Source organism: Akebia trifoliata, chromosome 9 (genome assembly GCF_017979445.1).
Source record: "Akebia trifoliata isolate Shusen 1 chromosome 9, ASM1797944v1, whole genome shotgun sequence".
In the NCBI taxonomy this organism is placed as follows: Eukaryota; Viridiplantae; Streptophyta; class Magnoliopsida; order Ranunculales; family Lardizabalaceae; genus Akebia; species Akebia trifoliata.
In genome coordinates, this window is record NC_141383.1 from 10,823,309 (window position 1) to 10,967,487 (window position 144,179).

The 144,179-nt window shown below is 36.9% G+C and overlaps 3 protein-coding genes and 1 long non-coding RNA gene across 6 annotated transcripts; 3 read left to right on the top strand and 1 right to left on the bottom strand.

The window, feature by feature from the left end:
• Positions 1–9,346: 9,346 nt before the first annotated feature.
• Positions 9,347–12,669, top strand: LOC147394282 (uncharacterized). The gene is made up of 8 exons (XM_086453267.1): positions 9,347–9,434; positions 9,505–9,599; positions 9,850–9,969; positions 10,078–10,513; positions 11,081–11,295; positions 11,394–11,692; positions 11,926–12,262; positions 12,541–12,669. The coding sequence occupies exons 1-8, from the start codon at positions 9,347–9,349 to the stop codon at positions 12,667–12,669; spliced, it is 1,719 nt and encodes a 572-aa protein (XP_086309393.1).
• Positions 12,670–36,289: 23,620 nt separating this feature from the next.
• On the bottom strand, positions 36,290–96,368 carry LOC147394283 (GDSL esterase/lipase 6-like). 3 transcript variants are annotated; one of them, XM_086454376.1, is made up of 7 exons: positions 96,273–96,356; positions 95,917–96,140; positions 95,699–95,814; positions 93,019–93,195; positions 90,648–90,793; positions 38,039–38,501; positions 36,290–36,710 (listed from the first exon to the last, which is right to left on the bottom strand). In XM_086454376.1, the coding sequence occupies exons 3-7, from the start codon at positions 95,709–95,711 to the stop codon at positions 36,472–36,474; spliced, it is 1,038 nt and encodes a 345-aa protein (XP_086310502.1). In that variant the 5' UTR covers positions 95,712–95,814; positions 95,917–96,140; positions 96,273–96,356; the 3' UTR covers positions 36,290–36,471. The 3 variants fall into 3 exon arrangements, with proteins under 3 accessions (XP_086310502.1, XP_086310501.1, XP_086310500.1); XM_086454375.1 differs by having other exon boundaries at positions 95,917–96,368; XM_086454374.1 differs by lacking the exons at positions 95,699–95,814; positions 95,917–96,140; positions 96,273–96,356 and having other exon boundaries at positions 93,019–93,399.
• LOC147394284 (uncharacterized) lies at positions 93,763–116,520 on the top strand. The gene is made up of 3 exons (XR_015181590.1): positions 93,763–93,898; positions 94,129–94,247; positions 116,303–116,520. It is a non-coding gene; the product is annotated as an uncharacterized LOC147394284 (long non-coding RNA).
• A 7,653-nt stretch (positions 116,521–124,173) lies between these two features.
• Positions 124,174–124,808, top strand: LOC147394285 (uncharacterized). The gene has a single exon (XM_086454778.1). It carries the CDS (start codon positions 124,177–124,179, stop codon positions 124,651–124,653), a length of 477 nt encoding a protein of 158 aa, XP_086310904.1. The 5' UTR covers positions 124,174–124,176; the 3' UTR covers positions 124,654–124,808.
• Positions 124,809–144,179: the final 19,371 nt, after the last annotated feature.

The following is a 144,179-nucleotide window of genomic DNA, read 5'->3' on the forward strand; positions in this document are numbered from 1 at the left end:
AGGCAACCTGAGAAGTTACTTCAGGCCCGACCACATCAAAATAAAATAATAGATTCCCCGACAAAGAAAAAAATCTAAAAAGAAAAAAAATTCAAAAGAAAAAGAAATATCATCCAAAATAGGGAAGAAAATTCAAGAAAAAAGTTTAAATGAAATGCCACACAAGGGGCATTTGGGTTTTTGAGCTTCAAAATTCTTTTCATTTTATACCCAGACCTAAGCTTACCTATAAAAGTCCTCCTAAGTACCGTACGAAAAGTCAAGGAAGATAGCAAAGCATAATCAGACAGTAACTCTAGAAGTTCAGAGGAGAAGAAAAAGATAAAAAAAAATGATGAAGCCTGTTAAGTTGAAAATCCGAAAAGGGCGACTTAGGCAAAAATTAAGGAAAGCTCGCAAGGTTGAAAATCTGAAAGGACTACTTTGGCAACAATCAGAGCCAAAAAAAAAAAGAAAAAGTTTGCTAGATTGAAAACCTGAAAAGGCGATCTAGGCAAAAGCTAGAACAAGCTCGATAGATTGAAAATCTAAAAAGGAGATCTAGGCAAAAGTTAGAGCAACAAAGAAAAATAGAAGAAAATCCCAAGCTGAGAGCGGTTCGAGCTGAAACATCAGAAGTCCGAATAATCAAGTTCAATACTTAGCTTAAACCAGGTATAGACTCAGAAGCTACAAGTATCTTGTCTACGATCGATCTGAAAATTCTTACTTCCCCAAGTAAACCAAGGGAGAGAAGGTTGAATTCTATGATGAGTCTCAAAAGAAAATATTTTGTTCTCTTGAGCCTGACTCAAAATCTTCAATAAAATTAATCAATATTAAAAGTTGGATCTTTATTGCGCTTGTGGTAATCAAATATTTCAAACCATCATACAAAGGGCATTTTCTTTTTCCTCTAAATATGTAATTTCCCCCCTTATACCAGGGGTATTTTTTAATGATGCGTTCAATTATCTTCAATGCTATGTTTATTGTCCAACTAGGGACATTTTGTTTTTGAGCAATGTTAATCCTAAAAGATAATGGGAACCCAAAACTTAAGGTTATCCTCTTGATAATAGTTTTTCGAAAAACCCTTGAGGTTCAAAAGAAATAAAAACTCAGATTTTAAATTCATAAAACTTTTGGATAAAACCTTGAGGTTCAAACAAAAGCACTTTGGATCTCACATTTGACTGTGCCTAGAGATTAACCCTCTCACTTATAATATGAGATATGGCATTCGTTCGTTCCCAGACTCTTTTTCAGATCCATTCATTCTTGGATTCGATATTTCTCTTCCAGATTCATTATCTTCTAGATTTATTCGTTTTCCGATTCATTTTAATCAGTCTTCTCCAAATTCATTCATTCTTTCCCAAAATTCCTTTATTCCTCTGCCAATTTTGCTCAGTTGCCACCAAGGGTTATCTAGGATTTTGCTCAGTTGCCATCAAGGGTTATCTTGGATTTTGCTCAGTTGCCGTCAAGAGTTATCTTGGATTATGCTCAGTTACCGCCGAGGGTTTTCTCAGAACTATGCTCAGATGTCACTGAGGGGTTTTCTCGAAACTATGCTCAGATGCCGCCGAGGGTTTTCTCGGAATTATGCTCAGATGCCGCTAAGGGTTTTCTTGGAACTATGCTCAGTTGCCGCCAAGGGTTTTCTTGGAATTATGCTCAGATGCCGTCGAGGATTTTGTTAGAATTATACTCAGATGCCGCCAAGGGTTTTCTTAGAATTATGCTCAAATGCCACCGAGGGTTTTCTCGGAACTATGCTCAGACGCCGTCAAGGGTTTTCTTGAAATTATGCTCAGATTCCGCTAGGGGTTTTCTCAGAACTATGCTCAGTTACCGCCGAGGGTTTTCTCGGAATTATGCTTAGATGCCGCCAAGGGTTTTCTTGGAATTATGCTCAGATGCCGCTGAGGGTTTTCTCGAAACTATGCTCAGATACCGCTAAGGGTTTTCTTGGAATTATGTTCAGATGCCGCCGAGGGTTTTTCGGAACTATGCCAGTTACCGCCGAGGGTTTTCTTGGAATTATGCTTAGATGCCGTCGAGGGTTTTCTCAGAATTATGCTAAGATGCCGCCAAGGGTTTTCTTGGAATTATGCTCAGATGCCGCCGAGGGTTTTCTTGGAATTATGCTCAGTTACCGCCAAGGGTTTTCTCGGAATTATGCTCAGATACCACCAAGGCTTTTCTTGGAATTATGCTTAGTTACCGTCGAGGGTTTTCTTGGAATTATGCTCAGATGCCACCGAGGGTTTTCTCGGAATTATGCTCAGACTCCGCCAAGGGTTTTCTTGGAATTATGCTATGTTTATATTCACTTCATGCTCAGATTTGACTCATTTCCAACTCAAACTCTTTGAAATCTATCTCAGATTTTGAGTCCACACACTTGCACAGTTGTTACATCAGTTAAGGATAATTTTCTAAAATTCAAGGATCTGACATTGCCAGTGAGAGCTCGTGCTCAAGGACCTGACATTTTTCTAGTTCGGGGAGAGTTTTACCATCAAGGATCCGAACACCCCGACGAATTGCTAGATCATGCTGCAAAATGAACTGTCACTAGCTGTGGCATTTGGATATCGCACTATCTACCAAAATAGATTTGCTATCTACTTTGCTTCAACCCTTTGTCAAAGAGGGGCATCTGTAGACACCCCATTTTTGCACTCGCCTGATTAATCAACTCGTCAACCCGATCGCAACGGTTCCCAATGATGAATGTTTATTCCAATGCTTTATTTTGTTACCAGATATGTTTCAGAAATCCGGATGAGGTATCTCAAACTGACAACACTTTAGAAATCATGCTACGCTAAGAAAATACGACCCTAGAAACATAGAAATCATCATCTTGCAGACCAAAAAGAAGCTTCACGATAAAAATCACTAAAAATGATCAAATTACCAAAATACCCCTAACATCAAAACAACCCTAGAGCCTACGTTATGATTAGGAAAACTCATTCAAACACATAAAATAACAAATCGAAATCAAATAAATCATTTCGTCAATTTTCACAAAATTTGATAAAATTACGAAAATGCCCCTCATAAAGTTCACGACCATTTCATACAAAAAACTTCATAAATGACAAAAACCAATATTCCCATTGAATTCCTTATGAAAAAATGATTCCAAAACATCTGGGAAAATTAAAAAATGACTTAAAACGTAAAAAATCCTCTCCGAGGGCAAAACGGTAATTTCACAAATTTAATAATTAAAATTTTTGAAATTAATAAATAAAATATTAAATAATATAAAGTGAAACATTAATAAAATTAATTTAAAAATATAAACTAAAAAAATCGATCAATCAGGCTTTCAGGCAAAATTATTGATGGTTGCTAGGATATTTATTCAAGGACCTGTCAATCTGGGAGCCCAAAGAATAAAAGATAAAATAAACAGGGTTCTCCAAAAGTCAATCAAGTAAGACTAAAGTCAATATTAAAGTCAATGAAGTAAGATTAAAGTCAAGATATTAAAAGCCAACCAAAAAAGACTAAAGTCAAAGTATTAAAGTCAATCTCATAAGACTAAAGTCAAAACCCTAATCTAAACTAATCAAGTCAATCTTATAAGACTAAAGTCAAAACCCTAAATCAAAATCCTAATCTAAACTAATCAAGTCAATCTCATAAGACTAAAGTCAAAACCCTAAAGACGAAGTCCATCTCATAAGACTAAAGTCAAAACCCTAATTAAAACTCTAAAAGAAACCCTAATCAAACCCTAATGCTTTTAAAAAACTTTATAAATAGGAGCCTCTACTCCCTATTTTCGTATCAAAGAAAAAACCCTAGAAAAAGTAGGTGAAGAAGCCTCCTCAACCTTCCCAAAATCCTAATTTTGAAGCCCTAACTCCTTACCTAACACCCATACTTCAATTTTAGCTTGAAAAACACCTAGAAGCCTTTCAAAAACACTCTAAAAAATCCATAACAAATTCAAAAAATTCAGATCTAAGAAAGGGATACCTTGCCTCGGAGATCAGAAATCAGATCCGGAGACAGAACGAAGCAAGGAGTATGGTACAAGGAGCAATTTCATTAGATCTGAGGGAACAGAACCTTTGCGTATCGAAGGTAAAATTTCTGTTATTTTTTATCTAGGTTTTGTCATTAGCAATGTAGTCTTATTTGGGTTAAGTAGAGACCGACATTGACCGGGCGGGGTTGGTGCCTAACACCTTCCAACCCCGTAATGTGATCCTCGGATTCAGTTTTTCTGTAGTAGATTAGTTTTTTTTTATCTATTTAGAGTCAGTATTCGGTTCCTAGATCGTAATAACTAGGTAGCGACTCCCAAACCTCAAGGTTCAAAAGCGGATCCGCGCACCCCACGGATTGAGGACGCTTTCAGAGGTTGAGTTGCTAGTCTTCAGCATCCTTACCTTCGAGTCATGTGCTTGCTTCCTTTTTAGGCCAATCCATACCGAAGAAGATTTCGAATCCCGACAGACGAGTACCCGTGATGTGATCAATAAATGGCTCTAGGAACCCACAATAACGAAAATCTTCTTTATTCATGAAATATCCCTTAAGGATCTTACGATAAGGCTTCATTTTAATCAGATCCGTGGTACGCTCTTGCCTTTTTATAATTGCCTTGTCCCGTTTTATTTTCTAATACTGGGCCCAATCTTCCTTAGTAGGTTCATATCCTAACCCGAATGTGCCGATGACTTCCTTGATCATTGGTGCATCTTTAATACTTTGTTGCCTACGACCTAGGTCCATATCAGGAAAAAATCTCATGTTCTTGAACATGTTAGCCATATAGAAATTGGAGGTATTTTTGATAGGAAAATATTCTTTTACCGAGTGATCCCATTAGACTAAGCATATCTTTTCGAATTCAAACCCATTGAGTTCTACCCCCTGTTGTTCTGGCCGAATCTCAAGCAGTGATTCACTCTTGACTTCTGTACTGTTTACAATCCCTACAATCTCAACATTACTATGAAGGGTGATCACCAGTCCATCTTTAATAAATTTAACCTTCTGATGTAGTGTGGAAGGTTTGGCTTTGATTTGGTGTAGCCATGGTTTTCCTAACAATAGATTAAAAGAAGATTGGATGTCTAAAACCTGAAATTCTACAGGAAATTCAATTATGCCTGTGGACAATCCAAGGTTCCAAATTCCGAGTACATCCCTCTTGGTGTTATCATATGCCCTAACACCCTGATTAGTGGGCTAGAGATCTTCAACTTTAAACCTGAGGCAAGTGGTAGTCTTCAAAGGGCAAACATTCAGTGCACTATCATTATCAATTAAAACCAGAGGTATCCTCATCCCGTTGCAGTCGATTGTAATGTGTAATGGCTTAGTGTTGTTTGTTCCTTCTTTTGGGAGATCTGAGTCTGAGAAAGATAATATGTTTTCCACATAAATTGCCCCTACTATACTGGCCAACTGATCCGAAGAACTATCGAGGGAGACATGGGCTATACTTAGTGCTTTGAGAACGGCTTCCCTATGGGCAGTGGAAGCCATGAGTAAATCCCAAACTGAGATATTAGCCCCTGATCTTTTCAATTGCTTGATCACGAAGTCATCTTCTTCGATATTCTCTTTAATGGGATCTATTTCTTTTCTCGTCAAGACTGCATGATTGTCAACACGAATTTCTAGTGGCTTAAAGACTCTTCCTCCTTGGGTCATATGTCTAACTTCATCGTAGGAGAGGGAGAAAGACTCATCTTCTTCAGTCAATAAGTATGGATTTTCATTTGTGAAAGAGACAGGAATTTTTGGATTCATTTGAGCCAACATATAACTAGTGAATGCGAGGCTATTGTAACAAGGTGGGGATAGACAATATGCATCGTCTGAGGCTAGATTGAAGCGTTTGTGGCTCGTGGTGAAGACTTCGTCGACGAAAGCTATTCCAACGTTAGGGTAACTGGATGGTTTGACTTGGATAGGATGGATGAGATATACAAGGTCAAATGGTAATCGGGTATTGGAAACCATATTTAGAGTTGGTGGAGGTTGATAGGTAGGTAATGGATTAGTGGTGACATTTGATGATGTTGGGCTAGGGATGGTGACTTTTTTGTTGTCAATAAGATTTTGAATGGCATGGCACAAGGTGATACATTGATCAGTGTGATGACCAGAGTTTTGATGGAACTCGCAAAACAAATTAGAGTTGTGTCTAGCTGGCAGGGGATTTGGTAAAGGTCGGGGTTGGATCGGGGTAAGAAACCCTTTTTTTTTTTTATCAATTTGTGAAGAATTACAGTGAGACTCATCCCTAGATTGGTAAACTGACATGAAGTTCGAGGTTGAATTAGGTGAACTTGGTTATTAGCCTGGGCTAGGTGTTGAGCTGGGGTAGCTGATGTGTTAGCTATGTAGACATGGTTGGTACTGGATTTGGAAACAAAAGGTTTTTTGGACCATTTATCTAAGGAGTTAGAAAAAACCCTAGAGGCAAAAGCGTCCTCAAGTTGGCTTCCGGCTTGTAATATGGACTCGAAAGTAGGAAGATATTGGGGTACTAGGTGCTGAGCATATCCTTGTGTGAGGTTCTTTAGGATAATTGCTACTTGTTCCTTCTCTGAAGGTCTATCCCACACTTGGGTAGCCTTGGCCCTCTAACGACCATTGAAATCAGTGAATGTTTCCCCGTTTTTCTGTTTAGTTGACTCCAAATCCCTTCTTGAAGTTTCAATCTCGGTACTGTATTTATACTGATGCCAGAAAGCCTTTAACATATTTTCCCATGTACCTACTATAGTTGGATCTTAAGACATCAACCATCGTAGAGCTGATCTTAATAGAGTTCACTGAAATAACAATGTCATCTGTTCATCACTGAGCCCCATAGTGTGCATGTTAGTAACATACACCTTAAGATGCATTTTTGCACAACCTATCCCATTGAACTTGTCCATTTCAAGCATCACAAATTTTTCTAGTAATGAATTCTAGGGATACAATTCAGAGCTTCAATGCCTACTGTAATTTCATCAATACCCTTTATACTCTTTAGAGCTGACTCCAACTGAGACATCCTCTTGGCTAACACTAGATTTTCATCAAAATGTTCTTCATCCCCGTTAAGTTCAAAGACCTCATGTACACATCTCGTTGATGTCATTGGTAAAGACTGTCAAAATCTTACGGATCTCTGTAAGTTCAGATTCTGAAGTCATTTCTGCCTATTGACGTGGTACTGACGTTCGCTTTAATCGATTGGACTTACGACTCCAACTAGGAGGTGGACGCTTGAGTTTGAGCGCAATGATAACCCTAAACACCCCATCAAACATAAATTTAATTAATTTCAGTGTTACCCCCTTGATAACATTTTAATGAGTCCTTGAAGTTGTGCACCAATCCATTACATAATTCATTCATGCAATATTCATTCCAAATAAATGTTTATTCAAAAGAAAAATAACGTTATTGAAAGTATTGAAAATTTTTGACAAAGAAAAATTCATTGAATAACATCTTTTTGACTTAAACTATTTTTTACATGGATACTTGGCCTCGTCTTGATGGTCATCAGGATTGCTAGAACTACCAAGTTTGATCCTTTTGGCTCTAAGAACTGGCTCTTTAACTTTTGTTGGTCCGTCTAGATACCTTAAGGTGCATTTGTTCTAAGCCTTCTCAATAAGATATACTAACTTCTAAGTCAATGGCTCGGGAGGGAAGAAAGCGTTGTGCTGAGGTAAAGATAACTCTATGGGTACGTCGTACTGCTCTAGGATCAATGCAGGTTTGTAGAAAAATGTTTCTTCTAGTCCGATCAAACGGACAAAAATCAATATGACAAGCAATGCGAGAGTCTAACCATTTACTCCAAGCCTTGACTGAGTTGTGTCGCACTATCAGGTTTCTTTTGGAAAAATGTTCTGGTCCATACTCGAGGGTTGAAGGAACGTCTACAATTCTGAGACGGTCACAAAGCCACATATAAAGTAGGTGCGAGCTTCCTTTGAAACTTTCTTTCTCACCATTTTTTATGACATTTAAACCCGAGAAAGTTTCAATTAAGATAAGAGGTACAGGATTGGCTTTCCTTGAAAGTTAGGAGGCTATGTCTATGAAGAACTCAGGGACAGTTTGACTATTACTTTTGGAGGTCAGTATGTATTGGGCTAGGATTCCTAGGCACAATCGATAGTCTCCAGTGGCTCGCCAAGCTTCTGATTTTACATTGATGGGATGACTACGGGAGCAATATGGGCCTAGTAAAGGTACTAAGTGCAATCTCCCATTATGGACTAGGGCCTTGGCTTCTTCCTTTGAAATGTTCAGTCCTATGGCGAGGTCATTAGAATATCATGTCTTCAATGAGGGCCTGACTAGAGGTCTTGAAGTAGATATTCCCATAATGCCACAATAATCCTCATGTGTGGGGCACAAATACATACACCTAATATGGAATATGTGAAGGTAGGGGTTCCAACGCTTAGCCATAGCACGTAAAAGGTTCCAGTCTATCTCAAATTCGTGGAAGTATAGAGCACATCTCAACATAAATTTGCCAAAGTTGATTTTCTCTACAGGGTGCATCCTCAGGATGGTTGTTTTGACTAACTGGTCGATCGGGTTATTACTTGCAACTAGCATCCTGGTTTGACACAAAACGATATTTTAGTACATTTCCAAGGTCCATGTAAAATATATTTTTGTAAGTCATTTTTTCATGAAAGACTAAATCATTTTCTTTTCTTTTAGAAAGTATTTTCTTTTGAAAAATATTTTTTCAAGAAAACATTCTTCTTCTGAAAAACATTTTTCTTCTTTTAAAATGGATTGAAACCCGAATTAGCAAAGAGTTTGAATTCCATTTTGATTTAAATGGTCCGTCTATCATGATTGTTGGATCGAGATGGACTGGGTCATTATGAACCATTGCCAAAATTTTAAGATGGACTGTTTATTGGGTTGGTGCACCCCGTAATATAGTAATTTTGAATCAGGTTTAAATAGAAAGATTATTGTGGATGTTCCCAAAACCCTAAAGAAGGCCCAAGTGACCCACTATGAGGAAAATGACAAAGAGAAAGATCCTGCCACATCAAAGACAGAAGTGATTGGTTCATCATCATATGAGAATGCTTTAAAACCTCGAGGTAATGAGCAAAACCTTAAAAATTCTTTCGATTCTAATCCTTTTGCTCGTGTACCTTTTTCTAGTATGTTTGCCAAAACCAAGAAGGATGAATCTGATCAAGCCATCTTAGAGATTTTTAAGAAGGTACAAGTCAACATGCCTTTGATTGAGTGTTTGAAGCAAGTGCCAAAATATGCCAAATTTTTGAAAGAGCTTTGCACTACAAGGAAGTAAACTCGTGAGAAAGAGGTAGTAAAGATGAATGAGACAGTCTCTGCTATCATCCAAAGGAAATTGCCACCAAAGCTTAAGGATCCAGGGAGTTTTTATGTTCCTTGTGTGATTGGTACCAATAAATTTGATAATGTCATGTTAGACTTAGGAGCTGATGCCTTATAGTCTTTATGCTTCTTTAGATCTGGGTGAACTTAAAAGTGATAATGTTATTATCCAATTGGCTGATCGATCTAACAAGTATCCTAAAGGATACGTTGAGGATGTTCTTGTACAGGTGAATCAACTCATTTTTCTCGCTGACTTCTATGTCCTTGATATGGAAGAGTCGCCCCTAAATTCCACTCCATTACTTTTAGAGTGCCCATTCATGAGGACTGCAAGAACAAAGATCGATTTATGGAGGAACATTGCCCATGGAATTTGATAATGAAATTATACGCTTCAACATCTTTGAAGCTATGAGGTATCCATTGACTGACATTAAACCCTATTTTTCTATTGATATTATTGATTCATTTGCGCAGAGATTTATGAAAGCAATGGAAGAGGATGAGTTGAAAGTAACACTCTATCAAGGAGTTGGTTATATTGAGAATGGAGATTCCATTTCTAAAGCTGAGTTGGAGAAGGTTGAAGAGCACATTGTGATCTGAACCGTGGCCTCCCTTGAGTCCCAACCCATTTTACTAAGGTTTATTCCTCCTTTGTCCCTTCCTATTTCAACTAACAAGATGTTACCTTCAGTGATACAGGCCCCTATACTTGATCTTAAGGTTTTGCCAGATCAATTGAAGTATGTGTTTTTGGGAGATAAGGAGATGTTGCCTGTTATTATATCCTCGAAGTTGGAGGAAAAACAAAATAAGAAGCTTGTGAATATTCTTAAGAAGTATGAGACCGTCATTGGTTGGACTTTGAAAGATATCAAGGGAATCAGCCCAACCATGTACGTCCATAGAATCTTATTGGAGGATGGTGCCAAACCCACCAGAGAAGTCCAGAGACGCCTACATCCACGCATGATGAAGGTAGTGCAAGAGGAGATAATTAAGTTACTTGATTGTGGCGTTATTTACCCTATTTCAGATAGCAAGTGGGTGTCTCTTGTTCAAGTTGTGCCAAAGAAGTCTGGAGTTACTGTAGTAAAGAATGAGGAGAATGAGCTGGTACCTCAACAAGTTGTGACTGGTTATCGAGTTTAAATAGATTATAAGAAGCTCAATGCGTCAACAAGGAAGGACCATTTTCCTTTGCCCTTCATCGATCAGATGCTTGAGAGGTTAGCTGGTTACCCTTTTTATTGCTTTTTGGATGGATATAGTGGGTACAACCAGATCTGTATAGCCTAAGATGATCAAGAGAAGACCACCTTCACTTGCCCTTTTGGCACTTATGCCTACAAATGTAATGCCATTTGGATTGTGCAATGCACCAAGTACGTTTCAACATTGTATGCTTTCCACTTTTTCTTAATACATTGAGAATATCATTGAGGTGTTTATGGATGATTTTAGTGTCTTTGGTTGAGATTTTGATGCATGCTTAGGAAATTTGGAACTTATTTTAAAATGTTGTGTTGAAACTAACTTGATTCTAAATTGGGAAAAGTGTCACTTCATGGTGACTCAAGGGATTGTTTAGGACATATTATATCTACTAGGGGGATTGAGGTTGATAAATCTAAGGTAGATCTTGTACGTTACTTACCCTCTCCCACTTGTGTGAGAAAAGTTCGGTCATTTCTTGGTCATGCAGGATTTTACAGGAGATTTATCAAGGATTTTTCCAAAGCATCAAGGCCCTTGTGCTGGTTGCTCCAAAAGGACACTCCCTTTGAGTTTGATGAGGAGTGCAAGAAGGCTTTTGAGAATTTGAAGGACTTATTGACTACTGCTTCAATTATATCTCCACCTAATTGGTCCTTACCATTTGAATTGATGTGTGACGCCTCAGATTACGCTATTAGGGCTGTGTTTGGACAAAGAATAGACAAAAGCCCTATGCGACCTACTATGCCTCTAGGACGCTCAATGATGCCCAACTGAACTATTCCACAACTGAAAAATAGCTCATTGCTGTGGTTTTCGCTTTAGATAAATTTCGCTCTTATTTACTTCAAACTAAAGTTATTGTTTATACTGATCATGCAGCTTTGAAGTATTTGATGACAAAGAAGGAGGCAAAACCGAGCCTGATTAGATGGGTGCTGTTACTTCAAGAATTCGATATGGAGATCAAGGACAAAAAGGGGAGTGAAAACTTGGTAGCCGACCATTTGAGCAGACTTGTATATGAGGAAGTCACCTTACCATTGCAAAAATCATTCCCAGATGAGCAGCTCTTTGGGATTGAGGTAAGTGAACCGTGGTATTCGGATATTGTGAATTATTTAGTTACTAAACAATTCCCTGATACTCTCAATCTAATAAAAAAAAGCTTAAGAAAATGGCTAGATTTCATGGGACCGTTTCCTTCATCTAACGGTTTTCTTTACATTCTTTTGGCTGTTGATTATGTGTCCAAGTGGGTGGAGGCTAAGGCATCGGAACTACTAATTCTAAAGTTGGTGCAGACTTCTTGAGATCTAACATATTTACTAGGTTTGGAGTGCCTCGTGCGATTATTAGTGATGGTGGATTACACTTCTGCAACAAAACAATTGAGGCTCTTTTGAAGAAATACAAGGTGAATCACAAGGTGGCAACACCATATCATCCTCAGATGAATGGACAAGCAGAGGTCTCAGATCGTCAGATTAAGGGAATTTTGGAAAAGACTGTGGGTCCTACACGCAAGGATTGGAGTAAAAGACTTGATAATTCACTTTGGGCCTATAGGACAGCATACAAAACGCCAATTGGGATGTCTCCATTCAAACTTGTCTATGATAAGGCGTGTCATTTACCAGTTGAGCTTGAGCATAGGGCGTGGTGGGTTGTAAGTCTTTCAACATAGACATTGATGAGGCCAATTTACATAGAAAACTCCAATTGAATGAACTTAAGGAGATCAGAAACGAGGCATATGATAGCGCATGGCTCTCCAAGGAGAAAACTAAAACTTTTCATGATAAGATGATCCGTGGCAAGGCCTTTGCTGTGGGCCAAAAAGTTCTTCTTTTCCATTTTAGACTTAAACTTTTTCCTGGTAAGTTACGTTTTAGATGGGTTGGTCTTTTCGTTGTCACTAATGTTTTTCCTCATGGTGCTGTACAGATAAAAAGTGACAAAACTGGAAATGAATTCAAGGTGAATGGCCATCGCTTGAAGCCTTACTATGAGGCTTTTCTAGAGCACACTGTGGAGGAAGTACCCCTCCTAGAGGCGCCATTCACAAATGACTAAAAACAAGGTACAAAGTCTAGGCTGAAGGACTGTAAACATTCAAGCGCTACTGGGAGGCAATCCAATTCAACCAAGGCTATTGAGGATACATCGACACAGATTTGCATTTTCTTTCTCTCCTCCATTTACTTTGGTTGATTTCATTTTTTATTTTATTTTGTGATTTTCGTGAATACCTTGCTCATGTTTATATTTCTACTTACAGGCTTATTCTGATCTACATTGAGGATAATGTAGGATTTAAGTGTGGGGGAGGGATTTACACATTTAATTTAAAAAAGAAAAACAAAAAAAAAAAATTGTTTTCTTCTTAGAATTCCTTCCAACTCAATGATGAAACTTATTCTTAAGATATCTGGTTTGTAAATAGACTTGAGCATACTTTTACAGATAAAATAATAAATGGAGTTAATTTGCTTATATTGTAGTCATACTTGGAAATTTTGATGCACATTAGCCTTGATACGAGTAATCTGTTATCTTAAAGTGAAGCATGGAGATATATTGAATGATACTTGCATAATTCCGCAATATTTGTGAGTTGTTTGAGCCTTATAATTGATTCATTATACATATCAATTTAAACTTTTTTTCTGAGTGCATCTTGTGAATATCATGTTTTCTAGAACTTGCTTTAAACCCGCTTGAGACAATTTTATATGTTTAGATTTGGAGAAGACGGAGCCAAATTAGGATTTTACCACCATGATCAAATAGCCTTTGTCCTGATTGTGATTTGACCCTTAGATAGTCCTTTGAGCCTTCATTAGCATATTTTCTTCATTAACCCACATTCACTTACTCTTTTGAACTTAAACACTTTACCTACCCTTTTCTTTGGAATTAGTGAGTTTAGATCTTGTTTATAAGGTGATATTGGGAAGGGTGGAAAAGCACAAGTGCGGGGGAGAATGTCATATGGCTCTAAGGTGTAAAATTTGTTAAAAAAAAAAAAAAAAAAAGATTGTGATCAAAGGAAAAGTAGGGACATGAAAAGAAGTGTTGGGATTTAAAGAATACGAGTTCTAAAGAAATGGGAGCATTACAAATCTCTAAAGCAAAGAAAAAAAAATTGATGAAATCTACCCTAGAGTGATCGAAATGTGGTACTTAATGATGAAGACCTATTTATTGAAATTTCTAATTACTTTCTAGTTCTGAAGAAATTTTGTGATACCCCTTCTCTTCCTTCTTATGAACCCTTGACCCTTTAGCCCCATTACTACCTTTTCAAAGACCTCTTGATCCTTTGATGTTCTGTTTTAAATGTGGAAAGTGGGTGGACAAGCAAGCCTATGGTTTAAACTATTTTCACAAGTGTTTGAGTGATTAATGTAGCTAGCACCATATCAAATTGAGAGAAAACCAGAGTGATGCATCGTGAGAAGTAAAGTTTGATACAATTTGTGCATTAACTTGAGGATGCATATTATACTTATATTTGGCTAAAAACACACACACACACTCCAAGTATGAATGGTATATAGTCTTAATAACTCCATGGCTTATTTTTGAAGTAAATTTGTGCTCTTCCTACTTTATTATGCCATACCATCTAAAGGATCTCTGAGATGTAAGTTGGAAGGATTAGAGTCATTTAATTTGTGTTATGTCATTGTAGTGTTTTTAGTTAGTCTTCGTCATTTTCCTTGAGTTTCTACTAGGTTACATTTTATTTTGTTTTGCCTGAGGACGAGCAAAAGTTGAGTGTGGGGGAATTTGATAAGAATGTAAAATGTCATATTTTTCTCTTTTATTATTTAGTTCTTTATACATATTTAGTGCCTAAATATACTGATTATTCTTTTATTTTGATTTAGGATGCAAATGGAGGTGTTAAGTGCAAAACGAAATTAATTGGACGATTTTGGACAGTTTCGATATCGCTTTGTAATTTGGGCATAACTCTCTCATCCAAATCCGATTGAGATGATTCAAAATGCTATGGAACACTGAGAAAATTATCTACATCTTTCGTATTTTGAGTTTTAAGAGATACTGGCTGTATCAAGGTCACAATCGGGTTTGAAGTTACTACATGTACACTATTGACGTGAATTTGACACGAATTTGACACGGATTTTACGCGGTGTATTTTCAAAAGTCTCCAAATTTGGTGCACGAAAATTCCAACTGAAAACACTACTTTCCTAATTATATTAGGACTTTATTTTATTTTTAATAATTTTTCTTTAATTAGTCAGATTTTGATATTGTTATTAGAGGATAATATTTAGAATATTTTTAGGAGATTTTATAGGCTTCTAAGCAGGAAAAAAAAGAACGTGTAGAAGAAAAAAAAAAGGGGAGAGACTTGAAGAGGATATCTCTCTCTCTCTCTCTATTTTTTTATTTTAATCTTTTCTTTAGGAAAAAAGTGGCTGAAACTTGGGGAACTAACGGCCATAAGAAGAAGAGTTGCTGAATTTTTGTGAACTAGTTGCCAAAAAGAAGATAAATTTCTACCATAAGGAAGAGTTGCTGAAATTAACAAGTTGCGGAAATCACCACCAACACATCACAAGCTTCTTTGGTTATGTTAAAAAGTGTAACCCTTATGACTAGTCTTTTTATTTGTTTCAACCATGATTTTTATTGGATTAAAGATTATTTTGTTAGATTTTTATATTGAAATCTGTTAATTCAATGAGTTAGTAACTTTCAGATTTGTTAATTGATGTTTTCGGATTGGTGAGTATAGACACATGAATTGGTGATCTTAGTTATTTATGCTGAATTTTCAGTTCGGTTATGTTGAAAACTTTGATATTAATTGTCATTGAAACCATAGTTGTATCTCTAATCACCTAATTGATTTGGGGTATAATTTAAAAGTTGTAAAAACTATGAACAATAGTTGTGATATGAAAATTACATGTTCTTTAGCCTTGGACTTTTCCATAGGTTTGAGGAGTAGGTTATTGAATCATAATTCCTTTTAATCTTAATGATTTATTTAAGAAGTTGTAAGGATACGCTAAATATTAACTTGATTGCTTAATCAAAATAACTAGGTAATGGACTTTTCCAAAACCCTAGGGTTTATCTAAGAAGGAATTTATAAAATGCATGATTTCTTTAGGCTTGCACTTTGATTCAATTCGGATATGTAATTAAGGCATGAAATTCGTTGTTTATGTTGAAGCAATTTGATTAGTCATTTAATGAATTTGATTTTCTGAAATGTGAGAGAAGATGATCAATTGTAAATATTTATTTCTTTAATTTTTATTTTTATTTTTGTTATTTCTTTCTTTTTATTTTTATTTTTATTTTTTTAAATCCGAATCACCAAAATTGAAACCCCCTTAAATTTGTGTAATATGTTTGTTTCCAACTTGTTAATTAAACTAACTAAAATTTGTTATAACTCTTTAGAATAGGAGTACCGCAATCCCCGGCCAATAACGATACCCTACAAATCACTTTACTACAATCTTCTATAGGGTTTATTGATGACCAAAAATATAGTCTATCATGCACTCTACTCAGATTTTCCCAACTCAAATATGACAGACCTGATTTACTCCAAGTAGAACTGCATCCTAGGATTTCGTGCTTCAAACGTTTTATTGATGTGATTAACTACTAACTGTGAGTCATTAAAGACTGTCAACTTAGTTACCCCTTGCCCTAACAATGAATTGAGGTCAAGCAACATTGCTTCATATTTTGCTTCATTGTGAGATGCTTTAAATCCGTCAGGAATGATCAACACCACTCCTATTTCCGACCCTTCCAAGTTTGAAGATCCATCCATGTAGACTTTCTATCCTGGATAGTTGCTTACTTCTTGCCCTTCTTTGGCATTTTCCAGCTCTTCTACCGATAGATCGATTTTTTCCTCCATTAGAAAGTCAACCAAGAAATCTGTCACTACTTGGCCTTTTAGTAAAAGTTAGGGCTTATACTCATGCCCAAACTCTACTAACTATACAACCCACTTTGCCATTCTATCTGATCCCTCCATCTTTCCTAAGACAGACTTCAAGGGATACTCTGTTATGACCTGTACTCGGTGTGTCTGGAAGTATTTTCTTAAGCGCAACACCGTCTAAACTAAAGCTAATCCCATCTTCTCAATTCTAGAATAACATGTCTTAGCATTAGTAAAGGTCTTGCTTAAAAGTAGATAAGCTGCTCTACCGCTGTTCCAGCCCTAACAAAGACTAAACTGAGTATACATTCTGAAATAGCTAGGTACAGCCCTAGTTTCTCTCCTGCTTCTAGCTTGAAAAGTATAGGTGGTCTACCTAGGTATCTCTTTAGCTCTACGAAGGCTTGTTGATACTTATCTGTCCATTCAAATTTGGTATTCTTCCGCAACAGTTGGTATAGTGGCCTACACTAACTTGGAGATCTGGAAATGAATCGATTTAGAACTGCTACTCTTCTTGCTAACTTCCAGAGTTGTTTCTGCATTTTCGAAGAGGACATTTCTAGTAGTGCTCTGATTTAGTCTGGGTTGGCCTCTATACCTCTCTTCATTACTAGGTAGCCCAAGAACTTCCCCAAAGTTAGTGCGAAAATGCACTTCTTTAGATTGAGTTTCATCCCAACTCTTCTTACTTGAGAAAAAACGTTTTCTAGATGAGCAACGTGATCTTCAGTTTTTTTTACTCTTCACCAGCAAATCATCAATGTAACTTCTATAGTCTTGCGTAACAAATCCCTAAAGAGTTTTGTTACCAGCCTCTGATAAGTTGTCCCTAAGTTTTAAACTCGAAGGGCATAACTCTATAGTAGTAGAGCCCTTGCTCAGTGATAAAGGTTGTTTTCTCTTGATCTACCAGGTTAAGTTGTATCTAATTGTAGCTAGAATAACCATCCGTGAAAGACAACTTTTCGTGGCCTGAATTTGCATCCACCAGCTGGTCTATCTTTGGTATAAGAAAACTATCCTCAGGACAGGCCTTGTTCAAGTTTATAAAGTCTATACAGACTCTAACTTTCCCATTCTTCTTTGGCACTGCCATGATATTCGCTATCCAATCCAAAAATTGTACTTCTCTGATGAACCATGCTCTAATCAGCATGTTAACCTCTTCGTTAACTACTTCTCTGAATCGTAGTGCTAATCTCATTGGTTTTTATTTTACTAGCTTGATAGCTTATTCCACGTTCGAGTGATGGCAGATCACTTCTGGGTTGATCCCCAGCATCTTTTCTATAGACTAGGTAAAAACGTCTAGGTTCCTTCTTAAGTAGTTTGTTAGCTCTTTTAGCACTTATGATGCCAGTTTTGTTCCTACTTCGATCTGCCTACCTTCCCCTACATCCACCATCTGGATGTTCTCTAGGCATGGGGGTTCTCCAGGCTCATTTCCTCCCATAGTAATTGCTATTGATGGACATTATCTTCGGAGGGTTCCTCTTTGTCCAGTGTACATACTTGGGCTACTGCTTGATCTCCTCGTATATCCCACATCCCTTGCGACGTTGGAAACCTTAAGACCTGGTAATATGTAGAGGGAACGACACTCATCTCATATGTCCACCATTTGTCTGGGATGGCATTGTAAGGGAAACTTGCTTCGACGACCATGAACCTAGTTATCAAGGTCGTTGGCCTTGCTTGTATGGGCAAGACTATCTATCCCCAGGGTTGGTTGATTCTCCCATCAAACCCAATCAAAGGTGTTCCTGTTGGGGTAAATACATTTTTGCTAAGTCCCATCTTCAAAAATGCCAAAGCATACAAAATGTTAATAGAACTCCGCTGTCGATCAACATCCTTTTTAGATGAAGGTGCCCACTTGAAAGGCCACCATCAGACATCGTAATGGGAACTCACTATCCCCTCCAGGTTCTTATTTGTGAAATTCATAGTCTACTCTCTGTAGGGATCTGTTCTGTAGGCCCACTTGTTACTGTGTAGATGTGAGCTAAGTGCTCTGCTCGCTTTCTCTTGATTCTTTCGTTAGCCCTATTCTGACGTGTCCTTCTGCTTTCTTGCTTAAGGACAACATGTATCACTACTGTCCTTCCATCCTATATTTCAACAGGTGGTTGATCAGGCCTCTGGTTCCTGTCTCAAGGTAGATTCTCCCTATATTTTCTATGTAGGTCCCTCAATCTGCCCTACTCTACTAACCTCTGTAGAAACCTTCTCAAGGCCTGGCATCTATTGGTGGTGTGTGCCCGCACCATGTGATACTCGTAGTATCGCTCATCTCAAATTGTATGATCTTGAGGAAATGGTGCTGGCCATTCAAACTAAGTCTAATTCATAATGAGCAGCAAAATCTCACTAGGGGGCATAGAAAAATATGTCCCCTCACTCATCCGCTCTCTGTCCTGCTTGAGCGGTCTTTTTCTGCTCTGTTGTTATGGTTGGTGTTGCTTGCTGGGCTTCACCACAACATATATTACCTTGCTCTTCCAAACTGAATTCTAGGAATCATCTTTCGAACAGTTTACTTAATGCTTATGGTCTCTTCTTCACCAGAGACCTATAAAACCCTGAGCCAGACGACAAAGAGTTTCTTACCTCTACTACGGCCGTTATTTCATCACAACTTTCCAGGGACATTGCTTCTCCCTTGAATCTCCTTGTAAACTCTCTAAGGCTCTCCCCAGATTGTATTCTCATGTTGAGTAGAGCATCTACGTCTCTACCATTCTTTTTCTTGCCAATGTAATATGTTACAAATGCAATACAAAGCTCTTCGAAAGAAGCTATAGATCCACATGGCAATTTGTGGAACCACATTAATGCATTCCCCTACAAACTTGAAGGGAACAATCTGTACATAAGTCCTTCATTTCCTTCCCACAAGGCAAGTATTTGCTAGAAGTGGACAAGATGATCCACCGGGTCTTTCATCCCATAATAAGGGGTGAAACATGGTGGCATAAACTTCTTTAGAATTTTTCCACCAATATCTTCACTGTAAAAGGAGATTTTTTAATTCCACTAATAGCTTGCGCTGCTGCTGTGCCTATATCAACACTCTTCATCATTTCATTTTCTCTCCTAATCATCTCTTTGATCTCTTTCCGAGTCAGACGCATGGCAAGCTCTGCTCAAGTAGTTGCAGTAGCAACTTCTATCCATCATTCTCCTGTTGGGATCAACGGTTGAGCACTTCCTTCTGTATTTGAAACACAATCATCTTCAACAAAAGGCTGATGATCTCTTAGTAGGAGATCTTGTCTTATTGACTGCTGGTTATCGAGACATTGACTCAGATTCCAATTCTACTTGGTTAAGTCATCTATTTTCTTCTGCATCTTTTCTTGCTGCTTACTCATGGCCTCTAGCATTATCAAGAGTTGAACATCTATGGTTGGTGCCATGGGTGGGGGTACATTGATTTTGATGATTCTTGTGGATCTTACCATTGTTTCGACTTAAATCAATATGCTATTGGTGTTTCCACAGACAGTGCCAATTCTGCGCAGTCAGAATTTGGTTGATAGCATTGATGGACTCTACCTCATTACTCCGAAGTTGTTTTCGTCACCTCCTTCCTCGTACCGGCGTGGTACCTGCAAAAATCACTTCGGTGCTCAAGTTAGAGAAGTAGAGAAATAATCTAAGAAACTGGCAAGACCTCCAATCTGTCTAAAGATCTCTATTTGTCTATGCCAACTGTGTTATTTATGGATCTTTGCTGCGAATCAAGATTTCCTCCCTTCATGGGCAATCTCAGAGAATTCCTAGATTATGTGGATCCACAAACGGGATGGAGATCTTTTGGATTGACCTGTGGCGCCCCACCAAACACTAACACAAAGCCCTATGTCAGATCTTGGGGCACTATGTGGCGCCTCAAAATTTTGACATGGTCTCTTCTGTTTATGTTAGGATTCCAAGGCATTCAACCTGTTTCACGTGATTAAAAAAATTGACAATATCTTGTATATACATACAAGAACATAATAACATTGGACGATATATATACATCTAGCCATGTAAGATAGATCAGAGTGCAAAATGATAAACAATATACAAGATTACTCTAAAAATCCCCACTCCAACAAAAGTCTTAACGCTCAATACAAAATCTATAATACTCCTGATCAAACTGACACAATTAAGGGGTATAACCCTAGTACTCACTAGGTAATAGACTCTGGTCGTCTATCTGACTCACCAGATGGTCTTCACTAGCTGGTTCTACGTCTGTCTCACCAACTGTAGACCCTGAAACTAAAAAAAGTAGGAAGAAAAGGTGAGTAACAATGGTTATCCAGTAGGAAATAAATAATTTCTGTCAATAATCTTCTCTTAACATTAACGAATAAATATACTGAATCATTTTAACATATGCAAAGTTTTATAGAAGAAACTACGATAAACTGGTACATATAGGTAGGGATAAGCAACTAAACATTTTAAAACTGACATTACATCAATCAACAATACTCAGTAAAGCATTTTCTTTTTATACAAATCTAAATGACCAAATGGAAACATTAAACATGCATTTCATTTTATATATAGAAATAAGGCAACATATACATAATTTACAATGGTAAAGTAGTGAAATTAGAGAGTTGAGATTCACGACTAGATTGCTTCCAGTTAGGACATGATGTTATAATTCCTTACTGACTTTTAATTCTTGATTTTGTTGTCGATCGTTGCACTTACCACGTTTGGTTGACCATTTATCCAGCTCAGGCTGGCTATTTGACGTGACCGTAAGTAATGGGTCTCTTTTCGATGTGTCAGAACGTTCGACTACTATAGATTGTTAGTGATCACTGACTAATCATCTTCGTCTATGCCTATCAATCGTGCATGTGATTTCCAAATATACAATCTATTCATATACTACCACCTTTACATTACTAGCTCACTGGTAAAGATAGAGAGAAATAACCCAGATTCCAATTGTGACTCCACTCTCATACGTGTCTTATACCACGTATGAGATTAGTGGTCCCTACCGTATATCATAGGATAGTACACTACTTCGGATGATAGGAATCACTATCCCTTTAGGCGTTCACAAACTCTTTAATAACGCACAAAATAGCTACACATATATATACATAGTATTTTCATTTGAAAATAAAAGAGAAATTAACAATACAAGGTTGAAAATATATATCTAGTTTTCTACCATTCAATTGTGGCCACCCAACCTAAAATAAATAACAAAACTTGGAGCTTCTGCGCCAACATAATATGAATAAACATGCAACCAATCATTATCCCTGGATATCCCTTCACTAACTTACATACAACATTATAATGTAAAATACAAATATCACCCCTTAGGTATGATTCTTACATTTTACCGTTTCATCCCTTTTTTTTTTTTTTTTTTTCTAATTTTTGCAGTTTTTAATCTGTTAAACAAGATATTCACTTTATGATATTCATCAACTCAATATGAGTTCATTGAATATTAAATCATTTTTTTATCAATAACATTGAAAAATTATAAAACTTATATCAAAACAGGGTCTGAGCAGTGCATAGAACCCAATTGGCATAAATAACCTGGTGAAATATCCTACCCACATATAATTTGTTATAAAATACAATTAAACATATCAAATATGCAAGTTTTGCCGTAAATTTGAAATAACAAAAAGAATTCTATATTTTTGAAAATACATTACAAATTTTCTTTAAAACGTTAAATACAATTTTCACAATCTATAGTTATAGATAGAAATTGAGAGTCCTTACAATTCTCTGTGCGATAGGATCGAAGCATATGTGCAGAAATCGAGATGATCAACGTAGAAATCGAGGTAGATCCAAATTTGAGATGATTGATTTTTGAATTTGACCCGGTGATTTCAAAGATCTCGATGCCATCGTCATTTCTTCCTTCTATGACGGGGGACGGTTTGGCCTCGAAACAAATGAAATCTAGGGTCGAAGTTTCGAAACACCCGTATTATCTACGACTGATTTTTGACGATACAGGGTGAAAAAGGAGAGAAAACGAAAGGAAATTGGGTGGGTTTTGTAAAGAACGAGACTACAGATGATTTTTCTTTCTACATCAAAAATCGAAGACGGTTCGCTACGAATCGAAGTTTGAAGATTTGAAAAAAACTAAAAAAAATTTGTTAAAACCTTTGATTGGTTTTCAATGTTTTAAAATGATGATGAATAATGTTTTTGATTAAAAAAATTATTTATATAAGTACGAGAGGAAATTGATAATTTATCTATTGTTACTTTTGATAATAACTTGATCGTCCAAACTCTAAAAGTGATGAATAAATATTCTATTTTGTCTAATTTTTTGTTTTAGATCTAATGGTATGGTCAAATTCTACAAATTATGTCTTTAAAAAAAATTAACTTTTTCGACCCAATGAGACTCTAAAATTGACTTTGTTTTCATTTTTTACGATAATTTGATTTTTTAAGCTCCAAAAATGACAAGTAAATAGTCCATTTTCTATAATTTTTCGTTACGAACCAATGGTATGATTGAAGCTTCACAATTCTTACTCTAGTAAAAAGTCATTATTTTAGTCTAGTCCGACTCGGTAATTTAGGATTTTACAACTTGTCTGTTCGGACTCGCATTTAAGTGTGTTTATAGGCTAAAGTATGTTTTTTGATCATTTTTAATCTAATGGTAAGGTCAGATTTCATTAAAAATGATAAAAAAACATCCTAAAATTTTACCTTAAGTCCTACTTTCAGAATTTTCTCAAAATTTCACTATTTATTTTTTCCTCAAGATACAAATCGAAAACTTAAGGTTTTACAATACCATACTGGGGAAATCTCCTCCAAAATATCTGGGCTTGGTGTGCGCATATCAAGATTATAGGTATTTTTTGACTAAGTCTGCCTTGCTTGGCAGACTAAGTCTCATTCAGTATTGTATTGTCCTTTTAGCCAAGCTAGGGAGATCTCTGCTTTAACCTGCCTTGTTGCTGGGTAGTGCCCGTATGTTAATCTGCACATAGTACAACTAAATCGGTTTGGACACGTGTATGACTTAGATAATTGCATGGTTATTTCCCTTTACAAGTATATTTATAATAATAAATTTAAAACAAACTTATTTTTTAAGAGTCAAACTTCAAATATTATTCTTAATCTTAGATTATGTTTATAAATCCAATAATCAACTCTAACACATAAATATCAGAAAGATAGTCAAATGTTTTGTTCACACTCACTGACTAAATAACCTAATTAATAATCTTTATTAAGAATCGAGTTGTGATGAGAAGATCACATGTGATACCACAATCTCAATTCAAATACGCCAAGCTTGAAGGATTATTCTTAACCTTGGATTATTTTTCTAACTTTAAATGGTCACTCATATAATTGAACTAATTCTACTAATTAAATTAATCTACTTAATCAATATTAAGTTTACCTACCTCTTAATTCGCAAATAATTATCCTGTATAGAATAAATAAGCAAGCTTTTATCCTTGTCTTTACCTATAAATTCACAAATATTAATCCTTAGTAGAAATAATAAGCATGCTTCGTTCCCCACAACACGAAGAGAATTGTAGCATTATAATACATTCAACCAATTATATTTTTTTTTCAAAAAAGTAAAAAAAAAAATTTGAATCAATCAAAATTTTCAAGAAATTTACTTTCTCATGCAAGAATGAAAAATCTCTACGAATATAATAATCTAACCGAAACCTTCAATTCACTTCCTTTACAGATCGATTGAATACCCTAGGTTTGACAGAGAGAGGTCATGAGTATAAGATGAAGATCAATCTAAGTTTTATCTTCTTTTTTATTTTTATTTTTTTACTTCTTTTAGTATCATATATTCAATAATTTCATTAATTCATATAAAGAAAAAAAAAGGCATAACCTTATCAAGGATTTATATTTGCTTGAACTATTATATAAAAGATGATTGGAAGAACAAATAACCACAAACAAAAAAAATAAATTTCAGTTTGTTTAGAGGGTTTTGTCTATTTGTACATTTCATCAAACACATGGCATCCCACTTTTAGAATGAACAAAGAAACAATAAAAAATAATGGTTTTTCATTGTAAATGGCATACCTATTTTACTGATCGAGTTCGACTTCGACTTCAAGTTCAAGAGAGGTAGTCAAGAATTAGAGAGATTGAGAGCTAGGGTTTCGAGAGAGATGGAAAAGACGAAAAAGAGATGAGTTCAGTGGAAGGGGTTTTGAGAAAGATTGAGAAGGATAATGAAAAAGATTAAATTGAGTGAGTATAGTTTGAAAAATTGAGAGAGAAGTAGAACTTGAGCAAAGAATACAAACATGAAAGTGATAGAATGAGGCAGAAAACCCTAATTTTAAAATGTTTATAATGTCGATTTTAATGAAACGAACGCTATAACTAAAAATAAAATATTATGAAAAATGCTGTCACTTATATAACATCAGTTTTACTACAAACTGACATTATAATTGAAAATAAAAAAAATTCAAAAATACAATTATACAACGTTGGTTTCACTAAATATTGACTTTATAACTAAAAATAAAATATTACAAAAATGCCATCACATAACGTCGGTTTTACTAAACATTGACGTAATAATTAAAAACAAAAAATTGGAAAATTTCATCACTTATATAATGTTGATTTAACTAAATATCGACGTTATAATTAAAAAGAAAATATTACAAAAATGAGATTACTTATATAACATTGGTTTTACTAAAAATTGATGTTATAATTAAAAATAAAAAATTCAAAAATTCCATCACTTATATAATGTCGATTTTACAAGAAAATGACATTATAATAATGTCAATTTTACTAAACACCAACATTATAATTAAAACTAAAATATTACGAAAATGCCATCACTTATATAATGTCTATTGTACTAAAAACCGACGTTATAATTTAAAATCAAAATATTATTAAATATATAATGTCGGTTGTAGATACGTGATTCTTGATTTCCAAGATCACTTCTACAAAGATTTGAAGTCGCCACCATTCATTTTTGTAAAAGAGTGTGAATGGTCACCTGATATTCATTTTAGAAAAAACGTCATTTTTGGCGTTTAGTAATTCTCGTTTGAATAAGATACCATTCAACTTGAGATCGGGGTAAGTAGTTCAATTGGAGAAAAGGGAAGGTGGTAAGTGCCCCTTTCTCCCCACCAAATGGTAGTAACCTCAACACACAGACGATCATTTTTTATGCAAATGTAAATAAAATAAAAGTGTCATGTGTTGACAATATGTACCCCAAGTAGGGATTTACTTTTGACTTGATTATAGGATCATCCCATTTAAGGAAATAATCCTTATAAATACTTAGTCTTAGGAACTACATGTGTTTTAGAAAAATGTTGGCTATGGTTATAAGTTCATTCTCATGAGTTGAGAAGAACTCAAATATCGGTTGTCTCAAAATCATTTGAAGGGTTTAAAAATCGATTTTGTTTTGAAAGTGGTTATAACCCCTATACTTTCAACATAACTGAAGTTCGATCTACTGGAGATAGGGGAGGGGAAGCATCACATCCTAAGTCTTTCTAAAAAGAAATTAAAGAGGTGAGGGGGATAATAGAAGAGGGATATAAAGAAGGTAGAAAGAGGGGGGTATTTCTTCTAACCTACTTTGAAGCCTTAAGGTCTTCTTTCTTTCCTTCCTTCTTCTCCTTCTATGTCTTCTTCTTTGAGTCCTTAGTGAGATATGATAGTATTTTTTAGAAGATAATGTGAGAATATAGAATATAAGAGAGGTGAGAGTAGAGAGGTGAGTTGAGAATAGATTTTTTAGTTAAAGACTTGATACCCATTTTGAAAGGTGAGGGGGGTATTTATAAGTGTTTAGAGGTTATTTTAAGGGTATAGTTGGGTGAAATAATGGAAGAGTAGAGAATGACATGGGATTTGGAGGTGGGGGTATGAAATTTAGAATTAGGATAAAGTTAATTATGTAATGAGGATAAATGGATAGTTTTTTTATCCAAATGGTTTGGATCCTACCCAATCCATTTGGGTGGAGTGTTTGATAAAGTGAGATGATGAGTGTTTGATTTAAGAGAATGGGAGTGTAAAGGAATGGTTTGTTGATTGAGTGTTAAGTAGATTGAAGGGGGTGATGTTTAGGTTAGGAGAATAGATTCTTGGATGGATCACATATGGATCATAGTTCGAAATGGATATGGGTCGTGGATCCCATTTGAGTTGGATACGAGTCGTGGACCCAGTCTAGATTAGATATGGGTTGTAAACCCAATTTGAGATGGATATGGGATATGGACCCAACTTGAAATGGTATAGGTCATGGACCCATGTTCGAAATGGATATGAGTCGTGGACCTATATTCGAAGTGGATACGGGTTGTGAACCTGATTTGAAATGGATATAGGTCGTGGACTCATTTGAGATGGATATGGGTCGTGAACCCCAATTTAGAATTAGATATGAGTCGTGGACCCAATTTGAAATGGATATGGGTCGTGGACCCAACTTGGAATTGGATATGGGTCGTGAACCTGTTTTGAACTAGATACTGGTCGTGGACCTGGTTTGAAATGGATATTGGTCGTGGACCAAATTTGAAATAAGATACGGGTCGTGGATCCTATTTGGTTGGGTACATGTCGTGGACCTGATTTGGATGGATACGGGTCATGGTCCCAATTTGGATGAATACAGGTCGTAGACTAGATTTGAAATAGATATGCGTCGTGAACCCAGTTCAAAGTGGTTACAAGTCGTAGACCTGATTCGAGTTGACCGTCGATAATAGATGATAATGAACTTGATTGTGATCGATAGTGCACCACGTTAGGTCTCGGTAGAGAATATGATTCAATTTGAATCGTAAATTGATACTTAGGAGAGTCGAAATCTTATTTAAAATGATGACGAGTGGTGAGCCCTGAACTTAATTACATATTGACCCATTTAAACATTTTGACGCCTTAAAATTCAAAATAAAAATAAACTCGAGTACAAAAGTTTTCAAGACTGATATCAAGAACAAAATGAGCAAAAAAAAAATTTTAACCGTGTTTCAAGCACGAATCATGGTATTTTATACCTATCCGTACTTCAAACATGGACCAATATGACTTTTTGGCTAATATATATATATATATATATATTTGTTAATGTTTGTTAGTCCAAACTAAAGGCACAATGCTTATGATTTTTGGCTTGAGCCAATAAAAAAATATACATTTTTGTTTTGTTTTTGTTTTTGTTTTTGATGATATGCATTACTAAAAAAATGTATTTTCCTCTCTGAATTAGGGAAATAAGTAAATAAAGAAAAGAAGCACACCTAAGCCTATATAACTTGCTTTCGAGAGCTTACAACTTGAGCTTCGAGGCCTCGAAAATAAATACAACTCGCGATTGGGGGTCAATGCGTTCATTTAGGACATGTGTCCTAGCACATCTAGTCGGACATATGCATACGATTAATAGGTAGGTTATGGTTTTTTGATCTTTAAACCTCGATGCATACTGAAGTACACACATCGTAAGCTGGTAATCGGATTTGATATGTTCATCCCTGACACTTGAAATAATGATCTCAAGCCGTAGAACTACTAGGGATCGGGGCTATATATATTGAGGGGTGGCTTGTGCAATGGTCTATGCTCACAAGTGCTTGTGCATTCTTTTCATTATTATTATTATTATTTTTTTTTTGTCATCAACCCCTTACAAGTATGTAATGAAATAAGCAAATAGATTGCATTATAACATTTCATATGTAAACAAAAAACACAAACAACAAACCACGCTAGTAAACAAAATAATTTTTTTTTTTGTTCTTTTTCCAAAGATGATCGAGTTAACAAGAGGGTTGAACCTAGGTCCCCATTGGAGTCGCCAGCTGTATATACGTGATTCTTGATTTCGAATATCACTTTTACTAAGGTTTAGAGTCGTCACTATTCATTTTTGTAAAAGGGTGTGAATAGTCACCCGATGTTCATTTTAGAAAAAGTGTCATTTTTGGTGTTTAGTAACTCTCATTTGAATAAGTTACCAATCAACTTGAGATCAAGATAAGTGGCTCAATTGGAGAAAATGGAAAGTGTTAGGCACACCTTTCTCCCCACCAAGTAGCGATAACCTCAACACAACTCGATCATTTTGAACGCAAATGTAAATAATATAAAAGTGTCACGTGTTGACGACTTGTACCCTAAGTAGAGATTTACTTTTGACTCGATTATAGGATCATCTCATTGAAAGAGATGATCCTTATAAACATTTAATCTTGGGAACTATATGCGTTTTTGAAAAATATTGGCTATGATTATGAGTCAATTCTTATGAGTTGAAAAGAACCCGAATACCGATTGTCTCAAAACAGTTTGAAGGGTATAAAAATTGATCTTGTTTTGAAAGTGGTTACAACCCCTATACTTTCAACCGAACCGAAGTCTGATCTACCGAAGATAAAGGAGGGGAAACATTACATCCTAAGTCTTTCTAAAAGGAAATTAAAAAGGTGAGGGGGATAGTAAAAGAGGGTAAAGAGAGAGGGGGGGTGTTTCTTATAACCCACCTTGAAGACTTAAGGTCTTCTTTGTTTCCTTCCTTCTTCTCCTTCTATGTCTTCTTCTTTGAGTCCTTAGTGAGATATGATAGTATTTTTTTAGAATAGAATAGAAGAGAGTTGAGAGTAGAGAGGTGAGTTGAGAATAGATTTTTTAGTCTAAGACTTAGTACCCATTTTGAAAGGTGAGGGGAGGTATTTATAGGTGTTTAGAGGTTATTTTAGGGGTATAGTTGGGTAAAATAATGAAAGAGTAGAGAATGGCATGGGATTTGGAGGTGGGGGGTATGAAATTTAGAGTTGGGATAAGAGTAGTTATGTAATAAGAGTAAATGGATAGTTCTTTTATCCAAATGGTTTGGATCCTACCCAATCCATTTGGGTAGAGTGTTTGGTGAGGTGAGATAATGGGTGTTTGGTTTAAGAAAATGTAAATGTAAGGGAATGATTTATTGATTGAATGTTAGGTGGGTTGAAGGGTACTGATATTTAGGTTTGGAGAATGGATTGTGTAAGGGATTAGTTGATTGGATTTTGGGAGGGTTAAAGAAGTGGTGACATGTGTCAAAAATGAGTGGAGATTAAATGTTTAGATGGGTTGATTGGAAAAAAGGAATGCTTGATTGGAAATGAGGGGTGTGGGTTTGGTTTGTGAAAGTAGGTTTGTAAGAAATGATGAGGGAAGGTTAGAGAAAGATATAGGTTGAGATAGGGGTAGATGATTTTTAGAGAAAGATGATGTGGGTAGGTTAGGGAAGGGTATGGGTTGAGATGATTTTTAGAGAGAGGTGAAGTGCGTAGATGGTTTGTCAGAGAAAGATGATAGGGATAGGTAGTTGGGTGAGGGAGGTGAGTTGGTGTGATGAGGGCTTTAGTGTGTTGGGCTTGGGTTTTTGGAAGATTGTAGGTTATATGAGATTAGGTAGGGTTTGAATAATATGGAATTAGGTTTATATTAGGTTGGATAAGGTGATAAATGAATTTTTGTGAGTTGAGGATTCGTGGGCTTTAAGCGGGCATGGGATAATTCGATTTTGTAGGTGGAGCGGTGAAATGTGAGGGAGGTGGGGGAGGGGTATCCCAAGTCTTTATTGTGGGTCCGTTAGACCTTTAGGGATCTTAGAAGCCCTCAAATTGATAAAAATGCTATGTTTAGGCGATTTGGGCTTTTTAGGCCCATTAGTGAATTTTATTAAAAATTTGATATTTTTATATCCTTTAAAGTGGGGGTTCATTCAAATTGGGGTGTCTACATTGGTTGTTTTACAAATTGACATTATAAAGGTTTTTTTTCTTTTTTTAATTTGTATTTTGCTTTCTTCGCTATATGCATCCAAATTGATTTCTCCATAGAATGTCACAAAAACTTTTATCACGTACCTTTGTTTTCTTGGCTACACACTGATTGCTTCTGCCAATGTTACTTTCCCTTTCTTTCATAGAGAGAACATCAATCTTTAAAGTTTAAACACATCACTACACCAGAAGTTTACAACCATTGAATAGTTCAATCCAATAAAAAAAGTCAAAGCTTTCCCAAACCCTTCCATGCCAATATGCTAATTGTAGACACCCCAATTTGAGGGCCCCCACTCAAAAGGGCCCCAAAATAACAAAGTTTCAATAAAATTGGCTAACGGACCTCAAAAGCCCGAATCACTCAAATATGACATTTTGATCTAACTAAGGCCCCTGAGACCTCCTAATGGTCTAATGGGCCTACCAAAAATAATTGGCGCACCCTCACCTTTACTATTCCGCTTTCAAAATAAAAAACACCCAATTTTCAATAAAATTCACCAACAAGCCTAAAAAGTCCGATTTACAAACACGTGGTATTTTGATCAATCAAATGATTTAAAAAACCTCAAAAAAATGAATAAAATTAAAACGAGACTTGGGATACTCACCACTTTCCAAAACCTTCACCATTCCATCTCCGAAACCAAAAATACTCGAAGCCCATCTAAAGCCCACGAACCCTCAACACATATAAAATGCGTTTCTCACATTAACCCCTAACCTAAATTTAATCTCAGATCACCTAAAACATACCCACCTTTGAAAACCTAATCCAAAATGACTCCAAACAATTCCTAAAATCCAAAACCCTTTTTTAAAACCCAAGCTCAATACCCCTAGGCCCTTATTCATATCCTTCCTATTAATCCTAACCCACAAACCACTACCCACATCAAACCAATCATCACTTTTTCATCAAAAATGACACATGTCATCACCTCATCTCACCTCCCTCATCAAACCACTAACTCCCATCTCCTTCTCTAAAAAATTAACTACCCCATTACTTTTTCTCTAAAAAAATCACATCAACCCATACCCCCCTAACCTACTATCATCACTCCCTACTAATCAACCATCACCTTCCCCTAATCTACCCTTATTATTACTTATAAACCCATATCTACAACCTAAACCTACACCCCTCCTCTCAAATCAAACACTCATTCTCTCCCATCAATTAAATTTAAACCCCTAATCTCCACATATCTTGCCACATGTCACCATCTCCCTCACCCTCCCAACCACCCTCGTACACCCTCCATTCTTTTAAATCAAACACCACTCAATTACAACCACTTTCTTAAACACCCATCATCTCACCTCACTAAACACTCCACCCAAATGGTTTGGATAAGATCCAAATCATTTGGATCAAAGCAGAACCCATTTACCTCTGTTACATAATTACCCTCTCCCAACTCCTAATTTCATACCCTCAAAACGCATGTCATTTTCTACTCTCCCAACATTTCACCCCATCTTACCCCAAAAAATAACTCCCAAACTCTATAAAACCCCCCTCATTCTCAACTCTCATTACCTAATGAAAATTTGAAAAAAATTTATCTAAAAAAATTCTCTACTCTCAACTCACCTCAACTTTCAACCCTCAATACTCAATTCTTAATTTTTTCTCAACTATCAATTCTTTCAAGTAAGTCAAGGAAAGTCAAAAAAGGTCAAGAAGAACAAGGTAGGCTTTGGACAAGAATCACCCTCCTTCTCTCCTCCCCACTTCTCTTTTCTACTTTTTTCCCTCTCTACACCTACACATACACCACCAATGGCTTGAACCATCAAAAGGGCCCCTTTTTCAATAAGGGTGCCCTCAATGGTTTGAATCAATATCAAAGTCCCTCATACTTGAGGGCACATATCGGATTTTCTGATTTCCTTTCATTTTATTTTTATTTTCAAAAATGGATCGAATCCGAGGTTACCACCATGGTGGATGGAGTAGGTTGCCTAACACCTTCCCTACTCCATAAAATGAGTCCCTTTACTTAAAATCAAAAGTTGGACCAAATGAGCCATATCCGTACGAGAGTCACCAAAATGCCAAAATTGACATATTTTTCAAAAAAATGTAATCCGGGTGACCATTCACACCCATTTTAAATATGAATAGTGATGGCTACAAAATCTCCCAAAGTGAATGATATATTCAAAATTGAATAAATCGTGTGTCCACACTAATGTATTTTCTTTTCTTTGTCATGGTCTCCAACATATACTAAGGTGGCTGATCAATGAATTAATTGTGTGAACAAAATCTGTTTAATAATTGATTATCACCCTAGTTTTGGAAAAACTACCGTTATAAACCTTTCTAGAGTTCGTGCGAAAATTAATTCATTGATCATCTTATGCTCACATTAGTTCAATTCACCAACTATAAGCATTAATTTGATTCATCATTCTTATGCTCAGATTATTTTAATATGATTTACATAATCTATGGTAAGAAATTTAAATCAATAAATATTCAAGAATGATTATGGAATCAGTTCGTGGATTGATGAATATTAACCAATAATTATCCAAGGGATTTAGATACCTACCTAGAATTGTAGCTATTGCCATTGAGCTGATTTCATGAGGATAACAATTCCCTTTTGGTGAACTTCTTTGATCTCTAGACTCACCTTCTCCTCTTTGATCTTCTTTCTATGGATCTTAACCTTTCTTGACACAATTCGATCTCCAAGAGCTCTACACCTTACAAAGGCTTGGATGTGTATACCGAATGAGAGTTCTTGATTGATAACCTTACCCATATAGGGGAGCCGATCCATACTTAAATAGATAGGAGTAGAGGGCCTAGATCCTATCTAAACTATAAATCCATTTATCATAGGATTCCATATGTTATTAACTAATCCTTTTATGCGAAAACCCACCACTATAGAAAATACAAAACCGGATCATAGGCTTAATGGGCCATCCATAGACCATGGGTCCAACACCTTATTATTTTACTCTCTTGTAGTTCACCACTTTGCACCATCTGAAAACTATATAAATGATTGAATTGTGCAGATGGTAAATACCACAGCCACCACGCCGGATTCTAATTTTTTCCTTAACATAAGCTTCATATTTTATCATTTGCAAAAATTGTAGTTTTCCCAACCACGTTGTAGTTGTAGTTTTCACACATGTGCATGTGAAACCACGAGAAGAAGGGAGAAAATAAAATGGTGTTTTCATTGAAAAGATCTTAATTGTGATTAGTTCCATTGTTTACTGTTTTCAGATTTTCTTTCCATTTATTTAATATTCTCTTTGATTTTGGAGATTTACAACTCTTATTTTATTTCTTTCTTTAAATCAATCGTTTGTCTCTTTACTTTTTCCGATCGATTATAATTTTCCTAAACTTTCCTTTCTTATCCTGTTATTTCTTTTTCTCACATTTCTGTTTTAATCATTTGTTTTATTTTAGGACCGGGCTTTATTTCTTATTTTTCTTTCTTTTGTTGTTTGTTGATTGATGTATAATATGCACATTTATTACTTCTTCTCGTTTGTTTCTTAAAAGTTTTTGTTATATAACAGTTTTTTACTCTTTATATCACTTTATTTTTAGTTCACAAGTTTTTACTTAAAAAAAAAAACTCTTCTCTACTCATTTTCTTCGCATTTTTCTCTTAAAAATTGCTATGGTTTTTCTCCGTCAATTTCGTTATATAGAGCAATATTTAGACATCTATATATATACAGAGCGATATTTAGCCTGTTGTACATAAAGCACTTTTAATATATCATAAAGTGAATTTTTATATTTCAAGACATAGCAATATCTTGTATTCCAACATCAAGCGATTTTTCATGTATCAATAACATAGAAAATGTCAAGAACCTCAAAATGCTTCTAGGGCATGGAGAGGAATATTTATGGGAAGAGATTTCTTTCTAAAGCATTCTCAAATTTTTATTGGGAATGGTGAGAAAACATTAATGTGATTGGATCCTTGGATAGAAGGTAAAAGCTCGGTAGATTTGGAAACAAAATTATAAATCAATTGCAAAGTCACAAAAATGATTAAGTTAGTGATTTTGTGGACGGAATGGGATGGAAATTTTTTTGTCCAAAATCTTCAAGAATGCAAGAGGTTGAATTAGTTATTGTTCAGAAAACTCTAAAGATCATTATGGAGGGTAAAATTATCTGGGGTCTAACAACAAATGGTCACTTTACTTCTAAAAGTGCTTATTAAGTAAGCCTTGGTGGAAGCCTAAGGATGAATTTGGTGGATGTGATTCGGAGTAAACCATTGGCTCCAAGGTTTTCATTTGTATCGTGGCTTGTCGCTTATAGAAAATTTTCCACGATTGATAATCTTTAGCGGAGAGGATTAATTTTGGTCTCACGGTGTAGTTTAAGCCTTAATGTCCTTGAAACTATTGACAATGTTTTCCTCGAGTGCCCTTACACAACAGCTGGATGTGGGGTCATTATTTGAGAAGGTTCGGGATAACATGCAAGAATGTGGGAAATTTTAAGGGCAAATCGCAATAAATCCAAGGTATTAAATTCCCAAGTTTTGTTATCTCTAAAGTGTTAAGATTCAGTTTCAATGCTATAGTTTATCTTATATGGAGAGAACGAAATAGACCAATATTTGATGGAATGTCGTTTGGGAAAGCCTCAGTCTTGTTGCAAAGTGGAAGATAATGTTCACAAATTATTTGATGGTTATGAAATAGATGATGATCCGACTGGGGTTGGTACATTGTTTTTTTGTAGAATTAGAATTGCAAGTGTGAAATACGTTCTCCTCATGTTGCCCGAAGGAAAGAGTTATAAAAGTGAATACAGATGGTTCTTTTTCAGTAGTTGGGAGGAAGCCTTGGATTTATTGGAAGGGACATGAATAGGAATTTAGTGTTTGCAGGATATATAGGAAAAAATTAAGGAAGTGGTGGATATTATTTTAATTGAACTAAATACAATTTTAGAGGCTCTAAAATTTCCAAGTTTGAAAAACTATCCTCCAGTAATTATTTCATCAGATTCACTTTACTCAATAAGATCAATAAAGAATGAGTCTGTGATTTCGTGGAAATACCTAGAGATAGTCAAGGAAATTCAAAATGTTGCTTCAAATTTTCTGACGTGTGATTTTGAATTCTACTAGAAGGAAACTTGGCTAAATTGAGTTCCTACGGTTATAGTTTTTATTTATTTATTAGTTTTTTGTAGCTGAGGAGCCTTCTAGCGTTCCACATGAGTTAACAAGAATTTTATTATTAAGGAGGGCCCTTCAACCCCACCTTATAAAAAAGGCAAATTTATCAAAACATGCATCACATTTCGACTATTTATCAAAATGGTAAACTGTAGTAATTAATTTCGAAAACGGTAATTTACCATTTTTAAAAATAATTTTTTTTACCAAATTGATAAAAACTGTAATAAAAAAAAATTATTCCAAAAATACCCATTTTTATTTTTTGACTGAAATTACGAAAAAATCCTCTCCTTTATCATATTTTTGTTTTGGTGTCATTTGTATTGAGTTTTCCATCAAACAAGTAAGAGAGTGAATCCAAAGATTTACTTGGATTTTGAGTATTGCGAAGGTTATAATTGTAAATGCATATGTAAAATAAAAAAGGGTATTTTCAGTAAAAAAAAAATTAACATTTTACTGTTTTTACTATTTTGGTAATTCAGAATTAATTGCTACAGTTTACCGTTTTGATAAATTTCTCTAGAAAAAAAAATAATAAATAAATAAAATAATGTCCAAAGACATATCAAACACACTAACAGGTTGCTGTGACATTTCTTCCATGCATGTCACCGATATCTAGTAGTACCAGAAACTGAAATTGACATAAAATATTTATCTAGACAAAACCATCATAAATGAATTTTTTTAATTTCTCAAGAGAAGGTTTGACCGATGAACTATTATTTGTGCAAAAAAGAAAAAGAAGTAAGCAATACCATTACTTAGGCAACAAACATAATTATCACAGCTAAACAGGCTATTAGTAGTTGATGAATCCATTGGTAGCATTTCCTCTCTATTAAGGGTTTAAAACTCAAGAACCAAAACTTGTAATGTTTGATAGAGTCTTCAAATTAAGAGGCCTAATTCGTGGTCGCTTACCGCTCCATAAAGCTTTAGATATAAGCTTGTAAGAATGCTCAGAGGGATGGAAATAATCCCAAAACAGGTACTTAGTAGGGTTCTCACACTTCTTATAGTCCTCTGTCCCACATTGCACTAATCCTCTAAGACTTCCTTCACCACAACAAGCATCGAATGTGTTGGAGAAACCTGTGCGTTAAACATGAATCAATACGCTCTCATTAGATTCAACAATTTCTCAGATTAAACTATGCTAAAAAAAAGCCTCATGTATTCCAACCAAACTCTGATAAGTTGAATTTTGAGCGAACTCGGTACTGAAAATATTTATAATTTTGATTTTTAGTGCAAAAACACGGAGGTGTACTCAATGATAATTTTATAAACATCAATAAAAACAAAATCTCAGAAAATTGTTATTTATAGATTTGTTATTGTATAATAATAAAGACACTCCTTTTTTTTTTCCCTAAAACAACCTTTACTTTTGATAACTACCACCCTTTCATACCAGCACCAACAAAAAAAAAATATAAAAATACTCATTATTACTTTATTTTACTAAATGGCCAGATAAAAATAATAAAATACCTTTTAATTTAAAAATAAAAAGTAAAAAATCCATTATCGTGGATGCTATATAAAATGTCCCATGAGATCTCTTGGAACCTAGACTTATTTTATTTTTATTTTATTCTTGAAAACCAATCCCTTACAAATTTCTAGTGGGAGTTCCTATGGTACCCCCGGAACACGTGTTGGACGGTTGAGAGAGCTTCATGGTTAGAAAAAAAAAATTTACATCAGCTTTTAATATTTATGGTCTACCTCAGATTAGACAGAAAAACAAATTAATAGTTTTGGACTTGATGGAAAGCTTTAAAAATTGAGGGTCATGAAATTTCTAAACTCAATTACCATAGGATCCTCTCCCTACAATACAGTAGTTAGTATAGGTCCCTACCATAAGAATAAGATAGTCACTTTATAAATTGGTAGTTAATCATAGAGGCAGATTAAGTCAAGTTAATTAATATAATATTAATGCTACAATGATTCCTTACAACACTACCCAGCACTGTACTGATGTGCACAAAGCTATAGATTCTTTTTCTTGGTATCCAAGCGATGGTTCTCTACACAAACAATTTCGGAAAAAGTGTCAGTGTAGCATGGCTCTTAATATAGCGCCATGTAAATGCATTATTTCAATCTTCAATAGATTGCATGCAACTACAAGTCGTTCCATATTCAATTGAATAGCGATCTAGTACAGTTTCTGATTCCTGTCTATACGAATGGTGTCTATATGCCACGTTTTGATTGGTAAATAAACATAATGCGCTGCTTGCACGGCCTGGTTAGGAGCCTGAGGTGTTTTAAACACCAACTAAAGCATGCTACATAGACACTAAAATGGCTACGGGACACCTTATTGGATCCTGATTATATGGAATTAGCTGTCGGTTGCATTTAGGTAGTAGAATAAATAAGTTAGTGTCGAGAATATATAATACCGTAGTGTTGGGGAATCGCACGAAATAGTTGAACAAGTTCGTATAGGGCGCCATAAACACCAACTGCGCCTGGATACTTGGCGGGAAAATGTTTGAGTACCAAATTTTCTAGACCCATGTTGTATTTCTTAACTATCTTGTTCATCTTTTCGTAGCACCGATCGATCCTTGTTCCTGGTAAGTTCATTCTTGCTGGAACACAACCCACTGGTCCCAAGGAAAAGATGGCAATTCGACGTGCACCCACTTTGTAAATCCCATCCATCCACCTCTCAACTTGAGTCAACATTGCTTGGACAAACTGGTCAGGGTCCACTGTTTGGGTGTATATGAAGTAGTTGAAGATATCATTGGATCCGGACTCAAAAAAGAAGAGTGATTGATGGACTAGTTTCTCCACCATTTGGTTTTGCTTCACCAAGTTCTGGAATTTTTGTAGCTGTTCCTGGATTGACATGACTCCCTGTTTGTGTCACAACAAGATCAAAGAGTGTTCAGTGAGTAGGACCTTTTTGGACCCACTTTTGAAAGGATTGTAGGTATCACTTGCTCCAATGTAAGGCATGGTCTGTGCTCTCAAGTGAGGCATGAGATCTAAGTCATTAATCAAATAATTAATTAATCAGTTTGGTGACCGAGAAATCGAATCCCAAAATAGCTTCATTGCATTATTGTATCCTTCCCATTTTGCCTAAATCACAAGTTCCATTGATCTTAGTATGGTATTAGGTTAAGCTAAGGTTAAAGAAGGATTAGTATCAGAATAATAGTGGAGTGATTGTAAAATTGACATCGATTCACACTTTGTTGATGTGGAGGTCCGTACAAAACCATAAATGCTTTTCATCAAGATGTGAGTGAAAAGCATCTATGGTTCCATGCACATCTCCATGTCAGCAAAGTGTGAATCGATATCAATTTTAAAGTCACTCAAGCACGATTCTTATTTTTTTTTTCTATTAGTAATTGGAGCTCTAAGGCACCCCACCCTTTCCTTCCATTTAAAAAAGAACTAATCTACAAACAAGTAAAATCACTAATAAAATTATCAAGCAATATGAAAATAAGATCTTGCGGCAAGAGGAGAAGATTTAGAGCCATAATCTTCTGATGCGCAATGCCTTGTCTAGCCAAAATATCCGTTGCCTTATTTGTTGCCAAGAGAATTCAAATCTTCACGTACTTTATCTTTGCGTCATCTTTGTTGGGACTTATCCTAAAAAACATTCTTTAACATCCTTGTTATTTCTTTACCAATACACCCCTATTTAGCAATGATTAAGGATGATAAGCCATTTTTATTTTTATTTTTTGGCCACTAAGTGAGATGCCCAAGATCAAAGGAACTTGGGGAAGAATAGACAAGGAATCTACGAAATCACGAAGGAAAAGCTTGATGAGACTTATCTACTCAAATAAGTATGACAGAGGGGGATTTGTAGACTTTATTATTTCTATGGGGCTACCTATGGGGAATCATATATGAATCTTCTCTATCAAACATTAAGCCGAAATCATTCCAAATATCATTGTCTTGTGAATCACTTGAATACCCAAAACTCATCTATTACCTTATCTCCAAGTATGATAGTTGCAGAACAAAAAGCCACGCAAATAATAGCTCGATCAAGGCCTTTCAAATATAAATTTCTTAGAAAGGTAGCTTCTTCTATTGCCGAAAAATTTCTTGCCTTGGTTAATACCAAATTTATTTAAAACTTTTATCCATAACCAATAATTAGAGAAACTGTAGGAGATTTTTCTGATCTCCCACTCCTCAAGATCTATGTTGTAATTAATGATTTACATTGGTCGTCTTCTCCGATGATCCTTCTTTTTTCGATCATCTTCTCTGTTAATCTTCACCAAAAAGCCTCTGGCGATCAAGTAAGTACTTGATAAAATGCCGAGAAAAGTGAAGAAGAAAATTAGGGCTAGTGTATTCTTGTGTGGTTTTGCCTTGGGGCTTGAGTGTGAGAAGTATCCCTATTTATAGAGTAATCTTATTTTAATGGAGCAATAAACTCATTTCCAACCACTCTCCATGTTACCTTGCATTATTTTCTTTAAAGACCTATGATGCATTAATGATCTTAAAGACCATCTTCTCATGGTTCTTCTAACTTAGAAGAGTGGTTATTATTGTGTAACTGCTCCAACTTGATGATTGTTCAGTTTTCTAAGTTGACTCAATGAATTATGTATCAATAATTCCTTCAGATGTGATTTATGTCGGGTTCTTAGTGGTTAGTATAGTAGTAGCACCTCATTTATCCTATTGCTACTTGAGTAGCATAATTATGTTGTGACTTGGGTAGTTTATTTGTTTTCTACTTGGGTAGCATAATAGCAATACCTTGGTTATCGTGTTCATACTCAAGTAGCATCACTTGACATGGTGATTGAATTGGTAGTAGCACCTTTTGTGATGCATTGCTACTTGGGTAGCTTGATATAATTTAATATGTCACTCTTTGTGTGACTAACTAATAAAAATTCCATGTTGAGATAGCTTAGCGGTAATAAAAGAAGAATGTTGAGATAGCTTAGTTCAAGGGAGGGAGAAGAAGAAGATTGTGAAACCCAATAAGCCAAGCCATATATATCGAAGAGGAGGAGGGGTGTTGGCTATTGCAGGGGGTTGAACCACTTATCAAGGAGATAGGTGGTTTAACTGCTTCAAGTACGCCAAACCACCTATCTTGAATAAGAAGATGGTCGGCTACTTCAAAGGGGCCGATCCTCTTATATTAGAAAGGGAGTGGGTCGTCTACTTCAAAGTGTCTGAGTATGAGAGGAAGAAGAAGATGATATGAACATTGGGTTAAGCCTCCTATCTTTGGGATGGGGAGTGGTCAACTACTTCGAATGGGCCAAGCCACCTATCTCTTAGATAGGAAAGTCATCTGCTTCAAAGGGTTTGAACCTCTTAATACTTGGATAGGGAGTCGACTCCTTCTTCTTCAGATGGGTTTGGTTTGGATCGACCTAAATTGGGTTGTTTTTGGGTCACAGATCTTCTTAGGATCTCAAAGTAATTTTCTCCAACTATAGGATTACTTTGTTAATCCTGATGATTGTTAAATTTGGTTTGTAGAATGTCCCTTATTAAGACCTTGGATCTTATGAGACCCAAGGTTGTAAAAATAACTCTCATTTTTTGGGGTACACCTTTTTGAGTTGAAGGTTGTTTCCACGCAACTCTTTTGAGACGAAGTTTGAATTGTTGAACATAGACTTCTCGTCAACTTCTTTAGTTGGGAGTTTCCCCCATGTAACTCGATTAATATAGTGCATCGATTCTTAGTTGTAGTCTTAGCATTATGCTGACTCTTAGAGTAGGAGGTGCTCCCATACATCTTGGTTAAGAGTGGAAGTCGAATTCTTGATCGTAGACTTGATGTCATATTGTCCCTTTGGGTTAGGAGTTGGCTCCATGCAAATCAGTTAGTTAGAGCGAAAGTTCTAAATCATAGACATGTAATTGTGTTGACTCTTCAAGTTGAGGGTTGCCGTCGCACAACTTGATTGACTTAGAACAAGAGGTCTTAGTCATGGACTTGTCATCATGTTGATTCTACAAGTTGAGGGTTTCCCCTACATAACTTGGTTGATTTAGGGCGAAATCTCTTAGTCGTAGACTCGTTGTCATTTCAACTCTTCAAGTTACGGGGTGCCCCCACACAACTCTATTGATTTAAAACAATAGCTCTTGGTTGTAAACTCGTCATTGTGTAGCCTCTATGAGTTGGAAATCGATTCATGGAACTCGGTTGATTTATTGTAAGAGCTCTTAATCCTAGACTCATCGACGTGTTGACTCTTTGAGTTGGGAATCAATTCATGCAACTCGATTTGTTTAAAATAAGAGCTCTAAGTTGTAGGTTTGTCGCCATGCTGACTCTTCAAGTTGAGAAAAATATCACGTAACTTGATTCAGAACGTTGGTCGTAGACTTAATGTCAAAACGATTCTTTAAATTAGGAATTGATTCTACACAACTCATTTTAGAGCATGGGCTCTTTAGTTTTAATTTGTATGCTTGATGATGCATCAATCCTTTGAGTCGGGAGTCAACTCACGCAACTCGTCTTAGAGCATGGTCTTTTTAATTTGGAGTTAGTTTTTAGTTGCAAACTTGATGTCCTGTCGAACATTCGAGTTGGGAGTTGGTTCATGCAACTAGACTTAGAGCATGAGCTCCTTAGAACTTAGGTTTTGCATTTAAAGCTTGGACTCTTGATGTTGAGCGAGGGCTCTTATGTTTGAAGTTTGGTTTTCGTAGACTTTCTTGATATGTTGGACAACCACCAATGAGTCACTATAGACCGCTAATTTGGCAATTTTCATATGTGAAACCATCTCTAACCCCCAAGACAATGGCCTCATATTCTATCTAGTTGTTGGAGTTCTTGAATCTAAAATGGACTACTTTCTCTAGCTTGAGAGTCTTTGGGGTAGTTATTATTATTATCCCTACCCCCAAACCTTTGTAGTTGTAAGATCAAACCAGTAGGAGTCTTCCACTAAGTCTTAGAAGACCATGGTTCTGGTGTTGTTTCTCCTCTTGCCGAGTTGAAACATTTGTGGGAAGGTCTATCACTACTTGTCCATTCATTGAGGTTCATGGGTAGCTTAGTTGTGTTTCTACTTGCAATTTATCTCCAAATATTGATTTGAAGTGAATATGTGGCTACCTAAAAGTTTATTAAGTTTCTAGAAGACTTCCTTTTTAATGAAGCATTGTAACAATGTCTAGTTGTCGCTTAGTCTCCTCTGATTTCCTAGACATAATTAGGAGCCAACAAACATATTAACTAGAAATAAGATGTGGGGATGACTCTAATCTTGTGAATCTAGGTTCAGCTTAAGATGACATTGTAAGGAGAAGGAGTGTCGATTATGATGAACTTCGTTAAAACTGTTATGGGTCCTACTTGTAAGGAAATCTCTCTTATAGTTTGTAACTCCATTAAACTAGACAAAAAGAGATCCATTTGGCTCTATCGAACCTTCATTAATATTATCCTCTTAAAAGCTTTAATAAAGGCGACGTTGGTTGAGGTCATTGAGTCAACTAGTATTATATAGATATTGAGTTTTCGATTGGAAGTGTGAGGACGAGAGCATTTTCATAAGGTTTATAAACTCTTTCCAAGTCTCACTAGGAGAAGAGGATGGCTAATTATTCATCTTTTGACAATAGCCAAGTTCACTATGGTTGAGGTCAAATCTGAAAGACCTCTCTATTTGAACTACTTTTCGAATCAAGTTCCTCCTTCCAAGATATTTTATGTAGTTTTCTATTGAACTACTCCTTCGTGAACCACATTGATTATATTTATTCTCTAGTTATGTTGTCCTTGCCTTTTTGGAGATGGTGGTGGGAGTTATTGTTACTGATGATTGGCTTGAGCTTTCTTCGACCGAGCTACGAACTCTTACAAATATCCCCATTCTATCAAATTATGAATTATGTTCATTAAGGACCTACAATTAAAAGTATGATTCCCATGATCCTTTTGGAAGGTGATTCTTCTTATCTCATCTCTAGTAAAGGGATCTGAGTGTAGTTTCCTTAGCCATTTGAAGAATTGTTCGTTTTGGATATGTTGTCGTAAGAATTCCGTTAAACTATTGAGAGAAATATAAATTCAAGATCGTTTTTGTCTCAACCTCTTATAATCCCTAATTCTTCCCTTATCTTTTTATAATTCTCTTCTAAAACTATTGAGGTAGTTTCTCTGTAGTCTAAAGGATGGTGACAGGAGTTTGACAAGTACTCAGCTTGTCTTCCTACAGTTTGATGCACTTTCCTGCCTTTAATAGGATGTCATCCATCTTTTCTGGATTATTTTTCACCAGAAACTCATAAAGTTTCAAGTTGCTAGATAGTCTTTTGTTATAAGTGATGCTACTGGTGAGATTGTCATGATTATCGATCTAAAAGAGCTCTATTTGAACTGATGAGTATATTCCCTTATAGTCTCTCTAGTTTTCTTCTTGATGTTGAATAACAAGTCAATACCCTTTTGTTGGCATTTGCTTCCAATAAATTATGCCAGAAAACTCATGTAGAGATTAGAGAAGGGATCTATCAACTTAGGAGTTATTTGGTGAAACCAAGTACGTACTGCATCATGTAAGCGTCAAGGGAATTCTTGACAAAGAACTTATTTTCCCTCCTCTAGAGCCATGTCTTGTTTGTAGTGGCAAAGGTGTTCCATTGGATCGATCAATCCATTATAAAGATTGAATATTGAGATGGAATACTTCCTTGGCATATCCTTCATCATCAGCGGAATAATAAAGGTAGACTCTTTAAAATCTTTGATTGCCAACCAAGCAAGTAGCTCCATTGACTCCCCCTCGCTGCATGCCATCAAGGCGTTGAATTCCTCTTTTTTGCTTCAACATTGAGTCAAGTTCAACCCAGTTGACGAACTCGTTGTTGTTTTGGTTTGCTTCTAATTGTTTTATCTCTTGTCGATTTGTTGTTTTTTATTTTACTTCACCCAATTGGTTGACATTTGGGATTTTTTGTCGCCATGACCTCTTTTATATTGGAGTACATTCCTATAAGGGACATTGTTCTTCATTCTAAGTTTCTATTTTTTTTTTTGCATTCTAGTACATTAGTTGCTCCTTGAAGATATTCAGGCCCCAAAAAATTAAGTCAAGTTCATAGACTTTCATTTTCTTGACATAGAGTATTCATGACGTCTTGTTGTTCTTGTATTTGCCTTTGCACGGAGTTGTTCTTGCAATGCTTGGAGAAAATCTGCTTGGGATGGAGGTTAATTGAAGGTATTGGCAATGTCTTAAGGAAATATGAAAGAGAATAAGGTGAAGAGAAATATAAAAGGGTTTTGATTGAGGGAGGGAATGATGAAGGCTTTTGATCAATGGGATCTTGGGGTTTGTTATATCGATATCTCATGGGCGGTGCCAAAAAATGTAGGAGATTTTCCAAGTCTCCAACCCCAAATATCTATGTTGTAATTAATGTTTTACTTTGGTCATCTTCTCCGATGATTTTTCCTTTTTCGATTACTTTTCCATCAATCTTCACTTGGAAAGACATCGGTGTGATATGGACCAAAGAAACTTTGACGATCAAGTTAGTACTTGATAAAATGCAGAGAAAAGAAAATGAGAAAATTAGAGCTAGTGTATTCTTGTGTGGGTTTTGCCTTGGGACTTGAGTAAGAGAAGTATCTCTATTTATATAGTAAACTCATTAAGATGGGATATTAAACATAATTGTAACCACTTCCCATGTTGCCTAGCCTTTTTGTCTTTGAAGGCCATGAGGCGTTGATGATCTTAAAGACAAACTCCTCATGGTTATTATAACTTACATGAGGAGTGGCCATTATTGTGTAATTGATCCAACTCGACGATTATTTGGTTTTTTGAGTTGACTGAGTCCAGTTATGCATCTGTAATTCTTTTAGATGTGATTTATGTTTGGCTCTTAGTGGTTAGTGTAGTAGTAGAACCTTCGTTACCGTGTTGCTACTTGAGTAGTGTAATTACGCAGCTACTTGGGTAACCTATTTGTGTTGCTTGATCAATCCTTAAAACACTAAATTTAATACATTTTATCTCGACACTTATTAGAATATTAGCCTTATTTGTACTGTAATTAGAAAATAATCTTGCAATTGCCTTATGTCATCACTTTACATGTTCTATCATATTAAATTTGCATACTGACATAAATAATTATTTAATTTGAAAAAATATGATAATCATGTTTACGATTGTGAGGGCCCAAAATCAGAAAATCAAATATGAACACAATTGAGAAATTCAAGCACATCAGAGCAATCAGGGTGATATCAGAAGTCTGTGGACCAAAACTCAATCATTTCCAAGTTAATTCAACCACGGCATGGTGGATCCCAATCGCACGATAGTAAAAGGGTGATCAATTAGGTTGATATTCATGGCCATGCTTCACACAAAAGGTTGGTCTGATTGTTGATGTTCACACGTAGCAAATGAATCTAGAAGCCAATAATTGTCTACAAATAAGACCCTAGGCCGTTTTTAATATTTCCTTCTCCTTTATCCTCTTTAGGTCTTCTTCTCCAATTATATTAGATTCTATTTTCTTATTTTCTCTATAAATTCCATAATTGTGAAAGAAGAGAGAGTTTGTGTATCAATTTGATTCATTAATGGAAGAACTTCATTTTTATTATTTATCATGTTCTTGTAATGATCATAGGGGTTGGTATCGCTTTATTGGAAAAGTGGAAAAGTGGAAAAGCTTATAACAAGTTTACTTTTATGTTTTAGTTAACATCTTTTCCTCTTCTTTGTGTTTATTGCTTAATAGGTTATCTTCAACGATCATCCAACTCTAATGGATCAAATCCTTAAATGAATCCTTGTGCCATTTATAGTAGACTTAGATAGACCATAATTAGATAAGATTCAAGATGGCTTATGCTTAAACAAGATATTGGGTGGTAGGGATTCACACCTTATAAGTGAAGGAATTCTTACTTTAAAGATCCCATTTACTGGTTTTAAATTTAAATCTTCCAACCCAAGAGACATTAACATGTGCTTGGGTTTAGTTTTCAAAGAGGTTTTGCATTTGATTAGAATGTAATTGTTGCTACTCTAGGTGGACCCTTATCTTTAATGGTTTTTTATTTCTTTTTTTAGTTTCTAATATAAATTTCAAGCACTTTAGTTTATCTTTTTATTTTTTGTTCAAAACAGTCAAACCAAATAGTTTTTAATTTTTATTCGAATACATTTTCGTTTGAATTAGATTTTTGCCCTTATCCGTATGGTTTGACCCTTACTTTCCTTTTGAGTAAAATAGATTTTACTTGTTCTAAAGGAGCCTTACAACATCAACATATATTCAAGCATATAAACAAGGAACATTTCTACTTGGGTAAAATAGTAACAATATCTTGTGTAAAGGGAAATAACCGTGCAGTTATCCTAGACCATACATGTATCCAAATCGGTTGAGTGGTACTAGGCATATATCAGCTTACGAGCATACCTAGTGGAAGGGCAAGTCAAGGTACAGAGAACCAGGTCTGGCTAGAAGGGTAGTACAACATTGATAGAGACTTGGTCTGCCAAGTAGGGCAAACTTGGTCTAAGAATACCCGTAATCCTGATACGCATACGTCAAGCCTAGATATGTCAGAGGAGATCTCCCCACTATAGTATATCCAATCTAGAAGATCTCCATTCTGTTGAGGATCCAAGGAATCAGGGGATTGTCCAAGATCATCTCCCGTGAGAAGAGGAAACCCTAATTCGAAGGAAGGATCTATAAATAGCACGATTAGCACGGAAGAAATGATCTTTTGGCGGATTGGAGGTCTAACCACTTTATGAGATTATTCCTCTACTTCTCTAACATGAACGTCGAAGAGTTTTTGGCAGGTACCACATCGGCACTAACGGGGAGGAGGAATGAGTGACTCCGGATACATGAGGCAATGTCCATCAGCATCGCTTACCAGAATTTGACCACACAAATCTGACACCATCTGTGGAAACCAATAACATATTGATTTCAGTCGAAACAATGGTGAGATCCACTAGAACCATAGAAGTCAATGCACCCCCACCTATGGCACCAATCGTAGATGCTCAACTCTTGGCAATGTTAAAAGCCATGAGGAAGCAGTAGGAAGAAATGTAGAAGAAGATGGATGACTTTGCCGAATAGAATAAGAACCTGAGTTAGCGCCTTGAGAACCAACAGCCAGCTAGGCAAGATCTCCCACCGAGAGATCCTCAACCTTCTGTTGGAGATGATCACATTTCAAATACTGAAGGACGTTTTCAATTGTTGATCCCAATGTGAGAAGAAAAGACAGAAGTTGCCACAGCAACTACTCGGGCAGAGCCCACAATGGGTCTGACTCGAGAGAGGATCAAAGAGATGATCTAGAAAGATAATGAGATGATGAAGAATGCAAATAATGGCACAGTGGCAGCGCAAATTGTCAGGGGAATTCAGAAATCCCCCTTTACAGTAGAGATCTTGATAGGAGAAATTCCAAAGAAGTTTATGCCGTCACATTTCACTCCTTATTCTGGGACGAAAGATCCAGTTGAGCATCTATTCCACTTTCAACAAATGCTTGCTCTATGGGAAGGGATTAAGGGTTTGATGTGCAAGTTGTTCCCTTTTAGCCTGTAGGAAAATGTATTAACTTGGTTCCACAAGTTGCCATGTGGATCAGTAACTTCATTTGATGAGCTCTGTACAGCTTTTACAACATAGTACATTGGCAATAGTAAGAGTGGCGAAAACGTGGATGCTTTGCTCAACATGAGAATGCAATCTGGGAAAAGTTTTAGAGATTTTATGAAGAAATTCAGGAAAGAGGCAATGTTCCTAGAGAGTTGTGATGAAAGAACGACCGTAGTGGCATTCAAAAACTCTTTGCCATCTGGCTCAGGGTTGTATAGGTCTTTTATGAAAAAGAGACCAGAAACATTAAGTAAGTTGTTTGAAAAAAATAGAAAAATACATTAGATTGGAAGATGATCCCTGAAATTTGGTCAGAAAGAGCAAAGTAATATACATTGTGGAGAAGCCCAACAAGCAGCATCAGCTATAACAGTAGAGTAGGAAGAGACCGCTCGAATAAGACAATGAGCAAAGAAGAAAGGGGATATATTTTTCTATGCCCCTAGCGAGATTTTACCTCTCATCGTGAATAAGCCTTATTTTTAGTGGTCAGTGCCACTTCCACGAGATCAGATAAATCGAGATGAGCAATACTACAAGTATCACAAGGTGCGGGCCCATACCACTAATAGGTGCCAGGCCTTAAAAAGGTTTCTGCAGAGGTTAGCAGAACAGGACAGACTAGGGGACTTGCCTAGAAGATAAAGAGAGAATCCACCCTGAAACAGGAATCAGAGGCCTGATCAGCCACCTGTTGAAGGGCAGGATGAAAGGGTAGTAGTTATACATGTTGTTCTTAAGTAGGAGAGTAGAAGGTTAAACCTGAATAGGGTTGACGAAAGAACTAAGAGGCGGCGAGCAGAGCACCTTGCTCACGTTTATACAACAAGAAACTGACTCACAAAGTAGAGCCCTACAAAGAGTAGATTGTGGCTTTCACGGATAAAGACTTGGAAGGGGTAGTGAGGCCCCATTATGATGCACTAGTGGTACCCTCCAGGTGGACAGTTTTACTCTTAAAAGAGTGTTGATTGACAACGACAGCTCAGTCGACATTTTGTACGTTTCGACCTTTCTAAAGATGGGTCTGTTAGTACCATGGGTTGTCAATTTCGAGTTAGTCAAATATTGTCAAGTTGTAACCATTGGAAGTTCTTGTTCAAGATGAATGAAGACACATTGTTATGCAGTACACCAACGACAAATCTTGCGTGTGTCGAAACCAATCAAAGACATGGGTCATCATCGAAACCACTTGCATTTCCATGGAGCTCTAGAACAAGTCGGTATTGGAATATAGTATTCTAAGCTCAATCCAAAGTTAGCTCAATTTTAAGTAAAATTGGGGCTGTCGGCAGGAGTGGAGGTTCTACCGTCAGCCACCGATAGCATAGTCTGGATTTCAGCTTGTTGGTGGCAGAAGCTTATTTCTGTCTTTTCCACCGACAGAATGGTCATCGTTCCCACTGTCATCCATTGACAGAACAAAATGAACTTCAGCATTATCAGTGGTAGAAGCATATTTCTACCAGTTCCACCGATAGAATACTCATCGGTTCCACCGACAGTACACAAAGGTAACATTTCTGACTGTTGAGTTTGGTTGGTGCCACCGACAGAATGAAGGTGTCACCGACAGGAAGCCGTTGAAATTCAATTTCTATAAATTAGAAGCTCTTGGCTTCATTACGGTTGATCAACAACTCCTTATCTAAGCTCAAGCTCATAAGTAAATATCAAGAGGCTGAACAAAGGAAGGAGACTCTTCGGCTGATGTCGAAATCACGTACATCATGCCGATTCATCCAAGTTGATCAAGCTTCACTGCTTTCATCTTCCTTGCAACCACTCATGAACATCTAACCAAGCAAGGAACGATAGACGAAGAAGGAAGTGAAGAACCAAGGACCAACAAACTTATCACATCCTCCATCATTGTGAGTTTGTCCTTGTTTGTTTTTAATTTCAAATACACTGTAATAGTTTTCTTGATTTCTTTCTTCAAATTCAAGTACTTGGTTGAGTCACAGACTCAAATTAAGTAAAAAGAAAAAAGATTTGCTGAGTTCCCGAAGAATAAAACTCAAATATTTCAAGTGGATGTGGTTCACTCGATCTTAAGGTTGTAGAATTAGCCTAGAGAAAATTCTATGTACGGTTTAAGGTGAACCATAAACCTTAGTTTTAATGAACACCAAAGAACCACCGATTGGGTTCTCTTGGGAGTGTATATAAGCAAAATTGATGAACCACTATAAACTGCTTGTCTTGTGTATTTACTTAACTTCCTGAACTTGAATCTGAATGTATGTCATGATTAAACATTGCATGCTTAATCCCTTATTCCATGAAGGACTTGGTGAATGCTCTAATCAGATTCTTCATAATTACCTATATTGCTTGTTGAAAAATTAGTTCAGAAATTGGGTAATGATGAATGGACATATCAAACAAACTTATTGAAAATTCAGCTACATCTAAGTACTCTCACTTAGAAGAATTTTTTATTTGTCCTATTCACCACCCTTTAAGACTAGACACGATCAAAGTCGGTAATTTCAATTGGTATCAGAGCTAGGTCACTCTAGAAAGGCCTAACAACCTTGAGTTGATCCTTAGCTTTGCATCATGTCTAGAGCCGATAAATAGTCTTCGGCTCATCCACCTATGCTCGATGGTATCAAGTGTGCCTTTGGGAAAAACAAATTGATGATATACATCAACTCCCTAAGTAGGGATGTGTGGGACATGATTGAGGAAGGTTGGGAACCTTCTGTTGACATCATCGAGGTAGATGATGTCACCACTTCAGTTTTGAGACCATCAAGAATATGGACAAAACAAGGTAAAATAGACAGTAGCAATAATTTCAAGGCTCTTAACGTTATTGCAAGTGCCATTTCTGATGATGAGTATCAACGGATATGCATGTGTCAGTCGGCCAAGCAAGTGTGAAAAATTCTGAAAGCCGCACATGAAGGCACAAATATAGTCAAAAAGTCTAAACTTCAACTCTTCCACACACAATTTGAAAATATTAAAATTGAGGAAACCGAAACTGTCCAAGAGTTCTATGCAGGCCTAAGTGATATTTGAAACTCTATGTTTTATGTAGGGGAGACTGTCCCTCAGGGTAGGATTTGTGAAAAAATCCTAAGATCCCTACCTAAGAGGTTCACCCTAAGGTTACCTTAATTGAAGAATTCTGAGATGTGGAAACTATGACTGTTGAGGAACTTATGGGTTCACTCACTACCTTTGAACTCCATCTCAAAGGTCCTCCCTCAAAAGGAAAGACTCAAGTCCTGAAGACATCTTCTTCGAAGTCCACATCAAAGCGAACATCTCATCTCAGGTCTCAATCCCCTTCCCATGATCATATGAAAATCACTATAAGGAAGATAAGGAGACTGAATCGGATGAAGAAGACTTAGCTTTATTGGCTTCAAGATTTCAAAAGCTCTTCAAAAGAAGAGAACCTGGTAACACCAGTAAATGTAATCATCCGGTAGATAGAGATGTGCCTATAGGTAGACCCTTGTCTAAACTAGGGGAAAATATTGAGTGTTACACATGTGGTAGCCATGGTTACTACTCGAGTGTGTGCCCCACTAAACCAAAATCCAAAGGTCCCTCTAGACCTAAGACAAAGGGCACAACCATGGAGGTAAGGCCACGTGGGAGGACTCAGATGAGTCATAGTGTGAAGGAGAACTAGATTTGTCTTCTGATACTGAAGACCAAAACACCCTTAGTATCCTTATGGCATCCATCACAGTCTGTATTCCAGATGGGGATGAAATTGAAGAGGGACTGGATTCCGAAAGTTAGAATTACCCTCAAGATCCTTCTTCCTCTGATGAGGAAGGAAAAGATGACGATGACGATGAACACAAGATTCAATCAACATTTGACCAATTGTTCATCAATCATGTAAAGCTAACCAAAAAACATGGTCAAGATAAACTCCAAAAGGAATAGTGACATGTCAAATATGCTCAAGTCTGTGAGGAAAAACTCTCCCTAGGGCTTCAATTAGAAGACATGAATATTCAACTTTCAACAACCTAGAAGGACAGTCTAGCATGCTCTCTGTATCTGAGACAGCCTTGACTGAGAAGGATAAGATGATAAAAAATCTTCAAATCCTCAAGAACCTTCTTTCAATGGCTAACTCCACAATAACCCATCAAAATCTAGAACTAGCAAACCTTTGCGATGAAAACAAAGTTCTTAACTTTGACATCAATGAGCTGCAAAGACAAAGGACTAGACTTGAGCGTAATTATACTTACGAAAGTTTAGAGCTACAAAAACTTCTAGGAGTTCAAAAATCTTATGGGGACAAAGGAGGTTTAGGCTATGATAGGTACACTTCTACATCACCTCCTTCTCCCACTGTGTTTGTTCATGGGGAATCATCGAATATTATAAAAAACCCCAAGAAATTCATCTCATGCAACTTTTGTGGTGGATTGGGTCACATGAAATTTGAATGCATCGAGTTCAAGACCATCTACCACGCAACCTAGCAAGCCACTATTGAAAAATCCTTATCAGTTGAAAAGAAGCAACATGACACTGGAAAGGTTCCATTTCATAAGAAAGTTGAACACAAAGAGGACTCTCCCAAAGGGAAGGGAATAAAGAACTCACCACCTCCCAAGCAGAACAACAATATTGGGGAACTCTTTAAACAAATTGCTCTCCTGAACCTTAAAGTGAAAGAACTTACTGAATCAAGTAGAGGCAATCAAGGTGCAAGAAGGTTGTCAAAGAAAAAATCTCCTTCAAGATCACCCAAGAAGAGTAGGTCCCCTAAGAAGAACTCACCAGTCTAGAAGAACATTGAGTCAAAAAGAAAAACTCGTTCCCCTCCTATATGTAATCTTCAACCCCCCAAGACTACTCTACAATAGAAAATAAAAAATAGGGGCAACAAGTGCCTGGTAATTTACACAACTCTCAAGGCTGGAAACTTTTCGCGATGGTATCTTGATAGTGGTTGTTCTCGACACATGATAGGTGATCAAAGTCAATTTAGCCACATGTTGAGTTTGACAGAGGGTCAGTTACCTTTGGTGATGGCAGCACCGCTAAGATTATCAAGTGAGGAATTGTCAGTGGTCCTGGATTGCCCACGGTGGAAATGTGTTGTGCGTTGATGGTTTGAAATATAACCTCCTGAGCATATCCCAAATATGCGATAAAGACCACTAGGTGAGTTTCAATCATGAAGTATGCGAGATCTCTACCCCCAATGGCAAAGTTATTATGAGAGGCCTTCGCACTTCTGATAACGGCTATGTTATCGAAAACACAGGAGAACCCACCGTTGCCTGTGTGAGCAACGTGGCACAAGTTGATGAGGTCTAGTTATGGCACCAATGACTTGGTCATGTTCATTACAAGAACTTGTTTCGACTTGCCTCCAAGGGCTTAGTCAGAGGATTACCCAAGTTGGGTAAACAAACAAGAGATGTTTGTGGGGAGTGCCAAATTGGTAAAAAAATTTGAAGTACTCACAAAAAGACAACTACTCTTGCAACCTCAAAACCCCTAGCTATTTTCATATAAACCTTGTAGGTCCTACTAAAGTACGAAGTCTGGACGGTAAGAGACATTTCTTGGTGTTGATGATTACTCTAGATTCACCTGAGTCACTTTTCTAAGAGAAAAATATGATACTTTTGATGAATTCAAAAAGATTGTTAAGCATATCCAGACAGAAAAGGAATCTGTCGTAGGTAGAATAAGGAGTAATCACAATGGAGAGTTTGACGATAGCCGATTCACACAATTTTGTGATGAAAATTAAACTCGTCATGAATTCTCAGCTCCTAAGACCCCTCAGCAAAATGGAGTTGCTGAAAGGAAAAATCATATTCTTCAGGAAATGGCCATAGTCATGCTTTATAATAAAAATCTTCCCGAAAGTCTGTGGGCTGAAGCTGTAAGTACTACCTGTCACATCATCAATCGAGTTTATCTTCGAGTAAGGTTAAACAAAATAGCTTATGAACTATGGAACGACAAAACTCCCAGTGTCAAGCACTTCAAGGTCTTCGGTAGTAAGTGTTATATCCTAAAAGACCTCGAACACTTGGGCAAATTTGATTCGAAGAGCGACCAAGCAATCTTTTTTGGATATTTTTCAAATAGTACTTTTCAGGTTTTTAATCAGAGGACCTCATCCATCCAAGAATCCATAAATGTGGTGATCGATGATCAACCCATTAAGGACAATGGTCCATCTGACCTCGAGGTTGAGGACGAGGGAGTCTTCCCTACTTTTTTTTACCTCCTTCAATGTCTCAGGTTCCGGAACATTATCTATTATCAAGGATCATCCCGCCAGTGAAATTTTTGGAGATCCTAATACCGGTGTAAAAACCCGATGACAACTTGAGACATTGAATAGTCATCTTTGCTCCACATCTAAAATGGAGTCCAAAAATATTGATGAAGCCCTCAAGGATGACTACTGGTTTCAAGCCATGCAAGAGGAACTTCTTCAATTTACTCGGAATCAGGTATGGTATCTTGTACCAAGACCAGCTGATAAAAATGTCATCAGAACAAAATGGATTTATAAGAACAAATCCGATAAATTGGGCAATGTTGTCCAAAATAAAGCTCGTTTGGTTGCCTAGGATTTCTCTCAGATTGAAGGTATTGATTTTGATGAAACTTTCGCCCCAATTGCAAAACTTAAGTCAATTCGGATTCGGATGTCCATTGCATGTTTCATGAAGTTTAAACTTTTTCAAATGGATGTTAAGAGTGTTTTTCTGAATGGTCTACTTGACGAGGAAGTATATGTCAAACCACCAAAAGGATTTGTTGACCCTCAACATCCTCACCAGGTATTCAGATTGAAGAAAGCCCTCTATGGCCTTAAACAAGCCCCCCGTGCTTGGTATGAATGATTGACTTAGTTCCTAATCAAGCATAAGTTTGTTAGGGGGTTTGTTGACAAAACACTATTTGTTCAAAAGGTTAAGGGTCACACTCTCATTGCTCAAATCTACGTGGACGACATTGTGTTCGAGTCCAGTGATGAAGGGTTGGCTAACAAATTCGCCCTCCTCATGCAATCTGAATTCGAAATGAGCATGGTTGGTGAACTCAAGTTATTTTTGTGGTTGTAGGTTCAACAACTTGAGAATGGAATTTTCATATCACAGACTAGGTACACACGAGACTTGGTAGATCACTTTGGTTTAAAGTATGGACGCACACATCATACACCTATGAGCACTACTCTCAAGATCTTTAAAAATCAATCAGGAAAGAGTGTGGATCAGCATCTCTATAAGAGAATGATTGGAAGCCTTCTCTATCTTATAACTAGTGGGCCAGACATTTCCTACAGTGTAGGATCCTGTGCCCATTTTCAAGTAGATCCTAAGGAATCTCATCTCATTATTGTTAAGAGAATCATCAGGTACGTAGCAGGTACTACCGAGTATGGCCTTTGGTATCCATTTGACTCCCCGTCAGTCATAACCGGATACTCAGATGTTGATTGGACTGATAACGTGGATCACAAAAAGTCCACCAGTGGAGGATGTTTTTACATCGGGAACTGTTTAGTTGTTTGGCATAACAAGAAGAAGAGTTTCATCTCGCTCCACTGTTGAGGCTGAATACATTGCGGCTAGAAGCTACTGTGCTCAACTTCTGTGGATGAAGCAGATGCTGTCGGACTATGGGATAGCTCAAGATATGATGTGCCTATTCTGCGATAACACGAGTGCCATCAATATCTCCAAAAATCCCATCCAGCATTCTTGAACGAAATATATTGACATCCGGTATCACTTCATTCATGAACTTGTTGAAGAGCACACTATTAGGTTGGAATATGTTCCCATTGAGAGTCAACTCGCTAACATTCTCACCAAACCATTGGATTCCATAAGGTTCAATCACCTTAGGAAATCTATTGGAGTTTGCTCACTGTGAGCAGATCTGTTATGAGAAATGAGTTGAGTGCCTGTGTGCACTCGGGAAGCAAGGTTCCTTCCCAAACCCTTTTGGCCAAGAACATTATATGAAATTATTGGTATACTTGAAGAAGTCTAGCCTCTTTATTGGCCAAAAAAAAAAAAATCTGTTAGTGGCTGAATGGGTCTTCTGTTGATTTTCCTTTTTTAAGTTTTTTTTTCTCACTTTTCTCCCGCACTCTTTCGAATTCTTCACTGTTCCTCTCCACCTTGACTATTCATTTCCTCCCTTATTTTCTCCCTCCTCTGTGATCTCCATCCTTCGTGTGTGACTTCATCACCATCATGATGATCCATGTCATTCTTCTTTAGATCCTTGCCCTAATTTCCATTCTCTCCGTGATCACCTTGATGACTCGTCGAAAACAAGCAAGACCTTCGATTGTTAGGCGCAATGTTCACAGCAAACGTGTGTCTACATTCTATGCACGCTCCTCATCTTCTCCCTCTTCAGTCGAAGAAGACGAAGACGACAAAGTAGATGTTGACTTGCCTTCTCCCAAGGGTTCTCGACAGCCTCCATCTCCTGCTTCAGATGTGGGTATTGATGAAGATCAACAAGTGTACATCCAGCACTTGCAATTTCTTTGTGAGCGAAAATCGTCTATGAACACAGAGTTGAAGCTGCCGTCGTTCACCCCTTTGGCATTCCAGCCTTGCTTCAACAAATGGGTTGGGAGGCTTTGCTAGATTTTGGCGGTGATGTCTTTCCCTCCCGTGGTCGGTGTCTCTATGCTAGTATTGTGGATTCTCGCGACTTCCCACCATCTTTCGATGTGATAGCTTTTGGCATGGCTGATTCAGCTAGCACTCATAGCACTCATATCCTATTCCCAACATTGGGGCTCAACGAAATGCCTATATGGATGCCCTATGTGGTCGTCGGGATATCTAGTGGGTAAAGGATAATGCCATTCGAGGTACGGATCTCCTCCGAAGGTATAGAATACTTCACAAAATCTTTACTTCCAACCTCTATCCTCGTGCAGGTAATAAAATCGATGTAGCCATACACATGGTCGATACCATGTATGGTGTTGCAACCGGTCAGGCCATGTGTCTTGCTACGTATCTTCTCCATACCATTGTCGGTTTTGCACGATCCGGTCGTACTTTAGGGAATCTGCCCTACGGACATCTCATCTCTCAACTGGTAGTATTTTGTGGGCTTCCACCTAACACTAGCCCGGTCATTTATGAAGAGCTTTTTGTAGCATCCACGCTTTCCAAAATACGAATTGACCTCCCGGATACTCTCGTTCTTGCCCATCCCGCTCGTTGGGCCCCAATTCCACCACCTCTGGTTGAGCCCGTTCATCCTCCGGTTGCCCCTTTCGACATTGAGTCTCAGTTCACTGCTCTGAAAGCAGTTCAACGTGATCTGGTGCATGGGCAGACTCGCATGGAGTCTCGAATTAAGAAGATGAATCATTACTTGAAGAGTTTGGTTTGAGCCTGCTTTCTTGGGCATGCTCTTTCTGATGACAGTTCGGGCAGCTCTTAGATCCTATAGTTTTTTTTTGGTTGTTAGGTTGTTTGTTTTGTGTTATTAGATATGGTCAGTTTGAGCCTGTACTTCTGGAATTGCATTAGGCGACTTGTGCCTTGATTGATCCATTATGGCTCTTGTATATACCTATTGACTCTTACTGTATGAAATGAATATGTGTTGGTTAGTTCTTCTCATATTCTTCCATCTCTGGTTTCCTGCACACCTATTTGCCTGTTTTGACACTGTTCTCTTCATTTATATATATGTACTGTCTCATTTATATCATGCCCATGCTTAATAGTCACACTATAGTTGACATGTTTATGATTGCTTCCATCATGCATTTCGCTTTGATAGTCATCTTGCGTGCATCCATGTTTTGTTACTCTGTTTGCCTCTGCATATGTGCTTGTTAGCTTTGGATTGATTACACCCTTTGTCAAATACTGACAAAAAGGGGGGAGAAGCATCCCACCTGTGAACTACTATTTTTAATGCATAAATATATGTATAGTGCAAGAAGTAAGGAGGAGAAAGCCGACTTCTGCTCAGTCATTGCCTTGGGAAGTGTTTGTAATCATTTAAGAGTTTGTACTGCCTTGTATCTGTATATCTTCTGTAAAGTCTCTTATTTTGGGTTTTATATGACTTCGATTATTTTTGGGAATGTTTCCCAGATAGTAGTCTAGGATTGGTTTTTGTCTCGTAATTGACAAAGAGGGAGATTGTTAGTACCATGGGTTGTCAATTCCGAGTTAGTCAAATATTGTCAACTTGTAACCACTGGAAGATCTTGTTCAAGATGCATGAAGACACATTGTTACGCAGTGAAGACACATTGTTACGCAGTACACCAACGACAAATCTTGCGTGTGCCAAAACTAATCAAAGACATGGGTCATTATCGAAACCACTTGCATTCCTGTGGAGCTCTAGAAAAACTGGTATTGGAATATAGTGTTCAAGCTCAATCCATAGTTAGCTCAATTTCAAGTGAATTGGGGCTGTCGGCAGGAGTGGAGGTTCCATCGTCAGCCATTGATAGAATAGTCTGGATTTTAGCTTGTCGATGGCAGAGGCATATTTTTTTCGGTTTCACCGACAGAATGGTTATCGGTCCCACCGATGACAAATTGTCGGTCCCACCGTCATCCACCGATAGAACAAAACGAACTTCAACATTATCGATGGTAGAAGAATGCTTATACCGATTCCACCGACAGACTACTCATTGGTCCTACCGATGACAATTGAAGTTCCCATCGATGACAATTGAAGTTCCCACCGACAGTGCTACCGACAGTACACAACGAAAACATTTTTCACCGTTGAGTTTGGTCGATGCCACCGACAAGAAGCCGTTGAAATGCAATTTCTATAAATTAGAAGCTCTTGGCTTCATTGTGGTTGATCAACATCTAAGCTCAAGCTCATAAGTAAACATCAAGAAGCTGAACAAAGGAAGGAGACTCTTCAGGTGAAGTCGAAATCTCGTACATCATGTTGATTCATCCAAGTTGATCAAGCTTCACTGCCTTCATATTCCTTGCAACCACTCATGAATACCTGACCAAGCAAGGAACGATAGACGAAGAAGGAAGTGAAGAACCAAGGACCAACAAACCTATCACATCCTCCATCATTGTGAGTTTGTCCTTGTTTGTTTTTAATTTCAAAAACACTATAATAGTTTTCTTGATTTCTTTCTTCAAAATCAAGTACTTGGTTGAGTCGCGGACTCAAGTTAAGTAAAAAGAAAAAAAGGTTTGCTGGGTTCCCAAAGAATAAAACTCAAATATTTCTAGTAGATGTGGTTCACTCGATCTTAAGGTTGTAAAATTAGGCTAGAGAAAATTCTATATACGGTTTAAGTTGAACCATAAACCTTAGTTTTAATGAATACCAAAGAACCACTGATTGGGTTCTCTTGGGAGTGTATGTAGGCAAAATTGTTGAACCACTATAAATTGCTTGTCTTGTGTATCTATTTAACTTCCTCAACTTTATGTGAATCTGAATGTGTGTCATGATTAAACACTACATGCTTAATCCCTTATTCTATGAACGACTTGGTGAATGCTCTAATTAGATTCTGCATAATTACCTATATTGCTTATTGAAGAATTAGTTCACAAATTGGGTAATGATGAATGGACATATCAAACGAACTCATTGAAAATTCAGCTACATCTAAGTGCTCTCACTTAGAAGAATTTTTTATTTGTCCTATTCACCCCCCTCTAAGACTAGACAAGATCAAAGTTAGGAATCCCTTTGATTGGGTTTGATGGGAGAACAAACAAACCAAAGGGATAGATAGTCTTGACCATACAGCCAGGACCAGAAACCTTGATGACTAGATTTATGGTCGTCGAAGCAAGTTCTCCATACAATGTCATTTTGGGAGGTGGTGAACTCATGATATGAGGGCCATTATTTCAATGCACTACCAGGTCTTGAGATTCCCAACGCTGCAAAGGATTTAGGATATACGAGGGGATCAAGTAGCAACACCTGTGTGCATGCTAGATAAAGAGGAGTTCTCCAAAAATAAGGTCCTGTAATAGCAATTACAATGAGGGGAAACTAAGCTTGGAAAATGTCCAGATGGTGGATATAAGGGTAGGTAGGCAGATCGGGGTAGAAGTAGATTTGACATCAGAAGAGCTAAAAAAGCTAACAAACTGCTTGAATTGGAAATGGAATGTTTTTGCCTGGTCCATAGAAGAAATGTCGGGGATCAACCCCGGAGTGATCTGCCACCATTTGAATGTGGAGTCAACTATCAAGCTAGTGAAATAAAAACCAAGGAGACTAATACCTTGGTTGAGGGAAACAATAAGTAAAGAGGTGAGCAAGCTAATCAGAGTAGGCTTTATCAAGGAAGTGTAGTTCCTTGATTGAATAGAAAATATTGTGGTAGTACTAAAGAATAATGGTAAAGTTAAAGTTTGTATTGACTTTACAAATCTAAGTAAGGCTTGCCCTTAGGATAATTTTCCTATGCCGAGGATAGACTCGCTGGTAGATACGACTTCAGGTCACGAAAGGTTGTCCTTCATGCATGGCTATTCAAGCTACAACCATTTATAACTTAACCCAGTAGACCAAGAAATGATAGTATTTATTACCGAGTAAGGGCTTTACTACTACAAAGTTATGCCCTTCGAGGTGAATAACGCAAGAGCAATTTATCAGACGTTGGTAACAAAGCCCTTCAGAGATCTGTTAGGGAAAACCATGGAGGTCTATATTGATGACCTATTGGTAAAGAGCAGGAAGAAGAAAGATCACGTCACTTATCTAGAAGAGGTCTTTTCACGAGTGAGAAAGATTAAGATGAAGTTGAACCCGAAGAAGTGCACTTTTGCATTAACTTCGGGGAAGTTCTCGGGCTACCTGATTACGAAAAAGTGGTATAGAAGCCAACCCGGACCAGATCAAAGCATTACTAGAGATGTCCTCCCCAAAAATACAGAAATAAGTCCAGAAATTGGTAGGAAGGGTTGCGGCACTTAACAAATTTATATCCAGATTTTCAGAAAAATGCAGGCCTTTGTACCAGCTATTGCAGAAAAATACTAGGTTCAAGTAGACAAAGGAATGTGAGCGAGCCTTCATAGAGCTGAAGAAGTATCTAAGCCATCCACCGATATTTTTCCAAACCAGAAGTTAGAGAGGAGCTTGGTTTGTACTTAGTGATTTTCGAATACGCGCTCAGTTCAGTCTTGGTTAAAGTAAGGACAGTAGCAGAGCAACCCATTTACTTCTTAAGCAAGACTTTCACCGATATAGAAACACGGTATTTTAGAATCGAAAAAATGGGACTAGCTTTAGTCTACACAGTTTTACATTTGAGACTGTACTTCTAGGCATATTGAGTGCAAATAATCACAGAGTACCGCTTGAAGTCTGTCTTAGGAAAGATGGAGGGATCAAGCAAAATGGTAAAGTAAGTTGTATAGCAAGTAGAATTTAGGCATGAATATAAGCCCATATTTTCTCTAAAAGGCTAAGTAGTAACAGATTTCTTGGCAGACTTTCCAGTAGAGGAAATAACATATTTATTGGTAGAAGACTTGGAATATGCAAAAGAAGGACAAGAAGTAAAACAACCATCCAGGTTGGAGATTCTACGTTGATGGGCCTTCAAACCTGGTGGAATCAAAAATAGGAGTGGTGCTGATCACTCCTGATGGTTCCAAGATAGAAAAAATAGTCAGATTGAGATTCAGAGCATCGAACAATGAAGTAGAATATGAGGCAATCCTACTTGATGAATGTCTCGAAACACTGAATTATACGCACATTTCCCAGATATTTAGCTTGATTTTTGTCCTTATTTCTCCGTATTAAGGTAATAATCATGATAAGTCCCGAAACATCATGTTACATGTTAATTAGTCTTAATTATACAAAAATAAATTCATTTACTCGATAAATCTAATTACGTATGTTTCTTGTGCAGAAAATCAATATTTTGGAATCAAAATCTCAAGATAAAAGCATTTGGGCCTGCTTTGGAATGTCCTAATCCTTAACTCATGTTCTAATTTTTTGTCTTTTTGTGCAAAGAAAAGTGGAGGCTACTTTTGGACTCTTCTACACATATTTTTCTCTATAAATAGAGCTTCAATGTCTAGAGAAAGCTTCCCTCTTGGTTCTCTTATCCAAGACTCTTTTAATCTAAGACTTTTAGTCTCTTCTCTTATATTTTTGTATTTTTATCTTCTAGTTATGTTCTTTTTGACTAAATAGTCTTGTAAGAAGTAGAAGAACAAGAATTTGTAAATTTTTCCAAAAAATGAAGAAAAGTTCTTTCATCTCTTATCTTTCCTCTCTTGCAATGACATTAGGCTAAGCTCCCCTCCATTGGGGAGTGAAAAAGCCTAGAGTAAGTTCTTGTGTTGTTTCTAGTTTCATGCCTTTCTTTTATCTAAAATGCTCATGTGTTCTCTTTAAGACTTTTTACACTTTTTATTCTTAATATAGATACTTTATACTTAGATTAGATCAAGATAAAGTATGCTTAAACTAGATAATTGGTAATAGAAAATTTAAGGAATTCTACTTTGTTTATGAACTCATTTGATTTCATTTACTAAACTTTCTGATCTAAAGAGCTAATACCAAGCCCTTACAATTGAGTTATAAAAAGGCTAGAGACTAAAAATTGCTCATCAACATATTCTAGGTAGATCCACCTCCAATAATACTTTAATTTCATAAGTTTACTTGTTTTTAACTTCAGTTACTTTAGTTAATTTTCTAGTAACTTTAAATCTTCTTGAGAAGTTCCAAAATACAAAGAAAAATAGTTTTAATTTCTTTTGGTTAATTTGAATTTAATCCTCTTAGCTTAACTCTACTCCACCTTTCTCTTGGGTTCGATCCCCTACTTACCCCACAAGTAAGGTAAAAGTAAAATTAATATTAACTCTGGTGGAAATAACAACGATAGTCCCACCAGAATTTTGACGTCGCTATTGGGGAAAGGTAAATATAGTGGTAAGTTTTGATTTAAAATCAATTTCTTTCATTTTATTTTGTTTTATTTTTTCTTTTGATTTTTTCTGTAAGTTCAAGTGTTCTTGAGGGTTTAAGAGAGAAAAAAGAATAAAGAAGAAAAAAATTGAAAGAAAAAAGAAGTCATTCCTGTTTTTTTACCCTAGATTGCAGAACTTAAACTGAATATAATTTTCTATTCCAATCTCCGATTAACTATTATAATATATCGATTTGGAGTAGAACAAAATTCTCTACAAAATGTGACATAGTCACCAAAATTTTGATTAGTCAGAATCTATTTTTGAATCCGTTTACTATCATTTCTACTAACATTTCTGTTCTACTCCTTGTAGGTGTATATATTTTTTTCTTTTCTTTCAATTTCCTTTAATCTTTACTTAGGTTTATTTTTCTGTTTTATAAACTCTTGTATAGGATTCGTTGTAATTTTTTTTAATTATCCAAGAAGGCTGGGATTGTAATAAACTAAGAAAGGACAACGAGTAGACAATACCGTAACGGCTCCTTAAGTTTACACATCAAAATTGGAATTGATGGTCCAAGTAGACTTAAACCGTCTTCACCCCGTCTAGCACTGGAGGTAATCCCAAAAGATCCATGCCTCTCTATGCTAGTGGGTTACTCTTTGCCTTTGTGTGTTATATTTCCAATTTGCACACACGTAGAATAGTTAATTAAGTTGTAAAGAACGCTCCTCTCCTAGGGATGGCATGATAATATAAGGAATAGAAGTCATTACCAATTCCTTACTCTAATTAGGATAATCAACTCACTAGTCATCCAATCAAATTAAATAAAATTAATTAAACTTGACTATAAGGCCCACGAGCTCAATAGAAAAAATTCCACTTCAAGTTGAACCAATTCCGCTTCTTAGTCATCTTTTGTATCTAATAAGATCTTGCCCTTTGAAGGGATAGACTCAGTTTATTCAAGAAAAGAAGGTGATTTAAGAGTGTCATTGCTTATGCATTGTGCGCCACCTCCAATCTAGAGATGCAAATGATTCAAAATTGACTTCATAGAACCGAGTTGGAAGGCTAGTTGTGCTATTTCTACCTAATTAGGAGCTGTCTAGCTTTAGGCAACCTATCTAGGTCCAGTCTTTTATTTTCGTTATTGTTTGATCGATTGTATGATTTGCATGCTTGGTAGACGTTCACAGAGCAACATATTAGAACCATTTGATTCTGAGATCGAACGTACTATTAGTAGGATATGCAAAATACCATCAATAGTTATGATGGACAATCGAAAGCAAACTCTTAATGAGTTCTTCGCTCTAGCTTCTGCATCTCCTCTTACATGCATTGTGTTATCATTAAATAATTCACTTCAGTTTGAAATTAGGGCTGGTACCATCACTATATTTCCTAAGTTCCACAGTTTAGAGCGTGAATAACCTTACACCCACCTTAATCGATTCTTGACTATATGTCAAACTTTTAGAAATAAGAATCTAAATGACGAGGGTATCAAACTTATTTTGTTCCCGTTATCCTTGGAAAATCACGCAGCTGCATGGTTGAACTCTCTAGCACCCAATTTTATAGCCACTTGAGAGGTTCTATCCAAGAAATTTATGGTCAAATTCTACCCCGTAGTCAAAACTGAGAAAATGAAGGACTCCATTAGAAATTTTAGAGCCCGTCCTAATAATGAATTTTTCCAAACTTGGGAAAGATTCAATTATTAATTGGTCAAGTACCCACACCATGACATTGACAAAGCACAGTTGGTGTAAAGTTTTTATAGAGGATTAATAATGAATCAACGTACCATAGTCGAGTCAATGCATAAGGGTTAGTTCATGAACCAGACTCCCAACCGAGTGTACGATTTCTTTGTAGAGTTAGCCGAGAGTACTCAAAATTGGAGTACTAACTAAGGAGAGTTTGATAGAGATGATCCAGTTAGGAAGACAGGCATGTATGAGATGAAGGCATACCCTGATCTCAAAAATGTTATGTCTAGTCTAGTGAGTGGGATGAACATTCTCACGAAAAAGTTAGATGCCTTTACCATCTCAGCATCCAAATCTCACATAAATTCTCGTATAGTTATGCAAGTGACTGTCGAACCGAGTTTTTTGTGCATCATATGCGACGGCAACGACCATTTGGTCGAGTGTTGTCCCAACTTACCTCAAATCAAAGTTGAACAAACAAATACGATTAATGGCTTAGTACTTTTAGGAAGTCAACTCCGAACTCTTTTAGTCAAACATATCACTCAGATACTAGGTTCCATCCTAATTTCTCGTATAGACAGAACAAACTTATTTAATTTAAGTAGTCCGTTAGGTTACAATTGGAGTTTTCCTAGGCAATCTGATTCTTTCACAAACCAAGTCATTGTTCCTCAAGTTCCTTATCAATCCCAACAATCTACAGATTGTGGAGTCATCATATCAAATCTCATGAGCAATTACCAGCAGCCTACCCAACAACAGTCGTCCTTAGAATCTACGATTGCCGAGTTAATGAAGCAACAACAACAGTTCATCCAAACTCAATAGCAACCCCATCAAAATCAAATTCAGATTAACCAGGTCACTACGCAATCCATAGCTAAGATGGAAGTTCAATTGGGGCAGTTAGCTCTCTCCTTATGTGGGAGAGATAAAGATCAATTTCCTAATCAAACTATCCCGAACCCTAGAGGTCAACCTTCGATTCCAAACGGATCGAAGGGTCAATACGAACTAAGAAGCTATTCTAGAGCTCCATAAGACTCAGTCCAGGCTATCCACACCTTGCGTTCGGGAAAGAAGGTGGACAACAAGGTCCAACCTGTTGACAAGGGAGAAAAAATCCTAGAGAAGGACAAAGATAAAAAAGATGTCATAAAATCTCCAAAAGAGAAGAAGAAAGATTTGAAAAATCCTCTCATCATTTTGTCAATTTCAAAAGTTTTATTTTCCCATTGCCTTAGAGACCCCAAAAAGGGTAAGCAGTTTGAAGGTTTCTTAGAAGTCTTCCAAAATGTGCATATCAATATCCCATTCTTAGATGTCATTAAGTAGATACCTTCTTATGTGAAATTCTTAAAGGATTTGACTACAACTAAAAGGAAAACACCATTAACTCGGGAAGCCATCATGGCAGCCCAAGCTTCGCCACTCATCTAACAAACGATTGCACCAAAATTTAAGGATCATGGATGTCCAACAATTTCCATTCACATTGAAAATCAAGTGGTCAAGAAATGATTTTTAGACATAGGGGCTAGTGTAAACGTTTTACCATATTCAATTTATAAACAATTAGGTATGAGAGTTTTGAAATCCACCAATATCACATTGAGTCTAGCCTATAGGTCCACAAAAATTCCAAAGGATTTAGTTGAGGATGTGATAGTTAAAGTTAAAGATTTCTACTTTCCTGTTGACTTTGTTGACACAGAGCTAGTCATCAAGTCAAACAGTCATATTCCTATCATCTCAGGACGTCCATTGCTAGCCACATCTGACGTAATCATCCATTGTAGAAACGGGATTATGACTTTAGTATTTGAGAATATGAGAGTGAAACTGAATGTCTTCTACAATTTCCAAGGAATTGATGTAGATGACGGTATTGAGGAAGTGAATATGATAGATACGCTAGTCAATCAAATGTATCAAGAGTTAGGGTACTCTTATCCCCTAACGAAATATTTATCTCACTTTGGCCTTGACTTGGATGTAGAAGAGTCTATAGGCGAAATTAATGCTTTGCTTGAATCCGTTCCATTCTTAGATTCTGTGCGGTGGCACATAAAAACTGAAAGTCTTTTTGTGCACACATCCAATCTTGTTCCTTCCCATGTTGAGCCTCTAGAATTAGAACTCAAGTCACTTCTAGAGACCTTAAGATATGCATTTCTTAGCAAGAATCAAATATTTCCTGTGATCATTTTCTCTTACCTCAATAAAGTCCAAAAAGAAAAGTTATTAAGAGTATTAAGAGAACATCAAGAAGCTATTGGTCGGACCATAGTTGATATTAAGGATATTAGTCCATCTATAGTGATGCACTAGATTCGTCTATAAGATTTCGCTAAGCCTTCCTTAAAACCTCATAGACGGCTAAATCCTATCATGAAAGACGTGATTCGGATGGAAGTGATGAAATTGCTAGATGTGAGTATTATCTACCTGAGAGGACAGTCGTTGGGTGAGTCTTATATAAATAATTCCTAAGAAGTTTGGTATCATTATAGTAGTGAACCAAGACAACGAATTAATCCCTACTAGAGTCCAAAATGGATGGAGAGTGTGTATCGATTATAGCAAACTCAACTCGATAACTTCTAAGGATCATTTCCCCTTACCTTTCATTGATCAAATGTTAGAGCATCTAGTAGGATCTTCTTATTATTGCTTCTTAGATAGTTATTCTAGGTACAACTATATACCCGTTGCTCCAATCGATTAAGAGAAAATAACTTTCACCTACTCCTTCGTAACTTTTGCGTATCGGCGCATGCCTTTTGGATTGTGCAATGCACCTGCTACTTTTCAGCGGTGTATGATGAGTATATTTTCCGACATGCTAGAAAGATATCTCAAAGTGTTCATGGACGATTTTTCAATTTTCGGACAAAGTTTTAAGGAATGTCTCCATCACTTGACTTTGGTCCTTGTACGTTGCAAAGAAGTCAATCTAGTCCTTAATTGGGAAAAATGCCATTTCATAGTAACATTGGGGATTGTGTTAGGGCACATTGTTTCTACTAAGGGGATTGAGGTAGATAATGCGAAGGTAAGTCTAATAAAAAAATTACCACCTCTTACAACCGTCATAGAAATTAGGTCATTTCTAAGTCATACGGGTTTCTATCATAGATTCATTAAAGATTCTGAGAAAATTTCGAAGCCTTTATATGAACTATTGGGAAAGGATGTTTCTTTCGAATTTTTGGAGTCATGTCTCTCTGCGTTCAATAAGTTCAAGTTCGAGTTAACCTCGGCACCCATTATTCACCCTCCAAACTGGCGCATTCAATTGGAAGTTATGTGCGACGCTTCGGATTATACAATAGGCGTTGTGTTGGGTCAACGAATCAAAAACAATCTCATGTTATCCAAGATGCTAGTAAAACCCTTAACAATGCTTAGCTTAACTACTCTATAATAGAAAAGGAAATGCTAGCTGTAGTTTATGCCGTTGAAAAATTTCGCCCCTACCTCATAGGATCTAAAGTTGTGATCCACACAGACCACGCAACATTGAAGTACCGTCTATCAAATAAAGATTTTAAAGCAAGGTTAATCCGTTGGATTCTGCTTCTACAAGAATTTGATCTCGAGATCCGAGATAAAAAGGGGGCAGAAAATGTCGTAGCTGATCACTTGTCTATAATAGTTAATAAGTCATCCGAGGAATCCTTACACATCTGTGAATCCTTTCCCGATGAGCAACTTATGCAAATTTCTCAAGCCAACACTCCATGGTATGCGAACATTGTCAACTACCTAGTTACAAGTCAATTCCCAGTCGAAATGACTAACCAAGAGAAACTCTATCTTCTATCGAATATAAAATGGTATTTCTGGGATGAGCCATACTTATTTAAGTATTGTCCCGATCAAATGATTAGACGTTGTACTCCAATCTGTGAGCAAGTCAATATCCTAAAACTTTGCCATAATCATGCTTGTGGAGGGCACTTCAGTGGTAAGAAGACTGCTATGAAAATCTTACAATGCGGTTTTTTCTGTCCTAGTATTTTTTGTGATTTCCACGAGTTTAGTAAATCTTGTGATAGATGTCAGAGATTGGGAAAATCTCCAAGAGAAACGAAATGCCTCAAAATCCTATCCTGATCATCAAAATTTTTGACATGTAGGGTATAGAATTCATGGGACCTATCTCCCAAGGTTACCAATACATCCTAGTTGCAGTTGACTACGTGTCAAAATGGGTCAAAGATGTGGTATGTAGAAGTAATGATCACAAAATTGTGATAAAATTCATCAAGAAAACGATATTTTCAAGATTCGGTACTCCACGAGCTATCATAAGTGATGGTGGCTCACATTTTTGCAACAACATCTTTACTGTGTTGATGAAAAAATATCTCATAACGCATAAGGTTGCCACACCTTACCACCCACAAACAAGTGGGCAAGTGGAGATTTCTAACAGGGAAATAAAGACTATCTTAGAAAAAATAGTCAATCCTTCAAGGAAATATTGGTCTTTGAGATTGAGTGATTCACTATGAGCCTGTAGGACTGCATTCAAGACACTCATAGGGATGTCTCCCTACCGGTCAATTTTTGGCAAGGCCTGTCATCTTCTTGTAGAGCTCGAGCATCATGCATATTGGACGATCAAGTATAATGGAGATCGAGTTGCTGACCCAATAAGTCAAGTTGATGTTTCCAAGTCTTCTCAAGAACCATTGCAAGGAATTGGCGGTCCGATGACTAGGACAAGGACAAGGACAAAGAGGATGGAAGAGGCATTACAAGACTTGATTATGGAAGTACAATACAAAGAGGCCATTCTAGAAGATTCTAAGGCTAACTTCGGAGATATTAAAGTTTCATCAAGGATGGTCAACTATCTTTTTATGCAAGAGATCAATTTGGATGCAAGGGTTAATTGGAAATTTTTATGTCCTTAGTTTTGATTTCTTTATTTCCTAAGGACTAATTAGACTTTCTTTATTTTTTCAAGGACTAATTAGAACCAATCTTGATTTAATTTATCTATAAAAGGGCACCTCATCTTGTAATTGAGACACAATTTACAATTTACATTTTATGAGCAATTCTTTGAAGTTTATTCAAGAAGTTTCTTAAGTCTTCATGTGTTCTTTATGAGTTCTTGTATGAGTTCTTGCTTGAGATCTTGAAGAAGTTCATGAATCTTCGACTTATCAAAGGAGTGATCATCCTTTGTGGCGTCTCAAGGTTGGAGTTTTAAGGACATAGCTTCCTTAAAGTTCTAATCCGATCAACATCATCTCTTATTTCTACACAACTTGTGTTTCCTTCGAATTAAAAGATTCCTAGAAGAGATCATCAAGAGGAGTTTCCAAGAGGAAACATATCATTTGGTATCATAGCATCAAGATTGCTGAAAAATAGAACATTAATTGAAAGAATTCTTTGAAGATTCAGGAAGCGTAACAATTGGATTGGAGAATAAAACGGATAGATCTTGCTTCCCAACAAAAAATTCATACCAATTCAAAACCAACGATAGTTGAAAATCAGGTTTTTATTATTCTAAATCAATTTTTTGTTGCATTCTTGATACGTTCTTGTTGGAAACCATGAACATTCATTGAATTTCGTAGTTGTTCTTATATAGTTCTTTGTGAATTCTGCATTTACTTTGCGGTATTTTTTTTTTGTTTGTGAGTTCTGAAAATTTTCTTACTGAAATTACAAATTATGATCGATCATCAACAATCAATCTAAGATATATAATCTATATGATCATCTTTGTTTTTTTTTAAAAAGATTTCAGATTCTAATTTCGTGTTGAAGAACAAACCAAAGTTGTTGTCCACAACATGATTTGTTACTGAAACACAGCTACATTAATTTTAATCTAAGTTGGGCTTTTCATTGAAAACAAAAAAAAACTTCTTTGCTGAGTTCTTGGTTGGTATACATATTATTGTTGTTGTCCTTCAATGGTCATTGACTAAATTCAGCAACTGTGTTTTCCTGATTATTGCTGAATTATAATGGTAGAACGTTATTACATGATCGTCCACGATCTAATCTTCTTGAATACCATTGAATATCGTTTGCCATACTGATTTTTTTTTGTTTTGTTTTGTTTTTGTTTTGTGCTGAATTACGATTTGCTGAATTGTCTCCAGACTTTTAATTCTTGAATGTTACATGTTACATCATCTGCTGGAGATTAAACACCAATACCATTGTTAGAGTTAAAGTTTGATTACCATTTAAGAACAAACCACTGTCCAAGTTGCTGAATTTGTTTTCTTTTATTTTATTTTATTTTATTGTTTTTTTTGTTCTCAAACAAGAAATTAGTTGCTGTTGTTCTGAATTCAGCAAGAATACATTGGAGTGTAAAGAATATGTTTTTAGAAGTACGTTTCTGAATTTCTGAGAACGTTGTGGCTGACTTGAAATCCTTATTAAGACTGAACAGCGAGAAAGATAACGTTTTAAGTTGCTGTATCTTCTTCGTTGAATTTCATCGTTAGAGTTGTCTTTCATGTCCGTTCATTGAACATAGACGAACTGCTGGAATTCAAGGACAAACCATTGATGTCACTGTAATTCCGCCATTAAAGAAGAATGTAAGGAGGACAACTTGCTGGATTTTCGTGATGTTTTGGCTGTAAACATGTTGTTGCTGTGTTGTGTTGTTCATCGAATTTTGAATGGAATTTGATCACCAATTCCGTCGTCAACATTGCTATTTTTCCTTCATCAAATTTATACAGAACATGTGGGGTCAATTAAAATGATCGAGTTGAGTTGAGGTTACCACCACATGGTGGGAAGAAATGGGCACCTAACACGTTCTATTTTCTCCAACCGAGCCGCTTACCCTGATCTCGAGGTTGATCGGTACTTTATACATCAAGAGTCACTACGTGCCTAAAACAACACAATTTTCAAAAAATATGCATCGGGTGACCATTCATACCCTCTTACAATATGAATGGTGGCAACTCCAAACCTTAGTAGATGTGGTCATCGTAATCGAGAACCACGTATTTACAGCTAACGACTCCACTGGGGAGCAAAATTCTACCGTCGTGTCTACTCGGGCACTTCTAAAAAAAAAAACAAAACAAAAAAAAATTATTATTATTATTTGGTTTACTAACATAATTTATGTTTGTTGTTCATGTTCTTTTTTATTTATTTCAAGTGACATGTTGTAATATTTATTTTCTTTTTCTTTCAAGATATTTGTAAGGGGGTCGATAAAAGAAATAAATGAAAATGCACATGCACTCACGAGCATAACCCCATTGCATGACCACCCCACCCTTAATATATTTAGCCCCGATGCCTAGTAGTTCTACGACTTGAGATAACTATTTCAAGTGTCGGGGATGGACATATCAAATCCGATTACCAACCAACGACGTGTGTATTTCGGTATGCATCGAGGTTTGAAGATTGGGTAGCCGTAAAACCACCTATTAGACTCATGAATGTGTCCGATTAAACAATGTTAGGACACCAGTTTTCAAGTTTACATCAACCCCCGAAGCAACGTTGTATGAGTTTATTGTAGTCTGGCCTCGAAGCCCAAGTTGTAAGTCCAAAAAGGCATGTTAGATCGTAGGTTGTTATTTTCACTTTCTTTTTTATTTCCCTTAGGTAAAAGGGGAGGAATGCATGTTGCATCATGTTCAAAAAAACAAAAACAGTGAGTGAGTGAGTAAAACAGCAACTAAGTGAGGCACATCGAAAATAGGAAATAAGAAACTAGTTTCTATGAATTGCAAGAACTGGATTTCTTTCTAGTCCGTGTCCATGACACGGATGGACAAAAATGTGTCTCATCCATGTTGGAAACACGGTTGAAACAGAATGTACCTCATTCGTGTTAGGAGCACGGTTGAAACAGAACGTGCCTCATCTGTGTTGGGAGCATGGTTGAAATGGTGAATGTCTCATCTGAGCCCAAAATACGTATAACACAAATGATAGTTTCATCCGTGTCCTGAACACGGACTAGTATGAATCCTGACAACAAACAAAATGTATAGAGCTCCCACTTGCTGTTTGAGCATCAATTCCACCCAAAAAAAAAAACAAAAACAAAAAAAAAAATTGGAAAATGTATTTTTTAAATTGGCCAAGCCATAAACCAGAGATAATGTGCCTCAATTTCGGATTCATAAATTTCAAAAAAAAAAAAAAAATTTAGCCAAAAATTCGTACTGGTCCGTATTTCAAGCACGAATAGGTATAAAATACCCGAATCCGTACTTGAAATACGGATATATATTTTATAAAAAAATTTGCTTATTCTATTCCTAACATCAGTCTTGACAACTTTTGTTCTGATGTTTATTTTAATTTTGAATTTTAAGACCTCAAAATGCTTAAATGGATCATTTTTGTAATTAAGTTCAGGGCCTACCACTCATCATCATTTTAAATAGGATTTCGATTCTCCTAAGTGTCCATTTGCAATCGAAATTGAGTCCTATTCTTTACCAAGACCTAACGTGGCGCACTATCAACTACAATCAAATCCATTATCGAGGGTCAACTAGAATCGGGTCCACGACCCGTGATCACTCCAAATTGAGTCATAACCCACATCCATTCAAAATGGGACTACGACCCATATCCATTTCAAGTTTGGGTTCACGACCCATATCCACTTCTAAATCGGCTCACGACCCATGCCCGTATCCACTTGGACCGGGTTCACGACCCAGATCCATTTCAACTAGGTCCACGACCCAAATCCAAATCCATTTCAACCGTGTCCATGATCAGTATCCATTTCAACTGGATCCACGACACAAATCCATATAAACCGGGTCTACGACCCGAATCCATTTCAACTGGGTCCACTACCCAGATCCATCTAAACCGGGTCCACGACCTAGATCCATCTAAACCGGATCCACGACCCAGAATCAATTTCAATTGGGTCCACGACCCAAATCCATCTCAACCGGGTCCACGACCCGGATCCATTTCAACCAGGTCCACGACCCAGATCCATCTAAACCGGGTCCACGACACAGATCCACCTCAACTGTGTCCATGACCCAGATCCATTTCAATTGGGTCCACAACCCAGATCTAACTCAACTGGGTCCATGACCCAGATCCACCTCAACTGGGTCCATGACCTAGATCCATTTCAAACTGGGTCCACGACCCATATGCAATTTCAAACCAAGTCCATGATCTAACAAAGCTAACAATTGAATAATCAACTCAAATAAAATTGATCTTTTTCAACAAAAAAAAAGATTTAAAAGTGCTAATTGTAGTCCTTCATCAAAGTCGGTGCCTAGAAATGATTTTTGCCCTGTTGATACGAGGGGGATAGACTATGTTTATTCAAGGAAATGAGGTGATTTAAGAGTGTCCCTACAAAAGCATTGTACGCTGCCTCTTCCTCGAGGATTTAACTGGCCAACCTTGATTTCATAGAACTGAATTGAAAGCTAACAAAAAAAAAACATGTCTTATTCCAACTTGATGTGCTTACAAAAATTTGATTTTTCAAAATGTTTTATCAACTCCGTGTCGATACCAACTCCGTGTCGATACCAACTCCGTGCTGATGCCAACTCTTTACTGATGCCAACTCCATGTTGATGCCAATTTCATGTTGATGCCAGCTCCTTGTTGATGTAATTCTTTTTTCAAAATATTTTACCGACTCCGTGTCTATGCCAGCTCCGCGCTAAAGAAATTACTTTTTCAAAATATTTTATTGACTCTGTGTCGATGTCAGCTTCGTGTTGATGCCAGCTCCGTTTTAATGTCAACTCCGTGTTGATGCCAACTCCGTATTGATACCAACTCCGTGCTGATGCCAACTCCGTGTTGATGCCAACTTTATGTTAATGTTAGCTCCGTGCGGATGAAATCACTTTTTCAAAATATTTTACCGACCCCGTGTCAATGCTAAATCCATGCTAATGAAATTATTTATTCAAAATATTTTACCGACTCCATGTCGATGCCAGCTCCGTGCTGATGAAATTACTTTTTCAAGTGTTTCACCGACTCCTTGTCGATGCCAGCTCCGTGCTGATGCCAACTCCGTATTGATGCCAGCTCTGTGTTGATGTAATTATTTTTTCAAAATATTTTACCGACTCCGTGTCAATGCCAGCTCCGTGCTAATGAAATCGTTTTTAAATATTTTACCGACTCCGTGTCGATGCCAGTTCCGTTCTGATGTAATCCCGTTTTCAAAACATTTTACCGACTCCGTGTTAATGTCAGCTCCGTCCTGATGAAATCGTTTTTAAATTTATACCAGCTCTGTCCTGATGAAATCGTTTTTAAATTTATACCAGCTCCGTGCTGATGCCGATTCCGTGCTGATGTAATTTTGTTTTCAAAATATTTTACATATTCTATGTCGATGTCAGTTCCGTGCTGATAAAATCGTTTTTAATTATTTTACCAACTCCGTGTCGATGCCAACTCCATGCTGATGAAATTACTTTTTCAAAATATTTTATCGACTCCGTGTCGATGCCAGCTCCATGCTGATGTAATTATTTGTTCAAAATATTTTACCGACTCTGTGTCGATGCCAGTTCTGTGCTGATGAAATTTCTTCTTCAAAATGTTTTACCCACTCCATGTTGATGCTAGTTCCGTGCTGATGAAATTAGTTTTTCAAAATATTTTACCGACTTCGTACTGATGTAATTCTTTGTTCAAAATGTTTTATCAACTCCATGTCGATGTCAGTTCCGTGATGATGAAATTTCTTTTTCAAAATATTTTACCAACTCCTTGTCGATGCCAACTCCATGCTAATGCCAACGCTGTGTTGATGCGAATTCCATGTTGATACCGACTCCGTGTCGATTCCAGGTCCGTGCTGATATAATTTTATTTTTCAAAAGGTTTTACCAACTCCGTATCGATGCTAGTTCCATGCTGATGAAACTCTATTTTTTAAAATATTTTACCGACTCCGTGTCGATGCCGACTCCGTGCTGATGCCAACTCCGTGTTGATGCCAGCTCCATGTTGACGAAATTATTTTCAAAAGAACACCACCCAACTCCGCGTTGATGTCGACTCTGTGTCAATGCCAGCTCCGTGCTGATGCCAACTCCGTGTTGATGATAGCTCTGTACTGATGTAGTTATTTTCGAAAATATACAATCCAACTCCATGTTGATGCCGACTCTGTGTTGATGCCGGCTCCGCGTCGAGAAACTACTTTTTCTTTAAAACTCATTTACCTTATAATAAATAACTTTACCTGACCTAATATGACATCATGCATCTTCATGTTTTGCAAATAAAATAATAATGCTTGATCTTCTATACCCACAGGTGCCCAAACAAAAGAAATATAAGCAGTTAGAGGTACCACCGTATTTTCTTAGATCTTCCACCGTTACCATGAGGTCTTCCGAATTAGCACAGCCCACAACGGCTGAAACGACAGATGTTGATCCAAGAATAGTGGCACTACTGAAAATGATTGAGAGGCAAGAACAGATGCTAAGTGTTGTGTTAACCAACGCCAGCATCATACAAGCCCAAATAATGCAGCACCATTCGTCAGGGTCAAATCAAGATCTACCCGAGCAACCTCCGCAAGGACCACAGACCACTATGCCTCCCGTAGTGCCGGAATATCAAGGGCCCCCACTCTATATTTCGTAGAATCGACCACCCCCTATGGTCATTCTGGATGACGAATGTGAGTACTGGGCCACAGAGGCCAAAAGTGCAACAGATGAAAAATTAGCTCAATAAATTCAGTCTATGCAAAAAGAAATGAGGATGATGAAGGGCCTCAACACTATGAGTAGAACTCGGTTCAAGGACCTCTATTTTTACCTCAATGCTCAACTACTAGCCAAGTTCAAATCCAGAATTTGAAAAATATAATGGGGTGGGGTGGGGTGCCCGCTGTCATATCTAAAGTTGTACTGTAGGTTTATGTGCCAATATGGCAAGGATGACAGGCTGTTGGCACAATTGTTTCAGAGGAGTTTGACGGGGACGACACTCAAATGGTTCTTCGGATTGGACCACACTCATTAAGAGTTAGCAAGACCTAGCAAAAATGTTCTGGCAAAACTACCGATTCAATATGGATGTTGGTCTAGACCGGAACAACATGGCTAAGATGACAAAGAAACAAAGAGAAATGGTGAAAGAGTATGCACAGAGGCGGCAGCGAGAGTTTGCTTCACAAGTAAAGCCCGCAATGACTGAACAAGAGATGAACACCACGTTTATCTTGACACTAGGGCACGCATTTTACACTTATCTGGTGCGGCACACTACAGGCACATTTTCAAATCTGGTACAGGTAGTAGATCGGGTTCAGGACGGGATCTGAACCAGTTTGATATTTGACTTTAGAAGCTTAGGGGCAGCAACAGGGATCCTTTTCAGAGGAAACCAGTGCTGGTAGCGAAAAAGATAGAAAAGACAAAGGTTAACAATGTGCAGTCAAATCGATCCCTTTTCATCCCTTTACCAACACCAAGACCACAAACGCCATCAACTTCATGGGCTCCGACACCACCACCAGCTTGGAACCCTGCACCTTAAAACCAATTCAAGGCAAACCCTCCACCAATCGCACCACAAGTACCACAGTATGGGCAGGGTCAGCAAGTGCGGCCTAACAGAGTTAATAGAGTGTTTACTAGGTTGCCAATTGCGCTATCAGAATTACTCCAGATCTGCTTAGGGGAGAGTACCTCACGAAACAATTGCCAAACCTATAAGCTGAAAAAAAGATCAGGGTACAATCAAGCTTGTTTTGTGAATTTCACATGGGTGCTCCACGGCACTCTACAGATCAATGCTAGCAACTCAAACATCAGGTACAGAACTTGATTGATAAGAAGGTACTCATACTGGATGGACCTACCAACCCACCCCAACAACATAACATCAACCAAAACCCCCTACCTACTCACAGTGGATGGGAAAGTGGGCACAGGATAAATGTCATTTTCGAGGAACTCAACTTCAATCTATCTGCTTTGAGAACTTCTATAGGAAAACAGGGTCCACTTAACAAAGGAATCAGAGATGTCAACGGTTAACACTGTCAACCACTGCACAACAAATTCACGTCGAAATACACGACCGCCACTTAGAATGGCTGTCCACACCATCTACCCTACTTCTCAAATTCCCAATACTGCTATCCGACCACCTCTTAACATACCTTACACACTGCCAAGTCCTCAAAATATGACTCAACCCCCTCTCCATATACCCCATCCTCACGTCTACCACTTGTCATTTTATACAATTTATCAACTCCTCACGCAACTCCTCCTATTACCACCACACCCAAATCATCACCACCACTTCTCATTCTCAGTATAAAACCTAATCCACCTTCAATGACCATCCGCTCACCTAAAACATTTCCCTATAGCTCCAACCAAGCAATTCCCTAAAGCTACAAGACCACCATCACCACAACCACAGGGGTCGAGACCATGAAGAAGGCAATGGTGGCCGACATTGGCCATATGAAAAAAGTAGGAAGGTGTCAAAGGGCACCGACAAAAGGGATAAGCATCAAGGAAGGGACGAAAGAAACAACAAAGGGGAAAAATGATGAAAAAAAAGGAAAGAAAAAGGGAAAAGCAAGGCAGACGAAGATGACAAGGAAAAGAAAGAGGCAAAAGTGACAAATAGAGAGCCAGTCGACTTCATTAAGCTCATTCGCAAGAGTGAGCATAATATAGTGGACCAATTGAACAAGCAGCTGGCTCAGATCAGTATTCTGGGTCTTTTACAAAAATCAGAGGAACACCAAGAAGTATTGCTGAGAATTCTAGGGAAGTCACATGTACCTTCGACCACGTCACTAGCACAATTAGAACAAACGGTTGGTCAAATCATGGCCCCCAATCCCATCATATTCACTGAGAGTGAATTCGTGCCAGAAGGACGGGGGCACGTCGAGCCACTGAATACCATGGTCATATGCAAGGGCATGATGGTGGCCAGAGTACTAATCGATAATGGCTCAGCTCTCGATGTCTGTCTTCTCGAAACATTTTCCAAGCTCAACGCCGACTGGTCACATGTCAAACCCAACAAAAAGGTCATCCGAGGTTTCAACAATTCAAAAAGGGATTCTTTGGGAGAAAATGATCTACCTATCACAATAGGCCCTTGTACATTCGAAGTAACGTTCGAGGTCATGGAGATACCAACGACATTCAACTTATTACTAGGCAGACCTTGGATCTATATTGTCGGGGCAGTACCTTCTTTTTTGCACCAAAGAGTCAAATTTATCATGAGGCAGACGATGATTTCTGTACTAGCAGAAAACCTGATTCTAGTTGGGAGAGCTCCGGACGTCCCCTTTATCGACATTGAGATGACAAAGGACAAAGCGCTCTACCATTCTTGTTAATTTGCCATTGTTAATCACGTGGAAAAGGGGAAAGAGAAGGTAAAGGCTAAGCTATCAAGAACAAATCTGATGATTGGTCGAGTTTTGAAGATAGCAGGTTACCGACCCAGACAAGGGTTGGGACTGGGAGGAAAAGGGAAAGCTACGCCAATCAAAGCAAAAAAAAACATACTCCTTATTTCGGTTTAGGCTTTAGGCCCACGAAAAAGGATATAATAGAAATGAATGATAAGAAGAAAGAACTTTGACTAGTGAGAAAGCAAAATCGTGAACCGAATGTCTCGAATCTGGGTAGGGTTTCTCATATCAATGTCAGCTTTCTAAAATCACAAACTAGACCCGACAGCTTATCAGAACCATTGCCAACAAAGTCAGTCAAAAAGAAGAAAACAGTAAGTTTCAAACCTGTGCACGTTCATGAAGACTCAATTGTTGAGTCCCAATCATCCTTTGTAGAAGGCATTGATATCCTATTCAATAGGGATTCCGACGAAAGTCTATCAGAGACCGCTCCATAATCCACAAAGGTGGAAATCATCAAAAGTAAAGGGAATAAATCATCTTTCCCTATCAGCATTGACTGGGCATCAGTCATCATCCCACCAAGCTTTGAAGGGACTATGCCCCAACTTAACAAAGATCAATCGGAGATAATGGACATCTCCGAACCACCAACCAAACCATCAAACAAATCACTTTCACATCTCATTCGCCCCCTTAGAGAAAAGGAAGTTATAAACAACTGGAAGGAATTCCCGTTAACCCTTGAGGCTACTGAGGCCTCCAAAAAAAATGCCGTTAAACGAATCTAGTTTGCCCGAGGATCATAATGAGCTCTTATCCTCGGGAAAAAACTATTTTGAGGGCTCCCTATCTTTACTAATGATATCCAAAAAATAACAAAAAAAATAAATTTTCCTCAAAAATCAAAAAAATCAAAAACAACTCAAAAGACAAAAAAATCAAAAACCTTTTAAAATTGTAAAAAATAGATATTTTCCAAAAATTAAAAAAAGAAGTTTTTAAGAGATTTGTCTCGATCAAATGAGTACCCAGATAAAACAAAATTTGAAAGGAATGAGTATGATTTTGATCTCGAACTCGACTTTGACCTCATGGGGATCGAAGAAGAGTTTGAGGATGAAATGGAGTACCCACCCAAAAAAAATCAAAAACTTGGTAGAACGTCACAAGAAAGATGTTCAGTCAAACATCGAGGATATAGATTCAATCAATCTTGGTACCGAAGAGGACCCACGAATTGTCAAGATCGGAGCCTTATTAACATCGCAGCAAAAGGAATAAATGATCGAACTCTTCCAGAACTATCAAGACGTCTTCGCATGGTCATACAAGGATATGTCAAGGTTAGATACAGATCTCGTTGTACACAAACTACCAATTACTCTTGTAAGTAAGTCGATAAAGCAGAAACTGAGAAGGTTGAAGCCAGAATGGACCCTCAAGGTCAAGGATGAGGTCACGAAGTAGTTCGAAGTAGGATTCCTCGTAGTCTCTACATACCCTAAGTGGCTAACTAATGTCGTCCCAGTACCCAAGAAAGATGGGAAGGTACGCATGTGTGTTTGATTATCGAGACTTGAACAAGGCCAGTCCTAAGGATGATTTTTCACTTTCATACATCGACACTCTAGTTGATAGTATAGCTGGGTACGGCATGTTCTCGTTCATGGATGACTTCTCAGGTTATAATCAGATAAAAATGACAGAAGAAGACCAGGAGAAAGCGGCATTCATCATGCCATTTGGGTTGAAAAATGCAGGGACAATTTATCAACATGCAATGACTGCCTTGTTTTATGACATGATCCATAAGGAAATGGAAGTCTACGTAGACGACATGGTCGCTAAATCTGATATAAAAGAAGACCATCTAGTAAATCTTAAGAAGTTGTTCGACAGGCTCAGAAAGTACAGTTTGAGGCTCAACCCAGCAAAATGTGTATTAAGGGCAACATCGGGCAAGCTACTATGTTTCATCGTCAGTAGAAAGGGCATCGAAATAGATCCGGTAAAGACTAAATATATCCTCGAGATGAAGGCACCTATTTCAAAGAGAGATGATTGAGCATTTTTGCAAAGAATACAGTATATCAACCGATTTATTGCTCAGCTCACCTATCTGTGAATCGGTCTTTAAACTACTGAGGAAAGACATGCCAAAGAAGTAGAAAATGGACTATCAGGAAGTATTCGATAAGATAAAAAAATACCTACTCAATCCACAAGTCCTAGTCCCTCCTACTCTAGGTGACCCCTGCTGATGTACATCTCAGTGCAAGAAACGTCAATGGGGTGTGTACTAGGACAACATGATGAATCTGAACGGAATGAACAGGCTATCTATTATTGCAACAAGAAGTTTACTAAATACGAGACAAAATATTCGACACTTGAGAAGACTTGTTATGCATTAGTCTGGGCATCTCAACGATTACGTCACTATTTGCTTAGTTACTCAACTATGCTTATTGCCAAAATGGACCCCCTTAAGTACCTTTTCAAGAAACTAGCACTAACAGGTCGTACAACGAAGTAGCAATTACTATTATCTGAGTTTGACATCACCTATGTCACTCAAAAAGTCATCAAAGGGCAAGCTATCGCCTATCGCCTCGTCGAGCACCTGTTGCCTGACTACAAGCCACTAAAGATGAATTTTCTAGATGAAGCCATACTATTCATCAAGATTGAGAACGATGACGAAGAATCGGGCTGGAAAACGTACTTTAACGGAGCAACTAATCAGAAAGAAAACGGAATAGGGGCAATTTTGATCAAACCAGATGGGTCCCACATACCAATCGGCATTAGATTGAAATTCCAATGTTCTAACAACGAGGCTGAATACGAAGCATGCATAGTAGGGTTGAAAGCAGCATTAGATCTCGAAGTAGATTAAATCGATGTGTTCGGAGATTCAAGCTTAGTAGTCTATCAAACAATTAGAAAATGGAAGACCCGAGAACAAAGACTAATCCCTTACCATGAGTATCTCAAAGAATTAAGCTTAAGTTTCAACAGGATCTAAGAATCAATTTGCAGATGTACTAGCTACACTTGCTTATATGATCAGTATCTCAGAGGACCTAGTCATTGACCCAATAGAGATTGGAATTCAAGATGAACCGGCCTATTGCTTACCTGTCAAAGTAGAAAAATCTGAAGATAAGCCTTAGTACTCGAACATTAAAGCATACCTAGAATATCAAACCCTCCCATCTGATGCAATGTTAAATGATCACAGGACCATTCAGAAATTAGCAGGGCAATTCTTTTTAAGCAACGGTATTCTGTATAATAAATCGCATCACGAGGTCTTACTCCGATGCGTGGCAGAAGCAGAAGTGAAATGACTAATCGAGACCGTACATGGAGGAGTCTGTGGACCCCACATGAATGGTCACATGCTTGCTAAGAAGATCATGAGAATAGGATATTACTGGACAACAACGGTAAGCGATTGTTATACCCTACAAACCTAAGATGAACGGAGTAGTTGAAGCAGCCAACAAGAACATTAAAAAAATTATCGAAAAGATGGCAGTTATGTACAAGGATTGGCACGACATGTTGCCTTTTGCACTCCACGCCTATCAAACCTAATTCAGGACTTCGAGTGGGGTAACTTCGTATTCATTGGTATACGGAATGGAAGCAGTCTTACCCGTTGAGGTTGAGATTCCCTCCCTCCGGATCTTAAAAGAAGTTGAGTTAGATAAAACTGAATGGATTCAAGCTCGGTTTGATCAACTGAATCTAATTGAAGAAAAGTGCCTTGTAGCCATCTGTCACGGATAGATCTATCAGCGACGAATAACTCGTGCCTATAATAAGAAAGTCAAGCCTAGAGATTTATCGCCAAAAGACCTTGTTTTAAAGAATATTTTACCAATCTAAGAAGACATCAAGGGAAAGTTTCGACCAAATTATGAGGACCATTTATCGTGAAAAAAGTAATGACGAGAGGAGCTCTGATCCTTATAGAAATGGACGGACAAGTCTTCCCGCAACCGATAAATACTGACACTGTCAAGAAATACTACGCTTGAGAACTGATCCCGAGATGACGAAAAGCCATCTTTGCTATCATAAACCAACTATCTACCCTAGTCAACCCTTTTGGGCTTTCATGTTCATTTTTTAACTAAAGACTGGGACAAGTCAACAATTACAACAACAAAAAGTGAAAAACAGAAAAAACAAAAGCAGCAAGCAACTCCTGGCCTGCATGAAGATAAATTGTGAACGTTTAAAAATATAAAAAAATCAAAAAATTCAAAAACTCGGATACTTGATCTGAGCTCGACCCAAATCTCCAGTCTAAACAAATTTGAGAAACGCTGAGAAAAGACATAGATCACCTTTTCGAAACAAAAATAGACAAACCCAAGGTCTAACCCACTCTAGACAAACCTAGACCTCAACATTTTTGTATCCTTCCACTACCCTAAGCTATAAACCTAAGCCAACGTTTCGTCCTATTAAAAGACCTTTCTTGTCAGGAAATGTTCCAGGGCAACACAGTGACGATGGTAGCATCAATGATCTTGCGAGTTGGTCTGGACCTCAAAGTTTTGTTAGTCGTTGGAAGACTCGAGAGGGGAATCTAGGTCGAATATTCGAAAAAAAAGAGTACTTGAAGTGTAGAATAGCCGATCTCGTGACTCAACTTGAGTTGCCGAACCATGAATAGTCATCAGCGAACTCAAAAGAAGAATCTAGATCTATTACTCAAGAAAGAGTGCCACTACAAGAGTAGAGTCGCCGATTTCACAGCTCAATTTGAGTCACCCAGCCACAAAGACGTAGAAACTCCAAATAAGAATTGCAATGTAAAAATCCAAAAAAATACAAGCATAGTCTGAAAGGACATAGTGAAAACCCAAAAGGGCGCTATGAGTGAAGGAATCAGACTATGACAAGATCAAAGCCACCGGCACGATGAAAATCCCAAAAAAGACGTCGATGCGCAAAAAAATGGAAACTGGGTCTAGTGAAAATTATAAATGGCACCAGGGGTAATAATGGTAAAAATAAAAACTCCTGGTCTGCAAGAGTATAAACTGTGAACAGCAAAATCTTCCAAAAATCCTGAGTCCCGAGCAGATAATAGTCTTCCAATACCAGGGCACATAGGATGATTCTAAAGGAATCGAAATGATAATTGATACTTGTATCTCCTGTGTTTGGCAAAAGCATCAAGACCGTCACAACCAAAGATTTTACAAACTCTGAATTCATCGTACTCATTTGATAAAAGTATTTCGTAAGATTTCAAAAACTATTATTTTGGCCAATGACAACAAATCTAGATCTCATTCAACAAAACTTCATGTTTTCAAGAACAATAGATATACCTGAGGCCAAGTAAGTACAAAAACTATTTTCTTTGCATTAATCTTTCAACATTTTTCATACATCCAGATAATGACAAGAAAATACAAAAAGGTGGGAATACAACGCAGTCAGTCAAACATCATGGTGAAAAATGAAAAAAGAGTCAAGGTGTTCCACCAAAGCATGGATCTGGACAGCCTGGCTCATCATCAACCTTTCAACATCTAAAGCATCGCGACTTACCAAATATACTGCAAAATCATCAAAATGAGGACACTTGGCAAGTTTGTCCCTCAACTCAGCAACTTCAGCTCGAAGCCTAGCCACTTCACCACTATCACTGGATCCCAACCGTGCAAGTTCGCATGTAAGTCGAGTAATCTCTTTCTGCATTTTCTTCTCGGACTTAAGCCAGATAGTCTGAATTCTTCGATGATCGATTTGAGACTCCTCCACTCGATCCCGATAATCAAATAAGGATGAAACACCACGACATGCTCAGGGCACTATCGATACCGATTACTTCCCAAAGATGATTTCTCGAATCCAATGCCAATATGATGGGAATAGGTGTGGTGCAAAGATGGGTTGACTCAAAACCTCAACTCGACTCCATTCTTTCACGAGTTGACTCAAAAGTGTAGTCGACAAAGGACCAGCCAACTCATTAAAATTCTCAGGGAGCACACCCTAATCATAGCCAAACTGTCGAAGAACCTGAAGCGGCACATAGTGAGTTGCCCCTTTGAGACCAACCAAAACAAGGACACGGGCCCCATCAAAGGCAATCACAAGAGACCCTCGAGGTTGGAACGCACCAACCCATCGCACCCCTTCATCATCAAGGTTGTAAATAAAAGAGTATCATTCTTCTATACCACTCGAGGTCAAGAAGGCAACTCACCTCGACATTAAGCACGAGATCGGTATTAACGCAAAATGGACAGCTTATTGCTTCGGTTGAAGCCACATGGTCCATGAACCAAAGCTACAAGAACAGGAGTATTTTAAACTTTTGAAAACTAAAAGACTCAAATTGAAATTCATACTAAGCTTGGAATCTACCTATAGGAGTGGAGCGTACCCACGAAAAATTCGATAATGACCGGACTTACAAGCCGTAAGAGATTGGAACATCTTATTCAAAAACATATGGGCCAACCAACGTCCTCCCAGACTTGTTGGATCACGTGAATGAGAGAGAGGTCTATGATGTCTCCGCTACCCGGAAACAAGAGTTGACTCACCACCATTAAAGTGATGGCATTAAAATGAACCAACGGTCTCGAGGGATTCGTAAGGCACTCAACCAAGAATGATCTAGACATCATTTTCAAAACCGACCGACTGTCCGGGATCTTCAAGAACTTACTGTTTATCCCCAAGAAATCGGAAATCTCGTCTCGATACCCATCACGCAAGGGTACAATACTTCAATCTCCTCAATAATGGGAGTCATTTCATGCTCCTCAAATCAAAAGAGGTTGAGTTCGAGTATCCAATACCCCAACATTGCCTCAATTAAACTTTATTGCAATGGGACTTTTGGCAAGGAGAGGGTGAACCCCAGCTTGTTCAAACCCCATTGAACATTTTCACCATAAAAAAATCAAAAAAATAAAATAAAAAATAATAATAATACAAAAACAAAAAAAAATCAAAAATCAAGAAAATACAAAACAGAATAAAAAATAATAATACAAAAAAAGTCAAAAAGATTAAAAAAAAATTTAAAAAACCTTTCGAGTTGTACTCAACTCCGATTTGTCAAAACACAACCAAAGAAACATCTGAATTTCAAAAATTCATCAAATCCGAAATCTCACACGAGCTCTGCACCATCGAGATCAAGGAATTAATATGGTAAAACTCTGTCAGACCTCGTGCTTGAGTAGCCATTTTCAACAAAATTCATCAATTCAATCGATAATCTAAAATCATGTTTTACAAAATTTTCTAACTCGTACAAATAGGGGTTTAGTCTATTCTTTGCAATTCTTTGCATGTAATTCCAGCAAAAAAGGATAGCTGTAAACATCCAATTTAAACGGACCCCTACTCGAAAGAGCCCAAGAATACAGATTTTTCAACAAAATCTATCAATGGGCCTCAAAGGCCCAAATCATTCCAAAAAGGACATTTTGATCCAACCGAGGTCCCCAAGACCCCTTGATAGCCTAGTGGGCACACCCAAAAAGATTTGATGCACCCCACCTTCACCGCTCCACTCCCAAAACCAAGATTACCCGATTTTCAATAAAAGTCGCCGACAGGGCTAAAAAGTCCAATTTGCCAACACGTGGCATTTTGATCAATCCAATTATTCCAAAAATTCCTAAAAAGATAAAAAAATATATATAAAATGAGACTTGGGATACCCACTACCCTCCATCGCTCTACTCTTGAATCAAATTATCCTAAGCCCACCTAAAGCCCATAAGCCCTCAACTCTCCAAAAATGCATTTCTCACCTTACTCCCTAACCTAAATTTAACCCCACATCACCAAAAAACCTAAAACATACTCACTATCGAAAACCCAATCCAAAATGACCCCAACTAATTCCTAAAACCCAAAATCATCCCTAAAACCCAAGCCCAATACCCCTAAGCCCTTATCCATATCCAATTCCCATTAACCCTAACCCACAAACCACTACCCACATCAACCAATCACAATCTTGATCATCAAAGATTACACATGTCATCACCACCTCACACCTCCCTTATCTAACTACCTACCCCCATCACTTTTCTCTAACAATCCATCTACCCCATCACCTTTCTCTAACAACCCATCTACCCATATCACTTCTCTCCAAAAATCACCTCAACCCATACCCTTCCGTAACCTACCCTCCATCACTCTTCTCTAACACAATCAACCACCTATATCCTCTACACCTTAACCCATCACCTTTCTCTAATCATTTCACTAACTCACATCACAACCCACAACTCCCCTCATCATTTCTTACAAAAATCCATTCTTTTAAACCTAATCAACACTCATTCTCTTCAATCAAACACTTACCCTCACCAATCAATTCATCTAATCACCCTATCTCTCCATCCTTTTCAACACATGTCATCATCTCATTAACCCTCCCAAAAACCCAAATACCTAACTCTTTACACCCCCTTACACAACCCATTATCTTAAATCTAAACACCTCACCTCCTCAACCAACCCAACACTCAATCAAACACCTAATACCTTACACCTCCCATTCTCTCCATTACACATCACTCATCTCATCTCACCAAATACTCTAACCAAATGGATTGGGTAGGATCCAAACCATTTGAATCTAAACACAACCCATTTCCACTCATTACACAATTACCCTCTATTTAATTTCAAATTTCATACCCTCCACCCTAAAAACCCATGCCATTATCTATCATCCTAACTCTTCACCTCATTATACCCCTAAAATACCCTTCAAACATCTATAAATACCCCCTTCCTCTTCCCAAAATGAGTTACCAAGTCTTACTAACTCTCACTTATTTATTTTCACTCACGGACTTTCTCTCCCCAAGTCTTACAACAAAAAATACTCCATCTCAATTCTCTCATCAACTCTTCTTCACTCTTTTCAATTACACAAAATAAAACAAAAAAAAGGGGGACATTTTCCTAAATCATTAAGGACTCAAGAAAACATAGAAGAAGAAGGAAAAAAGAAAAGAGAAGTTTCAAGGTGGGTTCAAAAGAAACCCCCCCCCCCTCTCTATCTCTCTACCCTCTCATTCTCCCTCTTCTATTATCCCCCTTCTCTCTTTATTTTTATTTTAGAAATACTTAAGATGCAATAATCCCCCTCCCTTATCTCCGGTAGATCGGACTTCGGTCCAGTAGAAAGTATAAAGGTTGCAATCCATTTTGAAAACAAAATCGATTTTAATCCCTCAACTGTTTTGAAGCAATTGGTGTTCGAGTTCTTCTCAAATCATGAGAATAAACCCATAACCATAGCCAATATTTTTCAAATCACACTTAGCTCCCGAGGCAAATGATTCAAATGATCATCTCCTTCAATGGGATGATTCCCTAATCAAGCCAAAAGCAAATCCCTACTAAGGGTACAAGATATTAACATGTGGCACTTTACTTTTGTTTTGCATTTTCAATTAAAATGACTGAGTTGAGTTGAGGTTACCACCACATGGTGAGGAGAAAAGGATGCCTAACACTTTCCATTTTCTCCAATCGAGCCGCTTACCCCGATCTCGAGGTTGATCGATACTTTATCCATTAAGAGTCACTACGTGCCAAAAACGACACATTTTTCAAAAAATGTGCATCGGGTGACCATTCATACCCTCTTACAATATGAATGATGACGACTCCAAATCTTAGTAGATATGACCATCGTAATCGAGAACCACGTATCTAGACATCCGTTCCAAGTAGATTTATGTTAATAAAATTGGTTGGGTGAATGATGCATTGATTTTGTAAATGTTATCTTTTATTAAAAGAAAAAAAGTCAGGAAAAATGTACTTATTTTTAAATTTTGAGTCTTGCTACTCGTGCCCACCATATATGTTCTTGGCACCCATTCACTCATTTCAGCCAACAATTATTTTATAATACACATCACACCCACTTGCAATAATTCTTAAAAGTCATCGAATGAATTTCAAAAGGTTCAAAATCGAACTTTTTTTAGTTTATTTGGTAGGTGCCTACTGAGCATCACAAAATCAATTATGTACTGAGATACCAAACAAAGATGGGAAATGTTCAGCACCCTAAGTTTTACCACACACTTTAACAAACGTTTTTTGTCCTACATGGGTTAAAAGTTTTGGAATGAGTTGATTTTTGGTGAGGATGATCTCTATGATTAGAAGATCATCCTCCCCAAAAATTAGCCCATTCCAAAATGTTTAGCCCCATGTTTACACGTTGAAAAATCGTGGACCGTCCATTTTTTGTAAATAAATTTTGATGGGGTTAGAAGTTTTGGAATGAGCTGATTTTTGGTGAGGATGATCTCCTCACCATAGAGATCATCCTCACCAAAAATCAGCTCATTCCGAAACTTCTAACCCATGTAAGACAAAACGCGTTTGTTAAAGTGTGTGGTAAAACTTAGGGTGCCGAACGGGACCCAACAAAGATTTACATAAGAAAGTAATGTTTGGTGGGTATCTATCGATCGGATTCTATAAGTGCATACTAAATAGAACTTTCTCATGTAAATCTCTAGTTCGGTATGCCGAATTCGAATATTTGTGTATAAGGTCGGTAGGTGCCTACCGAACCTTACAATAAATTCAGTATTGGCATACCCTCGTTCAACTTTCTTAGATGCAAAGTAGAAGAATGATGAGAGAGAGAGAGAGAGAATGCATAGAGAAGGTTAGGATTTTATTCGGTAGAATATGGAGAAGATGTGGGTGTATACAATAATCTGCTAAGGTTATAAGTGTAATTTCAATTTTTTTAAAGATTCCATTTTCAAAAGCTATTGATTCATATACCCCTTTATCATGTAAAATGGCCTAGACTGTGGACATGTAGCTTCAATTGCAAATGTCAAATGTGATGTTCCTATAGAGGAAGGGAGACAAAATTCAGTATAAAGATACCATTATATATATTTAACGAGTCATGATAATCTGACTCATTTTTTTCATAGTGACTTTGACTTTGACTCTCCCTTCACACCACCGTACATCTTTTGCTTTGGGATACATAAGTCCAAACATTTATATTTTGTACAGTGACATTAAGGGGGGAGTAAAAGTGAGTATACAAAAAGGAATCCGATTATCAGGACTTGTTTAGTGGAGATTTGATGTTTAAAAAAGGTTTCTCTCCTTCAAATTATACTTTGTTTAGCCCAAATTTAATTTCCTACAAGATTTGGTGCTCTGAATCATTCACATTTTATGAATTATATTATTAAGTAGTAACTATAACGTGAGAGAAAAATTGGTTTACCATTTCATTATTAGTTTCGTTCAATACACCACTCCCAGCGCTCGCAAAGTTCAAGCCATTTGATGGATAATCCTTGCGACTCCCATTTACAATCTCCAACTCAGCCTCGAGATATGGCTTTTGCAAATCGATGCCAAGGAATTGGGCTGCATTGGCTCAATTTACATAAACATCCTCAATGAACAATTTAACAAATAAGAAGAATTTTTTTTTTTTTTTTTGAAAGGACACAAATAAAAAGAAAGTAAAAAAATATATATATATATATATAAAAACAAATCGAGCACTATTTTAAAAAGGTGATGATTTTTAATTGATTCGGCAACTTGAAGGCAATCTACCAAGTTTTTCATAATGAATCAATCACCTTAGTAACTCAATCAGAATCGAAGAATGCGCAGTTCAAATCAAAATTTGAAAGATCATGAATGACCCTACATTTTTGCATTAAACTTTACTAATATCAAAGTTATTTTCGTCAAAATCAATAAAACTACAATCAGTTGACGGTGTTAGGACCTTAGTTATTTTCTAAAATTACAAAATTATCCATTTATTGTCTTATTAAAACCTTAGTTAATGTTTTATTTTAAGCTGCAAAGAGATCCTTACGATATAAACTTACAATTCCATGTTCCATGTAATTAATTTTCTAAAATACAAAAAGGTCCTTTTATTATTTACTTTCTAAATCACCTTATTTAGTATTTCCAATTACAAAATGATCTTTAGAACATAAAATTACAATCCTACGACCCCTATAAAATGGTTAGTTTGTTTTCTAAACTTTTAGAAAACTCCCATTACAAGAAGGCCTTTATGATATACGGAATGATAAAATAAGATAATCTGTTTGAAAACTTTGAAGTAATTATAAAAGTATTTAGTCATATATAACTATTAACTTTTGTATAACATGTGTGCTAGTTGCACATGCCACCTACTAGCATACATGTCATGTCAAATCGATGTTTTGGTAAAAGTATAAGAATAGTTCGCTTGATTTGAGGTAAGATTAAGTATTCCTAAATGAAAATTATCACTTTCAATCAATGAGTGTTGGGCGTAGTAACCAGTGCTTGCCTCCAGAAAGGTAGAGGTCTTAAGATCAAACTCCCTCGTTGGTCACTAATAAGGATTTATCCCAACTTACCTTGTATGAGTGATTTTTAGTACGAGTGCAACCTCGTTTGATTTGGAACCAAATTAGAACCGAATGAACATAGACTAGTTAATTCCACTAAATATATAAGAATTAGAACTAAACCGAAATGCACATCAAACCAAACCAAACTAAGGTAATTCGTCAAATTTAATAGATCTTTGTGTCAAATTTACCCCTTTTCATGTAGAGTAGTGTTGCCAATATCCTATAAACCTACTTGGAAGCAAAATATTATTAAGGATAATAAATAAATAAATAAATAATGAAGATGTGATAATTCGTAAATCTATCCATCAAAAAATCATTATTCTATGTATAAAAAAAAGTCATTAATATATATCTCCTATAAAGTAGTCACTAATTAAGAGTTCGGTTCTCGGTTTGATTCAATTTTACACAAGCCTTGAACCAATAATTGAATCAAATTAATCAGTTCACTATCTTGTTAACCTAGAATCAAACAACAACTTATTTCAAAATCAAACCAAACCAATCCAAAGTCACCAATTTGGTTCAGTTCTCGGTTTGAACCTGACCAAGTTGAGCCCCTAGTTTATAAGGTATTACATGTACCAGAGGGATTTAAGAGATATATATTATGTTCTATAAGGCCATTTGCCTAGCCCCTGCTAGTTGGGACCACGGGTCTGGGCAACCCCACATCAAATATATATATATATATATAGGGTCAGGTTCAAGGGCCATATGAGAAAACATATGAGAAAACTTTCGACGGTAAATAAAATTTTAAAATATGGGTTAGAAATTTTTGATTGAGCTGATTTTTTGTGAGGATGATCTCTATGATGGGAAGATCATCCCAAAAAAAAATCAGCCCAATCTGAAACTTCTAACCCCATTAAAAGTGATTTAGAATGTGGACCGTCCATTTTTTACCAATTTTAATCACTAATTTGTAAATCACTTTTGATAGATTTAGAAGTTTCTGATTGAGCTGATTTTTTGTGAGGATGATCTTCTCATCATAGTGACCATCCTTGCAAAAAATCAGCTCAATCCAAAACCTCTAACCCTTATTTTGAAAAACGAAAGTTTTCTCATATGGCCCTTGAACCTGACCCATATATATATATATATATATATATATATATATTTATATAAAAAAAAAAAAAAATCACTTCCATCATCCTCAAAATCATAGAGCAAATTGAAAAAATTACAGAAATAAATGAATGGATGACTCACAGATAAAGTCTACAACGGTTCTCCCATTGGTGAATCTTCCTGTGGGGTAGTGGAAGAAATTCTGTCCGTATGGTAGAAAATCTGCCTGGACGGTGCAGTTCTTGTTGAAATGGTTGTTTCCAGCGTCGAAGATTGAATCTCCAAAAGTGAAAATTGCGGGAACATTGTACGATGATACTGAAACAAAGAAGAAGAAGAGAAGAGCAGGCATGAGTAACAGCTTCTCCATCTGCACTCCTTCAGATGTTTGCGTATCAGAAATGGCATTTTATAATGAGAAGATGCACCCAAAGAGATAGAGAGAGGCAAAGACAAAATAAAACAGAACGCACGATTGAAATGCATAAATGAGTGTTTTATTTGCAAAGTGGAAATGTTTTCCTGGATACCTTTGTTTTTTCTTGTGGGTAGATAGTGTACAACATTGTTGGACAACAATTATCCAACAAATACCTTATCCCTATGAAATCCATGTCTGCCTCATCATATCTAGGGGTGTCAATGGATAGCCGAAATTCGAATCCGAATTCGAATTCGAATTCGAAAAATCGGATATTATCCGAAAATTTCGGATATCGGATTCGGATTTGGATGTTATTTTTGAATTCGAATGAATTTCGGATACGAATTCGGATATTGCGCTATCCGATTCGATAATATCCGCTCCGAAATAATATATGTATTCTGTATTTATGTTTTACAACAAAACATTTATTTATGTATATATAAGCTGTGTATTCATGTTTTATAACAAAAACTTAATTTGTTTTTATATCTTCTCTCAACCTAACCCACACGAACCAGTCGAAGTAAATGGAACGACGATGGGGTTTCGACCGTGCGGGGTTGCAAGCTTCTTCTCCGGCCGGCGACCATGCAGGTACGCATTTTCCTCTCTCTCTCTCTCTCTCTCTCTCTCTCTCTCTTCTTCTTCTTCTTCTTCTTCTCTCTCGGTAAAACCCATGCGGTGCGAACTTCATAACCATTGTCTTCGTCGGCTATCCATTGGCACCTCTCTCTCTCTCTCTCACACGTAGAATAAAACCCCATTTTTTTTTTATTCAGATTCGAATGGAGTTGAAAAAATAAGAAAATCAATTTTTTTTACAGGGTAAAACCTCATCGTCTTCTGCCCTCAGCCCTCATCGTTTTCCACAATCTCAACCCCTCTCAATCACTGTCGGAATCTCTCTCAGCGGCTCACCTTCATCATCGGCGTCCACTGACAGGTCGAATCGGTCGAAATCTCTCTCTCTCTCTCTCTCTCAAACATTTGATTTTATTTATTTATTTTTTTTTTCGGATAAATTTCGGATAATTTTCGAATTTTAGATTTCGTATTCGAATCAGATAATATCGGATATCCGATAATTTATTCGGATACGAATTCGAATATTCATTAGTGATATCCGATCGGATTTGAATTCGAATTCGGATAGTACTAAAAATTTTCGGATTCGAATTCGGATATAACACTATCCGATCGGATATCTATCCGTTGACAGCCCTAATCATATCTATCTCCAACACTAATGACCATCCTGGTAGAAAATTAACACCATTTCCCAATAAACAATTAGAGACACCCGAGTGCAATTCACCGACACACTGTAATCCGCATACTAAAATTCTGAAGAAAAACAGTTTCCTTACTTAGTATGATTTTAACCTTTACCAAGAGTCCTTGAGCTCAAATGGATTAACATATTGGCAATCCAGCACCACAACCCTCTTGAATTTATTGAAAACATCAGATCCAATTAGAATAAATTCAAAAAATAATTTGTTAGGGCTTGATCGAAGGTTTTAAAAATTGATAGCAATCAAACTTCCACGGAACTCCCAAATTTAAAATTAAAATTCAAGGGTGAAAATAATACATTTGTGAGATCGTTTTCTCAAAGACTACAACCAAAATGCAAATTAGGAACGGTTTGTAACTGTTCCTAATACTGTTTAAAACGGTTGAAAGACCATCTCTAATCGAGGCGTCGTTGGTGAGTTTAAACGAACGGATAAAAACCGTTCCAGATCTCAGATTTTGGAAGTGCTAAAAACCGTTCCAAATATGTATTTATAAAACAAAACACATTACTACAAAAAATAAGTTAGACATCGATTTAAAATCTGATGTCTATGAGACTGATGTCCTAAGTTTAAAACTTTAGGCATCAATTACAAACTGATATCTTAAGTGGTCATAAACCAATATTTAAAGTGTTTAAAAAAATTTAATTAATTTTTTTTTCTATGCACCTATTACACACGATCAAAATAGACCCAAATAGAGAACATCGAGGTTCTCTATCACATTAATTTATACAAAAAAAGAGTTACAATGGGTCATAATATACAAAATTACCCACTACTTCACCATCAATACTCTTAACCAACCATGCTTACAAATAAAAACCCTATTACTAAGATGTCATTATCTTGATCCAGCTTTCATACAAAGAATTGCTAAGAAGAAGCATTATAGTTGTCCACATGGCATAAGGTCTCCTATTTATGAGAGAGTACCATTAAGTCGCATATACACATGCATCAACTCGTGAGCTAGGATCAACCCAGTTATTATTCTACACTAAGAGAAAAATTGTCGCTCAAAAGTATTTACCCAAGGACTTAAACTATATGAACTAAATATGTGAATCAAAATGTGGAATAAAAATATTACCTAGGGATGCCATATATAACAAGAATGGTTGTCACCTCACTATTATGGACCAACCTATTTGGTATGGTTTCCATACCACTAATTCGTTTCTCACGGGTCCCTGTCCTCCCTGAAATCTGGTATTAAGCAGCAAAAAGAAGATCAAATCACAATAGCAATAAAAGTCTGATTTGGAAAGAACATAAAATTACAAAGAACTCTACTTTAGAAAACTATACCTGAAGTAGGTGGTGGTTGCGACAGAATGAAAGCACAAAAAAAGTTGAAAAGCTCGTTACTCCTTCTGAAGGGCGGGACCAACACATAAGGGAAACTATAGGTTTCATTATCATGACAGCAATATGGGTAACTAACTAGAAAAAAATAGACTCATGCGAATTGAGTCTTGCATCAGATTTGCGATCAGCTTGTGGCTTTGCAAGAGAACACTCGAGAATTTACCCTGTCAATGAAAATAAAACCCAACTAAAGAAATAAAACAGAAAGTCAACGCTAACATTTATCTTTTTTGTTGCATGTGCATCTGCAATTTTAAAGCTACTGTGAAAGTGTTAGATCCAGTTAGTACAATTACCACTTTGATCTTTGCTAGTCTGAAGGGGCTTGCATAGTTTTGACTCATATTGCATAACACTACCATCCAAGGAATTCATTAGAAACATTTTTGCGCATCGACGTCCTTTTTGGGATTTTCATCGTGCCGGTGGCTTTGATCTTGCCATAGTCTAATTCTTTTACTCATAGCGCCCTTTCAGGTTTTCACTATGCCCTTTCAGATTATGCTTGTATTTTTTTTTCTTTTTCATTACAATTCTGCTCAGAGTCTCTGTGTCTTTATGGCTTGGTGACTCAAGTTGAGCTGCGAGATAGGTGACTCTACTCTTGTAGTGGCACTCTTTCTTGAGTAACAGATCTAGATTCCCCTCTCGAGTTTTTCAATGACTATTTGTGATTCGGCAATTCAAGTTGTGCCGCGAGATCGGCTACTCTACACTTCGAGTACTCTTTTTTTTCGAATATCTGATCTGGATTCCCTTCTCGAGTTTTTCGATGACTATTTGTGATTCGGTAATTCAAGTTGAGCCGCGAGATCGGTTATTCTACACTTCGAGTATTCTTTTTTTTCGAATATCCGATCTGGATTCCCCTCTCGAGTCTTCCAACGACTAACAAGACTTTGAGGTCCGGACAAAGTTGCAAGATCATTGGTGCTGCCATTGTCATTATGTTGCCCTAGAACATTTCCTGATAAAAAAGGACTTTAAGTAGGACGAAACGTTGGCTTAGGCTTATGGTAGTGGAAGGTTACAAAAAGATTAAGGTCTGGGTCTTAGTTTATCTAAAGTGGGTTAAACATGGGGTTCGTCTATTTTTGTTTCGAAAAAGTGATCTATGTCTCCTCCTAGCGTCTCTCGAACTTGTTTAAGCTGGAGAATTAAGCCAAGATCAAGTGTTCGAGTTTTTGACTTTCTTGATTTTTTTTGTATTTTTAGCCGTTCATAGTTTATCGTCATGCGGGCCAAGAGTAATTTGATGCTTTGATCTTTCTAATTTTCTTTTCTTGTCTTTTTTTTTTTCGTTTTCATTCAGTTGTTGACTTGCCCCAGTCTTAGTTTAAGAAATGAACGTGATGGCTCAAAAGGGTTTACTAGGGTGTGATAGTTTGTTTGGGATAACAAAGATGTCATTTCGTCATCTCAGGGTCAGATCTTAAGCGTAATATTTCTTAACAATGTCAGCATTGATCGGTTGCGGGAAGACTTGTCCGTCCATCTCTATGAGAATCAAAGCTCCTCCCGTCATTACCTTCTGCACGATGAATGGTCCCTCATAGTTTGGTCTGAACTTTCATCTAGCGTCTTCTTGGATTGGCAGAATCTTCTTTAAGACCAGGTCTCCTGGCGAGAAATCCCTAGGCTTAACTTTCTTATTATAGGCACGAGCTATTCGTCGCTGATAGATCTGTCCATGGCAATGGCTGCAAGGCGTTTGTCTTCAATCAGATTTAGCTGATAGAATCGAGCTTGAATCCATTCAGTTTCATCTAACTCTGTTTCTTTTAAGATTCGGAGGGGGGGAATCTATACCTCTACGGGTAAGACTGCTTCCATTCCGTAGACCAATGAATACGGAGTTGTCCCAGTCGAAGTTCTGAGCGAGGTTCGGTAGGCGTGTAGTGCAAAAGGCAATATGTCATGCCAATCTTTGTATGTCACTGCCATCTTCTCGATTATTTTCTTGATGTTCTTGTTGGCTGCCTCGACTGCTCCATTCATCTTAGGTCTATAAGGTACAGAGTTATGATGAGTGATCTGGAAGTCTTCGCACATTTTGATCATATCTTTGTTCTTGAAGTTCTTGGCATTGTCAGTTACCAATCAGCTTGGAAGTCCATACCGGCAAATGATGTTATTCTTGACAAACTTCATGACGTTGCTCTTAGTGACACTGGCATATGAAGCCGCTTCTACCCACTTGGTGAAGTAATCGATAGCAACAAGGATGAAACGATGCCCGTTTGCAGCTTTTGGCGAGATCTGCCCAATGACGTCCATGCCCTAGAGTGAGAAGGGCCAAGGAATGGTCATATTATGTAGTTCTGAAGGTGGGGCATTGATCTTATTGGCGTAGATCTGACATAGATGGCATTTGCGGACATGTTGATAGCAGTCACTCTCCATTGTAGTCCAGTAATATCTCATTCTCATGATTTTCTTGGCCAGCATATGACCATTCATGTGGGGTCCACAGATTCCCCCATATACAGTCTCAATTAGTTGTTTTGCTTCTGTTTCTACCACACACCTGAGTAAGATCTCATGGTGCGACTTCTTGTACAGAATACCGTTGCTCAAGAAAAATTGCCCTGCTAGCTTCTGAATGGTCCTTTTATCATTTGGCGTTGCATCTGAAGGGAGCGTTCGATCTTCAAGATATGCCTTGATGTCAGAATACTATGGCTTTTCTTCAGATTCTTCTACTTCGACTAGTAAGCAATAGGCTGGCTCATCTTGAATTCCAATCTCAATAGGATCGATGATTAGGTCTTCCGAGATGTTGATCATAGAGGCAAGTGTAGCTAGTGCATCTGGAAACTAATTCTTAGCTCTCGGCATGTACGTGAATGAAATCCTATCAAAGCGCGAGCTTAGTTCTTCCAGATACTCGTGGTAGGGGACTAGTCTCTGCTCTCTAATTTTCCATTCTCCAGTCGTCTAATAGACTACTCTAAGCTTGAATCTCCGAAAACATCGATCTCATCTACCTTGAGATCTAGTGCTGCTTTCAACCCTGCTATGCATGCTTCGTATTCGGTCTCGTTGTTAGAGCATTGGAATTTCAATCTGATTGCAATTGGCACGTGAGATCCATCTGGTTTAATCAAGATTGCCCCTATTCCGTTTCCTTTCTGATTGGCTGCTTCGTCAAAGTACATTTTCCTGCCTGGTTCGTCATCATCGCTCTCAATCTCGATAAATAGTATGGCTTCATCCGGGAAGTTCGTCTTTAATGGCTCGTAATCAGGAAATGGGTGCTCGACTAAGTCATTGGCGATAGCTTGCCCTTTGATGGCTTTTTGAGTAACATAGGTGATGTCGAACTCAGATAATAATAATTGCCACTTCGCTGTATAACCTGTTAATGCCTGTTTCTCGAAAAGGTACTTCAGGGGGTCCATCCTAGCGATGAGCATAGTCGAGTAACTGAGCAAATAATGACGTAGTCGTTGAGATGCCCAGACTAATGTGCAGCAAGTCTTTTCAAGTGTTGAATATTTTGCTTCGTACTCGGTAAATTTCTTGCTGAGATAGTAGATGGCTTGTTCCTTCCATCCTGATTCATCGTGTTGCCCTAGCACACACCTCATTGACGTTTCTTGCACTGAGATGTACATTAGCAAAGGTCACCCCAGAGTAGGAGGGACTAGGACTGGTGGATTGAGTAGAAATTGCTTAATCTTGTTGAACGCTTCTTGACAGTCTTCGTTCCATTTTTTTAGTGTATCCTTCCTGAGTAGCTTAAAGACTGGCTCACAGATAGGCGTAAGTTGAGCAATGAAACGGCTAATATACTGTATTCTCTCCAAGAATGCCCGAACATCTCTATCTGAAACGGGTGTTTTAATCTCTAAGATATACTTGATTTTTGCCGGATCTATCTCGATGCCTCTTCTACTGATGATGAAACCTAGTAGTTTGCCCGATGTTGCCCCGAATACACATTTTGCAGGATTTAGCCTTAAATTGTACTTCCTCAGCCTGTCGAACAACTTCTTTAGATTCACCAGATGATCTTCTTCAATGTCGAATTTAGCAATCATGTCGCCTATGTAGACCTCCATTTCCTTGTGGATCATATCGTGGAATAGTGTGGTCATTGCCCGTTGGTAAGTCACCCCTACGTTCTTCAGTCCGAATGACATGACTTTGTAGTGGAAAGTACCCCATAGTGTGATAAATGCAGTATTTTCCTGGTCTTCTTCCATCATTTTTATCTGGTTATAAACTGAAAAGCCGTCCATGAACGAGAACATGCCGTGCCCTGCTGTAGTATCGACTAGAGTATCGATGTGTGGAAATGGGAAATCATCCTTAGGACTGGCCTTGTTCAGGTCCCGATAGTCAACACACATGCGTACCTTCCCATCTTTCTTGAGTATTGGGACGACATTAGCCAACCACTCAGGGTACGTAGAGACTACAAGAAATTCGACTTCGAACTGTTTCATGACCACGTCCTTGACCTTGAGGGTCCATTCTAGCTTTAATCTTCTGAATTTTTGCTTGATCGGCTTACTTCCGGAGGCAATTGGTAGCTTGTGCACAACAAGATCTGTGTCCAATCCCGGCATATCCCTGTACGACCATGCGAAAACGTCCTGATAGTTTCGTAAGAGTTCGACCATTTCTTCTTTCTGTTGCGATGTTAATAAGGCTCCGATCTTGACAGTTCGTGAGTCCTCTTCGGTACCAAGATTGATTGAATCTGTATCCTCAATGTTTGGCTGAACACCTTTCTCGTGACATTCTACCAAGTCTTTGATTTCTTTAGGCGGGTATTCCATTTCGTCCTCAGACTCTTCTTCGATCCCCATGAGGTCAAAGTCGAGTTCAAAATCAAAATCATACTCGTCCTTTCAAGTTATGTTTTATTTGGATACTCATTTGATTGAGACAGATCCCTTGAAAACTCTTTTTTTGGCTTTTGGAAAATATTTATTTTTTTACAATTTTGAAAGCTTTTTGATTTTTTTATCTTTTGAGAAAATTTTGATTTTTTTGCTTTTTGAGGAATATTTGTTTTTTTGTTGCTTTTCGAATACCTGAAATAAGAAAAATAATTATGCAAATTCGTTAATAAAAATAGGGAGCCCTCAAAACAGTCTTTACCCGAGGACGAGGGCTCGTCATGATCCTCGGGCAAACTAGATTCGTTTAACGGCTTTTTTTTTAGGCCTCAATAGCCTCCAGGGTTAATGGGAAATCCTCCCAGTTGTTCAAAACTTCCCTTTCTCTGAGGGGGCGAATGAGATGCGAAAGTGATTTTTTGGGTGATTTGGTCGATGGTTCGGAGATGACCATGATCTCCGATTTGTTAAGTTGGGGCATAGTCCCTCCCAAGCTTGGTGGGATAACAACTGATGCCCAGGCGATACCAGTGGGGAATGGTGATTTTTTCTCTTGGCTCGTGGTGGTTTCCACATTGGTGGATTCTGGAGTCGTTTCTGATACACTTTCATCGGAATCCCCATTGAATAAGACATCAATGCCTTCTATGAAGGATGATTGGGACTCAACGACTAAGTCTTCTTGATTATGCTGGAGTTTGAAACTCACTATTTTCTTCTTTCTGGCTGGCTTTGTTGATAGTGGTTCTGAAAGACTGTCGGGTCTAACTTGTGATTTCGGGAAACTGACGCTGATATGAGGAATCCTGCCTAGATTCCAGACATTAGGCTCACGATTTTGTTTTCTGACTAACCGGAGTTCCCTTTTTTTGTCGTTCATCTCCATAATATCTTTTTTCGTGGGCTTGAATCCCAAACCAAAATAAGGAGTATGTTTCTTTGCTTCAACTGGCATAGCTTTCCCTTTTCCTCCCGGTCCTAACCCTTGCCTGGGTTGATAACCTGCCTTTTTCAAGACCCGACCAATCATCAGATTTACCATTGATATTTATGCCTTCACCTTCTCTTTCCCTTTTTCAATGTGGTTAACAGCAGCAAACTGATAAGAATGATATAACACCTTGTCTTTCGTCATCTCTATGTCAATAAAGGGGACGTCCGGAACTCTCCCAGCTGGAATCAAGTTTTCTGCTAGTACAGATATCATCCTCTGCCCCATAATAAATTGGACTCTTTGATGCAAAGAGGAAGGCACTGCCCCAGCAATATGAATCTATGGCCAGCCCAGCAACAAGTTGAAAGTTGTAGGTATCTCCATGACCTCGAATGTTACCTCGAAGGTGCAGGGTCCTATAGTGATTGGTAAATCTATTTCTCCCAGAGAGTCTCTTCTCGAGCTGTCAAAACCTCGGACAACCTTATTGTTGGGTTTAACATGCGACCAGTCCGCATTAAGTTTTCGAAAGGTTTCCAGAGGACAGACATTGAGGGCTGAACCATTATCGATTAACACCCTAGCAACCATCATGCCCTTGCACATGACCATGATATTTAGTGGCTCGACGTACCCCCGTCCCTTTGACACGAACTCACTTTCTGTGAAGACGATGGGGTTGGGAGCCATGATTTTACCCACTGTTTGTTCTAACTGTGCCGGCGAAGTAGTTGTAGGTACATACGATTTTCCCACAATTCTCAGTAATGCTTCTTGATGTTCTTCTGACTTTTGTAGCAGACCCAGGATGCTGATCTGCCGACTGTTTGTTCAGTTGATCCAAGACATTGTGCTCACTCTTGCGAATGAGTTTAATGAAGTCTGCTGCTTCCTTGTCTGTCACCTTCCCTATTTTCTCTTCTTTGCCCTCTTCGTTTATCTTGCCCTTGTCTTTTTCCTTTCTTTTTTCCTCATTCACTGTTTCTTTTATTTCTTCCTTGATGCTTACCCCTTTTTTTGGTAACTTTTGGCACCTCCCTACCTTTGTCATATGGCCAATGTCAACTACCATTGCTTTCTTCATGGTCTCAACCGCTGCGGTTGTGGTGATGGTGGTCTCGTAGCTCTAAAGAATTGCTTGGTTGGAGCTATAGGGGAATGGTTTAGGTGAGCAGATGGTCATTAGAGGTGGGTCAGGTTTTACACTAAGAATGAGGGGTGGTGGTGATGATTTGGATATGATGATGATAGGAGGAGTTGCGTGAGGAGTTGATGGCATGTATGGAATGACGAGCGGTGGTCGTGGAGTGTAAGGTATATGAAGGGGTAGTCGAGTCATATATTGAGAACCTTGCGATGCATATGGTATAATGAGAGGCGGTCGAGTAGCAGTATTGGGAGTTTGATGAGTGGGATGGATGGTGAGGTCAGACAATCTGAGAGGTGGTAGTGAATTTTGGGATGAGTTTGTTGTGTGGTGGTTGACTGTGTTAACCGCAGGTGCTTTTAATTCCTTTGTTAAGTGGACCCTGATTTTGCTTCGATAGGCGCTATTAAATCTGAGGGATTGAAGTCGAGTTCTCCACAAACAACATTTACCCTGTGCCCACTCCCCTCTCTATTGTGAGTAGGTAGGGGGTTTTGGTTGATGTTCTGCGGCTGAGTGGGATTCGCTGGTCCATCCAGTATGAGTACTTTTTTATCTATCAAATTTTGTACCTGGTGCTTGAGTTGCGAGCACTGATCAGTAGAGTGCCCCGGTGCACCCATATGAAATTCACAAAATAAGCTGGGGTTATACCCTAGTCCTTTCGCAGCCTCTGGATTTGGTGGTCATTTCGTGAGATACTCTCCCCTAAGCAAGAGCGGAAGTAATTCTGTCAGCGTCATAGGCAATCTGGTGAATACTCTGTTTACCCTGTTGGGCCGTGCTTGTTGATTTTGCCCATACTGTGGTGCTGGTTGTGCTTGTGGAGGAACTGCTGAAAGGGATTCTACGGTGCTGGAACTCAAGCAGCTCGAGGTACTGGTGCCCAAGGGACTTGTGGTGCCTGCGGCCTCTGAATTGGAGTCTGAATGAAAAGAGATTGGCTGGGTTGTACATGATTGACTTGAGTTTCCTCTTTCTTTTTGACAAAAGGCATTAACTTCCTCTGTGCCGATGTCCCTGCTATTGCACTCAAGGCTGTAAAGTCGAATATTAGACCAGTTCGGATCCCGTCCTCGACCCGGTCTGCCACTTGAACTAAATTTGAGAAGGTGCCTGTGGTGTGTCCAACTAGATGAGTATAAAAGGCATGCCCTAGTGTTGAGATGAACGTGGTGTTCATCTCTTGTTCAGTCATTGCAGGCCTCACTTGTGAAGCAGACTCCCGCCATCTCTGGGCATGCTCTTTTACTGTTTCCCTCTGTTTTCTCACCATCTTAGCCATGTCGTTTCAATCCAGTCCCACATCCGTATTGAACCGATAGTTGTGCCAGAACATCTCAGCTAGGTCTTGCCAATTTTTGATGAGTGTATGGTCCAATCCGGAGAACCACTTGAGGGCCGGCCCTGTTAAACTCCTTTCGAATAATTGTACCAACAGCCTGTCGTCCTCGCCATATTGGCACATAGACCCACAGTACAACTTTAGATGTGACAGCGGACACCCTACCCCATTGTATTTTTTAAATTCTGAACATTTGAACTTGGCTGGTAATTGAGCATTGGGATAGAAATAGAGGTCTTTGAATCGAGTTCCACTCATAGTGTTGATGCCCTTCATCCTCCTCATTTTTTCCTGCAGAGACTCGATTTGCTGAGCCAATTTTTCATCTGTGGCACTCTCGGCCTCTGTGACCCTATACTCGCATTCGTCATCAGGAATGACCATAGGGGGTGGTCGATTCTGTGGAATATAGAGCAGGGGCCCCTGGTATTCAGCTACTACAAGAGGCATGGTGGTCTGTGGTCCTGTGGAGGTTGTTCGGGTAGATCCTGATTCGATCCGGACGCATGTTGCTGTATTGTTTGGGCTTGTATGATGTTGGCGTTGGCTAACACGGCACTTACCTTTTTTTCTTGCCTCTCAATTATTTTCAATAGTGCTACTATTTATGGATCGATAGCTAACGTTCAACTACTGGGGGTTGTGCTAGTTCGAAGGAACTCATGATGACGGTAGAAGATATGAGAAAATACGGAGGTTCCTCTGGTTGTTTATATTTCTTTCGTTTGGCCACCTTTGGGTACAGAAAACCAAGCATTACTATCTTGTTTACAAAAAGAAAAATGCATGACATTTTATTAGGTCGGGTAAAGTTATTTATTTTAAAGTAAACGAGTTTTAAAGAAAAGAGTTCTTCGGCTCGGAGCTGACATTAATGTGAAGTTGGCATCAACACGGGACTGGCAAAATATTTTGAAAAAGAATTACATCAGTCGGAGTTGGCATCGACACGGAGTCGGTAAAATTAAAAAGATTTCATGAGCACAGAGCTGGCATTGACATGGAGTCAGTAAAACATTTTGAAAAGAAAATTTCATCAGCACGGGGCTGGCATCGACACGGAGTCGGTAAAATTAAAAAGATTTCATCAGCACGGAGCCGGTAAAAATTAAAACAATTACATCAGCACGAAGCTGGCATCGACACGGAGTCGGTAAAATTTAAAAACGATTTCATCAGCACGGAGCTGGCATCGACACGGAGTCTGTAAAATTAAAAATGATTACATCAGCACAGAGCTGGCATCGACATAGAGTAGGTAAAATTTAAAAATAATTTCATCAGCACGGAGTTGGCATCGACACGGAGTCGGTAAAATTAAAAATGATTACATCAACACGGAGCTGGCATCGACACGGAGTCGGTAGAATTTAAAAATGATTTCATCAGCACGGAGCTGGCATCGACACGGAGTAGGTAAAATTTAAAAATAATTTCATCAGCACGGAGCTGGCATCAACACGGAGTCGGTAAAACATTTTGAAAAAAAAAAGATTACATTTTGAATTTTGTACACCAACCCATTAAACAATTCATTTATGCAATAATCATCTACAAAGAAACTAAAAGAAATTTTATTGAACTATTGAAAATTGTTTGACAAATAGGATTTTCATTGAATAACAACTTTCAATGAACGCTTGGATTTGTTTTGATCGTCATCAGGATTGCTAGGACAATTAGGCTTGCTTCTCTTGGTTCTAACGACTAACTCTTTGAACTCTGCTGGTCCATCTGGATATCTTAAGGTGCGCTTGTTCCAAGCCTTCTCAATGAGATGCACTAACTTTTCAGTCAATGGTTCGGAAGGAAAGAATTCTTTCTGTTGAGGTAGCGAAAACTCTATCGGTACTCCATATTGTTCTGGGATCAAGGTAGGTTGGTAAAAAGACGTCTCCTCCAGTCCAATCAAACAGACATAATAGGATCCTTTGGTCCCTAAAACAGGGTAGTTCGTCATCCACCAAGGGCATCTCAAACCAATATGACGGGCAAGATGAGAATCCAACCATTTGCTCTAAGCCTTAACTGAGTTGTAACGCACTAACATGTCTCTCTTAGAAAAGTACTCTGGCCTATACTCGAGGGTTGAAGGAATGTCCACAATTTTAAGACGATCGCAAAGTCACATATAAAGTAGGTGAGGGCTTCCTTTGAAATCCCTTCCCTCACCATTTTTTATGGCATCCAAACCTGAAAAGGTTTCAGCTAGAATGAGAGGTATAGGATTGGCTTTTCTAGAGAGCTGGGAAGCTATGTCTATGAAAAACTCAGGAACAGTTTGACCCTCACTTTTGGAGGTCAGTATGTATTGGGCTAAGATTCCTAAACACAATCGATAGTCTTTAGTGGCTCTCCAAGCTTCTGGCTTTATATTGATGGGATGATTGCGGGAGTGGTGTGGACTCAATAAGGGTACTAAATCCAATCTCCCATTACAGACTAAGGCCTTGACTTCTTCTTTTGAAATGTTTAGGCCTGTGGCGAGGTCACCAGAATATCCTATTTTCAATGAAGGCCTGACTAGAGGACCTGAAGTAGATATCCCCATGATACCACAATAATGTTCATGAGTAGGACACAAATGCATATGTCCAATGTGGAAGATGTGAAGATAAGGGTTCCAACACTTATCCATAACGCGCAAAAGGTTCCAATCTATCCCAACCTCATGGAAGTATAGGGTGCACCTCAACATAAATTTTCCAAAGTTGAATTTCTCTACGGTGTGCATCCCCGTAATGGTTGTTTTGACCAATTGGTCGATTGGGTTATTGCCTACAGCTAACATCCTGAGTTGACACAAAAGAATAGTTCAGTACATTTCCAAGGTCCATGTAACATTACTTTTCTTTTTGAAAATTTTTATTCTTATGGAAAACATTTTCTTGAAAACACTTTTTTTTTTTTGAAAATATTTTCTTTTTGTACACCATTTTTCTCCTTTGAAAATTTAATTTCCATTTTGATTTAAATGGGCCGGCCTATCATGATTGTTGGATCGAGATGGACTGAGTCATTATTGAATTTTTACAAGAAATGGATTCTTTATTGGGTCGGTGCACCCATTTTAATTTCTGAAAACAAAATTTTGATCCTTGAGGACAATCATAAACTCTGATCTCATCATTCTCATAATTCACATACATCAATCATCAGGTTCCATTTAATGAACAACCCGGGAACACCCACGATAAGTTCGAGTCGTGACCTACAGGGAAGGTTTCTAGACTCTGAGCTTACTACGTGCAATGCATTTTTATCTAGCCATCCTTACCCAAGCACACCTATATACCTCTCAAGCGTACTCAATCAGACGGTACGTGGTGACTTGATTTGATATACCGTATAGGTGATAATCTAAAACTTCAACCCACTTCTCTGAAGTCAAAAACAGTCAGTTTGATCCCCAGTTGAGAGGTGGTGCACGATGCTGAGCAAAGGCCCACTTAAATACCTCTCATCTGGAATAGACGTAGTCTATCTCCCTCATTCAGTAGGGTACAACGGGGCAGGATCTCGTTTAGGCACTGGTTTTGACCAAGAAGTGCAATTGATGTACTTGGATTATCTTTTATATACCTACGGGTACGAGTCAAGAGTTGTAGCTTTTTCGCATCTCGCGAGGGGACCGACCATGTACTAGTACTACGTTGGCAATCGGGACATGTGACCGTGCGGCTTACAATAGGACAAAGGCTCAGGTCACTCCAACATGGGTATATCAATATACCTTTCAAAATCACCCGACCAAACGGTATTGATGCCCCAGTTTTATATACCTTACGGTACGCGATTGGAGTTGTGATTTTCATGAATGACGTCGCATCTCCGAGGAGACCGGGCCACGCACTAGTGCCACGTTGGCTATTAGGGACATACAATAGAATGCAGTAAAGTAAACGTGCTAGTGGTGTGTGCAAATAGGATAGGGTGTGCCCGGGGCATTTTCCAGATGAGTGGGCCCATTGGCCAGATCAAACCATTTCTACATGGATACCACATAGCTCAAAGACTACCAAATCTATTACATCCACATTACAATCATGTAGGTACATTAAAATATACCTATAGAGACCATGGTCCTTAGATAATCAGTCCACAAGGATAGCACATTCATGGTTACGCATCAACCAATCGATTTTTTTTTTCATCATTTTTTTTCAATTTTCTTTTTTTTTATGAATGAACTAATAACAAAAGGACTTCTCTTTTTATTTTTATATTTTTTGTATGGTTCAATCGATGATCGCTTTGAATTTTCATTTTGATCAATCAAATAGTGGCGAGCGGTACGCCCTGAGTTTTTTTAAAAAAAATGATCCATTTGATCTTTTGAAGGTTTTAAAACTTGAAACAAAAATAAATTCCAAGAGGAAAGTTTCCAAGACTGACGTAAGGAACAAGCTAAGTAAAAAAAAAATTTAATTAATTTTTTTTATTATTTTTTTTTGTGCTCATTTTGAGGCACATTGCCTCTGGTTTTTTGCTTGGGCCAAAAAAATTTTTATGCTCTTTTTTCCTACTCATTTTGTATCCCGACGAGACGTTAAACAGAAATGCTAACGTAAACGATAGTAAACGAGCTCAAAAATCGATTCTGACTTTGACAAAATGTTGCTGATGTTGTCACATTTGGAAAAAAATTTATTCTACCCCAAATTGATATGCACTAATAGTTAATCGGAGATCGGACGAGAAAGTTACAATCAGTTTAAGTTCGACTGTCCATTCGGCAAAAAAAAATGATTTTTTTTATTTTTTTTATTTATTTTTTTATACTCATTTTGAGGCACATTGCCTCTGGTTTTTGGCTTGGGCCAAAAAAAAAGAAATTTGTTTTTCATTTTTTTGATGATATGCAAGCTTAAAAGGCATATAATCGGATAAATAAAGTAAAAATTGATTTTTTTTTTTCCTTTTTTTTTAACTAAAGGGAGTAAATAAATAAAAAGTAACCTACCTAAAAAATAAATACAACAAATAATGTTAGCTTGCAAATAAGAATATTTTGAAATTTTTTTTCCAAAATGACCGAGTTGACACGGGGGTAGAGCATTTACTCCTCAGTGGAGTCGTCAAGCTGTAGTTACGTGATTTCATCATTATGATGACCACATCTACTAATGTTAGGAGTTGCCACCATTCATGTTGTAAGTGGGTGTGAATGCTCACCCGAGGTACATTTTTGGCATTTTAGTGACTCACGATAGATAATGGATAATCAAGCCTTGAGATTCGGATAAGCTGCTCGGTTGGAGAAAAGGGAAGGTGTTATGCACCATTTTCTCCCCACTAAATAGTGGTAACCTCAACTTAACTCGGTCATTTTGATTTAAAAAAATGCAAAAATATAGTGCCACGTGTTGTGCATTTGTACCCTAAATAGGGATTTACTTTCGGCTCGATCATAGGATCATCCCATTGATGGAGATGATCCTAATGGATCATTTACCTTGACATCCACTCATCTTAAATCCATTTAAAATAAATGAAGAGGAGAGGGGATAGTAGAAGAGGGAGGAGGAAAAGGTAAAGAGAAGAGGTATGGAGTCTTGAACCCACCTTGAAGCTTCTCTTCTCTTCTTTCTTTCTTCTTTTATGTCTTCTTAGATCCTTAGTAGACTATGAGAGAGTGTGTATATTTAGAAGATTATTGTGAAGGTAGAATAGTAGAGGAGAGATGAGTAGATATTTGAGTTCCTTTTTTTTTTGTTTATGTGAGACTTGGTGTAGAGTTAGTAGTGAGAGTTGGGAAAAATTTTTGCAGTGAAAGTTGGGAGATTTTTTGGAAAGAGGAGGAGGGTATTTATAGATGTTGATGAGTTATTTTAGGGATATAATGCGGGAAAAATGAAAAAAAGTGATAGAATGGTGTGGAGTTTAAGAGAAAGGTGAGGGTAAATTAGAGATGATTGAAGGGCATTTGTGTAAGAAGGGTAAATGGGTTGTTTTACAACCCGAATGGGTTGGATCTTTCAACCCATTTAGATTGAGTATTAGATGAAATAAAATAAATGAGAGTGGTTGAGAGGATGGGATTGTGTAAGAGAGTAATTAATTGGTGAAGTGAGTTGAGGAGATGGGATTTTAATTAAAAAAAAGGGTTGTGTAAGAGGGTGTAGGAGATGATGACATGTGTAAAAATGGGTGAAAATGAAGGGTTGAGATGGGTTGATGGGAGAGGTTGAGTGTTTGACTTAAAAGGATGGGTGTAGGTTTAGGTTGTAGATGTGGATTTTGTAGGAAATGATGAGGGTAGATTAGGGGGAGGTATAGGTTAGGGGTGTTGGTAGATTAGATTTTTTTAGAGAAAAGATGATGGGTTGATGTGGGTAGATTAGGGGAGGTATAGGTTAGGGTGGGTAGATGTGTTTGATTTGAGAAAAAAGGTGATGGGTTGATGTGTGGGTAGATGAGGTTTAAATAAAATTAATGGAGTAGGTAGTTGGATGAGGGAGGTGAGATGGGGTGATGACATGTGTCATATTTGATTATCAATATGGTGATTGGTTAATGTGGGTAGTGGTTTGTGGATTAAGATTATGGGTTGGATGTGAATTGGATATGGATAAAGGTGTGTGGGCTTTTTAGTGTATTGGACTTGGGTTATGGGATGGTTTTAGGTTATTGGATTGGGTAGGATTTGTTTTGGAATGGATTTGGGTATGTTGGAGATATTTTGGAGTTTAGGTTATGTGGAGTTAGGTTTAGGTTAAGGGGTAAGGTGAGGGATTGATTTTAGAGAGATGAAGATTAGTGGACCGTAAATGGGCTTAAAGTATTTTTGGTTTCGGCGATGGAGCGGTGAGGGTAGAGGAAGTAATAGATGTCCCAAGTCTCACATTTTTAGTTTTATCCACGTGTTGGCAAATCGGGCTTTTTAGGCCCGTTGGTAAACTTTATCGAAAATTTGGCGTTTTTTATTTTGGAAGTGGTACGGTGAATATTGGGAAAGCGTAGGGTAGGCCAAATCCTCTTGGCGGACCTCCCAAACCATTAGGAGGTCTTAGGGGCCTCGATTCGATCAAAATGCCATATTTCGATTGATTTGGGCCTTTGAGGCCCATTGGCAATTTTTTTTTTTTTAAATCTGTATTTTTGGGCCCTTTCGAGTATGGGCCCGTTCAAATCGGGGTGTCTACAGAAGGGTGTCCTTTATGGGATGTATCTCGACTTGGAAGGCTGAAAAAACTCAAAATACTTCGCCTAGAACATTGCTCTATCCTTAAGCTTCCAAATGAAATATGTGAACTGACCAATTTGAGATTATTGGATCTGAGCCATACACATTATTTAGAAAGGATACCATCAAGGGTGATATCAAAGTTATCTCATTTAGAAATATTGGACATGAAGTATAGCTTTTCTAGATGGGATGTTGAAGAAAATGGAAGTGGACCATTAGCTAGATGTACGGAGATAGCATCATTACATCGTTTGACAGCTCTAGAAGTGGAGTTCAAGAATGATGAATGTTTATATCCGAACATGTCAAGCCCTCGGTAAAAATTAAATAGATTTTACATTAGAGTAGGCCAAACATCCAGAATTCATGCACCTCGAAGCACCAGGAGAATGTTCCTTCATATGTCAAGTCCAATTTTGGCAAATTGGATTACGATGATGTTGGGAAGAACAGAGGAGCTATTTTTGGAGGCATGCAAAGATGTAAATTGTTTGGAACAATTGGTTGTTGTTGTAGGTTCCAATTTATTGGAATATATGAGTCTTCAATGGTGTGACCAAATGGAATGTCTCTTTAATTTTCAAAACAAGGTTCAACAGTGTGCATTTGCTAACCTAAGAGTCTTAGAAGTGTTTATGTGTAACAAATTGTGCAAACCTCTATTCTCATATGGTCTAGTGGAAGAATGCAAAATCTTGAAGATCTGAATGTGTGGGGTTGTAAGGAATTACAAAAGGTTTTTTACTATGATAAACAACAAAAACATAAACATCGACGACAAGAAGAGAAAGAAGATCAACAACAAGGAGAAGGGCGTGATTATGTCATCCTTCCCAAATTGAGGAAATTCATTTTGGATGAGCTACGCAATTTGATAAATATATGGGGTGGCGACGTAACAAATTTATGATTCCACAACCTTATAGGGCTATATATTTATGATTGCCACATATTGAAGAATCTCTTCATGTTGAGTTTTGCATGAGGCCTCCAACAACTTCATTCTTTACAGGTAAATGGTTGCAATGACATGAAGGAGCTGATTGGAAACATTGAGGAGGAGGAGGAGGAACAAGAAGAGTTGAAAAAAGAAAAAGAGTTGGAGATATGTAAGAGTTTATTCCCCAACTTAAGGGAACTGTCGTTTTGGTAATACAATTCTTTGGCATTAGTTTTGGTATATTTTAGAGCACTTCAAAACTGAAATGAGCCTAATATTATGAGAAAGTTCTGTAAGAAGAACAAGGTCAAGGTGTACCTCCAAAATCAGCACAAAGTCTAGGTATTTTTATCATTCAAATGAAGTAGTGAAGCTTATAGAAGTAGAAGCCAATTTCTAGTGGGATCCTAGATAACCACCAGAGGTAGATGTTTGAAATGAATAAAGAGAATTTCACAGGCTTATCTTTATATTTTTTTCTCTAAATATTCTAGATCTGGTAACACATCCATACAGTTTATACAACAGTGGGTCCACAAATCCAATAGAACCACCTTTCCCTTCAAATCCTGTGTAGAAAAAAAAAACAAAAAGCTTAGAATGTCACATATAACCCAATAGTACTCATGTGTTGTAGAAATTAACAAGAAATTTCTTAACCAAGGAACAATTATCTTTCGCTTCCAAAGTAATTCAATGTTGGATATAATATTTTGTCATCATTATCCTCGAAAGGAAAATTGATATTTAAGGCAATATAGTGAAGCCCCACTAGAGACCATAGATCTCATATACATGTGGGAAGCTCATAACTTTTAGTACATTCAACAAAAGGCTAAAATGTGCAGTATGGGTGCCATTTATGAGGATGTTATGTTCATAAAAGAATTATAGTTCTACCACATTTTATCTTCAAAACCTTGAAAGCACCAAGAGATACATGTAGGCACATGGTGAGCATATCACAAAAGTTTAATACAAAAGAGTATCATATTTCTCCTTTCTCGTTGACTATATAACTTTAAATATACAGGTGTAGCCATAACAGTTCCACCAAAAAGTTGGAATAACTAAGGTTCAGAGAAGTACTTGAGAAACAATAGAGCCTATTCCTACCACTGTAAGAATTTCTGAAAATTGGTTCTTGTTGAATCCAAAAGCTGACTTCAGATAATACTGCAAAGGAAGTTATGTCCATGTCAAAACAATTTATGGATTTTAGGTGACTTATTACTTTCTTGTCTTAAAAATGGAGTACAATTTTGCATATCTGCAAGATAAGTAATCATTGGCAACATTGAAGTAAAAATGATCAGCCCAACTGAATTCAGCTGAGATTGGGTTGACAATTTAACAACAATAATTTCATCAACAACAACAAGACATGGGTCAAGCCTTAATCAACATAAGAACTCAATTGAATCACCTAACGTTATCTTTAAAAGAAAAGAAATTTGATAAATTCGAAAATGAGGATATCTCAATCTTAGAAAATCCATAATTCTTTCAAAATAACCTTAGTGATCAGTTCTACTCTTTTGAAGATTTCGATGATTGTCCATCAATAATTGATAATCCTGTCTCAATTGAAATTCAAATTCAAGGTTACAATTCCAACTGAAGCAATGATGAAAGTCCAACTAGGATAACTTATTGAACTCTTAAAAGAAAAGAGAATGATCAGTTTTTAAATGAGATAACCCCCGAGAGCCAACCAATGTTTCAAATTCCCAATGAGTTAACCAATTGTACAAATTTGACTAAGAAAACTGATTCACCATCTGAGGAGATTATTGTCCAAGAGAAATCAAAGATCAACTCTAATTTGTTAGTTACACAAATTCCGACCACTATTGATCCAACCTCATACCCCATTCAACCTATCCTTTCACAAAATTATAAAGACCTTGCATGTCTTACAACTTCCATTCTCTTAGAAAATACGATGGTTAAAAATTATTTTAAAAAGGTAATGACGCTAAGAACTGAGGATAAACGAAGGATGTTGATCATTTAAAAAAATCATTTTCATGTCCCAACGATGATCAAAATCTGTTTGCCTATCATTTGGGGTGGGAAGTCAATCGTCATGTCCGTAAATTTAGATGCTAGGAAAATACCTAGGATTCAGACCTTTTGATAGGTCCGGCTGAAAATGTTAAAGTTAACACTGCTTGGGAAACAAGCCATGTGTTTTGTTTTAATAAGTAGTGTAGATAGGAAATAAAATTTCCAAAAAAAAAAATTATAATAATAAATAAATAAAGAACCTCCAACCCTAATCCATTTCTCATTCTTTTCCTCTTCAATTCCACTCTCAACCAAACCAATCAATCAGTGCTACTAGGATTGCAGACTAGTTAACAATTATTGATTGATCAATAGAAATAGATGTTGGCCTATATTGAGGAGAAGAAAGCATAGGCCACTGATAGTTCGATTTTACATTATGATGGGTTTAATTCTTAGATTATGATGTTTTTAAGTTGTTTTCCAATTCCTAAGTAGGATTTTATTTATGCAAAACTATTGCGAAAATTATAATTGTTATAACTTTCAATTTTTTTAGATCAGTTCTAATAAGATTTTGCACATTAATGCCTAATCAATTTCAGGTGTGATCTAACATTTTTCTCTGTTTCCTTACTGTTTGTATATTGAGGACAATATTTCATTTAGGTTTAGGGGTATTAGGTTAGCTAACAATTGCATGTTTAATTTATTTTCAAAATAAAAAAAAAAAAAAAAAAAACAAAAATATTCATCACTTTCTACATATTTTCTTCAAATTCTTTGTATGTACTTTTTACATATGAATTTCAAATCTCAAGTTCATGTCATAACTTTTAATCATAAGTTCTTTTTTATTATTCCTCATTAAGAAAATCACGAAAAGATTACATTGAAAAATTCATTTTTGATTGAGTACTTGGAAAAAATAAGATTTTATGGAACAAGAGTTGACCCTCTTCTTTGTCTAGAGTGTTAGGGGAAACCTAGTCTAATGACCTATAACTTCCTTCTCATTTAGTTGGCTAGTTAAAAGAAAAATAGAACTAGGGTTAATATGACTTGAATAACAACCATATAATTAGAATGGGTACCTTGGAAAGAACTACCTGCTTTTTGAAAAAGAACACCAGAAAATGATAAAACATGAAAAAATTAAAAAATAAAAAGTAGAAAAATGAGAGAAAGATGTCAAAGATGGCTAGAACTGTAAAAAATGAAAAAAAAAGTCTAATGAGACCAAATAGTGAAGTAGAATGAAAGTCATCAATGGTAAAAATGTGAGTAAATTAGAATATCACAGATAAAACCCCTTACAGGTATTAAAGTGAACATCCATATCTCTCACAATCCCAAACATGATACTTAGTTTTGAGTTAGAACTTAGGTAGAACCGATCATTCTTAACAATTAAGAGGTGAAATCTTGTTCCTAAAAAGATGTTGCTTTTAAAAAGAAAAAATTAGAAAATCACACAGGCTCTTAAGTTATTTTTGAAATTTTCTTAATTAATGAATATAAACTTAGAACTTTGGTCAAACGTAAATGACCTTTAACTGATTTTGAGTATATTCTCTACAAACCTTCACGAGCCAAACTCGTCCACTAGAGGTAACCTAGCGGTTCAAGGAGTTGCTGCATTCACTAAATACAATCGAGGTGCCTACAAAAGTGACAATTTTATTTTCTAGGGACTAGAAAATGTAAGTTTGGGTGTGATGAGTGTCTCAAAATATTGAATTATACACATGTTTCCTGGACATTTATCTTAATTTTTGTCCCTATTTCTCCGTATTAAGGTAATAATCATGATAAGCCTTGAAACATCATGTTACATATTATTAGATGATAATTAGGCTTAATTTTACATAAATAATTATATAAATTTGATTACGTGTGTTTCTTATGTAGAAAATCAGCATTTTGGAGTCCAAATCTCAAAGCTGGCCCACTTTGTAATGTCCTAATCCTTAACTCATGTTCTCCTTTTTTATCCTCTTATGCAAAGAAAAGTGGAGGCTACTTTTGGATTCTTCTACACACATTTTTCTCTATAAATATAGCTTCAATCTCTAGAGAAATAGCCCTTCTTTTTCTTTTTAATTCTCTGTAATTTTCTAGTTTTTCTTTGAGAGAAAAAGTTCATGTAAAAGTGAAATCTCTTTGTAACTCCATTGGAAGATCATCAAGTTGGGAATCAAATTGCAACATAGACTTACCTCATCTTTTCTTTACCATGTTCTCTTTCTTTTACTATTGCTGTAATTTGTTCTTCACAATGATCAGCTATACTTTCCATAGAGAAGTCGATGATGCTGGAGTGAGTCTATCTTGTTCTTGTTTAAACAATTTTTTCATAATTGCTTTAATTGTGCTTGTGAGAAGTTTATCAAGATCAAATTATTCGATTTATATTGATTGTCCTCATTTTGATGATCCATGCTTAGATAAAATCAAGCTTGATCATGTTTAATGACAACTTGAGATATAGATTTGATAATATCATTTTGATTCACTAATCACCTACAATAATGTTAATCGAATTATCTTCCAATCCACGAACAATGGTTTATTGTGTGGATTGAGATCAAATTAGGATTGTTTAGACTATCAAGATGGCTTGCAAAGGTTGAATTGATTTATCTAGCTTTTACCTTATTTCAATCTCTATTTTTACTTCAATTTCATTTACTACTTAGTTGCAAGTTTCTAATTTGTTTTAAAAAATCTATTTTCAAAATTCTGTTTTAGTTTCAATTCGAAGGAAAAGTTGAATCACCTTTGTCCCTGTGCAACGAATCTTACTTACCAAAGTTTATTTTAATATTTGCCCAATCCTACATTTCTGCAATCTACATAGCATCGATCACGATGTAGCTGAGAAATTTCATTATGGAGCTGAGGTTGTGGATTCCATTTACAAGCCATTAATAATTTTCTGTGACAATGAAGATGTGACCAAGTTCGTGAAGAACGAACGAATGACAAAAAGCAACAAGCACATTGAGATCAAGTATCTGTTTGTATGTGAGAAAGTTAGGAAAGGAATCATTGAGATCCTTGATGATGATCATCGATCCTCTCACAAAATGTCTCCACCTAAGATATTTAAGGAGCATAGGAGTCACATGAGACTAATTGAGTCTTTGGACTATGTAGTGTAGTTAGGTGTCATCCCATTATCTTAGTTGATGTTTTGATTACTTTTGTAGTTTTTCACTTCAACTAAAAGTAATACAATGCTCCTATTGATATGTATTAGACATCTATCTTTTGTGCAAATGCTACAAGGATAAAGTTAGCCTAAGAATATAGTTTAATATTCATATGGTATGCTTGGATTAAATGTGTCTAGGCAACACATTTATGAGCATTCACCCTTATAAGAAGGTGATAGTTTTTCACATGGCAATTTGCTGTAATATATCAATATGACATACTATAAGTATGCAGCAAGACAAATAAGATAATGCACAAATTGATTGCATGAGGTGTGTGCATTACCCTTATATTACACTATCAAAACTACATGAAGTTAAACATCCGACACCAATAACTTTGAGGCCATGTAACTATCTTGGTGTCACAGGAGAACATCGTGTACATTCATGATCTACAGTTAGTGCCATTTTTGGGATTGGGTGAAAGTTAAAGTTAACCTTAAATATTTTAAGCAATGATTTTTCAAAGTAAAGAATGGCCACTTGGTCTTAAAGGTTTCAACCCATATGTGTCGTTTACTAAACCTTGCAAGTACATATGTGTGGACAGAGTGGGAGATTGTTGGAATGTTTTCAAAATTAATAAGTTTTAATTAATATTTATTTTAAACATGCAATTTCTAAATTAACGACATTATTGACTTTTGAAAACTATTTTTGTTCAACACATAACGTTGTCTTTAAAGGGTTTATTAATTACTTAACTTATTAACTAAGGTTAAAAATGGAGAACCGTGGTCTAACGGTCTCCAATTCAAAACGTGGGTCATGATTTTCCCATAACGCAAGAGTAATGACCTATAAATTCCCCCACTTTATGATGGGCTTATGGGGAATAAAGAAATCCTATAAATAGATAGACATCCCCCTCCCATAAGCAGTGTAGTGAGGAATTGAAATAGAGCTATCTATACAATTTTGTTGTTAGTGATTGTTGTAGATTGGCGTTAGAGGCATCAAGAAGATTACCTCATTGATTGTCATATTATTATGTACGATTCAAAGGTATGTAGATTTAATTTCGTGAATCACATTAATTTAATTGTTAATTTGATTGAAGCATGATGCCTATATCCTAGTAAAGTGGATTGGAAAATCCATCATTTCCATATCCCATGCATGGACCAAATGGAAGAATTCATAATTAACATGTTCACAGTCCTCTTTCCTAAACTTGAACAAAAAGAGTTTCCATCTGGTGTCGACAGAATCTCCATCGACCCCTTAATCTTACATGACCTACCAACCTCTTTATTTAAACCTTAATAAAAAGGTCTCTTACCAGGAAAATATCCAACCAAAGAGTTATCTCATTTTGCAAGTTCTTCGTCTAAATCCAACCTTGGAACATGAATGGATTTTTTATTGTAGAGATCTGGGAAGATAGGTAAGGATCTATCTTTCCTAGAACTATTGGAAACTAACTTACTCCATGACACCCACCCCTGAAGAACTAGATGCTATACTTAAGGCATGATATGAATGTTCACAATAAGACAAATGGACGGTCCTCGTCCCACCCCTCAAGGCCCAATAAAGTATAGTTTGGCTATGCTAGACATAATCCTCTTAGTTGAGATATAAGCCACCCCAAACAACTCCCAAAAAACTAGTACTTACTTCTCTTTCGCCAGAGCTCCTTCAGACTCAATTTTTTTTCATCATTGTCTTGGAAGCCTCATCCACATCCCAAATTATAAAGTGTGTGGATCCTTAATTTGTATTACTTCTTTCATGTAGTTCCCTGCAATATCTTTACACGGCTGAGAGTGCTACAAGGAAGACACAGAAAAATCCTATCATTTAAAATTAGGAGTTCAATGAACATCAACTGGAGAAGTGTTGGATCATATTAAAATAATTTTGATTTTAATTCATCTTTAATCTGATCTACATCATGATCCTCAAATTACTAAGGTGATGATTTTTTCTAGGTGGCACACTCTCAACTATGTAGAGATTACTATAGGAAGATAAATGAAAAAGAAGTACTACAAATCAAGATCCACTCCCAATCAGGAGCCAGGAGTTTCTTCAAACGGGGGGGGGCAGCTAGAAGATGATTGATTTTGCGGAGAAAATTTAATGTTAGAGGTTGAAAATGGGCATTTAGGCCATTTTCATTAGTATATGAGAAGATTGAAGTCGAGGGGGGTAGTATGCTTCCCCTTGGCCTCGGTCTTCTAATAGTCTAATACAAAATGACCTTATTTATTACCCTCGTCTTAAACCTGAAATCAAAAAGTATTTGATTTATCTTCTTAAAACCATTTATTTTCAATATCTTTTTTTTTTTTTGGCAGTATCCCCACCCTTTAGGTGGGACTAATCTCACTGTCACACGCACCTCCCCCTTGGAAAAGTCCTATGTGTAACTAGTTGAGTTGATGGTCAATCGGACCTTGAGGAATTCATTGCTTTGTGGAATTTCAATCACTTGACCTACCCTTCCTTAGGAGCTTATCAAGGCTCAACTTGCCACTAGGCCAAACCCTTGGGCTTATTTAGATTTAAAAAAATCATCTTAATATACAACATTAAGATCAATCTACTTTAACTTGTAAATCTGGAGAATGAGAAAGGATTTTTGAAATCAAGATGATGACATTTTTTTTTATAGAAAATCTAGGATTTTCGATAAGTGATTAAAGAGATCTTCAAAATAACAAATTTAATATAAGGTTAAAAAGATTAAAACTAATTTTATATAGATATTGAAAATTTTGAAAATGATGATTATTATTGGGAAGAAAAAAATTCTGCTTTTTTGTTTACAAGATGAAACGTGAGTGTTTAGGATGATTTTTTTTTTAAGGTAGTCAATTAACGAAGAACTCAATCAAAGGAGCACAAGTCATTAAATTGGAAAAACAAAGGTATCTCAAATATTCATTTTGTAGATGGTGTCTTAATTATCTAAAAATGATGGAGGAGGCTACTAGGTCAAAGGGGCAATACATCAGTTGACAACACAAGGATATCTAAAATATTTCCCAAAATGTATAAGGTTGCCTAAATCACACAAAATATTTGTGCGCTGGGAGTGGGGCAAAAACGAAAATTGAAAATGTAGAAGCTAGAGCCACGTGGAAAGGGGCTTACTTTTTTTTTTTAAAACAAAAATAGAGGGGCACCACAAATAATGACCTTTGTATAGGGATGTTTGAATAACCAAAATATTGAGAGTGGGAGAGGGGCAGGGGACTCCACCAACTCCCACGCATGTTTTTAAAACTCGTCCGAGTTTACTAAGTATCGAGGTTGAATCAGACCAACTCACAAAGTCACTCACATTCAATTTTTTTATTTTTTGAACGAGACATCTCAAACGTATTGAAAAATTCATTCAAGACGACTCGATATCGGGCCTAAACGAGACAAGACGCAAAACCGAATTTTAAAACTATGCTCCCACGCCTTCTTGACTCTGCCCCTTCTTCCAATGACCATAAAACCCTTGAGAGGAGAAATCTCTAATCAAAAGGTTAGAGATCCATTCAAGGTGAATTTTTTGCTCTGGCCTACTAATGGTTGTGAGAAATACACCACGTGGAACTAAAGCCAATCCAAAAAAAAGTTTGCCATGTGGGAGGAGAGGAGAGCAGGTGTAAATTAGCTACCCAACTCTCCCTTGTATAGGGTCCCATCTATTACACATTTTAGTGTTTTACCACAACTTCAAATGATGAATACCTTGCAAGCTAATGTTTTGAGTGTGACCCTACACCTAGCAAAAATGTGATACAGCTATTATACCCATTAAAAAACATTTTGCAACATATCAAGAAAACAGTAGATATCTGGGTCCTATCTGTCTGATCTCAAATTTTTTTTTTCCTTGAAGATTATTTTAGTTGAGTTAGGTGACGCTAGAAAAGGAGTAATTCCCTTTAGAAATTGGTTTCTTCCATAACCTATCATTTGGTTGGTGCTGTCCTTAAGTGAACTCTACTACATTTCCTAGCTCTTGCTCCATGCCACACCATGTGCTTTGCCCGTATTATATACCCCATGCTCCCCATACCCATACCCACATTAAGAAACACCCATATTTCATATTTCAGTATATATAACATCCAATCGAACCAGTTGGTGGTCAAAAATATGTCAGTTGGACTGTGGTTGGACACTTCAACTTTCTTAGAGAGACGTTCGATATTTAATTTTTTTTAATAATAATAATATAATTTCTTGTAAAATAAATTCCTTTATTTTCATGAAAAAAAATAATACAAAAATGTAATATTAAGGAATGCAAAAGATTTTCATTTTTGGGGTAAATTACCATATCATGAGTTTATGAAATTCCAATTCTGATTCACTGTTTATTTTAATTCCCAAATCATGAAAATCCTGATCGCATGTTTTTCAAACAGACAATCTCACAAATTTAAAGTAGCAAGATCACTGTGACTATGTGAGATTGTCACTTTGAAAAACATAATAATCAACATCTCACTACTTTAAATTATTAGATCGTTACTTTGAAAAACCTGCGATACCATTCTTCATGTTTTGAGAATTAAAATGAATAATTAGCCGGAATGAGAATTTCGTGAAAAGTTAATCATATTTTGAAAATTTTCTCTTTTTTTTATACAAAGATAATATATTTGCCCAAAATAGTTTTCTACAAAATGAAAACATTTCAAACTACCTATTTTAAAATGGTTCACAAATTCTTATATTATAATTGCTTCAACATTTGGATCAGAGCTAAAATTTAAACTCTCTATGAATGAACCTATTTTATAAGACTAAGGTGTTGTTTGTTAAATTGAAAAAATAAGTGCTGAATAGCATTAAGCGCTGAAACTTATAAGCACTGAATTTAAGTGCTAAAAAAGTTGTTTGTTTAGATGCTGAATCATGTTTGTTAAACATTACTGAAACTGGTAAATTGTCTTTGTTACCCTTACAATCATATTATATATTGTTTGCATGTTTCAAATGCTTATTTATTATCAAACACAATAAAATATATTATTTCTTATAAAATTAAAATACAATTTATTTTTAAATAATAAATAATACTCAAATCTTCAATTTATAAATAATAATTTCTATTTATAAAAGCCCACAAATTTCAAATTAAAAATAATAATGACATACAAGTCACCAAAATTTGAAATCAACTTTAAAAGAACTTAATTTTGGATGAATAATTTTCGATGGAAATGAAGGATGTGTAATTATAAAAGCACCTTATGAATTAATAAGGGCAACCCACACTATAGCCATTTTTTATTTTGTTTTATATGGGTTAAAGTTTTTGGAATGAACAAATTTTTAGTGAGCATGGTCTATATGGTCTAGAGATCATCTTCACCAAAAATCAGTCTATTTTGCAATTTCTAACTCGTCAAAAATAGTTTTCAAAAAAAAAAAAGGAACAATTTACGGTTCTTGAACTTGTTTTGATAGGGTTAGAAGTTTCAAGATGTGGTGATTTTTTGTGAGGATGATCTCCTCATTGTAGAGATCATCCTCACCAAAAATCAACTCATTCCAAAACTTTTAACCCATATAAGACAAAATAATTTAGTTATGGTGTGGGTTTATTAATTTGTGGGGTGTTTATATACTTATCCATGGGATATAAGAGGTAATATCCTTTTAAGAATAAGGGCATACTTGTCCATGCTGAAAAAACTAAAGGGCATACTTGTCCGAATTGAAAAAGCGAAGTGCTTACAGCTTCAACACTTTTTTTCAGCATCAAAATAGTGCTGAATTTTTTTCACTTATTTTTAGCAATAAGCGTTGAAAATATAGAGTAAACAAACGCACTATTTTGACAAAAGTGCTGAATTTAATTTTTTTCAACAATAAACGCTGAAAAATAGCGCAAACAAACACCGCCTAAGTGGGTAGCATGTGCAAAAGCACATTTATCACAAAACTTAGGATTTATGCATGATTCTCATTTTTTGTACCAGTGATATTAAGAGAGCTGCTATTGGCACCACAGTCAACTTTTATTTATTTTACCTCAATTTCTAAAATTATTTCTCATGCCTCAAAGATAGATTAAAACACACTATTCCATCGTTAAAAATGTTTGGCTCAAATTATTATCTCAACGTTACAATACTTAGTTAAAACAATTTCAATAGTTGTTTACAATTATTCTTAAGCCTCATATAAAATCTTAAAATAAAATTTATTAAACTATTGCAATTGGCATCCCAACTTTTAATTATTCTAAACAATATACTTGATTTCTTTATTTTTAATTGGTGTCCAGTAAGTAAAAGTAGGGGAGCCCATAGCAGCTCTTGAAATTAAATATAAATGTAGGGGCATTTTTGACTTTTCAAAAATTTGGTGTGAACGAACACTCTAAGCCTTCTCTCATTATAATAGGAAAGAATATTGGTCAGACGCTTGATCCGATTTTTAACACTTTTCTCTCTCTTATAAATTTCTATAACATCTTTCTAGACTCATCCTGTCAAATTTCTAGTCACAAACATATGTTCTTTGCAATTCCAGGCTGAAACATTAGTCTCACTCCTCTCTCTTTCCTCTCTTTCTCTCTCTCTCTGTCTCACACACACACACATGGGGAATACCACATCATCTTGTGCTCCTTCCATTATCACTGGTGGAGTGGTGAAGATTCTATTCAGTGATGGAAGGGTGGATGTTTACAGCAGACCAATTAAAGCAGTTGAGCTGATGCTAGAGAATCCCAGGCAATTCGTTTGTGATTTTAGGGACCTCAAGGTGGGTTACCGTATTCCAGGCCTTGCAGCGGATGAAGAGTTGGAACGACGTCGATTGTATTTCCTTCTTCCAATTCAGATGCTCTACTCTGTGCTCACCAAAGAGGAGATGGAATCTCTTTCTTACAAGGCTTCTAAAGCAATGAAGCATGGTGGAAGAATATTCCCTGTTTTAGGTGACTTTTGTATGTTTCCTTCAGAAGCTAAAACATTGGATTCACAAGTAGCTAGGCCTGCTGAGAGAACATACTCGAGGCAGAGATCATGGAGACCTGCCTTGGATACCATTGTTGAAACTCCATGTAGGTTGTGAAGAATTAATGATTAATGTAATTGGGAATATGTAATTGAGGGAGTAAGATTGTTTGTTTCTCTATTGTTTATTTATTTTTTTATCAGCTGGTGCTGAAGGGACCCCTCCCTAAAGAACAGACTAAACCAGAATAATTATAGAATACATCCACAACCATAATTCTTGCTAACTCTTGAGGAATCGAAGAAACATCCTCCATTACAACAACAACAACAACAAAAAAAACCAGAACAATTAGAATGACCTCAATGGATGCAATTTCTTGTGCTACCTCGAAATTCTCCTTAAGACTTCGGATCTAGATCCTTCTGCTCCTAGGTGTGCCTGCAACAACACCTCTCTAATGATCAAGTTAGATTAAGTACAAAATTTGGCAAGGTTTTAGTGGTTAAGCAAAGCATACCTTTTTTTGTCTTGCCTCCTGTATTTATAGAGATCAAACCCTAAATTTTCCTTTTTCTTTGTTGATGTCATCTTCTTTCCAATTTGGAGTTGGAATCCGAATTGGAATGTATCTCCTTTAGGATTATGTCTAGATTCATTGAGCTAATTTAGCAACAGATTCCCCACATCTAGGGCAATCCCTGACTTTTTTGAACCTCAAGTGGATAATATCTCAATCAAATCCCCTTATATTTTAGAATTTGAATCTCTTATTGCATTTGTTCCGTTTCCCTGGTGTGGCGAGCTCCAAGCTGGGCATTTGCACTAATCTGATTCTGAATTATGAGACGAGGTCTTTCGTCCCTAACCTCGATCCTATATGTTTCATTTGGGTTCGGATGGACACGATGTCACATCCTGATTTTGGGACTTGATTCCATATATTGTCACGGGTCATTATCTGGTGCGTTCACAAAAATAATCATCCATAGTTACCGCCTCTCGGGGGTTAGAATTTTATCCAAATCCTCGAGATGTGAGTCATGCATCGATGGCACATGTTCGTTTCTTTTTTGTCCATACACATTAATTGTTGTGCTAGCACGTCCTCGGAAATCAAAACGACGCAATGATGGATGTTTACTTTATCGACACTGAGGTTGTGCCGTTCACGAAACCCAACAATGACACATTTATTGCACTTGACACGTGTTCAATTCCAATTAGTTCTTTTGGCATGTTGTTCGTACCGGTCGCCTCGATTGACGCATCCCATTAATGTAGAAGCTGCTCATTATTGTCTTGTTTCTTTATGCCATCTTGTCTATCGGTTTTAAATCACGAATCTTGGTGACCTTGGGTTTATAAATAACCCTCAACCCCTTTCTCTTTATTTTTTACGATCTACCTTGCTTCTTCTTCCTCCCTTATCTTTTTCTCTGGTTCTTGTGGGCTTTGTTCATTTTTCTTCTTCTTCTTCTCTGATTATTGGTGCTACCCACATCCCTATGAAGCCTTCATCCGATTTCTTTGCAAGGTCAAAAAGGTCATCTAGCTCCCATCATACGTAGATAAGGGTATACTTTTGGGGTTTTTCTTGTCTTTTCTTTCATTTTCTTCCCTGTTTTCCTTGGGCTCTTCTATGGCTAAGGGGAAACTTTATTCCCTTACATGCCTTCCCATGAGTGTGATAAGGGATTCTTATGGCATCACTGAAGAAATTGGAACCTCATTTACTAAAGAACCCCCCTTTTTCCATGTCTTTCCTCAGAATGCCACCGTGGTATTCTAGGGATAATTTATAGTTGGACTCCGAGTTCCATTTAGTCGGTTGCTTTAGGAGGTCTTAAACTACTACAGGAGGGCCCCGGGTAAGATGAGTGGTAATTTCTACCAACTCATGTATACTGTTTATGGCGTCCCGTGAACACTAACACAATTCCCCATGCCACAACTCGAGGTACTAGGTGATGCTTCGAGACTTCGGCATGGTTTCCTCTATTTATGTTAGTATTCTAAGGCACTCAAAAACCTGATAAACCATATACAACAAATCCTGTATATATATAAATGCTAAAATTATATAAGCAATGAAAGACTGTATACATCTAATAATGTAAAGATAGATCAGAGTGCGGAAGGAGTAGAATTATATAGGATTACAAAAATGTCCTCTCGCTAACAAAGTCATAACTCTCAAGCCAAAATCTATATACAACATGCACAGATTGATGCAGCTAGATATAGCCTTAGTGCTCACCAGGTAGCGGACTCTGATCGTCTATATAACCAACCAGATGCTCTTCACTCATCAGCTCCACGTCCACCTCGGCAATTGCAGGTTCTGAAACTATAAAAAAATGGAAAGAAAAGGATGAGTAACAATAGTTACCCAGTAGGTAAACAAACAATTCCCACTAAGAACCTCTCCTAGCACGAACAAGTAAGCATTCTCAATCATTTCAATACATGCATAGTTTTACAAGATAAACTACGATTAACTGATACATATAGTTAGGGAAGAACTAAACAGTTAAAACTCGCATTACATTAATCAGCAGTACTCATACGATAACATTTTTTTATACAATTCTAATAGACCAAGTGAAAACATTAAACATGTATTTTATTTTATAATTCAAAATACAGTAGTAGATACATAATACACACTGGTGGAGTAGTAGAATTAGAGTGTTGGGATTCACGACTAGATCGCTCCTACTCAGGACATGATGTTGCAATATTATACTAGTTTTAGTTCTTGATTTTGTAGTCAGTCGTTGCGACTTACCACGTTTGGTTGGCCATTTATCCGGCTCAAGCTAGCTATTTGATGTGATCGTAAACAATGAGTCTCTTTTCGATGTATTAGGACATTCGATTACTATAGATTATTAGTGATCACTGACCAATCATCTTCGTCCATGTTTATCAGGCATGCATGTGATTCCCATTATACATTTCTATTCATGTATGACCAATTTTATATTACAAGTTCCTAGTAAAGATAGAAAGGAATAAACCTAAATCCTAGTTGTGACTCAACTGTCATATGCTTCCTATACCACATATGAGCTTGGTTGTTCTTACTGTCCATCCTAGGACAGTACGTCAATCCAGAAGATATGACGGACTATCCCTTCAAGTATTCACAAGCTCTTTAACAGTTCACAACATAGCTATATATATATATCAATTTTTTTTTTAAAATCAATGAGAAATTAACATTACAGAGTTGAGAATGGATATCCAATTTCTTACCATGCAGTCGTGGCCTACATTAAATAACAATGTGAAAATTAAACCAGCGTCCTACATTAACAAAAACATGCACTCGAAAGTAAATTACCCCTAGATTTTCGTTCATCAACCCACACATAGCACACAATGTAAAATGCATACATCACCCCTCAGATGGGATTCTAACATTTCACCGTTCCATTCATTTTTCCCATATTTTTTATGTTCTACTTCTCCGTTCTTCGAATACCATTTTATTTTTTTCGAAATTTATCAAACAACATAAATTCCTTTAATACTAATAATTTTCAAACTTTAAAATTCATTTTTGACAATTTAATTTAAAACTCTAACAAAATTTAGTCAAAACGGGATCCCAAAAATGTGGGGAAATCAAATTGTCAAAATCAGTTCTGGCGGCAACTGGTAGTGGCAGAACCATGTTTCTGGCGGTAGCACCGCCAGTCCTGTTGACAGAACCGGTATTCTACGCGAAAATTGGATTTTCATTCAATTTTTCAGATTTCTTCCTTGATTTTTTTATTCATTTTCTCACCCATGCATCAATTGTTAAAACACGATCAAACACATATCAAACATGTAGGTCTCGCATAAATTTCAAATAAATGAAAATAATTGTATGATTTAAAATACATTACGAGTTTTGTTAAAATTCTAAATAAAATTTTTGCAATCTACGATTACTAATAGGAATTGAGAGTCCCTTACTAAAGATTTTGGTTGTCGTAGATGACAATCTAGATTAGAAGTCAAGGTTGGAAGTATAAAAATCAAGGTTGGATGGAATTGGTTGCAACACAATTGATGGTTTGCTAAGCTTTCAATGACGTTGTTTTACTTTTCTCCTTTGATGGTAGATAAATCTAACTCTAATTTGATGAAGCCCTCGAGTAGAATGTGTTGGAACCCACTCAAAGTATGTGACTGGTTTTTAATGAAGAATGGGAAAGAAAAAAGACAAACTAAGATCAAGGACCGTGGAAATGTAGAACTCGTTGACACTGACAACTTTATCTTCTTCATCGTGAATCAATGGGGTCTTGTTTGTGACAGATCTTGAGGTAAAGAGGGTTGAAGCCCTTGGTTTTCAATCGGCTAGGTTTTGGTTCGTTGGAGAAAAGAGACTGAAATAAAAGAAACTTAAGTTTCTTTTATATAAAGGCTTGACAACAAAGTTGGTATCTTCTCCTTTGTTGTTATTTACATGGTAACTCAATTTTTCAAACTCAAAAATTGACAAATAAATACTCTATTCTTTAAAATTTCGTTACGAACCTAATAATGTGATCAGATTTTATTAATTCTCACTTTAACAAAATTCACCTTTGTAGGTTTTCGTAACTTTTTTGTTCAAACTCGAATTGGAGCGTGCTTACAAGCTAAAATATGTTTTTCAACCATTTTGAATCCAATGGTAAAGTTAGTTTTCATTAAAAATGAATAGAACAAAATCCAAAGGTTTTACCCTAAGTCCCATTTTCAGAATTTTTCTAAAATTCACTATTTGATTTTTTTCAAGATGCGAATTAAAAGCTCGGGATATTACATTCTCCTCCCTTAATAAAAATTTTATTTTGAAAATTGAAATCATACCTTAGTCTTAAAATAGTTACTTAGTCTACATCTTTACTTTTTTTTCCATGTTGCTTCTTTAATGTTGTGGTGTCTCCACAATACTTTGACTAAAAGAATAGATTTAGATCTGAGTTGTTTTATTCTCTTGTTAAGTATTTGTATGGCACTTTCTTCATAGGACATGTCTTCGACTACCTCTAAATCCAGCAAATCAACCATGTGTAAAGGACATGAAAAGTACTTCTTCAACATGGACATGTGGAACACATTGTGGACCTACTTAAGCTACGATGATATAATCAATCTGTAAGCCACTGGTCCTATCTGTTCCACTATTTCAAACGATCCCACAAATTGGAACTTCAATTTACCCTTTATGCCAAACTTGGAGATTCTTTTTCAAGACGATATATTTAAAAACACTCTATCATTAACTTGGAATTCCAAAGGTTTGTGTCGCTTGTCTGCATAGCTCTTTTGTTTACTCTGAGTAGTTTTTAATATTTTCTATTATGCATTATGCTTGATTTTATAGATACCATGATATGCACATTAAGTGTTTGATAAAATGTTTACTTTATGAATGAGTGTTGTATGCTATGCCATAACTCAATAGATAAATCTTGTGTATCTCTATATTGTGGCCATCTTAGCATAATCGAGAGACCTATTAACTTCATGGGGTGATTTTAAAATAGAAAATTTGTGTTACTTGTTTACCCCCTTTAGGTTTAGACACAGTACAAAACTCGTAATTTCAAAAATCACACTAGAAGATTTTCATAGCGATTTTCTTACCACTGAAATGCCCTTCGTAGGAATGATTAAGAAAAAAATCCAAGATATTGGTTTGCTTATAGGTTGGAACACAACATCTAATGATTTGGTCGGGACAATACTTAAATAAGTATGGTTCGTCCAAAAAATTCCACTTAGCTTTCGAAAGGAGATGAAGTTACTCTTGCCTAGTAATTGAGACTGACAATTGACTTGTAAATAGGTAGTTGAAAATGTCAGCATACTACATAGTGTTAGAATTAGAGATTTGCATAAGCTATTCATCGAAAAAGGATTCAAAGATGGGTAAAGATTCTTCAGATGTCTCAGTAACTATCCTAGGTAGATGGTCAGCTACGACATTCTCTACATCCTTTTTGTCTTAGATCTTGAGATCAAACTCTTGCAAGAGTAAAATTCAATGAATTAACATTGCTTTAGCATCCTTCTTGGATAGAAGGTACTTTAATGCAGCATGGTCTGTGTAAACCAAAACTTTTGATCCTATTAGGTAGGAGCAGAATTTATAAACTGCATAAACCATTACTAGTATTTCCTTCTCTATTGTAGAGTAGTTAAGCTGATCACCATCGAAGGTTTTACTAGAGTACTGGATAACGTGAGGATGTTTATAGATTCGCTAACCCAAAATAGATCTTATAGTATAATCCGAAGCGTTGTACATAACCTTAAATAGAATGTTTCAATTTGGAGGTTGAATGATGGGTGCCAAGGTTAACTTGGACTTAAGCTGGTTGAACACGGAGAGATATGATTCTGAGAAGTTGAAAGGAACATCCTTGTCTAAGAATTTACATAAAGGCTTCGAGATCTTCTCGAAATCTTTAATATATCTATGCTAGAGACCTATATAGCTTGAGAATGACATAATTTCTTTGACTATTCTAGGGGGTGGTAACTTTTCAATTAAACCTACTGTTTCTATATCTACTTCAATCCCTCTCGCAGAAACAATGTGTCTTAGCACAATTATGGATGTTATCATAAAATGATATTTTTTCCAATTGAGGACTAGGTTGACTTTTTCATAATGGCTGAGGACCAAAGTCAAGGGATAGAGACATTCCTCAAAACTTGATCCGAAAATCGATAAATCGTCCATGAATACTTCGAGATATCTTTCTATCATATCTGAAAATATACTCATCATACACCATTGGAAAGGTAGCGTGTGCATTGCACAACCCAAAGGGCATGCAACGATACGTGAAAGTTCTGAAGGAATATGTAAAAGTTGTTTTCTCCTGATCGGTTGGAGCAATGGGTATTTGGTTGTACCTAGAGTAACCTTCCAATAAGCAATAGTAGGAATGTCCTGCTAGACACTCTAACATTTGGTCAATGAAAGGTAGTGGAAAGTGATCTTTGGGAGTCATTAAGTTGAGTTTTCTATAATCAATATACACTCTCCATCTAATTTGGACTCAAGTGGGAATTAACTCGTTGTCTTGGTTTACTACCGCTATGATACCATATTTTTTAGGAACAACTTCAATGTAACTCATGCAAAGACTGTAGGAAATAGGGTAGATGTTGCCTATACATTTTTCACTTCACTTCAGACTAGATCTTTCATGATAGGATTTAGTCATCTCTGAGGTTCTAATGAAGGCTTAGTGAAATCCTCTAGATGAATGTGGTCTATTACCACAGATGGACTAATTCCCTTAATGTCTGTTATGGTCCAACCAATAGTTGTTTGATGTTCTCTCAAAATTTTTAACAAATTTTCATCCTAAATTATACTAAGGTGGGTAGAAATGATCATTGAAAAATTTTGATTCTTGCCAAGAAATGTGTATCTCAAAGTCTCTAGAAGCACTTTGAGTTCTAATTTAGGAGGCTCGATTTCAGAAGGAACTCGAGTAGAAGTATAAACATGAAGACTTTCAATTTTTGTGTGCCAATGCGCAGAGTCTAAGTAAGGAACAAATTCAAGGAAAGCATTGACTTCATTTTGAGAATGAGATCCTGAAAAAGGAAGCGCGTAGATTCCTGGATTCTTGGGATTTTAATGCGATATGTCAGGAAAAGTTCTAGTCTCAAGGATTCCCACGTTTCTTATTCGAACGTTAAAGGAGATAAGATGAGAAATATGGAAAATATAAATGCCCACTCTATAAATAGAGAAAAAGAGTTACACCCAAAGGTACTTGATTTGACTCATAGAACTTTGTTAAATTTTTGTGGGATCTAACTTAGGTATTGGAGGCTCTGTGTATCAGGGAATAAGGACGATTCAAAAAAGACCCTATAAACGAGAGAACAGAGGTCTCTGAGTGGTCACAAAAACCGTATTTACAATTGGCGTCATCTGTGAGAAACTGTACAAAAAATACAACATACACATGACAAACACCAGGAATAATGGTAGGAAGATTGTACCAAGGGTGGAAGTAGAAGAAGCAGCAAAGATAATCGTGTTGGCAGCAGTAGTAAGGGGTAATAGTAGAGGAGCAAGACCATGGATCTCATGGTGGGCAAGGATACCAACTTGCTTTGGATGTTCGGTAATTATTGGTGCAAATCAAGGTAGATTTGCAATGAAATTGGGAGTGTTAGTCGGAAGAGATTTGGACACTTAAGAACGAAAGCGAGTGTCTGAGGTAGTAGAGATGAGAGAAATTAGACAATTAAGGATGAAACAATAGAGATAGAGGCCAGCATTCTAGAAATCACAACCCAAAGGAAAGGGGTGAGGGAAATCGATGTATCAAGGAGCAGTACATGCCGTCGAATCTCCTCACCCTAGGGGAGGTGGAAGATTTGCTGAGACGAAAGGAGAAAAACACTATCAAAGGGGGTCAGGTTGGCCAACTTACTCGATTGGTTATTACTTATGGGCTTCCTCGTTTACTACAACAATTCAGAATGCGGAGCCGCCAAGGAAGTTTCACATGCCAAAGTTTGATTCCTTTAATGGAACAAAAGCTCTTGTGCAGCACGTCATTGTAGACACCCCATTTTTGCATCTGCCTAATTCGACAATTCATTACCCGGTTGTTGTGGATTCCTAATGATAAGCATAAAAAACTCGAAGGCTTGTGAGTACTATTTTTATTCCTTTCGTTTTTAGTTTTTTTCATCCCCCTACTCGTCACGACTCGACATAGAATTTACGCACGCTTAGGATCACTACATCTTAGGCCTAACTTAGCAAGCACGTACGCTTAGGTTTGATACACAATTCGATAACTTAGAGACTTCTTTATGCTAGGAAAATATGACTTTGAGACTTAGAAATAATCAGACAGAGACTGAAAGAAATCTCACGCTAAAATTTGTAAAAATCACCAAAATGACAAAAATATCCCTCATATATTTTGGACCTCCGAAAAATCTCGAAAGTACTTCCATCGCACTCAGAATGTGATTTCGAGTCTAACGGGACCCAAAGAGACGAAAATAGAGAAATTCACAAAAAACCATCAAAAATCAATAAAATGATGAAAATACCACTCATATATTTCAAACCTCCGAAAAATCTCGAAAGTACCTCCATTACACTCAGAAGTTGATTTCGAGTCTAACGAGACCCAAATTGACCAAAACAGAGAAATTTAGAAAAAAAAATCATAAAAATGATCAAAATACCTCTCAATATCCAAATTTGACTTAGCAACATTGATCTTTAGGAAAACCTGATAAAATTTTTTCAAAATCAAATGAAAATCAAATGACAATCAAATCCAAATTAAAAATCAAACTCAAGTTAAGAATCAAAATCCAATGAAAATTAAAAATTAAAAATGACTCGACCGATTAAAATTTCATTAAAATTAATTAAAAAATCAAAATCAAAAGTAGTTAATCAACTAAAATCAAATTGAAATTCTAAATCAAATTAAATTTTTTTTAAAATCAAATCATAATCAAACAAAAGTCAAATTAAAATCTAATCAATTAAGCAAAGTGAAATTAAAATCCATCAACATTTAATCAAAATCCAATCCATCGATTAACATTGAAATTACAATCCAATCGACCAATTAAAATTGATCAACCAAATTTAAAATTAAAATCAACCAATCGAAATCAAAATCCACTCAATCAACCAAAAGTAAAATCCACTCGATCAAATTGAAATCCAAATCTGATTGAATTAAAATCGAGTTTCAACCGACCAATTAATTTAAAATTATCCATGAGAGACCATTAAGGCGAGTAGCGGGGGCATCACCACCTCCATTCTCCAATAATAATAATATAATCATAATAATAATAAAGTAAAAATAAATAAAAAAGAGAAAGGAAATAAAAAACGTGGGCAAAACCACGTTTTCTCTTTGGCTCTCTTCTTTTCCAGCATTTTCAACTTCTCTTCTCCATTACCACACGTCCTCCACCCTCTCTCCCATCTTCCCCATCTCTCCCTCTTACTATGTGTTAAAGGAGAGATCTTCTATCAAGAGAGGAAAAAGAAAAGAAAAAAAAGGAAAGAGCCCTATCACGTTTCTATCTGCTTGAGAATACACAGCAGCAACAGTCCCCTACCTTGAGCACATTCCACCATTAAAACTAGCATCCCACTCTCCTCTCCATTGACTTGTAGCAGCACCCATTCATCACGATTTTTCAACCCCTTTCATCACATTTTCACAGCCCCAAACATCACCCATTCAGCATGATTTTTCAGCCCCTTTCATCATATTATCATAACCCCAAACATCACCCATTCAACATGATTTTTCAGCCCCTTTCAGCACATTATCACAGCCCCAAACATGACCCATTCATCACGATTTTCAGCCCCTTTCATCACATTTTCACAGTCCCAAACATTACCCATTCATCACGATTTTTCAGCCCCTTTCATCACATTACCACAGCCAAACATCATCCATTCAACACAATTTTTCAGCCCCTTTCATCACATTATCACAGCCCCAAACATCACCCATTCATCACATTATCACAAGCCTCTCTCCCACATTTTACAACCCATCACAGCCCCCTTTTCGTTGCCCTCTCTTTTCTCTCACGTCTTCTGTCAAGCACTCTTTTTCTCCATAAAGAATAACAGAAACTTCTCTCTCTCTCTTTGACATCCTCTACTCGGCAAAAACATTCCCTTTTTGATTTATTGGACACCCCACAATGGTCATCATCTTCTTCCTATATTCTTTGGCGTCACACATTATTTCGAGGTTCTTTTTGAAGGAATTCAAACAATTATTTGGTGAAGGTAATTTTTATTTATTTATTATTGATTTCATTTTTTTTATACATCCGAATTGGTTCACTGATTTTTGGTCTACGTGGCATTAATAACAACATTTGAATTTTCAAAATTAGTGGATCGATTCATTGATTTTTAATATTGATAGATCAATTGGGTTAATTTTTATAAAAAATTAGATAACCGACTCATTGATTTTTTGATCGGATCGACTACTTGATTTTGTGATATTAATGAATCAACTCATTGATTGTTAAATTATCGGATAGACTACTTGATTTTGTGATATTAATGAATCAACTCATTGATTGTTAAATTATCGGATCGATTTACTCATTTTGTAATGTTAATGGATCAACTCATTAATTTTACGAAATGTGTAGGTTAATTCATTTATTTTGGCGCATGTGGTGATTAAACAAAAATCTAATTTCTTTAATCAAAATTGTTGAGTCGACTCACTAATTTTGTGTATATTGGAAGTTTAAAATTGAAAGTTTCTATAAAATGAGCACGTGAGTCGACTCACTAATTTTGTGTACATTAGAAGTTTAAAATCGGAATTTTCTATGAAATGGGCACGTGAGTCAACTCACTAATTTTGTGTACATTGGAAGTTTACAATCAAATTTTTTTATGAAATGGGCACGTGAGTTGACTCATTGATTTTGTTTTGTGTACATCGGAAGTTTAAAATTGAAATTTTCTATGAAATGGGCACGTGAGTCGACTCACTGATTTGTGTATATGAAAAGTTTAAAATCGAAATTTTCTGTGACATGGGCATGTGAATCGATTCACTTATTTTCATGCACGTGTCATCAAAAATCGATTTCATATTTTTCAAGACGAAAATGGCGCATGTGGTGATTTAAAGATCGATCAAGTTAATTTTTATACAAAATTAGATAGCCGACTCATTGATTTTTTAATCAGATCGACTCATTGATTTTGTGATGTTAATGGATCAACTCATTGATTGATAATTTAATCGGATCGACTCATTGATTTAATGATGTTATCAGATCAAATCTCTTTGATTGAAAATGTGGGGGATTGACTCACTGATTTTAGTGTATGTGGTATTAAAAAATCGATTTCATACTTTTCAAGATGACAAGGGATGCAGTTGGTGATTTAAAAAATCAAATTTCTTTGATTAAATTATTGAGTCGACTCATTGATTTTAGTGCACATAGTCATTAAAATATCAAATTTCTTTGATTAAAAATGTGTAGGCTAACTCACTGATTTTGGTACATGTGGTAACTTAAAAACCCAAATTTCTTTGATTAAAATTGATGAGTCAACTCACTGATTTTTGTGCACATGACATTAAAAATCGATTTCATACTTTTCAAGATGTGACCGAATTGATCCATTAATTTTTGGTACCACATAAACCTTATCAATCGTGGGATTCCACTATGTGAAATTCGAAGAATTCACGTGATGAAGATAAGTTTTGAAAAAATAATAATTTACATGAATTTGAAGATTCATGTAAATTCGAATTTTTCATTGATTTGGTGACCTTTCTAAAATCATGTAATTTAGGAAAATTTTAATCGTGAGATTCGTCTAGCACCTTTGATATAAATTGATGATGAAGGGACTCTAGTTTGACCTTAGTCTTTACTTGTTGACCGTAGGATTATTTGGATCGTAGTAGAGACCGATCATGTCAATCGGGCGGGTTCGGTGCCTAACACCTTCCACAGCCCATAATCTGACCCCTTACCCATTTCTCTTACTCGTGGACTGACCCGATCCATTTCGGAGTTATCTATGGTTCCTAGACCTAAACTAGGTGACAACTCCTTATTCTTTAAAAATCTCAAATTTACGAATCGGACCCCTGTTTGTTATTTAGTGGATGGTCGGGGTCGAGGCGATTTCAGTGACGACTCCACTGGGGATTCTAGGGTCAAACTTGACCCGATCTAAGACTATCCTTAGGTTGACTTTTTCCTCGAGTTAACTCTGTTGACTTTTTCCATGAGTCAACCCTATTGACTCAGTGAGACTCTTAGATTAGGTTTGATTTTGTTCTTTCTTTCATTAGCATGTGATTAGATATATTATATTGTTTCTCTCTGCTTATTTGTTTAATAATTGGTTGTATTTAATTTATATGGATATTTGCAAAAATGCCCTAGGCGCAGTTTGTCCTTTTGCACACACTCACAAGCATGCATACTCATATTTGCATCATGTCATGTCCTTATAAACCCAGTAGCTGGATCTAAGCTAACATGGTCCTTCGGGACACAGGGGATGCCCATGAACGCTACAACTTTAGTACAGTACCTTCGGGTGTATTAAACTAGAGCACCATGTACTGCTTGACTAGGTAAAACTGAGATAGTATATCGGTGTTTCGGGCTGAAGTGACCTAGGTTTTGTCATAACCTAACTTCAATCATATAGTAAGCCCATAACTTAGGTGCGGTTCCATTAGACCACGACTCGAATCGACCATAAGTGCTCCTGGGTTGTCTTTCTTTAATTTAACCAAAAGGTAAGTGGGTGGACCGATTCACACCGCTCAAATTGAACCCGCAACATCGATCCGACACAATAAATATAATTGAGAAGTTGTGTTAGCCAATTACTTTCCAACCCATTAGCTCGATTGGTAAGTTGATCTTTTAGATCAATACATGAGTCAATCGAGTTAATTGGTTTTATAAAATGTCAATGAGGTGATATGTCATTTTTCGAATCCATTGGATAGAATCGGTCCAAACGTGGTAACTGACCTTCTTTTTTTGATCAATTTTATTCAATGGATTGGACCTTTCTTTAAATCAAAATGGTTGAATCACATTAAAGATAATACCAAAATATAGATGTGGCTTGTTTTTAATGTGTCAGTAATGGGAGTTAGTTTTTTTTTGCCATCATGATGATGTATGATTATTGATGAAAAGAGCTTAGATGCGTTCACCACTGTCGAGAAGTACAATTTTGGTGCATATGGACTTCAAAGCGTATTTTTCTTTAAGACAGTGATTGTCAACTAGAATATCTTATGTGCCGCAGCCAATTTCTAGGACCCGAATTACCATGTATTCCGTTTTAGTTCAATCACACTTTGCCTGACTCACGAAGATTTTTGCAATATTATGGGGATAAGTACATTGGGTCTAATGATTCATCTTAATCCAAATTCACAAAAGAACTTTCGAAAGGATTAGGAGTTAAGCCTAAAAAAATAAGAAGATTCTCAGATCACGATTTATTGAACATGCAGAGACTTTTAGAAATACATCGAACTCTTGAACACGAAAATCTTGGGGATTTCTCTCCAGAACCTCATAAGAAAGATAGAGATTTTACTTTATGTCTGGGGGTATTATCAACATACTTTTTGGTTTCATTTAGGGGTCATCAGTTGTTAGGCTTCTTTACAAATATTGTCGGACAACTTAAAAATAAGGCTAACCTAGTCCCCATAATACTCGACGAGACTTTTGAGGGACTATCTAATAAGAATGCACCAAAAGGGGCAGGATTTCGAGGAAGTCCACATTTACTTTATATATGGTTATGTATCTGACTTCGCATCGCAGAATTCTCGCAAGTCAAGAAAAGTAAATGGGAAAAATTCGTAGGAAAGAAAATATTGGTGGACTTTGTATCTATGGAAGATTGGAGGGACTGGTTCTCAAGTTTGACTACACAAGATATAAATTGGGATAAATTGGGATCAAGGATGAAGGAAGGTACCGTGCTTGCTTCAAAAAAATCTGATCATGAAACACTCATCGAACTGCTGAATACATCTTTTTCTTGTCCAAGGATGATACCATGACAGATTGGATTCCCTTCATGAATCCCAATGCTCCGAGGAATCGATACCCTATTAAGGAACTGACTATGCACTTAGTAGAACACATAGCTACTACAAGGGATCATCAAATGCTTAATGAATCGAAAGATCAACAAGCATTCAAGAAGCAGAAAAAGTAGGAATAAAAAAGTTTGTCATAAGAAGAGAGTCTCCTCGTTTCTTTTGTGTTCGCATTTGACTCATTGGTACGATTTTCAATGAAAAATCTCTTTTAAATAAAGCCCTAATTAATCATAAATCACATCATCAAACGTAAGCCTGACTAGTACAACTTATCAAAAAATAATAAAAGCGAAATGCTATCAAGAGGGATCATTTACCCACTACCAATTCTTAATTTATCTTTGATGGGATTTTAGGATACTATTGCGCCCAAACTTAAGCGCCAGCCACTTAGTTAGAGTCGAGAGTCAGGTCATTTGGGAAGAACATCAGCACCAAGTGAACCGTCAGAAATGACTTCTAAATCTGAACTAGCAGAAATTCGTAAGATCTTGGCGGTCTTTACAATGAATATGAACATCATAAAGAGTAAGGTAGAAGTGCTAGAACAGATTTCTGAGTCAACAAGAGACCACCTTGACTATCAAAGGGGCAAGGGATCAGAAGGTAGCACGACTAAGAATCTGGATGAGGTTTATGAACTTGACGGAAATGAAGAGCATTTTAATGAGAATCCGATGTTGGCCAACAAAATGACTTAGTTGGAAATTGTCGTGAAGAACATAAAAGGGATTGATGAAATCACGACATGAATAGAGGTTTTGAATCAAATCCCTAAGATTTGTTTGTCCAATAAGTTTGTAATGCCAGAAATGGAAAAATTCAATGGAGTAGGCTGTGCAAAAATGCATCTCAAGGTATATGTCACCAACATACGCACAATGGGCCTCAGTGACGAATAGATGACATTGTTGTCCCAATGTACTCGATCAGGATCGGCGCTACGATGGTTGATGTCCCAAAATCCAGTTGTAATAAGGGCATGGAAAAATATGTCAAGGTTGTTCTAGCTCCAGTACAAGTATTATATTGAGATCTAAACTTCTCGAAAGGATTTGGAATCCATTAAGTAGAAGAATGGAGAAACATTTATTGATTTCATTAGCCATTAGAGGGCTAAGACTACACAAATGTGGGATAGACTATCAAAAAAGGAATAAGTGGCGATCATATTGAAAAACCACTCGCAAGGGTATACTCAGTATTTAGTCACCTAGTATCTCCCCACATTCGAATCCCTATTTCAAGCCGAAAGCCAACTTGAGGATGCTTTTGCCTCTGGGATCCTTTCCAACTTTTCTGACAACAAAGCCAAAAACCCTTCACTAATTCCAAACCCAACGTTAACCATGCCTATATAGCCAACACTTCCACCACCCCGATTCAACACCTAGCTCGAACCAATAATCAAGCAAATACGGGTAGAGCCCCCCTCGACAGTTCATAAATCTAGGGATGACCATCATTGTAGCCTTTCAGAAACTATTGAAAAAAGATCTTCTCACCCCTCTCCAACCTTGACCTTTGCCAAACCCCCTACTAGCTTCACCTAACCCTAACGTTTTTTATGAATTCCATCAAAATCCTGGTCATCGTACTGATCGATGCATCTCTCTCCATTATGCCATCCAAAACCTCATTGATAATAAAAAAAGTCATCACACTTATCCCAACACTGAATATGGTCTCCAACCCCAACTACCATTCGACCTAGTCTCTCTTATCCACCCAATTATCCCCTTGTCGGAATAACTTTCGTTGACGAGGTATATGCCACAAACTATAAGCCATTTGATCTAGTTGAAGATGAGAAATACTATCTTTCCCCACCTCGCTACAATAGCCTGTCATATAACAACTACTACTTGGCACAAATGATCTCGGAAAATTTATTCTTTATAATAGATGAAGACCCTTACTTATTGGTCGAGGAAGACGAGCCATTTTCAGTCTCTTATGATGAAGTCATTAAGCCACCAGAACTCCGCGCTGACAATCCAGTAACCTTGGTAAAGAAGGAAAAAGTAGACCCCATCAAGGAAACAATTGAAGAAGATGATATCATGATTAAACAATTGAAAAAAGCAGGCGCTAACATTTCAATTTGGAATTTACTCATGGCCTCCACAGCCCACAGGGAAGCTATTCTCAAAGCATTAAGGGCAGCCCAAGTTTCCCTCGACACATCTCCAAATCAACTGGCCAGTATAGTAGGGGAAACCTCTACTGAAAATAGTCTGTCCTTCTCAAATTCAAATCTCTCAAAAGAAGGGTCGAGCCACACAAAGCCGCTACATATTACAGTTGACTGCAACGAAATGAGAATCCCTTTAGCCTTGGTAGACAACGGAAGCGCATTAAATGTCTATTTCCTGAAGACGGCAACTTGTCTTGGATTAAAGACAGAAGATTTCAAACCAACTAGCCAAGGTGTTAGAGCTTATGATAATATCAAAAGGGATGTACTGGAGACTTTACACTTATGAATATCCACGGGTATAATAGATTTCCCTGTGGAATTCCAAGTCTTAGATATTCAGTCGTCATTCAACCTATTACTAGGAAGATTGTGACTGTATCAAATCAAAGCCATACCTTCTAATTTGCATCAGAAGATTAAATTCATCAATAACGGTATAGTAATCACACTTTATGGGAATGCCGAAATTATGAGAATTTTAAATGACATAGAAACCAAGGATAAATCACTGCCTGAAATCCAACCTGAACGACAACAAATACAACTCAACGGGTTTGAATTTGAAAATATTCATACTGTTCAGTGGGACGATTCTGCAAAAGAGCTCGTTCCTATTGATAATACATTCAGCTGTTATGTGGCCAGTATGTTCAAAAGCATGAGATTCTTCCTAGACATGAGCTTGGGTCGTAGACAACAGGAGATAAAAGCTGCACCAACTATTCAAGAAGTAGTTGGGACATTTGGATTAGGGTATGAACCTACCAAAGAAGATTGGGCCCGATATTAGAAGATAAGGAAAGATAAGGCAAATGCGAGGAAACAAGGGCATGTCGTTTATTTGATCAACACGAATCTTTATCGCAAAACCCTTGTTGGGCGTTTCGTGAAAGAAGGGGAAGATTTCCCTTATTGTGATTTTCCAGAACCCTTCATCAACCACCTCACGGGTACTTGTTAGCCAGGATTCGAGATTTTTTTCGAGATGAGTTGGCCTAACAAGAAAGAAAACAAGGTATCTGAGGAATTGAAGGAGCTGATGATTGGTAGAAAACCATGGATTCACTCAATATCGCTCAGATGTTTCTTGAAAAAGAAAATGTGTCAGTCCTGTCAGTCAAGAGTGGTGTTCAAAATCCACAGTCTGTAATCAAATGCACAGTCGGGTCTCTTTCCTATTACCATGTAATGAGTCATTTGTTGTATGTTGAGTCTAGTCATGTTAAATCTGTCGAGTCTACAATAAGTCTTGTCACCTTATCTATCTTTAATGAAATATAATTAGTTTCTGATTACCCTGAGTGCAATAATGATTTAACTGATAATCTGATTTCGAAGGATGAATCTTATGATGAAAAAACTCCTATTGAATTAATTAAATTGTTTAAACAAGAAGATGAACGTCGGGCTCAACTTGTAATGGAAGAAATAGAACTAGTTAATCTCGGGACTAAAGAAAATCCTAAGAGATTCAAATTGGTGTCACCTTATCTCCCGAGGAACGTAAAAGGATAGTGGATTTGATTAGAAAGTTCAAAGATGTATTCACGTGGTCATATGAGGACCTGCCAGGAGTAAGTACGGATATTGTTTAACATCAATTCCATTGCATCTCAATGCTCGGCCAGTAAAGTAGAAACTCCGATGTGTGAAGCCAGAATGGATTTTGAAGATTAAGAAAGAGGTCACTAAGCAGATCAATGCCAGATTCTTGGAAGTGGTAGAGTACCCAGAATAGATCGCTAATGTGTGTGAATTTCAGAGATTTAAATAAGGCAAGTCTAAAAGATAACTTTCCGTTGTCTCACATAGATGTATTGGTTGATAACACAGCATGACATGCCATGATTTCTTTTATGGATGGATTTTCAGGATACAACCAAATAAAGATGGACCCTCACGACATGCAAAAGACATCATTCATCATGGAAATGAGAAACTTTTGTTACAAAGTCATACCTTTTAGTTTAAAGAACGCTAGAGTTACCTATCAGAGAACAGCTACGACCTTATTGCACGACATGATACACAAGGAAGTCGAGGTTTATGTGGATGACATGATCGTGAAATTCAAAAAATGATCGGGACACATCACTGCACTAAAAACGTTTCTTACAAGGATTCAAAAATACCAGTTGCGTCTCAACCTTCAAAAATGCATATTCGAAGTGACTTCTAGAAAATTACTTGGATTCGTAGTCAGTTAAAGGGGGATCGAAGTAGGCCCTGGAAAAATCAAAGCTATACAAGATATGGCACCTCCTAAGACTGAAAAATAGATTCGAGGGTTCTTAGGCAGAATTCAGTATGTCAGCAGATTCATCGCTCAGCTCACCAATGTGTACGAACCTATATTCAAGTTTCTAAAAAAGAATGAACCAATAGTATGGAATGAGCAATGCCAAAAAGCTTTCGACGAAGCCAAGGAGTATCTCTCAAATCTACCTATTTTGGTTTCACCTACCTCGGGTGAACCTTTTCTCCTTTACTTGCCAATCACGGAAGAAGCTATGGGATGCATGCTGGTACAGTACGACAAAGATAGTCACAAAGAAAGAGCCATCTACTATATCAACAAGAAAATGTTAGAGTATGAACGAAAGTATTCAGCTCTCGAAAAGACCTGCCTAATACTAGTATGGGCTACTCAAATGTTTCGACACTACATCCTTTCTCATTCAGTCATTTTGTTATTTCGGATGGATCCCTTAAAATATCTCTTAGAAAAGTCGGCATTGACAAGAAGGACTGCACGATGGTTATTGTTGTTA

Coding starts and splice junctions, on each gene's coding strand:
- LOC147394282 (XM_086453267.1), top strand. CDS start 9,347: ATGAATGAGACAGTCTCTGCTATCATCCAAAGGAAATTGCCACCAAAG. Junction 10,514..11,080: donor ACCTCAACAAGTTGTGACTG/GTTATCGAGTTT, acceptor TTGGTCATGCAG/GATTTTACAGGAGATTTATC. Junction 11,693..11,925: donor ATTGAGGTAAGTGAACCGTG/GTATTCGGATAT, acceptor CATATTTACTAG/GTTTGGAGTGCCTCGTGCGA.
- LOC147394283 (XM_086454374.1), bottom strand. CDS start 93,247: ATGGAGAAGCTGTTACTCATGCCTGCTCTTCTCTTCTTCTTCTTTGTT. Junction 38,502..90,647: donor ACGAAACTAATAATGAAATG/GTAAACCAATTT, acceptor TGACACAAACAG/GGAGTCATGTCAATCCAGGA. Junction 36,711..38,038: donor TGCGATTCCCCAACACTACG/GTATTATATATT, acceptor TTTAACGCACAG/GTTTCTCCAACACATTCGAT.
- LOC147394285 (XM_086454778.1), top strand. CDS start 124,177: ATGGGGAATACCACATCATCTTGTGCTCCTTCCATTATCACTGGTGGA.